Here is a 126,600-nt window from a genome sequence, read left to right as displayed (position 1 = left end):
AAACACTCAAATCATTTCCCAGTAAAACCTGGCATACAAGAGTCAGTGAGGAAAGATATCAACTCGATCCCGCGTATGGAAAGTCATTACCTTCATGCCAATACTTATAGAGAGTACATAGATGGTGGTAAAAGTTTAGCTGACTTACATAGAGACTATGTTAAAGAACAGCCTGAAAAAAACTATCCAGCAGCAAATTTCATGATGTACTCACGCATGTTTATTAATAAGTTTATTATTTAATTTTCTTCTCCAAAAAGATTTGTACAATTTGTGCGAATTTTATAAAAATTCACCACAAGTACCAGACACAAAGGAAAAATACGAGAAGCATCAGGAAGAAAAAAAGTTGAGTCGTCAATTTAAGGAACAAGATAAGAAATGTGGTATTGAAAAATTTTGTCTTGGCAACATTTGACCTTCAAGCGGTGATGCCGTGCCCTAAAGGAAATTGGTCAATATTTCATTATAAATTCAAAATAAACTCTTATAATTTAATCATTTGCAAAGTTGGTAATGATGCTGTAGAATGTTTTTTTTTGGTATAAGAGTGAAGAACATCGTAGTGCCAATGAAATAGACTCTTGCATATTCAAATATTTGGAAAAGAAAACCGCCAAAATTAATAATGACAATTTGGAATTCACGTTCTACTCTGACAACTGTTGCGGGCAAAATAAAAATAGGTATACCATTTCAATGTTCTTTCACGCAGTAAAAACACTGAAAATAAAATCTATGACACACAAATTCTTGATCTGCGGTCATACTCAAAATGAAGGTGATGCCACCCACTCTGTGGTCCTGAGCGGAACTCAATTTGTGAAGTGAAGGTGAGTGAAATTAAGTAACCGTGAGCGGGCGTGAACAGGAATGGAAAACCACTCACGCGCACATTCCTAGTTGGCACTGGTTTTGTGTACTAAAACATTGTAGCAAATAAAAATAACAAAGTTGCAAATATTCGCATGTTTAGGAATCACGGATGTAATGAGACGGCATCCCACTGCAGCATTAGAGATAATGTTATACCTTCCTCCTCTAAATAAGTATATACGTTAGTAGTGTATTTTTTTAGCAGTGTATTTTTATTTTAGTAATTGGAATAAAACCAAAAGATTTAAAAGAATAACATTTATTGTACATCGTACATTAAATACAAAATATATCTTTACATAATTGTACATTTTAATACAAAATGAGTATTTACATGGATGAGATATTAGACTATTTACAAAATATAAACTAAAAATTATGATAACTACAAAAAATGTGTTTCAGGTGAAAAAATGAGTATTTTTTAATTAAGTTCAATTATTCAATTCACAATTTCCAATTGAAAAAACCAAATTAAAAAAAAAATGTGTTTTTAGTTATCTTAATGGTCAATACTGATCCAACAAAAATCCCCAACTTACTGCACGAATACACCAAGATTACTGGTGCTTTAAATATACTGTGCAATTAAAGACAATTACCTTTCACCTCTTTTACTGAATCTTTAAATGGCGAAAAGTATTTTGATATCCTGAAATAGGAACTCAAAGAGGCATTAGACAATCTATCTTTACACGAAATACGAGATAGCTGCTATTATTACAATAGAGTACCGGACCATGATGCACGCCAATACTCAGAAACTTTATTTTGAGTGAAATGGACTGCTCGTTATAGATCCTATAGATACTATAATAGTATCAATCGCGATTGATTTGTCCGTTTTGATTCAATCACTTTTGAACGACCGAATCCCGCTAGTTCATAACGATCCGATCGTGCGGTGACAAACATCGATTGATGGACCGCCCACAGAGCCGATCGAACCAAAACCAAATCCCACTGCCAATACCCTCATTACTTTTGGTCATCGGTCGTTTCTCACTTGAGATGAAGACCGATCGGCTGAATTTGTAATTATTTTTGAGTTACTCTAAAGAACTTAAAAATAAAAACATACTAAATTCTAGCTTCTCGGCTTATTTTTTAAGAATGTTTACGAACCTAAATGTTAAAAAATATAGATAGATACCACCAAATTTTTAGATTTCAAATCTTGTTATTTTAAAAGATAAGTCTAATGTACGGTCTACGTATAACATCTTGTATTTAACTATTCAATCTAAATTATGAATTGAATATGCGAATATATCTGAGGAGGTGTCAATCAAAATCAATCATGTCCATAAAAATCAAAAAATGAGTTAGCAGCTGTTTCATAATATAAAGAGTGAATCATATTCTATGGTGTTTTCGGTTTCGGTTAAAAAAAATCATGTCCTGTTTAAAATGAATACACAATATTAGGTTCCCAAATTAAATGAAATCATGTCCACAGTTGGTTTCAATCATACCACCACATGTCCATTCAGCTAATAGGAGTGCCCCGATTTGGTCACGTGATTTGACCATGTCAACACGTTGTCTGTGTTTTCCCTCTAGGTTATGTCGATAGCGAGTATTGAGTTTGTATTGCACTGTGGTTTAATTTTAATATTATTATAGTAGTTTTTATTAAATAAAATTGAAATTTTCCATGGATGAAGAAAACTTAGTGAGAGTGGGCGATGCCAATGAAGGATCTCGTAAAAATAAAAAGACTGTGGATAAAAAAACTAGAGCCAAGCTTACAGCTTACAAGCGATACAGTACTCCAGTGGGATGTCGTGTGTTTGTTCCATGTAAACACATGCACAAAGGTATGAAATGTGCATTAGTTAGGCCTATAGATGCTATTTTTGTTCGAAATATCCTCTACAAAATACCTGACAAAAACACGCAAGATAACACCATTGCCAGTTGGATAAATCAACGTAACATAAAGCGGCGAAGGCCTAGGCCTACCTCTGAAAAATCAAAGGCTAAAAGTTTTAGTGTACAATATTCTATACTTTCATCAACCGGTAAAGTTATACCTGTGTGTAGGAAACTTTTCATGCATATTACCATGGTGAAGGGAACAAGATTGACTAATATTTCTAAAAAGGTGAAAGAGGGAAAGGCTGTTAAGGATCAGAGGGGTGGCGATAGGAAGAGTCACAAATCTGCTGCGAACAAGGAATCAGTCCGCCTTTTTTTGAGAAATTTAAGAGGAAAAGAAAGCCACTATAATCGAAAAAAATCGAAAAGGATTTATCTTGGTGCAGACTTAAACATTAAGAAGTTGTGGCTAATATACAATGATTCTGTAATTGATAATCTTAAAGTTAAGAAATCTATGTTTAGGAGAGTTTTCAATGAATTAAATATCGGATTTTCATCACCAGCTTCTGACGTTTGCAGTACATGCAATAAAATAGATCTTCAGCTGAAAATTGAGAAGGCTAAAGCTGTGAAAGACTTGGTAGTGGTCAACCAATTTATGATGGAGAAAAGAATACACACATTAAGAGCTAATGCTTTTTATGGGCTCTTAAAGGAAAACAAAGAAAATGAGGTTACTTTCTGTTTTGATCTCCAGCAAATTCAAGCACTTCCCAAAACTCCTATTCAAGACGCGTTCTACAAAAGACAATTAAGTTTTTACTCTTTTTGCATTGTAGCATCAAACGCACAAAACCCCATATTTTACGTATGGACTGAAGAACTTGCAAGAAGGGGTGCGACCGAAGTTTCATCTGCACTTATAAATTTCTTGAACTCCACTAATTTTTCAAATGTAACAAGACTGAATCTGTTCTGTGATGGGTGTGCCGGTCAAAACAAAAACAATGCCGTTGTTCACACATTAGTGTATTACTTAGGATCAGTGCAAAATGCTTTAGAGGAGATTGTTCTAACATACCCTGTTCGCGGGCATAGCTTCCTCCCCGCTGATCGGGTGTTCGGAAGGGTTGAAAAGTTACTCAGGAAGCAGCCTACCATTGCAACAAAGGAAGAGTACTACAATGTATATAGTTCTGTTGGAGAAGTACGGAAACTTGGAGAGGATTGGGGATTGATTGATGCTAAACGTTTGGCTACACGATTTAAAAACATTGAAATGATATCTGAAAAGAAGAGGATTTTTGTGAGGAAAGAGAAAGCTGTCAACCGCAATGGACAAGAACTTACTGTTATCAAAGTGAAATCGGCACAGAATTTTAGGTTTGAAAGTGATTTTGAAACCTACAACAAGCCTCAAAAAAAAGGCTGGCATTCTGCAAGGTCGTTCTCAACTCCTGTAGAGTCACTTCCACTGAGCAATATAGTGAAAGCAGCTAAGAAGAAGGACGTGGAGACGTTACTTGTGAAAATGCATGGTGATGACTGGCAGAAACATGACTTTTTATCTTGGTATAAGACCATAATAGTGGAAGTCCAGGACAACGAAATTGATGCTGACGAAGTGGACGAATCCTGTGATTGTCTAGAACCTGACATTGGACTACACATTTAAACATTTATATTTTGTGGAAAGTGTCGTTGGTAAATGTTAGCCATTTTTCAAGATATTTTTTGTAACAATACAATAGATATTTTAAGTAGTCTAAGAGTTTTTTTATCAACCCCTTCTATCAACGTCCATGAAGTCCAATCAAATAAGAACATGTCCTTTTTTTAAAATGTATTTACAGGTTTATTTATACCTTCAGATTTGAAATATTTACTAAGAGTCAGTTAATTTCAATAAATAAAATGATATATGCTAATTTATCCGATTTTTCATGTAAGGTTATTTACTAATACGTTTTTTGCGATTTCCCTAAAACTTCTTAAGGTGGACATGATTGATTTTGATTGACACCTCCTCATCTGTTGGTGATGATGATGATTTATTTTTAGTATAAAGTAACTCAACCTATCACAGAGTTAGTTTAAATAACTTTGTCAATGTAACCAAAGCGGATTTACAACTTATTCTTATCCTTTGGCCTACTCAGTGCAGTTTGATAGTTTAATATAGCGATAAAACATTTATTTATCCTCTACAAACGTTTTCTGGATTGAAAAACTTTCGAACATTTTCAAATTAAGTACTTTTTCTCAGACAAAAATACATAGTTTGGTTTAATTTTATATCTAAATTATCAGAATTCTATTGAAAACAATTATAATGGATACACTATTAGAGAACAATTAAATACTTATAAATATTATTTATGGAAACGTTATTTTTTGTTATTTTGTGTGTAAAATTAATATTGTAGACAAGAACTAATTTTCTGTATAACATTTCAAAGAATTTTGTAAATCCCATTGTTACTTTTGATATATATATATATATATATATATATATATATATATATATATATATATATATATATATATATATATATATATATATATATATATATATATATAAACGCTCGTTCAGAGTTGGGATCATTAATAAGAAAATGATTTTCTAATTTACTGCCTCAAATAATGACCTCATATTAAATTTGCCAATGAGGGGGTCGGTTTTTCTTCCTTATAATTATCATGTTCTAGATTTACGACGCCATCTAAAGTTAGATCTAAAGTTTGATCAATTATACCATGGTCACTTATTGCATAATCCACAAGCAATTCATCTATATCATCGTGGCTGAAGGTATCAAAAGCATCTCCGCCAATTTCATGTGCCAAATTAATTATTTCATCTGATAGTGTCGATGTTTGAATGGTTGCATTGCTTGTTACACATGCTGGCCAAACCTTTTTCCAACAGGTATTTAAAGTTCTTGATCTTATTTGAGCGGAAGCAAATGCAACATGAATCAAACAATCAAAAATAAAAAATTGCTTCCACACGTCTTTTACTGTTAAGGACTCATTTTTGATGAGTCTGAGGATTTGTAAATTGGCTTTATGTAATATTTTTTAAACGTTGCAATTATCCCTTGATCTAATGACTGAATAAGGCTTGTTGTATTGGGCGGAAGAAAAACTATTTGAACATCTGGATGTTCTAAGTGTGGATTCACCGAATGATTGCCGGTATAAGCAATCCCCTGCTTACCGACCAACGGCTTCGGGCGGATAAGTCGGTAAGTAGTAGGACACTCTTTTGTCCTGGAGCTGAGAAATCGACCCCAAAGGAGGAAGAACCAATAAATTAGTCAACGGCAGAAGAATGCAGAAGGCAACGGGAAACCACTGCATTAAAGATTCGGCAGGGGAAGAAACAACAGTAACGACAGGGCTTCCCAGGCCGTTAGCCAGCGAAATCCTTGTTCACTAAATATATACAGATTCATCTGCAAAATCGCTACATGGAACGTAAGAAGTATGTATGAACCTGGGAAGCTGAGAAATATACAGCAAGAGATGTTGCGACTGGAGATTGATATATTAGGAATAAGCGATACAAGATGGATCAGCTCTGGCGAACTCAATACAGACAATGGACGAATTTATTACTCTGGAAGCAGCGACACTCAACACAGATATGGAGTTGCTATGCTCCTCAGTGAAAAAGTAACGAGATCAGTTACATGATGTTCAAAAGAATTATAATGCTGCAGCTATTGACAACCTATGGAAAAATGAACTTAATTCAGATTTATGCGCCAACTGCTGACAAAAATGAAGAAGAAATAGAAAACTTTTATAGCGAACTTAAAAAAACATTACATCTCACAGCATCTAGAGATATAACAGTGATCATGGGTCATTTCAATGCAAAAATTGGCGAAGGAAAGTGCTACCCTAATGTAGGACCATATGGGCTTGTTGAACGAAACGACAGAGGAGATCGCCTAATAGAATTTTGCCAGGAGCATAGTGTTATAGCCGCAAATACATTTTTTAAATTACCTAAGCGACGCCTTTATACATGGAAATCGCCAGCTGACAAAGACAACAAAATCGTCAGGAATCAAATTGACTACATCCTAATAAAACACAGATATCGAAACTCAATTCAGGCAGTAAAAGCATATCCAGGAGCAGATATATCCTCTGATCACAGTCTTCTTATTGCTAGGTTTCAACTTCAACTAACAAAGATGCAAAAAAGCCGCAACAACAATAAACTTAACATACAGAAACTAAAGTCAGAAGAAACAAAAGAAAATCGGAAACACGAAATTAACACAAATCTAGATAGAAACCCAAGAAATAATTGCAACGTAGAGCAGCAGTGGTAATTGTTCAAAACCTCTATATTGGAGCCAAGTAAGAAAGTACTTACAACAACCAAATGTAAAAAAAAAGAGTGAATGACCGAGGAAATTCTGGAGTTGATGAATGAAAGAAGAAAAAACAAAACCATCAATACGATCCCCTATAAACAGCTTCAAAACCAAATAAGAAGAAAAATTAGGGAGGCTAAAGAAACCTACTTCTCTAAAAAATGTAGCGAGAAGTATGGCATCCTGCGACTCATAATGCAAGGAAAGATAGATGCAGAAGAAGCATCGGAAGAAGACGAATTTCATGGCTTAAGAACCTGGGAGAATGGTTTGGATGCAGCTCAAAACAACTATTTAGAGCTACTGCCTCAAAAATTAAAATAGCTATGATGATTGCCAACCTCCGTAGCGGAGATGGCACCTGAAGAAGAAGAAGTGTGGATGACCTGCTGCATTGTCAATCATTAATTAAACTTTAAAATCGAGAGATTTTTCCTTCATATAGGCTTCTACTTCTGGCACGAAGCAATTATTGAACCATTTTGTAAAAATAGCTGTTGTCACTCAGGCTTTTTTGTTAGCAATCCAATGCACTGGCAGTTGTTTTAAATTTTTGCCTTTTAAAGCAGGTGTTCTTAGAGATTTATTTATTATTAAAAAGTAATAATGTTACTCAAACTTTACTTGCTTTGTGTCCACTTGCAGTTTTTTCAACCTTTGCGATGTAAGTACGGTTGGCATTTTTTTCCCGTACAGTCCCGTTTCATCAGCGTTAAATACTTGATCGGCACAATAGTCTCCATCTTCAATAATTTTCGCTAGCTCCTGTGGAGATATTTTTGCTATTGCTTCATCTGCTGTAGTACTCCCTCTTGTAATCTTGGTATTATGAAGTGCATTTCTTTTGATAAACCCGGTTAACCATCCTTTGCTAGCTGAAAATTCTTTACCAGTTTGGGAAGAGGAAGTTAGTGGCTCGGACTGTTTCATTAACTCCTAAAACTGAAGAGTTTTTTCCTGGATTAAATAATCACTTACAGGAATTCTTCTTTGAATTAGTTCCTCAATCCAAATTGCGATGGCTCTTTCTATTCTTTCTAATAATACATCCCTTAAGTAACATGAAAAATTGGCACTTAATTTTGTACCAGAAATTATAGATTTTATTATGCAACTTCATTCGTCTTAATTGCTCTTACAGTTGATTTGCCTAAATTAAAATGGTTTCCAATTGCTCCTTCTCCTTCTCCTAAGCGATGTAAATTTGTAATGTTCGTTTCCAACGAAATTGATTGTCTTTGATATTTTTTTTTCTCCATTCAGGCAAATAAAATCATAAAAAAAGAAATAAAAAAAAAATTAGACTTAGATATTGAGATCGTAATGGGATTTGATTCTAAGAGCAAAAACCTCTTAGAATCCCATGAAAAACCAAATAAAAAAATAACAGATGAATAGGTACCTTGATTAAAACTAAAATATATAACATGGTCTGAGATTAGAATTTCTAAATATTGCTATGAAAATTTGAAAGTGCTGGAAAGGTTTTGTCAGAAAACAGAACATTAATTTATCTCACAGCCACTCCGTTTATAGTTATGACATTTCCATTTCTTCCCACTGGTTCTGGTTCATATTCTCCACTGCTTCTTCTACCTCCTTCTTCATAAGGGGCATCATACATGTTTTCTTCGTGAATATTTTCGTAGACATTGGAATTTCCGTTGGCGTAACCATTTCTGTCGCTTAAGGTGGAGTAACTCATTACAGCTGCGTTCCTGTCCTCTTTTCTCTCTGCTCCTTCTACATTTTCGGTGTTTTTCACTGCTACAGGTTTCCGCCTATAAAATAAAGTCAGAATTAAAAAAGGAAGCATTCGAAGCAACGAGTAAGATGCTTACACTACGATTAGTAGATGAAATAGATCTGTAGGCTTGTGCTAACTGAATTACATCGATTTGTATTAAGATAGTTCCCCTGAATTTGTATTCTACATTCAACTTTTTCAAGAGTTAGTTTTGTTAAATTTACCAACTGATTTGGTATTCCTAGCTCTTTCATTGCTTTGAACTCTCTTCTATTCACAGAGTCGTAGGCTGCTTTGTAGTCTATAAATATGTGATGCGTATTTATGCCATATTCTAGTGTTTTTTCTAAAATTTGTCTCAGGGTTGCAATTTGATGAATTGTCGATTTACCACCTCTGAAACCAGCTTGGTATTTTCTTACCATCCGTTCTGCATGTGGTGCCATACGGTGACATAGTACTATGGAAAACATTTTATACGCTGCATTTAGAAGCGTAATTCCTTTGTGGTTAGAGCATTCAAAGATATCTCCTTTTTTGTGTATGGTGCAAAGTACTTTCAGATTTGATGTTATAAATAAAGTAACTTTCAAATTACTCTAATAATTTTTACCAGTAAGTCAATTTAGACATTAACGATGTAAACCTATTCTATTTAATTTAATTAATTTTTACAAAAAAATACTTACAGTTTAAGGTAAATAATTCCTAACAGCAGTAATAAGAACAGTACAACTCCAGCTCCTATGCCTATATGTGTTGTCATATTCGAAGAGTCTTGTGGTGCTTCAGAAGGTACTAAAACATAAATTTTTTTTTATAAAAATATAGAAATTTTTCCCTTTGATACAACCGTATTGACTATATCTTCCTCGGTTTTTCCAATATCAATTATAAGAAGATATAGATATTTATTTGAAAAATATTGCTAATATAAAATGTATATCGTTTTGTTGTCATTTTGAACTAGTTGACGAATGGTCACCATTTTAGTATTTTTCTGAAAGCGATCGGTTTTTCAATTGAATATCTTTGATTTAGAGTCATAAACTGCGAAATTTTATGTAATTATGTAATTTTATGAAAAAAGACAGCCATTTTAGAATTCTTCAGGGACATTATAGTGTATTTTTATGTATGAGAGAGTAATAAAACAATAAATTATGTATGCAAATCCCTAAACTGTTGATACGGGTGACTCAATGAAAAACAGATATTTGTCAACAAGTTTACAGAAGTATATAGGAAAACAATTTTAAATTGAGTATGACCACCAGGTATAAAGGTTGGAGCAGAATAGAATACAATAGTTGTGAGGCTTACTAATCCCTAAATAAGGTTGCCAGTGTCGGAGTGATGGAGGTTAACAGGTACTAATGAATTTGCAAGAAATGTAAGATGTTTATTTTATTGGTTATATATAACCAATAAAAGTGTAATAAGTACCTACCTATTTGCAAAATAAAGTTTAATTCTTTAGATAAAATAAAACGTTTTATTTTATCTATTTGCAAAATAAAGTTTAATTCTTTGCCTATTTGCAAAATAAAGTTTAATTCTTTAGATAAAATAAAACGTTTTATTTTATCTGAAATGAGTGCATTCCACGAAGTAAGGGTTTCAACAATCAAACATTTAATTATTTAATTCCAGGAATCTACGACAGTAATTGACTAGATAATTACCTTCTAAACTTATTCCACAGAAAATGTGATAGTGGGTTTTTCCATTTTGTATATAGGAAGGTCCAAGTGGCGTATTCAAAATTCTTAACAGTTCACTAAAAGTAGGTACTTCAGTTGCAAGGTGCAGTTTATTGTGTATACTAGTGTTATGGAAAATTTGGAAGTGCCGTGTAAACGCCGAAAAATTGGTCCTCTAACAGTTAATGAAAAAACATTAATATTTAATTGTTTTAAATCATTTACAGACAAACGTTTATGTGAAAGTGTTGATGAGACCGTTGAGTTAGTTAGCAGTACACTTGGTGTTGGGAAATCTACGATTTACAGAGTTATTAAAGAAGAGAAATGTGGTAGTTTTCAAATGCCACGTAATGCTCCAGGGAAACCAAAATTTCAAATAGAATATCATTTTAAAGAAGGACTTCGACGGAAAGTGCATGAATTCTTCTTTAGACAAGAATTTCCAACATTGGATAAAGTTCTTGTCTCAGTTCGAGATGATAAGGATTACCCAGAAATGAGTCGAAGTACGTTATGGAAACTTTTAAAAGAAATAGGCTTCCGCTGGAAAAAGAATCCCAGAAAGTCTATTTTATTAGAAAGAAGCGATATTGCCATATGGAGAAGACATTTTCTAAGAACCATAAAGGAAATGAGAAACCAAAAAAGAAAAATATTTTATCTTGATGAAACATGGATCAACGAGGGTCATACACCAAATAAATTTTGGCAGGATGAAACTGTTACAAGTCAAAGGCACGCTTTTGTAAATAACTTATCTACTGGTTTAAACCCACCATCAGGAAAGGGACGCAGGCTGATAATAGTACACATTGGCAGTTCAGACGGTTTTGTTGAAGGTGGTTTATTAACTTTTGAATCAACTCGTACCGGTGACTACCATGAAGACATGAACGCTGATGTCTTTCAAGAATGGTTCGAACAAATGATAGATCTTTTTCCTAAGAACTGTGTAATAGTAATGGATAATGCAAGTTATCACTCCAGACTTATAGAAGGACTGCCCACAACCAAGTGGTTAAAAAAAGACTTGCATAATCGGCTGAGTTCAAAAAATATTACGTACCATCCCGGATCTATAAGAAAGGAACTTTATTCGTTGTGTGCCCTTCATAAAGAAAAATTTAAAAAATACGAAATTGATGAAATTGCCAAAAATCGTGGAATGACAGTACTTAGATCCCCACCATATCATTGTGAATTAAACCCGATTGAACTGGTATGGGCACAGATAAAGAGTGAAGTTTCAAGAAAAAATACCACTTTTAAAATTCATGATGTTAAACAGTTGTTTTTGGAGGCCGTAAATAATGTAAAACCTAAAAACTGGGAAAAGGCAGTAAATCACACTATTAAAGAAGAGGAAAAAATGTGGAAGCTGGACAATATTACTGATAAAATGATCGAGCCAGTTATTATAAATCTTGGTTCTGAAAGTTCATCTTCTGAATCTGATTTGGATTTGTAACAAGTAGCTGTAAGTTTTATATTAATATTTTTATTCATCTATTTAACATACCTTAGACGGTTTTAAAAACTCTTTTTCTCTTTTGTAATTTTTAAAAATTAAAAAAAATGTGAATTTTTTAAAACACTTTTTAATGTAGGCCAGTCAGTTCTAATATAGTGTGTGATAAAAGAGGTCACTTTTGTTTACATACACATAACACTTTATAACACTGAAATAATTCATTTATTTTTTACAATTATTCAAAGTAATTTTTCAATTAATCTTGAGCACGCCCATGGAGTGGTCGGAGCTACCAGTTAAAATTATGCTAATTACTCTCTCGTTCATAAAAATAAACTATACCAAATACCATGAACAACTATGTAGACAAACGAAGCAATATTAAATGGAGGAAATAATTTTTATAAAACGGAAGATAAGAAAACCCCCACAACAGCAGCAGTCAAGAAAGTGAAACAAAATATTTGTAAAGCTTTAAGCACAAAAGGCTGTAAAAAGGACTCTCCCAGAAAAAAGACCAAGTTTGAGAACTTAACAAACTAACTGTTCTTATAATTTATGTATGCATGTAAAGTAAAAAAAATACCTTTACACATTGGTTCATCTCCAGACCATTCTCCGGTTTCCATACATTTTCTTAAGTAAGGGCCTACTCTCACAAAGTTCGGGACACAATGATATTCGATTGCGCTGTTGTATGTTGTTCCGTTTACCACTAAAACTCGCCCATTTTGTATGTCTTCGGGTTGTTTACAGTCCACGGCTAAAACAAACATGAACATGAAATGAAAATAGTAGTAATATAAACACATCAAAAATGTCTAGGGAACACAAGATTTTTTCATATATACATAAATTTTAATTGGATTTAAAAAAGTGATATTCCGTTATAATGCCTGATTAGCCAGCAATGAATATATCTTAATTTCAGTGTAATTTTTTTTCTCTATGATGAAATGATCAAACAAAAGTTAAGTATAGGTACTATTTTTCAAAGTAAAAACGTTGCACGCCACGATTTTTACAAAGTGACGTCACTTGTATTTAAAATTTCCAGAACATCAACCTTAAAGTTCAAATTTCCCTAACACAGCTAATAATACGACACCCATACGGAACTGCTCGATCTTTCATAGGCGTCAACATGGTATAATAATCAGAAAAATGTAATCATGATTATATTGAGAATTTTAGAATTATATTGATTGAATAACCAAAAACATTTGTTATTATTAATAATATGAATTTTATGAAATAACTGTTTAAGTTTAATACTCCACAAAATAATAATTTTAATTAAATATATTAGACAATCGTAAGCCACTGATACGGGAATATTCCAAATTTCAATGACAGTTCAGCGTTTGGCAAAATTGTTTACAGTGTTGCCGCTTTTTTGGAGTCAAAATCTTGTTTATTCAAAATATATATAACATATTGCAGTAAAGAGAACTTTTAAGAAATTATATTGCAGAGAAATTTTTGTATGTTTTTTTTATGAAACATGGATCTTCCAAAATGTAACAATATGTCGTTAATGGCAAAATATAGACACAATAAGTGTAGTAACCACAAAAACAGATTGGGTTTATTAAGTTTATAAAACCTTTGAGTTTTGACGTGACAACGTCTTAAATTAGGTTGTGGCTCGGAGTCATTTAAGAAAAAGTGTAACGCCCGCTCACGTCTGTTACAGTGAGTCACCGAACGAGAGAGAGGCCCGCCGGACCGGCGAATGCCTTGCGTCTCTCTCCCACTCAAACATGATCGGTCCGCTGCGCGCGGCACTAGAGAATTAGGCGCGTTGAATCGCTAAAGCTGAAAATCGTTGAAAGTATCGTCAGCTGTGTCTGTAGTGAAAATGTGGAGTGCTTACAGTGTCCTATTTTAGGGGGAACCACCAGTATCAGATATAATTTTAGGAAATTACCTAGGAACCTATATTCTTTTATAATATTGCTATGGATTTATCCATTTAATATTGAGCAATGATTGTAAACATTCTTTATAGTTTAAACTTCAATGAAAATTATTAACTGTGTCTAAAGACATATATGATATGAGGTATTTTACCCAAGAGTATTAAGTATAATGAATATACATAAAAACATAATTTTGTTTTCTTAGGATTTAACATTTTGTCAGCACATTATCTCAAATTCACATTTAAATCAATATGTTTTTACTATTAGGTCTGTTGAATGTTTGTTCTTTACACAAAATTTAGTCTATACTTCATATTTTTTAAAGGCGGTAAAATATACATTACAATTCAGTTGTTTATAAACCACTTTCAAAGCATAAAGAACCTTTTAAGCTTTGTTTATATTATTTTGTGTATATTAATTGAGTTAATTGGAGTAGCCCACTTTGATACAAAAATACAATCAATTTATGGATATTTCAAGGTGACAATCTAAAAAAGCTGATTTCCTCCCATGCATTTTATTAGAAACACTTGAAATTTAAAAAAAAATTAAAAATCGTAAGATGTAAGACCTTAATCGTGAGATCGTGAGATTTGTCTTCAATTCGTGAGTAGATTCGTCATTTACAACAACTACAACAATAAAGGTAAATAATTGTACACTAATATTTCATTATCGTAAACTATGATTGATTGATTAATTGTTAGATTGACACAAAAGTTGAGAAACTGAGTTTATAGCGGCAATTCCTTGTTCCTATTGTGCAATTTAATAATATTCATATCAATAAATATTCTACCGAGAAAAAGACGTTGTCACGTAAAATCTTCGCCCGTAAAACCGACTTTACAGGCAACCGATTTTTTTTTTACTCATTTCACTACATTTTAAAAATCCAATTGACAAGTGTATTGCATTCTTAAATAGTTAATATTGTAAAAATTCCTCATTTATTAACTATCCTGATCTTTTGGCAACGCTGTGGGGTTCTGACGTCGTAAATCTTAAATGACGTGCAGTCATTTTTATATGAAAAATTCTATAGTGAACTAATTTAATGGATATTTTTAACATAAAAGTCTATATAAATCATAAAAATCTAACAACAAATGTGTTTAGCAATCTGTGTTTGATCCACCAGCATTATTTACAGCTTGACACCGCCTTGGCATTCTTAAAATTAAATTATCAATTTCGTTTTCAGGCAAGGCAATAGTATCCATTCTTGTATAAGATCGTAAAGACCTTGTCTAGTATGAAGAAGGTGCAGATGAGGAGAAATCTGTCTCTGAAGCATATCCCCATGCTCGATGGGATTAAGATTTGGCGATTATGTTGGCCACGGTAAGAGTGGTAGTGGTAAAAGTTCTCCAAGCTCTCACTCTTCTTAAATCAGGGCAGAGACAAAACCTAGCTTCATCTGAAAATAACACAGAACTTTTGCGTCCACAATTTCCATCATGTAACATAATGGAATCCTCAATGGATGTCTGGCGTTTAGGCCAGCTTCATGTTATCTATTTCTCAGAGTTTGGTCACGTACAGTAATGTTGTGGGTATTTTCTAAGGCCCCACAGAGTTTACTTGCAGTTATATGCATATTTCGACAAGCTAATCCTACTATTTTTTTTTTTTAATCCTACTAAGTACCGATCTTGTCGAGAAGTAGTTGCACGTTGACGACCTCCATGTCTTTTAGCGCAAAATCATACTCCGGGTCAAAATGACTTGCAACATCATGTTGTCAAAGACAAAATTCTATCCCATTTTTTATCTTATTTAAGTATATAATATACAGACATTTTACTCCATTTATTCTTTCTAACGTTTTAACATTTTAGAAGACATTAATCTCTATCCTACTCCTTCTGACCAACAATTTGTACTTCGGTCACAATATGACACGTCTTGCCCTATATTAGGACTCATCAGGTCGAAGACCTGATATAGGTCGTCTGTCATAGGTCGAAGACAAACTCTGTTCAATCACAAATTAACCCCTTAATTTGTAATCTCACATTATTCTTAACTTCTTAATCTATTATAGTTTAACCGTGTATAAGTGACATTCTGAAAATGATATCGAGTAATATTTTAATAATTAAAGTCCATTCACCTGATAATGAATTGTCGAATAATATATTGTTTCTAATTGAATTTCCTAAGTGTTGCAATGATGGTCTAGATTAAATTGTAATGTAAGCTAATAGTTCAAAGTTGGTTAGTATCATAGAAGCAATAACCTCTGTGCTGAGGTATGAACTATTTGTGAGATTATAAATTGGGGATTTGAGCTCATTTGAGTACAGTCAATCATAAGTAGTTACCTAACGAACATCATATTATGTAATTACCAGTAGCTGTCAATAGATCAACACTTTCACTCCACAACTTCAACCTTTTATTATACCTATCATCGTCGATTGACAAGAAGCAGACAAAGGGGCATTTGCAAACCGATTCGAACCTCAATTCTACGTTCGAAAACTTCTTCGTTAGTAACTTTATCTTTTCAGGGAATCCTCAATATGCGTCTAGCGTCTAGGACACCACATTTCAAGTTTCTTCAGTAAGACAAAAAATGTAAATTTAGACTTTTATACATACCTATGCAAGAAGGTGGTGAACTGCTCCAAGATCCTTTGACCATACAAATCCTTGTATCGTTTCCTTTCAGTGTGTGACCCCTGGGACATTGATATTTGGCAACTCCGCCGACACTGTGGGTACTAACCGTAAACGTTAGTCCGTTGGGCGCTTCCGGATCCTTGCATTGAATTTCTGGAAATTATTTGTTGTTAGAAGAAGTATTTTTTAATATGATAAACTTTATATTGTTCTGAATCTATTTTCTTGTGGTATTTTGATATAATTTACTATTTTTATTGGGAATTAACCACAATTTTAGTCTAAAATCGAGAATTTTGAGAATGATTTTCATATTTTTTAAAATTTATTTTCATTTTCGTATATAATAGGTATATATTATAATACGGGGAAATATTAAGGACGTTACCTCTACACATAGGAGGATCAGAACTCCACGTGCCATTCTCTTGACACAATCTTCTAGAAACTCCATTCAACTCAAAATTAGCATCACACGTGTACAACGCCAGAACTCCGTAATAAGTAGCATTTGATGGAAGCATTACTGTACCATGCGTTATATTTTCGGGTATACCACAATCTACATCTAAAAAAATATATAAAATACAGGATATCTTTTCTAAACAATATATACTTTCGAAATATACTTACAAACACATTCTGGAACGTTTCCACTCCATTTTCCGGTATCTTCACAGGTACTTAAAGCTTCGCCAATTATTTTATATCCTCGTTCGCATCGGTACTTTACTAGAGCACCGATTTTATAGGATGTAGCGCTATTTGCAGATTCAGATGTTCTTATTAGTGTTCTTCCGTACAATCGGTCATTTCCAGTTACAGATAGTATGCTATGCTCAGCTAATACTGGTTCAGGACATCTGATCTCTGAAAATGTAAGAATATGCAAAGTAAATGGTAAGAAATTCACAAAATATGAATACAGTTTACAATAAGGATGGAAAGTTAGGGATGGAAAATAGACATAACTAGTTACGGAGATGTTGAAGAAGAAGTATGACAACAAAGCTTAAAAGCAAGTAAAGCGGCGTGATCTCTTAATGACACAATCTAGAAGAACAAACACCTAAGACAAAACACAAAAACAAGAATCTATAAAGAACGAACGAACACATTAGTAGAATGGCAGATGATATGATAGTACGAATAGCACGAGATGAGTCACCAAATGGACGAAGAAGTATTGGCAGACAAAGAAAAAGATGGTGCGATAATTTAAACAATTTAGGAGGCTAATATTGAAGAAGAAACAGGCTTTAAAGCCTACATACAAGAAGGAAGAAGAAGAAGAAGACATCTGAGTTTTGAAAATAGTTATAAGTTTACAAATAATCAAGTTCATATTTAGTTATACTAGTTATTCAAGAAAAAACTAGTTGAAAAGTTCGCGCAGGACAGAAGAGATGAAGAAATAGTTGGTAATCTACGTCCCAAGACATATTCCAGCGATGAATCTTTATTAACAGTTTGAAAGATCTCAAACAAAAACAAGAAAAGCCAGTAAGAATAACCAATACTTTTTATTATATCTGGTACTATTTTTGTTCCTGTATGTAATAAGCTCTTAAAAGTTCCCATACATACCTTCACATTTTGGAGCTGAGTCACTCCATTCTCGATTTTCTAGACATATCCTCCTAGGTACTCCATTTAGCCTGTAACTTTTGTAACAATTATAAGCTATTTCGCTATTTAAATATGTGGTACTATTTACGTAAACCAGTTGTCCATTATGAAGATCGGGAACTTTCCCGCAATCGATATCTAAAAAGTAAAAAAATTTTAAGATGATCCCAAAAGTACAAGATAAATATGTGAATCAGTAAATACAATGTATTAAAGCCTGATAATGAATGTAAAACCATAAAAGATTATTCAAAATACTTACATTCACAAGTTGGTGTTGTTCCAGACCACTCACCATTACTGTTACATTGGTGAGTAGGTTCGCCTATTAATATGTGCCCAACTTCACAGTGGTACTCGATAACGGAATGCACATTAAAATCGTAACCTACTACGTAGCTTCCAGCTGGTACTTCAGGTTCCTCACATGTAATTACTGAAATTAGAAGATTTTAATGTAACAGTTAAAAACATTATAAAACAAGTTACACGTAAAGTACTGAATACAATATTAAGATTCTTACATTCACACGAGGGAGCATCTGCAGACCATTTTCCTTCCCTTGTACATTTTTGTTTCTTTTGTCCACTCATCCAGTAATCATCGATGCAAGAGTACTCTATTATGCTTTCGACGCTAGTAGTACCATTGATCAAAACATACTTTCCGTTATCAATGTTGGCAGGGGAACCACAGTCTATGTATTTACAAGTTGGTGCCTTACCGGACCATTCGCCACCCAAACGACACGACAGTACCTATAGAATAAAAGAGTCATTTACGCAAGAAATTTTGGTTAAACTCGAAATAATATAACTAAAGGGATAACAGAAAAGCTTATTAATGTTACAAATAAAGCTAGATGAGTTTTTCAAGTCCAACGTCACAAAAATATGAAAAAAACAGAAATAAACTCTTGTCCCAATATTTAGTTTTGTCTCCGAAACCTGAACCATTAGAACAGCAGATAGAAGAAAAAAGAGCTCCTTTGTGATTTTGTGTTGAAAAAGAATGCACCGAATACCTTAGACATTCAGAAAAAAAGCACAAACATTGCAAGTGAAAATTGAACTAGGAGCTTTCAGACATAATTTCAAATACCCCCTATGAAACTCCGCCTCAGGTAAGTGCTGGGTAGATTGAGTAGCTCAGTAAACCCAGTGCCGGTCCCAAGCCCGGATAAAGGGAATAAATGCTAAAAAAATGGACCAAATGCCTCGGAATAAGAGGATGGATCAAAACAAAGACGACTAATGCAACAGAAACGGAAAATGGTATTGGCTACATGGAATGTACAAGGTCTGAGAACCAAACAAGCAGAAGTAGTCAAAGAATTAGCGGAAAGAAAAATAGATATATGTATTCTCATCGAGACCAAGAAAAAGGGAAAAGGAAATTAAGAGATAGGAGAATATATACATATCTACAGTGGAGTGAGTAAAGATAACAGAACTAAGAGAGGAGTCTCTTAGTTCTCTTAGACTGAAGTAAATGAACAACTGCTAATACTGGAAATGAAAAAGAATGGGCACAACATCGTAATTGTCGGAGTGTATGCCCCAAATGAACATGCAGTTCCAGAAAGTAAAGACGATTTCTACAACAAGATGAATGAAATACTCTCTGAAGTTAAAGAAAACTGTGAAATCCCTATACTAAGAGATTTAAACGGCAGAGTAGGGAGATAAGAAAATAACAGAGTCGTAGGAAGATATGGGGAACAAATGACAACGGAATACGTCTTAGAGATTTTTGTGAAACAATGTCATTCAAAATTATGAATGGATTTTTTCAACATAGAGACATCCACAAATTTACATGAATACAACCTACTAGGAATCTGCGCTCGATAATCGACTATGTAAAGAAGGCACTACCAAAAGAGACATAAAAACAGAACGCAGCAGGGGAAAAAAGCGGTAAACATTCTAAACTCTCTACTATGGCCTGAAGATATTAGTCAAGAAACGAAATTGACAATCCATCGAACCCTGGTGGGGCCTATTGTGACTTATGGGGCATAAGTTTGGCAGATCACGTAAAAAGATAGAAAAAAAATAGAAGTAGTAGAAATGGATTTTCTAAGGAGAGCGTATGGTGTATTCAAAGAAGATATCAAGAATGAAGATATTAGAAGGACAAATACTGTACATTCCAGTGTAGTCAGAATTGAAACGAGACAACTAGTATGGTATGGTCACGTAAAGTGAATGAATGAAGATAGATGGCCAAAGAAAGCTTTAAATTACATACCACAACAAAGAAGAAGCAGGGGAAGGCTTTCAATTGCCTGGGAAGAAAATGTACGACACATAATGAGAGATAGAGCCATCAAATAAGACGAATGGATGGACAGAAAATGATAGCGGTCGAAATGCGAGAAGTGACAGAGGCTGTACGAACCTCGCTTATATATATATATATATATATATATATATATATATATATATATATATATATATATATATATATATATATGTATATATGTATACCCCCTATGAAGATGGAATATATATATATATATATATATATATATATATATATATATATATATATATGTATACCCCCTATGAAGATGGAATATATATATATATATATATATATATATATATATATATATATATATATATATATATATATATATATATATGGAGACTAAATTTAAGGAAAATAATAAAGAAATAATAAGGAACGATTATAACACAAACTAACGAAAAGTAATCAAGAAAATTTAACACAAGGATATAAACTTTTAGAAACAAACAATAAAAATGTAACCTAAAACATAAAAAACATAAATCTTGAGCTGAAATGAAGGGAAAAGTATAGAGACAACTAAGAAGAACACAGAAATTAAACTAACAAGAAGACAGGAAACTTGGAAAGCGTGCATTTACATTAGATAATTAAGCTACAAAATAAGATGTCTATTTATCACCCTCTGCATAATTGCCAGGTATAATAATCAGTTTATATATTCTATTTAAATTATAAATTAATCTTATATACCTCTTCCCCAAAAATAATATAACCAGGGCTACATGTATATAGGGCAGTATCACCTGCTCTATGCCCCGACACTTTTACATGACCCCCATGAATCGTTGGTGGATCAGGACACCAATCAAATAAGCATTGAGGTGTAGAATTGCTCCATTTTCCTTCGTCGCCACAAGTTCGAACTTCATGTCCAATGAGTGTATAATTTTCGTGGCAGGTGTAAATGGCTTTGGCTCCGTACGTGGTTATTTGATTTTTTATGTCCACTGAACCGTGGGTTAGACCGGGCAGGGGACCACAATCAACATCTAAAATGAATTGTAAAGTATATTAGATTTATAATAATAAATATATAATAAAATAAAAAAAACTATTCTTTTCTATAGGGAAGTCATGTCCTCACCCCAAGATCCCTACCAAAAACAAATAAATCCTCTCACATATCCATTCCCAAGGAGTAAACCTCACACGAAAGAAAAATCATTGGGGAAGGCAACGGGAAACAACCCCAATTAACTTTCCCTAGTATAATCACAGTGGATCAAGTCAATATAGAAACGACCCTTAGTCCCGGGCACCCCTTAAGTGGGGAGAGGGTGCTAAGAATCCCCTGGTTGCCACAAATATTTAGATTTAAGCATGATAAGAAGATTGGTACATGGAATGTACGAAGTTTACTCCAGGCCGGAAAAGTGAATACCGTAATTAAAGAAATGCGAAGACTCAACATTGACATATTTGGATGCAGTGAGGTTAGATGGCCCAATTTAGGCCAGTGCGAAATAGAAAACCACACAATATACTACTGTGGAGATACTACAACAAGAAACAAAAACGGAGTGGCTATAATAGTAAATAAAGAAGTTAACAAATGTGTACTTAGTTTTATAGGAATATCAGATAGAGTTGCAGTACTCAAAATTAATCCTAAACCAGTTAACATGAACATTATTTGGGCATATGATAAAACTTCGGAAAGCTCAGAGCAGGAAATAGAAATATTCTATGAACAATTGAAAGAATCCCTAAAACATATCAAGAAACAAGAAGTGAATATCCTGCTAGGAGATTTCAACGCCAAAGTAGGCAAATAAGGTGTTGGCAATACTGTGGGACACTTTGAAATAGGATCGCGAAATGATAAAGGGGACCGCCTTGTTCAGTTCTGCCAGGAAACGGATAGTGCAATAATGAACACCTTTTTCCAATTACCGCCTCGAAGACTCTACACCTGGAAATCTCCAACTGACTATCCAAAAAAATGATTAGAAACCAGATTGACTACATCATCATCAACAAACGATTTAAGAATTCCAATTAAATAATAATATATATTATATATTAGGTATATATATATAATAAATTCACAATTAAAGTGTAAGAAGACCAAAATTCTTGTAGTAAGTAAAAACGACGTAATACAGCACCAATTCACAGCTAATAATGAACCCTTAAAAATAATCGACAAAATTACATACCTTGGATGCAGCCTAAATAAGGAATGAGACCACTCACAGGAAATAAGATGTGTTATAGAAAAGGCTGATGCAGATTGAAGAGAGCTGTCTTCAATCGCCTCAAGAAGATTTTATGTAATATGCACCTGAACATTGATATAAGAACACGAGTCTTGAGAAAATTACCATTATTTTACTTACATTTGCAAGTAGGTGTTGTACCTGTCCACAGCCCATCTTTACCACACTTTCTTTTTCCACTTCCTACCAGCATGTGTCCTTCTGGGCATTGATACTCGATAACTGCTCCTATATCATAATTTGTACCAGTGATAGTAGTATTGATTAGTTTGTCAGGACTACCACACGAAAATGGACCTACAATTTTAAACAATATATTATATTAATACCGGTTTGTTTATTTAAAAATAAAACTATAGAAATGTGGGTTGTACTTGGTGTTTTTTGCATTACTATATACCAAATAAAGGATATGACTAGTTACACACTCTGCGAAGCAAAAAAACAGGCACATAAGAGAGATACATTGGTCAAAAATAGTCAAACAAATTACATAAGGTCACAACATCCTTACGGAGGATAAAAGATACGCGAGGATACTTAATATAATATCTCTGATCTAAGGTAGAATATATTTCATTTTTATGTAGTCCCATATAAAAAAAATCTAGAGGTCTTATGTCTGGTGGTCGAGGAGGCCACTGGAAAGGACCATTGTTGGCTATCCACCTATCTTCAAATGTCTCATTCAAAAATTGGTTTACATTTTGGAACAATGAGGAGGAGCTTGATCGTGAAGAAAAAATAGTTTTCTACATTGTTGCGGTGGTAAACTATCTAAATAATTGATTTTTAGTTCTTTAAAAGTAGTTATTAGAACATAAAAAATTAAAAAATTATTTATCCGCAATTTCTAACGGTTTAAGTCACCATCATAAAAGTAGAGAGTTACAACCTAGTTGTCTTTGATCGCACAAAAGACATGCGAATTGTGACTATTAAACATTCTGTTTTTTTTTTACATTTTAGCGTTACAAATTCTGCAAATTCTATTGTTTTATTATAGTCTGTTTCCTTTAAACGTTAAACTGGGTTGTTTTAATCTGTCTCACACAACATAATCAGTATTTCTTAAGGACTTTAAAAGGTAAAAATCATACAGGGTGTGTTCTATTTTAAACAAGACAGTTATTTAAATTTCCAGAAAAACGGAAGATCTGACAACAATGTAAATACCACCGTAATATCGGGTACATCCCAAGACCCTTACACACCAAAATCTATAAAAAATCGTGTTAGCCATTTCCGAGATAATTGAGACTGTATATTGATCTGTTGTATCCTTATATAGTAGAAAATGTATTAAAAGGACTAATACTTTCACCAAGAAAATAGTACCTACGCAAAAAGTATATGCAAGAAACATAACAAAAGCTTATAATTTTCGACAACATTAATTATTATAATTATAATAATATAATTATTATAATAATTATATAATAATATTAATAATATTATTATATAATTATTATTATAAGAAAAAGAACCATTTTACCATGTTGGCAGATCCAGTGACAGTAGTCTAAATTACACCCAACGTCATTCCATAACCACTGGCGACCGCCATCCAACACCACACAGTTTTGTTCTCCATTGTAATTGTTGGGTTGGTCTTTACCCCAAGAAGGTCGCTGGACAAGTTCACCTTAAACAAAAATATATGAGCGTTTTAATCAAATATGCTTGACTTATGATAATATAATTATAATATATAATTTCCCCCAACCAGTTCGGGTTTACAAATGCTGCTGGTACTAGAGAGGCTTTGTTCTCAATACAAGTTTTATTCCAGAGATGCACAGACGTCAACTGCGACGTATACGCATGTCTGGTTGATTACGAGAAAGCGTTTGATCGAGTACAGCACGCCAAGATGATGCAAATACTAAAAGGAACGGGAATTAACAACCAAGATCTGAAAATAATTAGAAATCTTTACTGAAATCAGACAGCAAATCTCAGAGTTGAAGGTGAACACACTGACAATGTGAAAATCATGCGTGGAGTGAGGCAAGGCTGTATTTTGTCTTCAATCTGTACTCTGAAAGAATATTTATCGAAGCTTTGCACGAAACTGAAAAAGATATTCTACTAAATGGTTACCGGCTAAACAACATCAGATATGCAGATGACACCATAGTATTTGCGGACAACTTAGAAGACCTACAAGTTCTTGTGAACAAAATCACGTATTACAGTCAATAATATGAACTCAATATAAACATTAAGAAGACAAAGCTTATGATAATTAGCAAGAAAAGGATAACAGAAGGTCAACTCTACGTCAACCAATCCCCTGTAGAAAGAGTGACGCACTACAACTACCTCGCCACCATAATAAATGAAGAATGGACCAACAACCAGGAGATTAGAGCACGCATCGGAAAAGCTAGATCCACCTTCAATCGGATGGGCGCCTTCTTCAAGAGTCACAACCTCTTTCTTGATACAAAAGAAAAAATGCTGCGATGCTACGTCTTCTCTGTCTTTTTTATGGTGTTGAATCGTGGACCTTGAACGAAGATATGTGCAGAAAACTGGAAGCATTTGAGATGTGGCTAAATTGGGGAATGCTTAAGATCCCGTGCACTGACCGAGTCACAAATGAGGAGGTGCTCAGAAGAATGAATAAGAACCGAGAGGTACTGACCACCATCAAATCTCAAAAGTTACAGTTCTTTGGATATATTATACGAAATGAATTCATATATGCTCTCCTTCAAGCCATCTTGCAAGGAAAAATATTTGGAAAACGAGATCCAAGAAGAAGAACTTCTTGGTTAAAGAACCTCAGAATCTGGTTCAATACAACATCTGTGCAGCTTTTCCACGTTGCTGCATATAAGATAAAGATTGCCATGATGATCGCCAACATTCATAACGGATAGGCACATCAAGAAGAAGAAGAATGATAATATAGGTAAACCAGCGTCATTGTTATAATCAGAGAAGTAAAAATATCTTAGCAAAGACATGTATCATTAATGGTACCAACTGTCCTAATAGTCATGGTCTATATTCAGGATGGCCAAACGAAAACGAAACGGAATCATTATCAGAAATTGCGACAGCATTTTTGAAAAACCCATCGACATGTCTATTTTTGATTAAACGGAGTCATATTTAAAGCGAGTAAGAATCACTCCAACATAGAACATTTTTTACTTAGAATAAATTTTTCTACCAATTTAACACGTTCACGACGGCATTAAATTTGTCAGTAACATTTATTGACGTTACCAGATCCCTGTATCTGGTAACACTGTCTACTGTTCGGACGATACTAGACCTATGGGTCTGGTAAACATATCTATAAATAAATGGTTTCTGTGACTTTGTATTTGAAATTACCTTGAATCTAACACTGCCATCTCATAGTAAACACTCTAATCCATTTCTGGCAGACATAGCACCAGATTCCGATGTCCGGTAAAGTATTTACGGTATATAAAAAATATACTGATACTTATGTGGCAATTTGAAATATTTTACTTTTAAAAAATAAATAAAATGATCAATTTTTATTTAAAGTAATATTACAGTGTACAAAAATATATAATAATTAAAATAGTAATTAATAATAAGATATGTCTATCATTAAAACAAGTTAAGCACAAATCCGGTTTCTTTTCGCAATTTTCACAAAAAGTGTTTACTTTGGTCACCTTTTCGTAAGGAAGAATAATAAGCTGCCATTTGGTCACTGTAATCTACACCTTTTTTAGCTTTGTTGTAGTTTTGGATAACTTGCGGTTTAAAAATATATTCCACTGGTTTCTCCCTTGGTTTTGATCTCTTTTTCTTGCCCGTAGTGCAAAAATTTAGGGTATGCCCAGGTTTACTGGATAACATTAATACCGATCTCTTGTCTTGCCAACGGATTACCTTTATATTGTCCTTATTTTTGATGCCAATTATTTCATTTTTCTTTAGTTTCTTTTGAACTATTCCCTTTGGAATACCTTTTCGATTGCTTCTAAGAGTCCCACAATAAAAAGTTTGGCGATCTAATAGATCTTTTGCAAGAGGAATGCCAACACAACTTTCTGAGAATGGCTTTTGTTTATCATATTGTTTTTTTTCCACAGTAAACCATCACTTTATACGTATATCCACTGACGGTACATAGTTTATATAATTTAACGCCATATTTATGGCGTTTGTTTTTTATATATTGCCGCATACTCAAACGACCACGCCATGGTACCATACTTTCGTCTATGACTACATTCCGTCCTGCAGTCATGATTTTCATAAATCTGTCATTAAGTAAGTATAAAACAGGTCTGATTTTGTATAATTTATCGTTTCTAGTATACCGTCGTTATTTTGAAAATGTAGATACCGTAGAATTAACAAAAATCTGTCCCTAGTCATAACTGAGGAGATAAACTTATTGTTATAAAGGTCATTTTTGGACCAATATAATCGAATATTAGGGACCTTCACGAATCCCATGCAGATCACGATACTAAAGAATTTTTTAATTTCTTCTTTATTAGTCGGAACCCACTTACTGTTAGATTTTTGTTTGATACTATGTACACCAATTTCTTGTTCTGCATATCTATTGGTTTCTTGAACAATTAATTCCAAAATTTCATCTGTGACGAATAGACAAAAAATATCCAACGGGCTCAAATTTTCACATTGAATATTTATTTTAGAATCTGTAGGATACATCAAAATCTAATTTATCTGTTTCCTGAATGTCAGTCCATACATCTTCCTCACCATCACCTAAAAATAAAGATAATGAGAATCAAATTATAAGATTCATTTTTCTTCTTACCAATTTCTTTTTCCGATTCATAATTATCAGTTTCTATATCACTGGATACTTCTTCGTTCAAATATATGGATTCGTCCCCATCAGAATTGTCGCTATCTTCAATAGGAATGTATTCAGGATCTTCATCAGACAAGTTTTCAAATGGATCACTATCAGATTCACTTTCAGTTTGTATCCAAGCATTTTGGTGCTTGTTTAGCACCATTTTAACCATTTTTTCGCCTCTTTATTTTTATGGATTTTAATAAAAAAACAACAGACCTGTACAATGTTTACTATAACACTAATAACCAGATACGGAGTTCTGGTAAATCCCATAGCGTAAAAAATTTCTTTGTGGGACGTTACCAGGTGCTGGCATCTGGTAACTTTAAACAGAACTAAAATATAAAGCACATCATGACGATTCCGTAGGTACCTATATCATAATATTTAGTCCATTTTATCGTTGTTGGCGCTAGCGCAAGATCTCCAAATTTCAGTGCCGGTTGAACGTAAAGTTTATACCAGACCCATGTATCTGGTAGCGGCGTGAACGTGTTAATAATAATAATTTAAACAATTAAAAAATTTCAATTTTAATAAATTGAAATTTTTTAACTACTTACCATTTACCCACTTCCACGTTCTTGAAATTACGCTAGGCTCCTTCTGCGCCCCAATCCAGACAAATTGGGTTTTCAATTTTGATTTTCTTCTATCTAATTCTGTATGTAGAAACGTTGTTTGCATTGGACTCATCGAATGTATCAATTCACCGTATTGCTTTTGGCAATAACTTTTGGCATCTGCAAATGACCCACCTTTAGTTATTTCGAATTTGTAGCAAGTTTGAGCAAATGTGGCCAGCTCCGTTTCATCAGGAGAGTTTGTTGGTACGCACCTATCCAAAGAAAACTCTGTAAAAGAAAACATTTTTGTATATAAATTTATATAATGATATATCAGAAATGTTTTTGGTTAAAAGCTTGAAAGGGTAGTTTTAGAAGCTTAATTTACATCCAAGAAGTTATTAAAAATCTAATAGATCTAATGTAGAATCTAATCTAATAAAGAATAGAGAAGACAGTTGATATGGTATGGGCACATATATCTGGGCGTAATACACCAAACAGAGCTTCGCTGAACACATAATACAGGGTGAGTCATGAGGAACTTTACATACTTCTACCATATGTAGAGTCCCTCAGGGAGCATATCATGTGGCCACTAAAAAATGTCAACTCCTCTTCTTTATTAATTAACAGGGTGATTTGTGTAATTGACCATTTATTTCATTTTACTGTAGTGTTTATACGGGTCATTTGATTTTTTTAATTTTTGCATGATACAGTACACTACTATCAAGCATTCGACTGGTATTAGCTAAAATAAAAAATTCCAGGACTGGCTTTGAAAAAATTAATTTAGGGATTCGTATTAAATATTACACCCTGTATAATTTTTTTTTTTAAATGCAATAAGTGATTTTTAAACTACATAAATAGCCAATGAAAACGACATATGCCACAATTTTGTCGCACTTTTATTAAATTTTTAGTGAACGATCAAATCTTACCAAAAATAGAACAACCATAATGAAGTATCAAATTATAAGGTATTAATTTAAACAAATGTTATAAATTTCAAACATTTTAATTAAAATGAGTTCCTACAACATAATCTAATACGTAGAAAATTAACATCTTTACTGTCACTTTGTATTATCTCTACGATAGAATCAATTGTTTTTCAATTTTAAATTTTTACTCATAGATCGTATTGGGGCATTATTTTCGATAAATAATAAATTAAATTGATTAAAAAGTCAAACCTCTTGTATGTGTTAGTTTTTGTTGATTGTGTTAAAATTTTATGTCAAATAATAGTTCATTGCATCAACTGTACTAAATAAAAATAAATCTAAAAAAGTTTAAAATGAAGGTTGGCGTTGACCGTTTGACGTTTCTTGATATTTTATACCCATTGTCATTATTGTTATTATCAATTGTTATTTATGTGTACAAGAATACATATTTCTTCTGTCATATCTACGTTAAGTACATTGTGTTAGTTTTGGTAGAGCTTTTGTTACTTTCGTTCAAAATGCCACATCAGTTTTCGACCACAGAATATGCAGACATAATATTTGTTTATGGATTCTGTAATGGGAATGGTAGGGCTGCTAGTAGAGAATATCGCAGGAGATTTCCTAATCGTCGAACTCCCAGTCATCCAACATTTGGGTCAGTTTTTAATTATTTGCGAGAAAATGGCACTTTTCCTAGTGGAACAACAGAGCGACATGTAGATGAAGCGCAGGAAGATGAAATTATGGACGCCGTTACTATGAACCCTACAATCAGCACTAGACAAGTAAGTCGAGAACTCAATGTTACTCAATCAAAAGTAAGTAGAGTCTTACAAAAAAATAATCTATACCCATATCACATTCAAACGGTTCAGCGACTACATGCTGGAGATGAGATCGATAGGTTGGAATTTTGTAGATGGATTAACAATAATCGACTAACGCTATACAGGACACTATTTACAGATAAAGCCCAATTTACCAGAGACGGGATAAATAATTCACGAAATTCACATGTGTGGGCAGAAGAAAATCCCCATGCTATTCGAGAACGTCGTTCTCAGTTAAGGTTTTCGGTTAACGTGTGGATTGGTGTTATAAATAACCAATTAGTAGGTCCTCACTTTTTTGATGGTCCTTTAACAGGGCAGGTCTATTTGAACTTTCTACAAAATATTTTGCCGAATTTGCTTGCCAACGCGAACGTTCCTATCCGAGGGATGTATTTTCAGCATGATGTGGCACCCCCACACTTTTTACTGGCAGTGAGACAACATCTCAATAATGTTTATGGCAACAGGTGGATAGGACGTGCAGGTCCTATTTCGTGGCCTTCAAGATCCCCTGATTTCAATCCCGTTGATTACCATATTTGGGGACGATTGAAGCAACTAGTTTACGCAGTGAATATTAATAACCGACAACAATTAATTGATAGAATTATACATTGTTGTAATACTATTAGAAACGATCCCCAGAGTATCCGTAATTCAAAACGTCAATTAACAATTCGGCAACAAAAATGTGTACAGGCTGCAGGGTTCCATTTCGAAAATCTATTTTGAATTATTTTTATTTTGTTACCATTATTGTATCTTTTCCAGTTCTAATTTATGGGTTTGTCATAACTACGTACAGTAGTTACAGTTTTAGTTTTTTTTTTAAATTGTTCTTCGTTATTGTTAGTAGTTACTGTTTTTTGTTGTGCTGTGACTCAGTTTATCATTTCAATTAAAATGTTTGAAATTTATAACATTTGTTTAAATTAATTACCTTATAATTTGATACTTCATTATGGTTGTTCTATTTTTGGTAAGATTTGATCGTTCACTAAAAATTTAATAAAAGTGCGACAACATTGTCGCATATGTCGTCATTGGCTATTTATGTAGTTTGAAAATCACTTATTGCATTTTAAAAAATATATATACAGGGTGTAATATTTAATACGAATCCCCAAATTAATTTTTCCAAAGCCAGTCCTGGAATTTTTTAGTTTAACTAATACCAGTCGAATGCTTGATAGTAGTGTACTGTATCATGCAAAAATTAAAAAAATCAAATGAGCCGTATAAACACTACAGTAAAATGAAATAAATGGTCAATTACACAAATCACCCTGTTAATTAATAAAGAAGAGGAGTTGACATTTTTTAGTGGCCACATGATATGCTCCCTGAGGGACTCTACATATGGTAGAAGTATGTAAAGTTCCTCATGACTCACCCTGTATATGCTACGGAAAAAGCTTATTAAACAACAGCAGCGCTAACAAAGATCATGCCAAACATAAAAGGTCTGGGGACAGGTAGAAGGAGAATTCCTATGGAAGTGGTCCTCTACACCATACTATACGCAGCACAAATATGGCAGCAGGTAATGCATAAACAAAAATACAGAAGAATTCTGTATATAAGACGACTTCGTAGTTGCCTTATAAGTGATAGCAGGCGTGCCACCAATTCACTTACTAGTGAGAGAAAGAGCAATCACGTACGGCATGAGTGAAAACGACAAAGCAGACGAGATATGGGTAACCAACGCGAAATAGCAAGAAAAGTGGGAAAACGAACATATGGCTGAATAATAATAATAATAATAATAATAATAGCGTTTATTGTCCAACAGAATCCATTTATAGGACAAAATACAATACTAAAGTTAAAGTACTATAGTATATTAGTACAATAATTCATAAGTACTAATTAAATAATACATTTATCGAGTATTTTACCTTAACATAAAAAAACTACTCAATCACCTAGGTAGATCTCGGCCATCCTAGTAAGCTGCTTTAAACTGCAGTGAAATATATCGCAGTAAGTACTTAAGGAATTATAATAGTTGCACATGAGAAATAGAGGAGAATTTAACATAAGATTAGTTCTAGCTTGTGTATTTCTGAACGTAATCGAATTTCTCACTGGATAAGATGGAACGTTAAAATTTATTTGTCGAAGAATATAAGGGCAGTCAATGAGATTATGTAGTAGCTTGTACAGGAATATTAGGGAGGCATTAATTCGTCTAGATTCTAATGATACTACGTCCAAACCGTTACACAACTCACTATTGCTGATGCCCCTCTTGGGATATATGCCGTTAATTTTGAAAGACAAAAATTTTAAAAATTTACGCTGCACCTGCTCTATAAGTTGGATATGTACATCATAAAAAGGTGACCAAATGACAGAGGCATATTCCAGTTTACAGCGTACAAAAGTGTAATAAAGTAATTTAATTGCCTTAGTATTAGTGAGATTTCGACTATTTCTAATTATGAATCCATAAGATTTAAGTGCTTCTTTAACCTTTAAATTTACATGTTCAACAAAGGTGAGTTTATAATCAAATGTAACTCCAAGGTCTTTAATTTTATTTAAACGTTCAAGTTCATTGCCGTTGATAATATAAGGATGGTATAAATTAGACTGTTTCCTAGAATAACTAACTACTTTGCACTTATTGGCATTAAGATTCAAATGATTTGCATTACACCATTCATGTACACGATTCAGTTCACTCTACAAAAAATGACAATCATTAAGGTCGCTTATCAATGAATAAATCTTTAAATCATCGGCATAACATAAACATGGTGCAGAAATTGATTCACACAGATCGTTAATAAATAACAAGAACAATAATGGACCTAGATTAGAACCTTGTGGAACCCCTGAAGAAGCTAGGTACTTTTCTGATTTGTAACCATTATAAGCAACAAACTGCGTTCTATTTGACAAGTAAGACCTCATAAAAGTCACGGCATCCTCAGAAAGACCAAAGAGACACAATTTAGAAAGTAATACGCCGTGGTGAATTCTGTCGAACGCCTTCGTAAAGTCAGTATATATGACGTCAACTTGACTTCTATTATCTAGGGCCGCTGAGATATATTGTGTGACCATTAATAAGTTTGTCACAGTGGACCGGTTGGAGACAAAACCATGTTGATGAGTGCGTGAGTAAATACGATTATACAAAACTATTTCAAAGACTTTCGATAGATTGCAAATAATGGAAATTGGTCTGTAGTTTTCTACCTGACCCTTTTCACCAGTTTTGAATATTGGGCACACTTTTGACTCCTTCCAGAGACTCGGATATTCCTTGTTAAGAAGACATAAATTAAAAATTTTTAATAGTGGCACAGTTAAGGCACCTATGCAATCTTAACCAAAAAGGATGGAATATTATCAGGTCCACACGTCACTTTGTCTTTCAATTTCTTACTAGCCAAAATTATCTCAGACTCTAAAATAGGATAAAAATTTAAGTAATCCGCGTTAATTGAGGAAGAGTTAACCTTACAATTAATATCTGATGACAGAAAAACACTCTTGAAAAATTCTGCAAACATATTCACAATATTTTGTGGGTCGGAGGTAGTAATATCATTATATTTCATCAGAATAGAATAGATCAGAATTGAATAGACAAGAACACTCATACCGGACGTGAAAGACAGACAATAACATAATGGAAGTAGAAGGAAGAGAAGAAAATGAAGACAAAGACATGTTTTGGTGGCTTCTTCTTCCTTCTTGTATATAAGCTTTAAAGTCTGTTTCTTCTTCAATATTAGCTTCAATATTCAATACTTCTTCGCCCATTTGGTGACTTATCTTGTGCTATTCGTACTATCCTATCATCTGCCATTCTACTAATGTGTTCGTTCCACTCCTGTTTCCGTTTTGTCACCCATACATTTATGTCTTCTATATTGCATGCTCTTCTTATGTTTTCGCTTCTCTTCCTATCCAACAAATTTTTTCCTGATATTCATCGAAGTATTTTCATCCCTGTTGTTTCTAGTAGTCGTCTAGTTTTAGATGTGTCAGGTTTTGTCTTCACCGTGTATGTTATTATAGGTCTAATTGCTGCCTTATAGAATTGTATTCTGATAAACTGAAACTGAGAAGTCAAGCAGTAACATCTTCAGAAGATGCCAACCCCTAGTGTTGGCGAAACGTCGAAAACTAATCTCAGAATACAACAGCCTAACAGCCCGAACAAACAGTTTAACAAGTTAGACGATGGCCGTGAAAGTCTAACGCAGTTTTTAGATCTTGTTCTAAAAAGTATCTTCTAATAAAAATAAATTCTTGGAGGTATCCCCACCTCATCAGGAAAAGTTATTATGCCAGAAATAATCTATAGTACTATTAATTCCACCACAATCACCCAGTCTGTATACTATATTTATAATACTGTAATTATAACTAAGAAATTAAGATTTCATGGAATCCGGAACCGTTGATATTATTTAAGTAATCACTGTTTGTGTCGATAGACTTATATAATAACAAAAGATCCGTAATTGAAACTGAAGTTACGTTTCATTAAATCCTCGTAAAATTAGTAATAAATAAATGTTGTTTCGTTGAAGAATAAAGTTGCTTTTTAATAGTTTTTCATGAGCGTAGAGGACAAGAGGCAGAAGAACATTTTAGTTAAATCTAAGTTAAACGTGCTGCAAGAAAACAGTCTCAGAATATCTTTCCGGGAGAAATTTGAGTGTCCATATTTTTTTATGAGTAGCGCTATTATTGTATACTGCTCACCTTCTTTTTATAGTGCAGCGGGGAGATTATCTAGCTACTTTTTTAACCGCATCTTTAACTTCAGGATGTGTTGGTGGTTCCTCTTCCCTCTCGTCTATTCCCTTTACCTCATCTTTTTCGTCTTCCAGATTTTCTTTTATCTATTTTATCTATCTATTCAATACATCTTTCCTTATTGTTAATAGGTCGCCATTCTAACATTTGCATTGTCTTGTGGTTGCCTTGAATTCTTTTCTGTTGATGTTAACTTTCTTATAAAATGTTCTGAATTCTTTCTCTCTATTAGGGATCTCTATATTTCTTATTTAAATGATTTCATTTTTTCTTTTGTGTATCCTCTTTTCTTCTCTTTTCTTTATTTGGTATTTCTCTACAGTTGTTCTAGTTCATCTGGTAAGCATCTTTCTGTAGGTTTCGTTTTTTTTTTGTTGCATTTTTGCATTTATCGTCAAATTAATTAGTCTCAGAATGACTTGATACCGTCAGCTGAGGAAATATCTTTACAGCGTAGGAAGTGGGAGTAAATCATAGTTTAGCAAATGCCCCATAAAGGAAAAAATCGCCATAAATTTGTGAATGAAACATGTGTAGTGATATTTGTCAGTCATACATCGGTAAAATAAATATTTACCTAGGAGAAATTCTTAAAAATCTCACGAGATATAATAGTGTTTTATCTCACCTGATCTAAGAAAAAGAAGAAGATAACTAACATGCAACATAAATTAAAAACCTTCATTTTGAAAAGATCTTACCCCAGCATCCAACACGTGGGTTGTGAGAAACTCCAGAGTTCAGAGACCGTTTCAAGTTCAAATTTCACCCCAAACGCCAACAGCGCTTCAGTAGCTTTCGAATACATATTTGTCTACAATCTGATGCAGTCGGGTCAGACGGCAACTAGATATACCGTGAGTGGTGTCGCTTTCAAGTTGTCTGGGGTTTGTCACACTCCACGTGTCGGAATTCAAAAGTTTATTTTTTCACCCTCGTTGATTTGGAAATAATGGGCGACTATGAAAAAGAGCAGGCTCATCTCATGCGTATGTAGAAGAGTATAAAAATGAAGACAAATTTATTGATCAACATGGTTCAGAGACAGAAGACAATATTGACAATGTAAGTATCAACAGCGATTATCTCGATATGGAACAAGAACCCGAAGAAGAGAATGGAAATCAGCAAGCTGTTGTAGTAAGTATCAGACAAGGTTGTTATTATTCCGGAAAGAATGGAATGAAATTGATTAAAGAACATAATAACTGAAATGTTGCAAAAAGAGCAGAAAACCTAATTACACATTTACCAGGAGTCAAAAATCATGCAAAGCATGCCACGACACCAATTGAGTGCTTCCTGCTATTTATTAATGGACAAAAAATGATTGCTGACTTGGTTAAGCATACTAACCAACGAATTTCAGAAAAATCTGAAAGTTGGAAGAACTCTCCACATTATGGGAATACGTCTGTAATAGAAATCAAGGCTGCGTTGGGGCTCCTTTAACTGTCTGGTGCATTCAGAAATAACCAACGTCGTTTATATGAATTGTGAAACACTGACGGAACAGAAATGGACGTTTTACTTTGCACAATGAGCCAATGTCGATTCGAATTTTTAATTTCATATCCAAGATTCGATAACAATCAAAACCGTAAGAAAACGTCAAGATAGATAAACTAGCTCACGTCAGAGCATTCTTCGATAGGTTTGTGGATATTCTCCCTCTGAAATTTTGACAATTGACGAGAAGCTTGAATCATTCAGAGGGAGATGTGCTTTCAGGCAATATATGCCAAAAAAGCCATCGAAATATGGAATCAAGGTACATGCATTAGTTGATGCACGTACGAACTACCTACTCAATATGGAGGTGTATGTGGGACAATAGACGGAAGGTCATTCCGAGTTAGCAGTTCCCGAAAGACATTGTAGAAAGATTGATTGCTCCCGTGTCTGGGACCAAACGCAATATAACGTTTGATAACTGGTACACTAGTCGTGATCTCATGGTGAAGTTGCGTGAGACTCATAATTTAACTGCAGTAGGTACTATCAGGAAAAATATGCCTGATTTGCCAATAGAATTCCTGCAAGGGAAAGGAAGAGAAGTTTTTTCCGGTATATTTGGATTTCAGAATGGATACACTATTCTTTCGTATGTACCAAAGAAAGGAAAAGTTGTTTTACTCTAACTTCTCTCTTCTCTCCACCATGATACAACACTAACAGATACTTATAATAAGCTGCATAAAATTATTTCCTTTTATAACTCGACCAAAGGCGAAGATGACATAGTAGACGAGCTACCTGCAGTCGTCGCTGGCCTTTGACAATTTTTTTCTATCTAATGAACACTGCAGAAATCAATAGCCAGATCATTCACAGACAAAATAACGATAGTCCTAACATTGCTGGAAGGCTTTTCCTAAAGAAACTGGGGAAGAACAGAGAAATAATGAGTAAACCTAGATTATCTAGAGAGTTGAAAAGCAGTATCCGAAAGATTTTACTTGAAAATTATTCCAAACCACCTGCAAAGAACAGGAAACCTAATCAGCAGGGACGATGTTCAAAATAACCCAGAAATAGAGATAGGAAATCTAGATACGTGTGTGAGGCATGTGAAGCCTTTTGTGTATAAAACACTGTGTGATATACTGCGAAAATTGCTCTAACTTTAAGAACTGATAACTCAATAACTAATCTGTAGAATTTGATTCTGTTTTTTTCTTTGATAAGCTAGTTACTCCTTCTATTGTAGTTTCTTATTTTTATACTTAATCCAGTAAAATAAGGCAAAAAAGGGGGCAAACCTCGGAATGAAAGATAATAAGCTGAAAATTTGCATACGTCTTTATTTTGATGGTATAAAACTTACCTCAAAAGTCTCATATAATCACGTGTCCGCGACTTAAGATATTAAAGGTCAAAGGTCACGAAAATGAGTTTTCTGCAAATATCTCGTTTCCCTTACACTTTATGACATTTAAGGTAGTAAGAAAAATTGTAGAATGGAAAATTCTCTTCAATTTTTGTCTCAAGTACTTTTATGTACCTTCAACCCTTCTTAAGATAGAGCGCAAAGAGTGGGGGACCGCTTACCTGTGTATACGGTAACGCGAAGTCAGCCAGTAGGATTCAATAAATAATAAGTTATATAGTTAATTATTTACTTAAAATACTATTATTATCATTAAATTTTTATTATTTATTATTTAATAAACTATATTTATAGATATTAATTATAAAATATATATTTTTTATATAATATTTATTTTATTTTTACTCAGACTACACTAAGAACATTAAAGCAATGGAACAACTAAGAAGAACTGCCGGTATTTTTAAATCTTACGAACTCCGTTTTGATGAAACAATGAATGTGCCTATCAGCCAAGAACAATTTTTATTGCACACATCTAATAAAAAAATCTTTATAGACATGCTTATCGACAAATTAAAAGCTGTTAATATCACTACAAAACAAGCCAGAGATGATGCTGATGTTCTCATTGTAGAAACAGCTATTGCAGAGTCTGAACATGTAGGAAAAACTTCCGTCATTGTTGGAGAAGATATTGATTTGCTAGTTATCTTGATAGGACGAAGCTCAATCACATCAACAAAAATTTTTTTTTTTAAATTGGTAAGGGTAATGCGGAGACAAAATTATATTCATCGAAAAGTTTTGATAAATACCCTCATTCTAAGAAACACATCTTATTTTTACACGCGTTTAGTGGATGTGATACGACTTCTGCGATTTATAGGAGAGGTAAAATATCGTTTATTAAAATGTTCGAAAAAAATCACCATTTACATCAGTCACCTCAACTATTTCAACAAAAAAACTGCTCTGTACAAGAATTATTTGAAAATGGAGTACGTATTTTCTTAGCAGCGAATAATGCTCCAACATCAGAAGACGATATAGACTCTTTTCGATACACCCAGTTCATCAAATCAACAAGACTCAACAAACCAGTGCAGTTATCAAGTCTTCCACCTTCAAGTGCAGCAGCTCGTCAGCATATTATTCGTGTCTATTATCAGACCCAAATTTGGTTGGGAAATGATTTAGAACCCCAAGAATTCGGCTGGGTAATGCAAAATGAATTTCTGGAACCAATAACAACATTATTACCGCCAGCACCAGAAGAACTGCTGAATACAATATTTTGCAATTGCAAGAAAGGTTGTGGTTCTAATTGCGGATGCAGGAAATCAGGATTGCAATGTACTTTAATTTGTGGGCAGTGTAATGGACAATCATGTCTAAACGCTTCATCAACTTCAGATGATTTCAATGAAGAAAGTGAATATGCACCTGATATTCTTGAATATTTTTATTCTGATACTTTATTAAACGAGAATGATGATGATGAATCCGATATTGAGCGGTCAGAGGAAGAAGAAGAAGAAAAAGACGATGAAGAAGAAACTTAATACAAAAATATTAACCATACATATTAAAAGAATATATATTAGGTATATTTGTAACTTTAATAAATCGATTATTGGATTAATAAATAAATATATAAGTTTAAAAAATAATAAATATGATTTTTTCAGTATTTAATTAAATATAAAAATGATTATTGTTGAATTCTGTACTTGATATTAATTTATCGTATATACAGCTGTTAAAAATATCATTAAAGGTCATTTGAAAATATTTTATTTAATATTGTATGTTTGTTAAAAATAAAATAAATATTATATAAAAAATATATATTTTATAATTAATATCTATAAATATAGTTTATTAAATAATAAATAATAAAAATTTAATGATAATAATAGTATTTTAAGTGAATAATTAACTATATAACTTATTATTTATTGAATCCTACTGGCCGACTTCGCGTTACCGAATACACAGGTAAGCGGTCCCCCACTCTTTGCGCTCTATCTTAAGAAGGGTTGAAGGTACATAAAAGTACTTGAGACAAAAATTGAAGAGAATTTTCCATTCTACAATTTTTCTTACCACCTTAAATGTTATAAAGTGTAAGGGAAACGAGATATTTGCAGAAAACTCATTTTCGTTACCTTTGACCTTAAATATCTTAAGTCGCGGACACGTGATTATATGAGACTTTTGAGGTAAGTTTTATACCATCAAAATAAAGACGTATGCACATTTTCAGCTTATTATCTTTCATTCCGAGGTTGCATCCTTATTTTATCGGACTAACTATTAATTTGGATAGAAATGTATTGATGATCCGGTTATAATACACATTTTTTTTTTCTCGAAAAAAAAAAAAATTGGTATTTCATATATTTGGCTATATGTTCAATAATAAATTATTATTAGCAAATGTTCTTCTCGAATTTATTACCGTAATGTATGCTGAAGCTATAGTATTACATATTATCATGAAAATCTACGAGATATAGGAATTAGTATATTTTCAACTTGGGATTTGTGACATTCCACGTGTCAAACAGCGTTAAAAATTGCGGCAAACAGCGACAACCTGTCGGATGCCGGGTTAAAAATTTAAACTGATTTAAAAATATTACGAAAGCGCCTATATTCTTATACATTGTTAAATGCTTATATTCTAAATTTTGTTCTAATCTAGCTACGATGGTAGTCTGAGGTCGAAATCGTTCAACTAGTAATTTAACATTACATATTCTTGAAAAATTCATAATTTTCCCTTTCTTTGACTTTATTTTTTCCAAAAATCGCAAAATTTCTAATCAATACATACATATTGAATTATAGAAAAAATAGTCCCTAGAAATTTATTTCTTCTTTGTTGTTCATTATAAGGTCACTTCAGTCGCTCATGCAAACTATAAATCTTGCAATACTAAATTTGTAACATGGAACAATATATTTGTCATTATAATTAAACTATGAAATCTATGATGAAACTGCAAAACGCTGTCTATGTGCTATTTGTTTCGGCTGAGCGGTTTTTATGTCTTATAACGATTTTCTTACCATTCGAAGTAAAAATTTCAACCTCACAGAGCGATAATGACCCTTCAACGCCGACCAGCTGAAGAAACACGTGTTGTCCTGTTAGCACTCGGGCACACGTGAAGGTTTTCGATACTCCTTCGTCTGAAAAATTATAAAAAATATGTATTTAATAATTATTTTTATACGAGATTTTTATAAGATATATTTTATATATCCGGTAACGTCCTATATTACAAAGGGCGAGAAGAACAAAGCCTAGATGGCGTAGGATTTTTAGTTTCCAATAAATATGCACATAAAGTAAACCAATTCGTAGGAATATCTGAAAGAATTGCAATGATTAGGCTAAATGTAGACGAGAACATTTCTGAAAATTATTCAAGTATACGCTCCAACCGCAGCACATACCGATGAAGAGATAGACGATTTTTTTGAGAAAATGGCAGAAACTAGCACGAATTATCACAGCACGTATACGATGATAATAGGAGACTTCAACGCTAAGATCGGTCAACGACTTGAAAAAACCGAAAACTATATAGGACAATTCGGCTATGGAGTTAGAAATGAGAGAGGAGAAACCTTGGTTAACTTACAAGCCCACAAATACTATGCAATGAACACATTCTATAAGAAAAAACCTCAAAAAAAGTGGACGTGGCTATCCCCAGACGGAAAAACTCGGAACGAAATAGATTACATACTGTGTAACAAAACATATATCATACAGGACGTAATAGTAATAAATACGGCGTCAGTAAGTAGCGACCACCGAATGGTTAGAGCCAAATTAGAGATAAAACATAATAAAAATAGAAATACAGTTTGAAAAACTTAGGAATATAGACACAGATAAACTAAAATCTAATACAGAACAATATAAAAGCAAGTTAAAACCTGCGAAAGTACTAAATCTAGATAAACTTAGCTTAAATGCAATCAATGAAGTCATAACAAAAGAACTATTAAATGCAAGCTCAGAAGTGGCAACCGCTAACAGAAAATGAAAATTCAAAACAAGTATAGAATCACAAAATATGCTGAAACAAAGAAAAGATCTTCTGAGACAAAACAAAAGAGACACTGCAGAATTTAAAGAACTTAATAGAGTAATAAGAAAACAGATAAAAGAGGACATTAAAAAACATCAAGAAGACCGTATAGAACAAGTCATAGAGAAAAACCGAAGTCTCAAATGCACCAAACCGAAACTAGAAAAGAAAAACATAATAACCATTAAAAATGAACAAGGACAACTAGAAAAAAGTAAATCTGATATAGCAAACTCAATTGAAAAGTTCTACGCCGATCTGTATCGTTCCAGAGATGATCCCCCTAATTTCTCAAAGCAGAACTTGAAAAGGCAGATAACAAATGTCAACTCAGAAGTGATGCCCGAAATAAGCCAAGAAGAAATAGAAAGAGCAGTAAAAGAAACAAAAAGGAATAAAGCTCCTGGAATCGTAGCAGAAATGCTGAAGGAAGCGGAGAAGAAGCCATCACTCATCTAAAAATACTATTTAGTAAATGTCTATTCGAAGGCAACATACCCGAACAATGGAATACTGCTACAAGAGACACCATAGACCTAAAAAATTATGAACCAATTTCACTTCTTTCACAACTTTACAAAACCTTTACAAATATTATTACAAACAGATTAACAATTAAATTTGACGGATATCAACCAGTAGAACAAGCCGGATTTAGAAAAGGGTACAGCACCTACATCTCTATACTTTGAAAATCTTAATAGAAAAGACTAACGAATAGAATCTCACATTATGGCTGGCTTTTATAGATTATGAAACAGCTTTTCATAGGGTAGAACTGTGGGTAATAGAAGAAGCATTAGTCAACGACCGGATCGACTCCAGGTACAGAATATTAATACATAATATTTACGAACAAGCTGAAAGGATAGTGACGTTGGGTAATGGAATCGAAACAAGACCATTAAAAATGAACCGAGGTGTAAGACAAGGAGACACAATATCTCCAAAATTATTTACAGCTGCCCTAGAAGATATCTTTAAGTCAATAGACTGGGAAAATAGGGGAATCCCTATTAACGGAAGATATTTGAACCATCTTAGATACGCAGATGAATGTCAAGGTAAGTAAAGGAAATCAGACTACCGAAATAAGACCCTCATACGTACTTAAAAATAAAAATATACCTCAAAGACTACGAACCAAAGTGTTCATATTCCTGTATCCTACCTGTACTTACATATGGAGCTCAAACCTGGACATTTACCAAAATAAACATGAGAAAATGAGAAAACTCAGAGAGCTATGGAACGACAGATGCTGGGTATCTCAGTCAAAGACCATGAAACCAATGAAGACATTCGTAATACAACAAAAGTAAAAGATGCGGTCGAACAGGCAATTACACTGAAATGGAAATGGGCTGGACATAACGAACGTCGTAAGGATGGCCGATGGAATAACGAAATCGGGAATTGGCGGCCATATGAAGCCAAAAGACCACGAGGAAGACCGCAAATGAACTTATGAAACAATAGTGAAACCAACGGTGTTGTATGAATGTGAAACTCGGACAATGAATGAAGACAAAAACTAGAGATTTGAGAGAGGAAAATTTAAAAAAATATATATTTTGGTGGTATAACGAATGCTAACGGGGAATGGCGTAGAAGAACAAACCAGGAGTTAATGGAGATTTATAATAACACAATAACACCGGAAATCAGAGCACAGAAAGTTAGATCGTTGGAAAATATTTTACAACATATTGCATTTTCGATATGGTGATATAAAACACTTTAGATTTATTAACTACTAAAGTTTTTACAAACTCTATTATTATTTTCTTCAAAAGAACAATGAAAAGCTTACCAATTGTTCCGGGAAACCAAGCGCAAAGAGGATTCTTTTGTAAATCATTACTACTATTCCCCACTCTAATTTCCAGATCTTGTAGAGGTTGATGCCCGCAACAACCCCTGGTGGTAATTCTTATAACTTTAATAGGGTAGGGCTTGAGTAAATCTACTTGCCACCAAGGACTAGTTTCCCTTTGAGTTTCTGAGCATCTTTTGCCGTCGTGTTCAGTACTTTTATCCCCGTCGTTGGCATTCAATGCTGATCCTCCTTTGACTGTGGTTGACTGGTTGGAGGGACGCCGATAGGCCACATTGATTCCTACAAGTAACAGAAATTATATATGATCGACAAATAACAGTATAGGATGTAATAATAATACTAATATTAAATATTTCTTAGGAAATTATTAGCAGAAGATTAAATATTGGGTAACATGGCGCAAAACAAACAATGTGAGATGAATATGTTCTACAAAAGAGACATAAATAATAAATATAAGGTAGCCCTGACGGGATTTGTAAAATAAATTTCATCCATCCTCACAAATTACAGACACTTTATTTTATTAGCATGTGGCAATTTAATACAAAAAAGATATTACAATTTAGCATCTAAATCATTTAAGTATTTAATCAAAGCTAGTGTCGCGTAGACTAAGTCCAGTAGTTTTTTATCATATTGCCTCAAAGGGCATTGGGCAATTATATGCTGGAATTGTGAATACTGAATCTATTGATCTTCTTTTAGATCTATTCAATACCATATATAGATCAGGTATAATACCTAAAGAATGGCTCCAATCAACATTCATACTGCTACCCAAAAAAGCCAATGCAAAGGAGTGCAATGAACATCGCACCATAGCCTCAATGAGTCATGTCTTGAAATTGTTTTTAAAAGTAATTCACAATAGAATACATAAGAAATTAGATGTAGGCATAAGTAATACACAAATGGGATTTAGGAAAGGACTGGGAACACGAGATGCACTGTTTGCAGTAAGTGTTCTTTCGCAGAGATGCTTAGATATAAATCAGGAAGTATATGCCTGTTTCATTGATTTTGAGAAGGCATTTGACAGAGTGCAGCATAATCGGCTTAAAGAAATTTTATTAAATAAAAACATAGACAGTAGAGACATTAGAATCATATGTAACCTCTATTGGAACCAAACAGCAAAAGTGAAAGTTGAAAATGAACTGACCAAGGATATCCAGATTCGCCGTGGGGTCCGCCAAGGGTGTATTTTATCACCCTTGTTATTCAATTTATACAGTGAAGCCATCTCAGAATTAGCGCTTGCCGAGGTCAGTGAGGGCCTTATAATAAAAGGTGAACCACTTAATAACAGAAGACGACACCGTCCTTCTGGCAGGAACACTAAAAGAACTGCAACACCTTGCTGAACAACTAAATATATATTGCAACGATTATGGACTAAAAATAAATTTGAAGAAAACCAAGTTCATGGTATTTACAAAAGCACAAAACACCAAAGTTAAGCTAGTACTAGATAATATAGAAATTAAAAAAATATCTTCGTACAAATACCTTGGAGCATGGATCGCAGAAGATACTGATCAGACAAAAGAAATAAGGTGCCGCATTGAAATTGCACGGTCAACTTTTAATAGAATGAGAAAACTTTTTTGTAATCGTGATATCAATATCATCATCATCATCACTGGCTCGACAACCCTTTTTGGGTCTTGGCCTGTTCTAGGATTCTTCTCCATTCCGATCTGTTTCGTGCTTTTTTTCTCCAGTTTTTTATTTTTATAAAATATCTAATATTTTTCAGTATTGACTTATACTCATCTCAATGAACTTGTAACTGATTCTACAGGTAATTTTCACAGTTGTCTTTGCTGCCCTTTTTATGTATTGTTAAAATGTAAGATTGTGTCCACTGTATCAGTATGTTAGCTCTGTTAATACAGTTCTGCAATAATAAAGTCAGTATGTTGACTAGCGCCTTACTTTAATATTTTATTAGCTCTTAGGACATTTTGCTAGGGCCAGAGAATGCCACTGTCCTTACTTTAGTGTCTGTATTATCATTAGAATCTATAAATATGTCTCTGGCTTAAGTTAGTAAATATTTTAATATTGTTCTAAAGCTATTTTCTTGTGGCATCTTGACAATTTAGACCTATATTATACATTTTAAAGTAGACGACTTTAAAATGGTATTGCCAATATTGCTGAGTTGCGTTTCTGGGACGACTTTTGTGATTATCAGTCTTTGGCATCAAAACGTTATATATGTAGATGATAACTCTCTGATTACTCTTTGGTTTTCGTCAATAGTTCTGTATTTTCATTCTTGGTGATGGCTGTTAAAATTATCTGAATATATGTAATATTGGAAAGTTTATAAACATTTGTGACCTCTGTTGTCTCTATTTTGGTGACGACCGAATGTATTAATTACTATTTAAATGGGAATAAGCCACAATTAAAGGTTAAAATACGTTTATTGACGTTTCAATTTCCACTTCGGAAATCGTTCTCAAAATACAAACATTAGTAAATTGGTAAATACTAATGTTTGTATTTTGAGAACGATTTCCGAAGTGGAAATTGAAACGTCAATAAACGTATTTTAACCTTTAATTGTGGCTTATTCCCATTTAAATAGTAATTAATTTAAAATGCCACAAGAAAATAGCTTCAGAACAATATTAAGAGACCGAATGTATATTGTGTTGTATGTTTGAGGAAATAAAGTGGGCGTTCTCTATGAAGTTTTTTATGTGTAGATGGTGATGCCATTAACATAGTGTTAGCTTGATCCCATTAGATCATAGCCTGGAATTCTGCCACTGGTTGCGAGTTATTGTTCGTTCGCACAAAGATACAGTAAAACATGTTATAATCATAAATCACATTAACACAGAAACTTTTAACTTATAGTTCAAGTTCAAGTACATAAAAATACAGTTGACGATGGACCACATTGAAAGAAAAACTTGGAGATACTGGAGAAAATAATCAAGAGCTATATCAACTTGTCACAAAGTTAGCTACAGAAAAATGAAAACATGAAACAAATGAAAAAAATAATTATATTAAATTAACTTTATGATTGAATGATTATTTTACTAGTGTGTACTAATCCAACCATCACTGTGACAAATTAGCTTCCGTTGAACGCTCTAATCGTTTTAATTACAATAAGTTGTAAATAATTTAATTAATTGTATATCGTTTCATGTGACCGATTTTGTCATATGCCATTATTTATCAAATGATCAAATTCTTGTTTTCTCCATCTTTTATTAATACATATTAAAAACTGTTGTTCTGCTTACGTTAAAATGGTTCGCTCTGGCAGATAGTGACCAACCATCTTCTAATTTCATTACAATTCTTGCTTTTTTATATAATTAAATATCTTTTAAAACAGTGCTTAAATTTTAAAACGTACCTAATATTTAACAATCAAGTACCTATTTCCTTCTTGAATGAATGAATAAAAACAATTTGATTGTATTTAAAATATATACTACTCTTAAAATATACATATTACTCGATATTGATATTTATTAAGTACATTTAGTATAATACAAGATCCTTGATTGATTATATAAACTTACCACAAAATGGTGGCTCTCCAGTCCACCGACCGGAAGCGGCGCAGGTGGTTTTAGTTTCACCGAAGGTTTCGTATCCTTCGTCGCATTGATACGTTGCTACGGTACCTGTCCCTAATTTTGGGGAACTTAACGTTACCCTTGAGTTTAAAGGAACTGGAGGGTGACCACATTTTATATCTGAAAATAAAGTGAAAGTTGTAGTACAATTAAAATACTAAAGGATGTATTTCTATATCAAATTAAATATTTTGTTCTTTTTAATATAAGTATATATGACAAAAGTATAGAGAAAGTGTCGATGAAGTTAGCTACAAATGATGCGTCAAATTTGTGTTTGCGGTATTGCCATGTCTTTTATTATGTATATGTTTTATGCCTCAAATATGCTTTGAAAGAGTAAATTTTTATATTATTTTATGAATTCGGGTATTTTTTAAAATTTTTCAAATTTATATAAAACACGAACGAATGAATATTTGTTTCTTTTGATATTAGTTGCAGTTAGTTATTAGAAAAAATTATGGTAATTACTTACATTAGTGAGGATAGTCGGATTAGTCTGAAATTTGGACAGTGGATTATGTTTTATTTTTTATTCACTTTTCAATCTATACATTTTTTTACGCTGAACTATAGTTTTTCTGTATTTCGCATTTAAAAAACTGATATTTTGACATAAATTTCAACGTGCCGCCGCCATTACAGCTGCTGTCAATGATGTGCGTGTGCGTAGTACATACTTCTTGACCCAATGTTGCCACACTTTTTAAATATATTGTTTATTGTGAAAATATTAATTCTCAAGTACAATCATAAAGGAATAATGATAATTGAGTATCATTTCCGTTTTCTGTTTCTAAGAGATTTATATAACTGTATTTCATTTGTTATTCACTACATATAGATTATAGTTTATTTCGTTTTATGTTGTATTTAGTTGGATGCATTAGTTATTAACTTCTTTATTAATTTACATAGTTAGATGTGATTATATTAGTTAAGATTAGGTTTTAATTTGTTTTTTTTTATTGGTACCCCATTTTTCTCATTTAAACTACGCCGTAGCGTGTTTAAATTCAACTTTCAAAAACGCGCGTGTTTTAAAGTTACCCTGGCAACATCAACAGGTTGCCATGGTTAATGTCAAACAAATAATATAGAAATAAAATATTACTAACAAATATTTCAAAAGCTTTATTCAAATGTTTGGAAATCTTAATCATCCCTCTTTTAAATGAATGTGAAAAGTGCAGTTGGTATTGTTTGAAATATTTATACTACCGTTTTTTTCAATCAGAGGAAATGCTGTTCAAATTAATACTACCGACATTCTCGGAAGCCAGTAAGGTTGTTCTTCCATTAATAGCACTCTCAATAATGTTTGAAACATTCTTCTTTTAAGCAATATACAACCAGAAATAACAATTATTCCGATATGACAGATTGTAAATTAATTTCTGTTTTTCTCATTTCCATAATAACGAAAGGTATACTGATGTACATCACAAATTCATCCATGTTACATTATTAGCTCCTATTTCAATTTTTTGTAGTAATAATACATGATTTCAAAGTGTACCAATAAAAAAATAGGGTAAACTATTCGTGGATAACTGGTCTTTAAAACACTTCCTATATTTCGCGCGTCTTTTGAAGACCGTAATATCCATTTATACTTAATATACTATATTGTTAACGAATTTTACAAAAATACTAATGAGTCCATTTTCCGTTTTCCCATGCCGTTGCCATCAAACTGGTGATTATTTCGTTTTATGTTGTATTTTGTTGGATGCATTAGTTATTAACTCCTTTTTTAATTTAATGTTTTAGACGTGATTGGATTAGTTTAGATTAGGTTTTATTTTGTTATTTAATAATTAATAATTATTTTTTACAAAAACACTAATTCTGCAACTTGACAACAGTGTTTAAAACTTAATTTCAATATATTTATTCCGCAAAAAACAATATTAAGTAATATGTGTTACACTTTTATTAAAACTTAAAAATTTAATATATTTACTCCGCAAAAAACTATGTATATGTGGCAACATTGAACCTGCGCAGAATATTGTATATTGTGCGCAAACGCGCTTGACTTGTTTTTCCAAATAAATGAATTTTGGCCATTTTACAATATTTTATATTTTTGGATAATTTAACGGAGAAAATGATTGGTATTTACAATTGATTTATAAGTTTTATGTAACTACTAAGGCTATTTCGTATTTTGATAACATTTTTCTCTTGTTAATTTTTGATTTCTTATACTTTTTATGAATTTTTTTCAATTTTTGTTACAATTTTTCACTTTTTGTATGTTTCCGTAGACGTAAACATGAAAATTTTGCCTTTTTTCTATTTTTCAAGCTAAGTCCAACAAAAATTCGCATTTTTAGGGACCCTCACTAATGTAAACAAATACCAAAATTATAATTGGCCTGTGGTAGATTAGCAAATAAACTTGGCAATACTGTCAAAACTTTAAAAACACTAGTTGCCAGATTGCAACAGATGTTCAGCAGATTTCAATTTTATGACTATTTTCTTATAATTTTGGGATGAAATGATACCTGAATAAAAAATTTAAGTTAATTTAAATTATAATAAATTAAATTTAAATTAATATATTTATATATATATATATATATATATATATATATATATATATATATATATATATATAATATATGTACATCTGTACCTCGGAAGGATACAGCACTATATCCATTTTCATAACTTTACAAAAAAAAGTGTTATTGCTGCAGCTACTTATTGAGATATTAAAACAATATTTTAATAGAACATTCTATCTATTGTTATCTACATAATGCATTTGTTAGAATTAAACAACAATTTTTTTTCTGTGTTTTTTAACCGTTTTAATGGCCATGGTGTTGTATCCCTCTAATAAAGTTATTCTAGTGTAATACTTAGTTTGGGGTATTCAATAACAACTACAATAATATTTGACTTACAAAATTTATTTAACCATACAATTCATCTTTACAAATATTTATAAATAATACATCTATGTATTTAACCAAAATGGTATTTTACGTACAAACGACTGCCATCGCCAAGTAAGTCTCCTTCTGGATAGTCACTATTAGAATTACTAGTAGGTATGCTTTTAAGTTTTTATAAAAATCATGGCAAAATTGAGGAACAGTCGGAACAGATGGCAGTAATGTCATTAAATCATTATACTTTTGTTGTGATATAGGTATTGATACCATATATATGTGATATATATGATACCAGTTGCAAACCTTTTGGCAATGTAAGGTCTCGCTTTGGAAACCTAACAATTTCAATCTCCTGATTTTCATCATGAAAATTACTTTTCAATAACAGAATTCCCATGCTGTTTTCTTTTACTTGCAGTTAAACACAGTTTGACAGAAGAACTTGTTGTTTGTTAATCTCTCCTGTTCTATTAATCAAAGGCGCATTTTCAGGTGTTTTGATATCATAAAAAGACCTAAAATTTTTAAAACCTTCTAGTTCCATATTATGTACGGTATTTTTATTATAAATAGAAATATTATAAAATAGAAATTATGTTTTTTCTCTTTCGCTCTATCAGCGCTTGGACTGTGTCCGCCTCCATGTGGGTGTGATCCTTTAGAAAGATTTAAAAGATCCACCTATTTAATGAATCCACTGTAAATGAGTCAATTTACAGCAGGTAATTGGTTATTCACTTGACCAATTACTTCCTGATATCGTATATAATGCTTTCTATATGTTTTGTTATCAATTAATTTAATTCAAGAATGTGATTCATTGAAAGTATTTGGTTCAAATAATATTTTGAAGGTTGGACGTTTCAAATTACTGCTTTTTGTGATTAGTTGATAACGAATCTGTCTGTAAAATGTATAAACTAGGTAAAAAAAGGAAAATTGAAACAGTTGTTATATGATTTGTATATTAATTAAAATATTTGTATTGTTTGGTTATATTTTCTAATATAATGTGAGTTTCGTTAATAGGAATTTCCATTCTGTTGTATATAATTTTATTTTTATTAATTCCGTTACAGATATTTACCAAAGATTTACTTTGGTAGTTATACATAGAAGTTTGTAGTTTGTTTTTCTTAGATATTTCAAATCCTTATAGCTGTGTTTTGTTATTAGAAAAGTTGTTTATGTTAGTAAAGTATAACCATATCAAACAGTAATAACATTGGATTGTGAGTATTTGTGTGTACTTTGCTAGTATAGTTATATGGCAACTCTATTTTGTTGGATTATTTTTATATATGTTTATTTATACGAAAAAATTCGACCTTTTTTATTTTTAGTTTTATGGAAAAAAGTTATTTTTTATTTTTTATAAATTTTTTCAGTGATATAGGTACGCGAAACTGTAAAAGAATTTAAATACCTAGGAGTAACGATGACCAACGATAACAAAGTACAACGAGAAGTTGAAATAGGAGTAATGGCGGAAACAGATTTTTGTTTACAATTTGACATCTAATGAGGTCAAAACTTTTTTCACGGAGTACCAAAATTAAAATATATGAGACCATAATACGACCAACAATTACGTACTGAAGTAAAATATGGAGACGCAAAATCCTTCGAGTTATATATTGACCTTGCAGATATAGCATGACAAACGAATGGAGGCGCAGATCTGAGGAAAATGGGGATAAGATAGTGGGAAAGGTTGGATAGGACCTACAGGAATTAAGTTGTAATAGTATACGCGACAACGATTAATGAAGAGTTGCTACGCCATTGATGATGATAACACTAATGATGATCTGAATTATGCCGAGTTATATACGAGGTCTGGCTATTAAATAACGAGACTGCGTATGAAAAGTTCGTTTTTTCCATTCGTCAAAGCAATGCTGAAAGTCTTCTTTTGTTCGTTTTTCGCTTCACCTCTTCTATCGACTCGAACCGGATTACTTTTAAGGCAGACTTTATCTTCGGAAACAGCAAAAAGTTACAGGGTGCTAAATCCGGCGAGTATGGTGGGTGTTCGAGCACTGGAATGCCTCTAGCGGCTAAATAATGCTTCACAGACAGCGCGTTATGGGCAGGTGCATTGTCCTGGTGCAAGATCTACGGCTTGTTTTTCCACAACTCCGGCCGTTTCTTACGAACTCGCTTTTACAGCGTTGCCGAAACTTTCAAATAGTAAGTTTGGTTTACAGTTTGGAACCCATTCAGTAATCACGATGCCGTTCATGTCGAAAAAAACGATAAGCATGGCTTTAAAATTTTGATTTCCACATCCTTGCTTTTTTCATAGAGAGAGCTATATAATATACCTGTTTTATTATTATTATTATTATTATTATATATATATATATATATATATATATATATATATATATATATATATATATATGTATATGTATATATATACAATAAAAATAATAATTAATCAAATTTGTGATTCCCACGTTTAACCCATTTCATCTCCGTGACTAAAAAATATAAAAGTAAAAGTATAAAGAGAGGAACTAGTCATCTAAATTATATATTTTAGGAATGTTTCCTTCCTCGTGGATGTAATAAACTTCCGTCTAAGACAGCATTCAATTACTGGCTCGTGTCATTGATAGTCAAACCAAATAGTTATCTCGATATAATTACACACGATTGCATCTTGGCACTCTCACTAGTTTTCTAATTACTTAGTCTCTACCACTGCAATTTCTCTACCTATTATTATGGTAAGTATTTACCGCAGGACTGGACTGACACAAACTACGTTGACATTACGCGAACCAGATTTTTAAATTATTGGAATTTAGTTTTAAATTGAATGGAGAAATTTCGATTTGTAGACGATACAGTAATAATGGCGGATAACAAGAAAATACAGATAGATTGTTTAATCTTCTAGAAGAGGGACAAATAAAAAACATTCATTTGCAAAATTTGTTTGTGTGGAAAAAGGCAAGTTGCTGCACTGACATCTGCTGAAAGTGGATCTTTCATTACAATCGTTGCCTGTATGAATGGAACTGGAATCTTCATTCCCCTTTTAGTAATTTTTTTACGAAAGAATTTGAGTGATCAACTTAAAATGGGCGCTCCATCGGGAACCAGATTTGCGGCTCATCGCTCAGAATGGATACAAGCAAATCTGTTTACAATATGGTTCCAACACTTTATAGCATTTATAAAACCTTCGAAACAGAATCCCGTCCTTCTCATCTTAGACGGACATTTCAGGAACACTTAAAATATTGATTTAATCGATTTGGCCAGAAAAAACTATGTTTCAATTATATCACTCCCACGCCACGTATCACACAAAATAAAACCACCTATCAGAAGGCTGAGCTAGCTATCAACGGCTTCAGAGTTACTGGAATTTTTTCTATTAACAGAAGCATATTCACTGAATTTGAGTACATTGTGGAGGCACGTGAATCAACAGCTTGTTCCAAATTCTACCATTTCTCAGAAACTAGATGAGCAGAGAGAGTTAACTTCCAGTGAAACTGAATTGAATGGTGTTAAAGTTGACCTGGCTGTACCATCAACATCAAGACAATCTGATTTAGTTGTTCCACCAAAGTCATTTTTTCATACAAGTCCATTTCGTATCAACCCTATACCTAAAATTAATAAAAGAGCTTCTACTAGAGGAAGTAAAGCAACCAGTTCAGCACTTATAACTTATTTTCCTCGCAAATCGCAATTAGAAGAGGCTGTAACAATTAGAAAGTAACTAAAGTCAGTAAAGAACTGACACTTGGTAGACGTAGTGGTTCACAATATCTCCTGTTACAAAGAAAAGAGGAAGCTAAGGAAAATCTCAAGTTTAAGGAAGAATCTAGCTCCGGTGAAGGTGAAAAGCCGAACGACACCATATCCTCAGGTTCTTCTGAGCTAGAAGTAGAAGTCAAGAAGACTTGATGCGGAGTATTTGTTGTGCTGTGTTAGATTTTCAGATGACTGTAAAGGAGAGCGTTGGGTTAAATGCCTTATGTGTTCCCTCTGGGCTCACGTTGAGTGGGTAGGGGGAGAAGAAGACTATATCGTACTTGACTGTCAAATATTATATTTTAAATGTAAAATTACAATTTTGTTCATTTAAATTTTTATTGTTTTTGGAAACATTTCTCAAACTCACAAAAATGCAATGTTCGGGAAAAGAAATTTTCTCTCCTACAAAACCTAATAAAAAAATGTAAATAAAATAGACATCTATGTAGATTGTAGAACATAGTAAGACATAATATTACAAAATGTCATTAATTTTTTTTTCAAATGTGAATTTTTTAAAATACAAAAACAAAGTGGGTTTAGGCAACTTTCTCTAAGTAACCAATACAACTCATTAAACAATGATATTAATATTATATTCTTCTTCTTCTTCTGGTTCCTATCCGTTTCGGATGTTGGAAATCACATTGGCAATCATGACCTTGCTCGCTGCGGCTCGAAACAGCTCCGCTGAGGTTTTCTTAAACCATGTTCTTAAATTCCGCAGCCATGATATTCTCCTTCTACCGGGTCCTCGCTTACCTTTGACTTTACCTTGCAATATAGACTGCAGCAGGGAGTAACGATGCTGATTTCTCATAACGTGTCCCAGATATTGCAATTTTATGCGTTTGATCGTAAGCACAATATCTGGTTCCTTCTTCATTTTTTCTAGAACTTCCTTGTTCGTGATCCTTGCTGTCCATGATATTCTCAGCATTCTTCTATAAAGCCACATCTCAAATGCTTCAAGTTTTTTAATAGTGGTGTCTGTAAGCGTCCATGCCTCCGCCCCGTACAACAACACAGAGAAAACATAGCATCTCAAATGTCTGACTTTTGTATCTAGGGATATGTTGTGACTTTTGAAGATGGCGCTCATTTTGTTAAAGACCGTTCTTGCCTTTCCTATGCGGCACTTTATTTCCTGTACATTGCTCCACTGTTCGTTTATAATAGTTCCCAGGTAGCAATACTGTTTTACGCGCTCTATCTGCGTCCCATTAATGTATAGATGAGCCCCATTTATATTCTTCTTGCTGATAATCATTTGTTTCGTTTTGTGGGTATTAATGTTTAGTCCGTACTGTTGACTGTACTCGCTTATTATGTCCATTAGCCTCTGAAGTCCCTCTAAACTATCTGCTATCACCATGGTGTCGTCGGCGTATCTAACATTGTTTACTCTTTCACCATTTAGAAGGATGCCTTCGTCTATTCCGTAAAGAGCCTCGTTAAAAATTTTCTCTGAGTACATATTAAATATCAACGGCGATAGGATACATCCCTGTCTAACTCCACGTAGTATTTTTATGTGATCTGTTTCTTCTCCGTTAATTTTCATGTATGCGGTCTGATTCCAGTATAGTTCTGAAATTATTCTGAGGTCTTTGTCATCCAGGTCTGCTTCTTTTAAAATGTTTATCATCTTTTGATGTTGAACTCTGTCAAATGCCTTTTCATAGTCGATCAAGCACACGTATACGTCGCAGTTAACGTCCCTGCATATTTGAATCAGTACCTGTACTCCGAAAAGTGCCTCTCTGGTACCCACTGCGTTAATGAAGCCGAACTGTCTGTCCGATATTTGTTCCTCGCACTTCTTATAAATTCTTCCATGGATGACTCTAAGAAACAGTTTCAACATGTGGCCCATTAGGCTGATTGTTCGATTTTCTTCGCACTTTTTAGCCCCCTGTTTTTTAGGTATCGCTATGAATTCTGATTCTAGCCATTTATCAGGGATGATTCCTGTATTGTATATTTTATTGAAGACAGCCGGGATCCAATTTATTCCTTCTTCCTCCAAGAGTTTTAAAAATTCAGCTTCGATATTATCAGGCCCTACAGCTTTCCTGCTTTTCATCCGTTTTATTGTTTCTTCTACCTCGGATTTAAGTATGCCCGGGCCCGTCATCCTCTCTGAAAATGGATGCCTATAATCCGTTCTCTGATCTTGAAAAAGTGTCTCCAAATATATTCTCCATTTGCCTTTCATCTCTTGGGTGTCAATGATTAATTTTCCATTGGTGTCTATGAGTTTCATTTGTGTTCGCTTTTTAAAAGTACCCGTTATTTCTTTTACCTTTTTGTGTACATTAAAATGGTCATGCTTGGCTTGTAGTCTTTACAAGCTTACTTTCTATAAATTGAAGTCCAGTATAATCCTTTATTATTTCCAAATGCACTTTTGTACGACAACGGGCTTAATTCGATTCTGGTAAATATAAAATTCTCAAGACATACATTAGTAGTCTTTAGAACGCACTCAGACGTCATTATTTATTTTTCAGTTGATAAAGCCGTTATACCTTTGTGTTTTTACAAGAACTGGGACAAGAATACCTGACATTAATATTCTAGAAAGTAGATCTACTGATGACTATAGCCGATTAGGGGTAATTATGGACGTTGTTGCTTTATTATATGTTTACTTACATATGTACATGACAGACATTTTTAAACATATCGCAAAGTTAACGTTGGAATATGTCCTCACAAATCTTTCGAGGAAAAGTTTTGAAATCAAATGTTTATTAATAAAGTTTCTACATTCAGAAGACATACTTGTCAAAATATAATTTAAAAGTTTATTTCGGACATATTCTATATAACTGGAGTATTTCCAGAAGTACTAAAATACTCAAAAGTACTATTCCTATTTTAAATCAAATAATTATTTAGCAACTCCGAATATGGATTCAGAAGTGCCCGTTCTACTACGAACGCGGTATTTATTGTAAGCGAGATGATTGAGGGGCTTGAACGCGGCAATCGCATAGCAATTTCTCTTTGCGACTTGTCGAAGGCTTTTGACTTCGTTTTACACGATATTTTACTCCACAAATTAAATTACTATGGAATCAGAAGTATCCCTTTTAAGCTTATAACTTCTTATCACCACGTGTGGTGGCAGACACCAGGCGGTAGCGTCTTGTCTTGTCTCCGATTTTCTATCCCTAAAAAATGGAGTCCCAGACGGTTCAGAAAAGAACGGTTCAGAAAAGACGGTTCAGTAAAGAAAAAGCTATTAAGTTCATTATTTGTGATTCGCCATTCGACATATTTTTCTTTATTCCACTCTCACCTAAACTGTGGTTTAATCATATGGGGCAATTCAACAAATGCACTTCAAATTTTTAGAATGCAAAAGAAAGCTATCAGGATTTTAGCAGGGGTTAGTTATCTAGACCACTGCCGACCTTTCTTTATCAAATTCAAAATTATGCCGCTACCTACTCTGTTGATATTTCAAGTTCTAACTGAAATTCACTGGAAACGTGCCCATTTAATAAAGCAGTCTGATGTCTACGTTCACAATACGCGAAACTGTCACTACTTACGAACAAATCGCTGTAGATTACGTCTTTCAGAAAAAAAAGTGCCTTAATTATAACTATTAACATATTTTACCAAAAAGTATTTAACAGGTAAGCTGTAATAGTTTCGATAAAGTTACAAAAAAATATCTTCTGAAACATTGCTTTTACTGCTCAGAAGAATATATGACTCATTACAGAACATCCACTGAACTGCTTACCGTGACTTTGCCATAAATCTTTTTCTGTTTAATATGTGTTATTGTTTGTGATATATTTAAGTTACGTTTTATATTCCTTTTTTAATTATTATATAGATGTCGCTATTTGCGTCCATTCGAAGCCATGTTAGAGTTGCTTCCTAAGACAGAATAGATTTATTTTCACGTTCAGAGCGACTGTGAAAGCCGTTCTGAAGAGGCCTATTAGGCAGAAATATAAACTATAAATAGGCTATAAACATAAATATACAAACACAAACTCTAAATCCCGAATAACCATATTATTTCACTTAAACATACACAAAAAACAGTTCAGAACCTTTTAAAGATATTGAAGTCGAAGAAAAATCCACGTGTTGGGAGAAGTAGTTCAAGAGAATGGAGCGGAAAAATATTAAAATTCTTCGGTTGTTTGCAAATTATTAAATTGAACTTAATGCTATACCAAAATCAGTAAAAGTAACAGTAGGTATATCATTACAAGTATAGTGAAGATCCACAAGCAATATGATTAGTGAGGACCAATAGCTACTCATTGAAGCATAAAGATGTTGATATGTAGACATGAATAGGTAATTAATAATCCTACTTAGATAATTAATTCAACTTTCTATTAATAGCTTCTCCTCGTTAGAATTAATTTATTGTGCTTCTTTAATAATAATTATTTAAGTTATAATTTCATACTCGGCTATTTATCGAAGTGGATCAGTACATCATATTGCGAAAAACAAAGCCGAGATTGTCCTGAATAGCAAGTTTACGGCAAGATGCGAACAAATGGTGCGTAAAGAGAACAAGAATGTTGACTTTATATATAAAGGACACAAAACGGTAAATCATGAAATATTGCTGTTTTTGTACAATTAGAGACTTACAAGAATGGTGTTGGTAATAACTGTTCGACACAATTTGACAAAAGTAATTTTTTCTAATTGTATTTCCAGTTTGTTTTTGTTTAATTTGTTTGATTTATTTAATTTAAAAAACAAGTAATTTACGAAATTATATTTTTTACTTCGCTGGTAATATATAATAATAATTAACCCTTTCGGCCCTGACGGTGACAATCACGAATCCTATAATTCGGCAAAGATATCTGTGATATGACTTATTTTATTTAAACATAATTCTAATAGAGGACGGCTACAGTCCCTATATAAGATGATTTATATGTATTTGAGTCATTTGGAATGTAAACAGGTTTTGTTGGTCTACTTGAAGCAATGGCTGATGAATGCGATCCTTTTTTACTTGATAAGTATTTGTTTTTTTGTTCCAATATTGCTATTGTGTTGAAAAAAACTTCATGTAGCTGTTGGTATTTACTAACATTATGAAAAGTTCATTTAAGAATAAATTGTAATTGTTTCTATATATATATATATATATATATATATATATATATATATATATATATATATATATATATATATATATATATATATATATATATATATATATATATATATATATATATATATATATATATATATATAACGAGTTTATTACCAGTTCCAGTCATCTACTTGTAGACCCCTATCTTCCATTGCACCTTTTACTTCTTGTCTCCACGATCTTCTTGGTCTTCCCTTTTTCCTGCGGTTGGTGGGGATCCACTGTAACATTCTCTTTGGCCATCGTTGATCATTCATCCTTTCTACATGGCCATACCATTTCAGCCTTTTGCATTCTATAGTTTCATGGACATCAATGTCTATGCCCATACGCTCTCTGATTTCAGTATTCCTTACTCTATCTCTTCTTGTGAGTTGGCAACGTCTTCTCCAATAATTTATTTCCATTGATTTTATTTTGAATGCTTCATTTTTATTTATTACCCAAAGCTCTGAACCATATGTAGCAATGCTTTCTATGATACTTTTGTATATCCTAATTTTTGTGTTTCGGGTGATGTGGTTATTCCAAAGTATACTATTCAGTTGACGTATTGCTGAATTTCCTTGACCAATTCTAGTAGCTATTTCTTTTGTATTCCGACCATTGTTTGTAATGTTTACACTGAGTTATTTATAGCTATCAGTATTTTGAATTTGTTTGCTTCCTAGTTCTAAGAGCTTTCCTTCACCTCCCACTACTACGTACTCTGTTTTTGATGGATTAATTGATAAGCCCCACTTAGTATATTCTTCATCTATTTTTCGTAACATGTAGTGGATATCATCTTGATCTTCTGCAAGTATAACTTGGTCATCAGCAAAATGCAAGCTGTACAGTGTATGGTCTCCAATTTTAACACCCATGGGTTCACATTTTCTTCCGCCAATGCAGCAGCCTTGGCGAAGTCCTTTGGTCACTTTTATCTTTTTTGTCACTTTTTGTCCAATCTTTATTACACTCGTCATATCATCGTACAACTCCCTTACAGCATTAATGTAAATCGGTGGAATATTCTTGTCTTCTAGCACCTGCCATAGCTTGGCTAATGGGACACTGTCATACGCTTTTTGAAGATCAATAAATACCATGTGTGTCTCCATATTATGTTCCAAACGCTTTTCTATTGTTTGTTTTAGGCAGAACACATTGTCTATACAAGAACGACCAGTACGAAAGCCACTCTGATCTTCAGCGTCTTCCCAGCAATCTTCAATTCGGCTTTTAATTATCTTCCCGTAGACTCTACAGATTGAGTTAGTTACACTAAGCCCTCGGTAGTTCTTACAATCTTTTCTGTCGCCTTTATTTTTGTATAGATTGCTGATATATGCAGTTTTCCATTCTGGGGGTAGTTCTTCTCCTCTCAAGAATAAATTAAAAGAATAAGCCAATAGCTGAAATAGTTTGTCGGGGCCATATTTAATCAGTTCAGTGGGTACTCCCCCCGGTCCTGGAGCCTTTCCATTTTTCATAGCGTTGGCGTGTTTTTTAATTTCTTCTGGTATTATTTCAGTTTCTTCGCGGTAGGAAATATCATATTTTTGGTAGCCAATATCTTGGAATTCTGTTCGATCTTCTGTCAGCATTTATTCATAATATTCGACCCATAATTCTGGGGCTATTAGAGTTAACCTACTGCATTCTTTCCTATCTGTTCTACTACTTCTAATTGTTTTCCAGGCTTCTTTACTTCTTGCTGTACCCATAAAATTTTCTACGTTATCGCAGGCTTTATTCCACATCTCATTTTTGGCTTTATTTACCTCTTTTTTTACTTCTTTGTTTAAGCTGTTGTACTGTTGTCGATAGTAAGGGTCCTTTGTTGCTAGCCATTTGTTATACATATTCTTCTTCTTCCCCACAAGATCTTCTATTTCTTTATTCTACCATTCATTTCTATTTTTTATGCTATCCACTTCTCCAATAGCTTCCATTGCAGCTTCGTCAAGAGCTTTCATAATTTCGTTGTACGTATTAATTGGTGAGGAGTAACAAACATCGTGCAATTTCAGATTCAACCTCATTCGATACAGAAACTGGGTAGACTCATTTTCAAAACCTTGTAGATTATATCTCTTTGTTGAAATGTCTTGCAGTATCATAGAACTTTCCTTTTCATTTTGTCGTTGGCTTCCTTTAAATGTAAATTGTAGTGACGCTTTAAGCAAATGGCGATCAGATCCACATTCTGCTCCTCGATGGACTCTAACGTTATTAACCTTTATTGTGGAGTTTTCTTTGCATATACAGTAATCGATTATTGATTTCAAATTCCTCGTTGGCTGAATCCACGTGAATTTATGAATATCCTTGTGGTGATAATATCCGAACAAAATCTTTAAACTCGTCTGTCCCTTTCCCTTTCTGTAATTGTTTCTGCATTTGCTAATATTTGGTATGGTCCTATAAAAGGCGTACGCAAATGCCACTAGTAGGTGTTAACGGTTACAAAAGTGGATTAAATAGATTAGAATTTACCTATGACAAGATTTTAAACAATGGGAAAGGGAAAACTGATGTTGATGTGACCCTTGTCCAAGCAGAAGAAGCATGAGGATGAGGATGAAGTAGCATTAGAAAAAAAAGAAATTCCTCAAAAGACTAAAAAAGTGGAAAAACAAAAAGCTATCTGGAAGACTGGAAAAGGTGTACCTCCAAATGGTATTTTCGATCCATCAAGTGAAAGTAATTTTAGTTATGATGAAAGTGACAGTTCAGAAGACTATTCACCATTTGATTATTTTTCGGGCTATTTTCCACCCGAAACATTCAAGGAGTTATCTGAAAAAACAAATTCTTATTCTGTTTAAAAGAATGGTAAAAGTCTCAGAAAATGAGATACGCCGCCTGGTTGCCTTGCATATTGTAATGGGAATTATTAATTTTCCGAGGCTAAGACTTTATTGGCTCCCCGTACACAATTCTGTTTGATTAAAGATATCGGTATCTCTTGAAACCGATTTGAAAGTTTACGTAATCATTGACATATCTCAGATGTCAACACCGACAAGAATACCAATAATAAACTTTGGAAAGTCAGGAAGATAATTACCAGCTTTGAAAAACGTTGCTAAGAATTATTGCTTGAAGAAAATAACTGCATAGATGAGACAATTATACCATTCAAGGGGCAATTTTATCTAAAATAGTATATTATGTCATCCTGGTGCCTTAGTCGTGGACTAATACGCACCCGGATGCGCATCGCCCCGCCTTTGAACATCTTTATATTTTTCTATTGGCCGAGAGATCTGAAAATGCCATATAAATATTAATATACTTATAAATATGCGACATTTTTCAGCTCTCGGATCAGTCTGGTCTCGGCTCCCAAATAGGGTCTCTGCACCCTGGGAGTTCGATGTCGGGGCGCTGCTCCAGTTCTACGAACACTTTAGACTCTGTGGCTGGGCTTTGCCCACCTCCTAAACCGATTTTCATTTATTTCCTGTGTAAGAAACACCTAAGATGGAAGATACGCAGAGGGTTCTTCGAATAGACTGGTCGAAGGCCCTCTGTAAGGCACCGTGGAAGTGTATAAGTGGCCATATTTTGACAAGCCCTTACATCCCATATGGTGATAATTAGAGGCAAACCAAATCCTTGGGGCATCTTCTTCTTGATGTGCCTATCCGTTACAAATGTTGGCGATCATCATGGCAATCTTTATCTTATCTGCAGCAACGCGGAAAAGCTTGACATATGTTGTATTGAACCAGATTCTGAGGTTCGTTAACCAAGATGTTCTTCTTCTTCCTGGACCTCGTTTTTCTTGGGGCATAAAAGTCTGTAATTTTTGTGGTGAATCAGGAATAATATACCGATCGATATATTACATTACCTATGTCAGTAGAAATGAACCACAATGCTACAACTTCACTTGTTCTGTATTTATCACAAAAATTGTCAGATAATTCGGGATATAAGCTCTACTTCGATAATTATTTCAATTCAATGGAATTACTAAAATTACTTCACACCAGAGGAATATTTTCTGCTGGAACTATGGAACTATTAGACCTTTGTAACATTTTTACGACACAAGTTCACTTATTAATTTCGCTTTTTATTATAGAATTACCAATTATGCGTGTTATAATCATAGGACTTTACAAACACAACTTGTTAATCTTAACTAAAATGATTCACAATCTGCAAAATACGTTCTGCCACTTAGAAATTTTATTCCTTTCTAAGTTGAGGGCTTATAAATTGATCCTCTCCTTTTTGGAAATTGTAAATATATGTCTGTAAAATCTCTGTCACTGTTTTATACCATAACAAAACGAAGGTAAGAGTTTTTTGATTAAACATTCTTATAAACTATTACATCTAAGCCCTTTATTAAGTATAATTATTTAAAAAATATGTATTTATAAGAATATATAAAGCTATATGTCTCTGTCGGTCCAACAGACCGAGGTTACCAGTAATGTGTAAATTTCTTACGTCACCGCTGGAGAGTTAAGCTATTTAAGTAAGTAAGATATGTACTCAAGTACGAGATTGTTATAAAATTAAGATGTCAATGAGTATCAAATGAAACATCTTATAAATAAAATGTTTATAAGAAGAAAATGGAATGAATGAAAAGTGAGATCATCTAAATATATTGTCTTAATTAAGTTAATTTAGTTTTTTCATTGAATATATTTTTAGATTAATTAATTAGCACTTACTATTTTTTTTCAACAATAGAAACGAAGGTTAAACTAATTCACGCAAAATAATTACTGTAAATTAATTCATTGAAAATATCTCATCAAATATTCTACAGGTACGTCTAAGTGTATCCCACGCCAGAACAATAGATGTGAATGATCGTAAATTAGACATATTGTTTTCTCCAGAATCACTTATTTAGGATGAGCTTTATTTATGACTGACTGGATAATATACTAAAAGTAAACTAATCAAAGAAAGGACAGTTATTTTAGTTTCGTCAATAGAATTTCTTCCTCTGCTTCTCTTTCCTAACCATGATTTCCGTTGTTGTATTTCGGTGTTCCATATTTTATCCTTCAGTCGGGCATTGTATCCTGCGAAGCTCCATTTTAATTTTACAGCATGTTCTCTTGCGTCTTTTACTTTGGCAATTTTTTATATTAACTAATATTTTTAAAAGGTATTGAGGTAACTGTGAAAATCGGTGATATCACAATAATTAATATTCACATACCCTCTTCTTCCATTTTTTCTTCTCGTGTCCTTAACCCCTACGAATACCCAGCCGTATACGTAGGGGATTTTAACAGTCACCGTGTCATTTGCCCAAATCTATGGTCAATCAAAACCCGCTCTTGCAGCTCAAAAACATCTTGTTGAAGAGTCCCTAATATTTCTCGTTGGGATTATACTAAGAAGTTATGAGATACGGCATTATACTATACCCAGAGCTCTCTAGGAGGATTTTATTTCAAGCCACGTGTGGCCTGCACATTAATGCATTATAAAACCTTTTCCATTGACAAATTCGTCTCAAAATGGGGCCAGCTTTGCAAAACAAATATGCGTTCAGTCAACACCCCCAATAGCTATTAGAGTCTGTTGTTCAACCCACTAAAGAACCTCCTGAAATATTCTGGACATTTTATGTTGACAAATATAAACATCGATTATATTTAGTTCTCTTCCATTTAAATTCCAAATATTTTACAATCCTGTAGAGAAAACTCACACTTTCAGTCCACTCGTGCGCCTCTTTATGTCTTTTGTGCAAAAGTTTCAGTGATACACGACAACCTTAAGTCTTATGAAAATAGTAAATTGTATTTCTAATAAACTGTTTGTTATAGTCTCTCAAATCTGTCACAGTTAATTTCCGTGTATCAGGCGTTATTTAATATTGGTTCACTTATCTTCCGGAAACAGTGTGTACCTATATACAGGGTGGCGCACCGAAAACGAAACAGATGCATTTACTGGCAGATGATTCCTTATTAAAAAAAACGCTTGGACCCGTCGATTTTGTTATCGAGGGGGAAACAAAATTGGCATAAAATCACATTAACATTTGCAGCCATTGTAAATCTTCTAAGGATGTTGGCTGAGTAGCATAGATTTTGCTTTTTAAGTAATCCCACAAAAAGAAATCCAAAGGTGATAAATCTGGCGATCTTGGGGGACATTCAACGGCACCTCTTCTACCAATCCATTGACCTGGAAAGGTCTGATCTAAATAATGCCGAACTCTTAATGCGTAATGTGGTGGGGCACCATCCTGTTGGAACATCAACATATTCTCAACGTATCGAACATCATTCTGATTTTCAATTATATCTGTTAGCGCAGGATCTATGGCATTTTGCAGTAATTCCAAATACATTTCACCAGTCAAATTTCCAGGTAAGAAAAAAGGACCAACCAAATGATCGCCAAAAATGCCAGCCCAAACATTTAATTTTTGTGGCTGCTGTGTGTGTACCTCATGGTAAATTCTGGGATTAGAGTCCGACCAATATCGACAATTATGACGATTTACTTCGCCATTTAAAAAAAAGGAACATTCGTCGGAAAAGCAAATGTTAAATAAAAATTGTTCATGGTTTGTAATTCGTTCACTCATAACTTCACAAAATTCTAATCGCTTATCAAAATCGTCTTCATTAAGTTCTTGTACAAGGTGAATTTTATACGGATGAAAATTATGGGCCTTTAGAATCCGTTAGATAGTACGTCGACTAACACCACACGAAGTTTGCAATTTGCGGGTACTTAATGTAGGATCTACAATAACTTGCCCTAAAACCCCCACTTCTGTTGCTTCGTTACTTATAGGATTTTCAATATTACGTTTTTTATTGGCGACTGATCCAGTTTCCCGAAATTTAGCTACAAGTTCTAGAACATATTTTCGGTGCACATTATTGTTCTCATGTCGCTCATTAAAAATTTGTGCTGTTCTATTAGCGCACTGATTATTTCCGAAAAATATTTCAATAATTTCAACCCTTTCTGCCGTGGAATATACCATGGTTAATTTATGTATAAAGCAATAAATGATATTTTAACAACAAAGATTGGTCAAATCAATCGCAAACTAATGTACTATTTCCTATTTAAAATAAGTACGTGGCATTCTCTACTTATCTTTCTTCAAGAAACAACTTTTTTGTCACAAAGGACACTTCAATTGCTATTTTTATTATTAATAAACCATGGGCGTAGTAAATAAAAGCATTTACTTATCAAGAAAATGCTTTTACTCAAATTTCTTCTGAAAGAAGTACAAACTAATTTGATGTACCTATTAAAGTCTACTTTAAACTTTAAATCAATAAATCTCCAAAACTACTGAATTGAATACATAAATTTTACATCATTATAAAGGGAGTTGAAAGACCTTTCAAATAATGGATCATTCGACCCCCCTTTTCATTTAAGATTTTAGGGATGATGCCACCCCCGCTTAAGGGGCTGCAAATGTTAAAGTGATTTTATGCCAATTTTGTGTCCCCCTCGAAAACAAAATCGACGGGTCCGAGCGTTTTTTCAAAAAAGGAATCATCTGCCAGTAAATGCCTCTGTTTCGTTTTCGGTGCGCCACACTGTATATTTAAACACGTTGTAAACTATCCCTTTGGATTCCAGTCTCGATCTGATCTGTTTACTCGTATTACACTTAGCTGCCTTTCTTCTGTAATTTCTTTATGAGACTGAATTACAAATTTGTTTCAAATCAGCTCTTATCAGTTTCTTATCAGCTCTTTGTATGTCTAATGACTATATAATTACGGTTTTAAAGATATAACTATCTTTGTAAGAGCAAATTTTATTTATTGTTTAAGTAAGTAATACAGTGTTTTGCGGTTTAAAATATAAAATATTTTTCTCTTAAATTGTTTGTAATTGCAAAGCCACTGCAGAGCTGTTTCTATTTTCTAGGCAATAAAATATTTCGTGGAACTATGCTCGACTGCATTTGAAACCAGCCGTACCTTTGTGTTTGGCCGTAACTAAAGCCTTTGCTGATACAATTCTGGCCTCCGGGGGCGCTTGAAGTGTGTGCCTCAAATGACATTGACACAAGTGATAAAGCAGCTCCTACGGTTGGTTGATGGAGTCTAATTTGATATTGTAGAGATAAACAGTATAGGTAAGGTGTTCGAATGAAGATTTTTGAAAAAACACTTTTGAAAAAACGACTCTAAGAAATAAGATGACGTTATCAAGCAGTTATAATTAGGATATATTCTAAATTTGATATAGATAATAAAATTTACAGAATCCTATCGAAAAAAAAAAACATTTGAAACGTTTCGGATTTACTTAGTTGTTGCGATCGCAATAGTAAATGGACTAAAGCAAAATTTCTATCTCTAATAAAATTTAATGAACATAAATTATTTCCTGACTAGTGTACCAAAAGAGTTCGAGAAATACATAGATCTACAAGATAACATCTAGGATAGTGATAATGTATGCCGAATTACTTACATTCACATAAAAGTACACGAAGTATGTCTTACTTTTAGTGCGAGGTCCTCACAAATATGTACATACTAGGCTGTTCAATGTTTTATGGTTCGATAAGAGAGGGCGTTGCGACTAGTCTAAATTTTTTTTGTTGATGGTACAGGCTTCATATAAAAGCATGTAAAGTTTCATTTTAATCTGTTGATTCATTCTTTGACTACAAGCCATTTAATATTCATTGGTTACAGTATTTTTAACAATGGAAAAATCAAGTATTGTCCAATGACTGAATTTTAATTTTTGGTAGGTTTAAAAGCAAAGGACATTTATGAATGAATATTGAAAGTAGAAAGCAACTTTGCTTTCAATTAGAATAGTAGAAATATACGTTGCTGGGCTGATGGAGAGATGGCTGGGAATTGCAAGACCATTGAACTGTTTTTATAAATTTAATTTAATAACTTTATTTATTATAAAATGTTCTCGCCATAGGCCTGCGTAGCTGACTCGCATTCGAGGGCGGTGGATAAGACATCAACCAGCGTCTTGTGACGAGCTTATCGCATGTTCTCTTCATTTCATGATTATGAAGCCCATCAATAAATGTTTGAACGGCCAACTTTTCCATCATGTCTTCGGGAGCTGTTGGATAAACATATCGTACTAATCTGGCAATATCTACCTCATATTCTTGAAGAGCCTCATCTCTCTTTTGTCTTCGATTTTTAAGCTGAGACTGATATACATGCTCCAAATGTTCGTGGCCATATCGCATATTTAACCTCTTCTTCAGTTGTTCGAAATCATCCGTCTCCTCTACGGCTATGGTCTGAAGCACATCTAAGGCATTTCCTCGAAGAACGATAGTCAGGTTTACAGCCTTTTCTTTTTCAGACCATTCAGACCGTTTTATGTGGTTTTTCCATGACGATTTTCCGTCGAAAGTTGGGACTTTAACATGAACAGAACCTCCACTTCCTTCAAATTTCGGCCATGTTTCACTTACATTTTGTCTCGTCTTCTTTTGTCTCTACTGTAATTGGATTGTTTCCTCTCTCTACTGTCCCTGTCTCCATCTTCTTTTCCATCTCTTTCATCTTTTCTTCAAAGGTCAACATATTGGCAGCAACTTGGTTTTTTAACGAAGATATTCTATCGTCGAGGGCAGACATCTCAGAAGTGACTTTAGAGATTTCCAAAGAGATGTTAGCAGAAACTTTGCTTTCCAGAGAAGAAATCTCGTTGTTTTCTAAAGAAGCGATGTCGCCGGGAAGAAACTTTCGAAATCGACGAGATGACAGCAGCATGTTTGTCTTCAAATATATAAGTTTCCGAGTCCAAATCCTCTTCCTCCAAAGCGTTCTTTAGTCGTTGTACGAAATCAGCCTTTTTTCCGGTAGAAGCTAATTTTTTGTCCTCGAGATGTCTTCTTAAATTTGTAACTGTGAGCTCATAAATCGTAGTCATTTTCACAATTTATTTAAAATATATTCCACTCTGACACCACCGAACTGTTTTTATAAATTTAATTTATTGACTTTATTTATTATTAAATGTTCTACACTTTACAAAACTTTACGAGTTTATTTACATACATTTATTTATTTAATCTACATAGAAACACTTAAATATTAATTTATATACACTCATATACTTTATTTATGACATTCACACCGGTTACAATTTAAATAGCCGACACTTGTTTCAGACTGTCCTTTTAAATCTCAAATCGTCCGTTTTATACCTGCTTTGTTTATCTAGAAATTTCTGCCCGCTTTGACCTTCGGTCGGAACGCCAACGATATTATTCGATCCTCATCTGGAAAGTTCCAATCGCAGGTATAAGAGGGGGCCCGTATTCTTAGAATATGAGTCACATTTATCGTAACAGCATACAAGCCTTGAAGCCTTTAAGACGATCCACTTAAAGACGTCAAAAAACAGCAACAATACTAGAAATCGTAAATACAGGATATTGTATTGGAAAATCGCCGAATAACCTAAAAGAGATCTAGAAGAAGCCATAGCGACATTGGACAATGTAGGCAATTTTTTGACTGAAGTATTGGGTTTCAGAAAATGTTGCTTTCTCAGCAACATTTAGAGCGTTTTCGAACGGATAAAGTGGATATTGTGCATTGCATCATCACTATGGATAAGACTTGGGTCTATAATCATGATCCTGAATCAATAAAGTAGGCTAAAGAGTGGTGTGAACGTGGTCCTTCGACTCTGAAACTAGTTCAGAAATCGGCAAAGGTGTTAGCATGAGTTTTTGGGGTGCGAAAGGAATTTTGTTTACGGATTATCTGCAAACCGGTAAAACAATAAATTGTAAATTTTATTGTAAACTTTTAGAACAGCTAAAGGAAAAATTCGTGAAAAAAGATCCGGTTTACAAAGGAAAAAGCTTTTTTATCAAAACAATGCACCGTGTCACATGAGCGTTTTGTCAATGGCTAAAATCCATGAATTAAAGTTCGAATTGTTAGATCATCCACCGTATTCACCAGATTTGGCCCCTAGCGACTTCCATCTGTTTGATTATCTAAACAAATCATGCGTGGAAACAGTTTTTAATCAAATGATGAGGTCATAACAGTTGTGGAAGCGTATTTTGCAGCCCTTCGAGATACTTACTTCAGGGATGAAATTCATAAATTGGAACAAGTGTATTCATGTTTAGGAAGACTATACTGAATAATAAAGTATATTTCAATCCATACAATTGTGTTTTTCTTATCGCGTGTGGGTGTTATGCGCATATAAGTGCATTAACATACTTCACTCTTCACTCGCAGTATTAATAAATTAATGATGCCGAAACTCTCTTTAATTATTTCTCATTAACAGACTACTCTACAAAACAATAAAAATGTTCAAGATTTTCTCCGAGCGAGATATACGTGAGAAAATTTGTTGCCCTCATATTGAGAAAATTCTTTGTTTTATTTACAAGAATAATAAGTATTTGAGAAAGTTGTTTATAAATATGGAATGTTATCTTTTTGCGTCAATTTTAAAATTAGATGCAATATTTACAAACGATGATGTGTGAAAATACTTTAGAATGGATCATGAACACATATCATGAACAGATTGTGATTTTATTAAAACTGATGTATTATACTCCTACAGTCTAAATTTAGTTTGATTCTTTAATAAATCTTATGTTAAAATATTTTATTTATGGTATGTAGGATTATATTTAAAAAGTAATATTTTTAAAAGAACTATTCCGATTTTTATGCATTTATTTGAAAAGGACCCAACCTCAATATTTTTAAAATGCAGCATATTAGAAAAAAATGGCGAGAGAGGTCGATTTTTAAACTTGGTTTTGTTTTATTACAGGATTACCAGCAGACTAAAAGAGATCGAGTTACAACCAGAATGAGGAGTAGAAGATACTTGGCAAAAAATCAGGAAATGCATCAACCAAGCAGCAGAAGAAGCACTTGGAAAGCGGAAAATTAACACGAGGGCGATAAACCACACCAAACCGTGGTTTTGTCAAGAGGTAAAAGAATTCCCTGAATTAAAACGCAAATGCTACCTGAGATATAAAAGCACACAATCGGAAGAAGCTCTCGCAGAATATGTCCATGTAAGAAACGAAGTAAACGCAAGAATAAAATCAATCAAAAGAGAACATTGGTCTAAATTCACCAGTGACATGGACTACGACCTATATGGTGCCCAAAGGAAAGTATGGAATGCTTCGAAACAAAAACCAGTTAAACAGTTCGTATAGACCAAGGGAGTACCTATAGAGGTATGGCAACAGCATTTTAAGGAGCTATATGATGCTAAAGAAATGCTGAATATAAACGAATACGAAGCAGATATAAGTGTTACAATCAATGACGAAGAGGTAGAAGCAAAGATCAGGAAGCTAAAAGACAGAAAATCACCTGGAACAGATGGTATACCCAATGAACTCTTAAAATATGGAGACCCTGAACTTGCAAGTAAACTGTCACAAGTATTTAACAAAATCTTAAACGACACAGAAACACCAGAGGAATGGCATATGAGCATCACAATCCCTATATTTAAAAAAGGACAAAAAACTTGCCCACAAAACTACAGAGGAATAACCCTCTTAAACACAACGATGAAACTTTTCACGAGTATTCTTAAGGACAAATCGGAAAGGCAAATCACTAATGCTGAAGAACAACAAGGTTTTATAAGAGGGCGGTCTATAACAGATGCAGTATTCATATTAAAACAAATAAAAGAAAAAGCTATAGAGTTTGGCATGCCAGCATATATTTGCTTCATTGATCTGACGAAGGCGTTCGACAGGGTTCGCCTGGGAGACCTTCTAAATATATTAATAGAAAATAAAACGCCGACCAATATATCAAAGATAGTCCATAATCAAATAACAACAATGTAACCAAAGTTTTAGCAGGAGACCGATTCACTGAACATTTTTAGTGAAGACAGTTTAAGCCCCTTCTTGTTTAACCTAATCACGGGCAAAATTATAAACAAAGTAACATCTCTCAATTTCGGATACAGAATGAGCAAGAGAAGAATTGGTGTGGTGTTATAAGGATGATGCAGCAATTATTACCAAATTAGAAGATGATCTTCAGAGACAGCTCTTTCAGTTCTTTCAAATAAGCCGTCAACTAAATATGACCATTTCTACCAACAAAACTAAATGTATGACAATAGCAAAAGATCCGCTCAGATGTAAGTTAGTGGTTGAGAACAACCCCATAGAACAGGTGATGCAATTCAGATATCTGGGCATAGATATATCAAGCAGACACGACCCAGTAAAGGACCTAAGGAGTCAGATCAACAAAGCTTCAACATTTTCGGGATGTCTGCGGGAGATAGTCTGGTCAAATCCGTATATACGCACAGCTAGTAAAATTAGAATCTAGAAGACCGATCAAGACATATGGCATAGAAGTGCGCGAAGATACCAACAAAACGAAACAGATGCTAAGGGTTGCCGAGATGAAAACCCTAAGAACAATAGTGGGCAAAATAAGAAGAGATAGGGTGAGAAATACAAACGTTAGAGAGCAGTGCAAAATTCAAGATATTGTAAGATGGGGAAGGCAGCGTAAAAGGATGTGGTACAGTCATGTAAGATGAATGGATGAGAATAGACTCCCAAAAATTGCCCTAGAAAATAACCCGCCCGGTTCAAGACCTTCAGGAAGACCACCTAAAAGATGGAGGGATAGTTGGCAATCTACCTCCCAGGAAATTAACCAGAGGCAGCTTCAGAATTAAACAGACCGAAAGATCTCCAAGAAGTAGAAGAAGAAGAAGAAGAAGTTTTGTTTTTATTTCGGATAATGAGTATAATGATAATGAGTAACTGTGATGACTGTTACGAAACCTATATTTTTTTCTATCAAAATTAATTAGGAATTACCTAAAAAAATGATCACTGGAAACGCTTTTCGAAAAAAATGGAACATGATTTTTACGGTTTGCAAAAGGAAATATGGCGCTTCATAATGTTGTCTCGGGGTAAAAAATAAGGGTCTTAAACCCTTAAAAATACGTCGGATGCTCTGTAGATTGTTGTCTTGTCTTGATAAAGACAAGATGTTTCTTACAAAACAACAATAAAGGTCGAAATAAAACTTCAGGTTATAGTCGAATGAAAGCTCAGCCACAGAGTCTAAATCAGGAAGCAGAGCCCCTAGAGAAGGGGTCACCAATTATATTCCCTGAGGGTCCGTTTCGAAAACCTACTATACTTCCGTGGTCCGGACACTCAACTCTAAACTAGGCAGTGGCTTAACCGGGGGAGGGTGGTTACCCAGAAACCCTCCAGTACTTGTAACCTCCCTCAGGAGATCATCTTCGTTACGTAGTTGAAACCAGGTAACAAGGCCCCCTCGTTTAGGGAGGGGTATCAAATAAACTCAAGGAAAAAGATGATTATAAAGCTAGTATATTGTTTTTTCTGCCGTCCTTGTTTAATAAATTTTTGCGTCGTAATTTAAAATATTTGTATCTTAGAACTTAATTTAATCATTTAATGCTACTGTTTCTGGTTGTTTTGTTTCTGCAACTATAGTGTTCAACAATTTTATGGAACATATCTAAATCTATTAAAACATTTAAATGTTAGTTACAGTTTACCTTAAATAGCGTTTGTTTACTTTACAACTGCAGTTCTGTACATTTACGGCGAATAAAAAAAATATGGAAATGCAAACTAATATCTCATTGTTTTTTTTGCCACTGTACAGTTAAATACTTTCCTGGTACAGTAAATGAAATATAAATTGTGTATTGTTTTGATAATATTATCAATACATTTTGAACACAGCAATATTGTAAATTATTACTGAAAATATTCAAAAGTTGGAAATTTATATAAAATGGTACAAAATGGTAACTAACGTGTTATCTATTCTACATTAGTTTCAATGAAAGGTGAATGTTTGTTTTAAGCTTTATAAATCTGAAAACTATTTTAATTAAATGCTCAGGATAATAACAGTTTCAAAGAATAATTTGTTTTTGTTTGTTTACATTGCATCATTTATTTTTTGCTTTCTAATTATATAGTTTTCTAAGCTTGTAAAATAAAGTTAGTTTTCTTAATAAAAAAACTGAGAAGTGAATGGAATTTTATTTTATTAACCTTACCTTCAAATTATTTTTTTTTCTTACATTCATATTCGCAAAACATTCGCACAAATTTCGCGAATGTGAATGCGAATATGCAAAAATAAGCGAATATTCGCGAATGCGAATATTAGTTACATCACTGTATGTAAAAATGTGAGTTTGATTAACTAAATTACGAACGTACTGATGTTGCAGTGAGATCTCGTACTATAAACATTTACAGGTTTACGCTAACAATTTCTTAATTTATATATATTTATTGAAAACGATTTTGGGATTGGAAATCGAAAGAACAAACAAATGCAAAATGTAATTCTCATTACAATCATAAACATAAAACTACTGATCTAAAATCTTTATACTTTCATAAACATTAACATTTGTTGATAAATAATAAACCAAAATTAATTCAATAAAAGTAACAGGACTTTAAAATGTAAAATATCAATTTAGTATTTTTATATAGTAACCAACCTTGAAAATGAATGCTCCTTCTTTGATATGACCTCTTAAAGTATGGACGGGTGTGGTGCAGATAGCGTATAATGATTTGCATTTTTAGTATCTCCATTCTTGAGTACTTCGTTAGTTAGATGTATTTCACTTGTTCTGTTGTCTTAGTAATAGGGATTTATCTTGAATTCAAGAATTTATTAAGATTGAATCTGACTCCGATATCGAGCAATTTATAGTCCATTTAAAATTAAAACTTTAAATTCTTTACATTGGTCACTGTTTTTATATTTTCAAGCAGAAATTGTGTCATTAGACTAAACAATAGGGTATATACTAAAACAAGGTATTAGCCCAGTCTGGTTAAAAAAAAAGGTGGAAAAATGTTTCGCAGATATCTGAAGCTTTTAAGACATAGGTGGGGGATACTAGATTATAAATAGATGAAAAGATACTCCTAGTTTTACCTTACGTTTTTTTTAAGCAATAATTTATGGTCACAATTTGATTTTTTGTCTATAAATTTTTTCCCTTATATTTTAAATAAGCAATATTTATATCATTTTTTCACGTCAAGAATATCTTTATTTTCCCTTTTTTTTAATTAAAATTGATAAATAATTTACAGAGATATTTGCAAAAAAGCAGTTTTTTTGCACTAATTTATAAATTTTATTAATTTTTTTATTAACAAAATAAAATGGTATTAATACATATAAACATCAAGGAATTACCATCTTTTAGATTTGTGCGAAATTTCCCCCCGATCAGTCAAATATTTTATAAGCTATTTAATTTGTTTATCCATGAGGCTAATGATTTAAACTATTGAGCTTGCCCTATGCATGATGCTAGACACATTCAGCAAATTTCATAGGATTCTTTAAAACTTAGAATGCATATTGAGTTTTCATCGAAATAATTTACAAAATAAACGTTTGAAAAAGGGGTATGTTTTTGACTTATAAACAATTGTAATAACTTCTATATTTTTCAAGCTACAGACTTGTACGTACAACCATTGGATAGCTGGTAAAAAAGCTCCCATTAAAAAATAAAAAACCTTCTATGACCAATAGGAACGAAGTTAGTGACTATTTTAAAAAAAATCATATCTCCATTGTTTATAAACATTAAGAAGTAAAATTTGCACAAATTTTGAATGAAAATCTAAACTTTATATTGAAACTTATAGCTATAAAATTTATCTAATTTTTCGAAACGACGGTACTTTCGAAGGATCGACATAGGAAAGTGGAGAGGATATCTGTTTCAGCTCCGTTTTTTTTTTCAGCATCGGAACTTCAAATTGCAACACGTAGGAAAAATTTACATTATCTCGGCTTCCTTTGCAGCTGCAAGCCTCTTTTTTTATTCTGGGGCAGCTCGTCGAAATATGAATAACTACATAGTTTTCACTGGCCGGAAAATATGGGAAAACTCGGAAAAATTAAGTCCATTTGAAATTCACCCTAAATACTTACTTTTTTTTAATTTGCTCGAATAGTCTGTCGCAGTATTAATAATGATGACATAATTTTCACCCCCCATAAATCTCGGAAAATCCCGGAAAATCAACATATGTTTTTTCATTTTATATCAATGCTGTAATAATACTTATATATTTTATAAATTAAATTTCAGGTAATTTTTTACACATTATATTATTATATTCCTTATATTAATTATAATTGTTTGTATTTTTATAATTAACAATATTGATTTTTATTCTATTTTTCTTACAAATATGATATACAATATTAATCTACTCTGTCTTACTGCTTTGATAAAATAAGTCGATTTTTTCATCACTTGCCTTATTAAATTTTGCAATGTTAATTGAACTTTACTTTTTTTATTTTCTTTACATACATTGGTTTAAAAGTTAAACTTTGGTTCATTTATCCGACTTCACTGTCAGGTCTGAACCTTTTTGTTGCAGGTTGTTTGTCTTCACTTATTAAGTCAGTCTTTCCATACATTACCATATTAATGGGCGATCTTAATGCCAAGGTGGGTCAAGGTAAGGTAGGAGAACAAGTAGGAAAATATGGGCTTGGAAACAGAAATGACAGAGGAGATCTATTGATTCAATTTTGCCAAAGTGAAGACTTCGTAATAACAAATACCTTTTTCAAATTACCTCCTCGACGGTTATATACATGGGCATCTCCACAACATACCAAAGAAAAAATAGTGAGAAATCAAATAGACTACATTATGATAGCAAGGAGGTATTATAATGCTGTTAAATAGTACTAAGACTTACCCAGGAGCTGATATAGGCTCAGATCATAACCCGGTAGTTACTGTGATAGAGGCGAGACCAAAAAAGATTAGAAGACCACATAGAAAGGCACTAGATTTAAATAAACTTAGAAACAAAAATATACGACAAGAAACAGGAGAAGAAATAAATGAAAACCTCCGTTCAGTGCAGCAACAAATTAACGATACAAACAACGTTAACCAAAAATTAAAGTACATAAACAAAGCTATACAAACAGCAGGAAAGAAACATCTTACAAAAACAACAACAAAGAATAAGGGATGGATGACACAAGATATACTAGACTTGATGGAACAAAGAAGAAAGATGAAGAATTACCCAGACAAATAGAAAGAAATAAAAAAACACATAAAAAGAGAATAAAAGAAGCCAAAGAGGAGTGGATTAAAGAACAATGTGAAGAAATGGAAACCTATGAGAAAAAGTACGATGCGTTCAATATGCACAAAAAGGTAAAAGAGATAACAGGAAGCATAAAGAAATGCCAAATAGGTAAACTTAAAGACAAAGATGGAAATCTTATTGTAGATCTAGAGAATAAAATAAAAAGATGGACAGAATACCTGAATGAATTATTTGAAGATGATAGAAACAACTTAACTCAGACAATCAATGCAACTGGGCCAGACATATTAAAAGAAGAAGTAGAATACGCAATAAGAAACGCTAAAAATGGAAAAGCAAATGGACCTGATAAAATTCCTACAGAACTGTTGAAGTTTTTGAATGATAAATCCGTAACCATAATATTAAATTTTGCAGCGAGGAGCTAAAACAGCTAAAACTCCACTTTCCTATGTCGATCTTTCGAAAGCAACTTCGTTTCGAAAGGTTTTAAGTTTCGAAAAATTGGATGAATTTTATAGCTATAAAATTCAATATAAAGTTTAGATTTTCATTCAAAATTTGTGCAAATTTTACTTCTCAATGTTTATAAACAATGGAGATATAATTAACAAAAAAATTGTAGCTAACTTCGTTCCTATTGTTCATAGAAGGTTTATTTTTTTTTGTTAAATGTGAGTTTTTTCACCAGCTATCTAATGGATGTACGTACAAGTCTGTAGCTTGCAAAATATATAAGTTATTACAATTGTTTATAAGTAAAAAACATACCCCTTTTTCAAACGTTTATTTTGTAAATAATTTCGATGAAAACTCAATATTCATTTAACTTCTGAGATAGTATAAGTCTTAAAGAATCCTATGAAATTTGTTAGATGTGTCTAGCATCATTCATAGGGCAAGCTCAATGGTTTCAATAATTAGTCCTAGGGATAAACAAATTGAATAACTTTTAAACTATTTGACCGATCGGGAAGAAATTTCGCACAAATTTAAAGGACGGTAATTCCTCAATCTCCGTAAATTATTTATCAATTTTAATTGAAAAAACGGGAAAATAAAGATATTCTTGATATAAAAAAATGGTATAAATATTGTTTATTTAAATTATAAGGGAAAAAACTTATAGATAAAAAATCAAATTCTGTCCATAAATTATTGTTAAAAAAAAAACGCAAGGTAAAAATAGGAGTATCTTTTTATCTATTCGTCATCTAGTAACCCCCACCTATGTCTTAAAAGCTTCAGATATCTGCGAAACATTTTGCCGTGAAATCGATGATTTTTGTATAACCAGACTGGGCTATATATACTGTGAGCTGTGTCGATTAGATTGATTCGTTCAGGTCATAATCAGATCAGTTTGATGACGAATTATAACAAAAGTAATAGATCAAGTCAGACAAAAAATGATAATTTTGGGGGATTTTAACGCTAGAATAGGCAATCAAGAATTTGACCTCAAAAATCTTTAGTACAAAAGTATCCAAAGCTACATTTGTTATTTGGATCATCGCCAACCTTCTAAAGGAGATGGCGCAATAATACGAAGAAGAAGTTTATATAAAGTTTTATTATTTGTTATTAAAATTTAGATTCAGTTATTTTATTCTTCTAATCACAATTCCCATAATACTAATAATATTCATGAAGTCAAGTTTTACTAGTCACCAAATTCAAGTTTTAAAATTAGCTACTGACCCAGCGACCTCCTTTATTTCCTAATGCTACTTAAATGAATATATTCAGCACTTCATTTTCGACTTATTGTGCACCTTTACAGTGGAGTTGGTACATAAGATTATTTTATAAAAAAATCATACGTGGATCAGAATAATGGAAAGCGAATTTAAATCGCGCGGTAACCTTTCGACAGTTTGCCAGCGGGTATTTTAAAAGTAAAAAGATTGGCTCGTTGTTGCAATGTTGCTTGTACCATTAACTGGGTTATTGATCTTTAGTATTTCAGTGTCTGCTGGTATATACATATAAGGCGTAGCGGGTATTATTGCTTATAGCACGTTATACTCCCTAACCCAGTTTAAATGTTTATATAAAAATGAATATAAAAAGAGCTTAATGTGTCCTGGGACACAAGACAGAATGAAGCTTCTTAATATTTATACATAAGATCAATTAGGTATCTTATGTAATTTATTTTCGGTAGATAAATAAGTTTTTATTTGGATTCTCTTAAGAAAACAAAAATATATAAATTCAAGGATTCTACAGTACTCACTGCCTTCCCTCGCTCAACCGTTCCCATCTCTCTCTGTTGTTCCATTCTCCATCGTTTAGGCCTCTCTTACTCATGGCGTCGTCTACTTCGTTCCTCCAGGATTTTCGGAGTCGTCCTCTTTACCTCCTTCCTATGGGGCTCCATTCGGTTATTCTCTTTATCCATCTGCTGTCACATATCACTTTAGTCTTTTTTGTTCTATATATGTTAGTATGTCTGTTTCTATTGATGTTCTTTGCTTTATTTCGTCATTATTTCTCCTATCCATTCTTGTTACTCTGTTGCTACTATCTTACTGCTGTTTTTCTTGTTTATGATCCAATTTTCAGCCCCATATGTCATAATACTTCGCACTAATGTTTTATAAAACTGTGTTTTTGTCTTCATATTTAGGTGTCCAGCCCACTATACTGAGTTAAGTTGTCGGATTGCTGTTCTTGTTTGTCCTAATCTTTGCTTAATTTCTTCCTCTGTTGTTGCCTTTTTCGTGATTATAAACCCCAAGTATTTGAATTTATCCTTTCCTTTGATTGTTACGTTGTCGTCAATCTGTAGATCTTCTATATCTTCTTCACTTGCAGATAGGTACTCTGTTTTCGCGAGGTTAATATCTAGGCCAGCCTTGGTATAGTCTTCTTGTAGTTTCTTCATAATGTAACTGAGGTTTTCTTGGTCTTGTGCAATCACTACTTGATCTTCTGCAAAGCTTAACGTATATAGGTATTCGTTTCGTACCGGTACTCCCATGCCTTCGCATTTTCTTTTCCGAGTAGTCAGGGCTTTCTCTAACTATATTTTGAATAGGCTTGGAGATGTGGAACAACCCTGCAGGAGGCCTTTTGTTGTGGTGAATTCTCCTATGATTCTTGTTCCCATGTTAATTGACATTTTTCTAATTTGTACATTGCGTCCCATAGTTCTGACCTTGGTACAGAATCATACGCCTTTCTCAGATCCACAAATGCCAAATGTATATCTCTATTTTTTGTTTTTTTCTTTTCCAACAGTTGTTCCAGTGTGTATATGTGGTCTATGCGTGATCTTCCTGCCGTGTCTGCCTGATCCTCCCCGATTTTGCCTTTTATCGCTTGCTCTATATTTTTTCCATCGAGCAAAAAGACAAAAGAGGGAATGTAAATGTAGTGGGGGCAAAATATTGTTAGACAGGAAGTGCCATCTTGAGAGGTCAAATTAAACAAGGAAAGAGAGTCTTTCCTTGTTTAAGAAATCAAATTTAGTTGGGTTATGTTATTATTTGTCCTAACTGTCACATGAAATCTTATCTATATTGAAGTTTTTTAACAATTGTTTCACATTTTAGACTGTTATCTTTAATATTTAATTAAAATTTTCTCGTCTAAGACACATTCTGAAAACTATTTTATAGCTACTGTTAATAAGTGTCGCAAAATTTAAATTTGGCGCATTCGCATTTCCGGATATGTCCGCCATCAGAGGCCACTTTTTGGTCGCCTTTTCATAACGATTAGATTCCCTCTTTTGTCTTTTTGCTCGATGATTTTTTCTCAGTATCTTCCAATATAATCTTCCTATGGATGATATTACGCTTATTCCTCGGGCGGGCATGTTTTCGTCGCTGAAGTACCTGAGGGTCTTAAAAGTACCCTTGTTTTGGACGCTGCCGGAAGGATTATCGCAGGTACCAGATATTAGATATAATTAGGGTATAATGATGGTCATTAAAATTTACTTAGTTACTAGTTATTAGTTTGTCAGAGAATAGTGAAAAGTGAACATGGAAATTTCAACGTTAGTAAGTAATCGTGGTAAAATTTTGCTCAAAGTGAACAGTTTTACTTTTTTTCAAGATAAAGTATTAAATTGGGAGAAACATATTTTAGGTGCGTAAAACGGTCGTGTAAAGCGAAGATATTCACGAAAGGGCCAGAAAAGTTAGTGATCCGAAGTAATCTAGAACATAATCACGAGTGTGATATCAAGACGCTTAATAGACAGATTGTGCGTAGCAGTGCCAAAAGGAAGGCTAAGGATAATTTGACCGAAAAGCCGTCCAAAATCATACATAGTGCGTTGAAAGAAAATGTAGATTGCTTGAGCCACATGTCTGTTAAAGACGTTAATTTAATACGAAATCAAATATACACTGAACGGCGAATGGCTCAACCGAAACTGCCCAAAAGTAAAGAAGAAACTATTGCTGCGGTAAATATTATGAATATTAAAACACTTAAAGACGAGAATTTTATATTTGCGGTTGAACTAAGTTCTAACATTATCATCTTCTCGTGTAACACTAACATGCGTTTTCTGTGCGGCAGTGAAACGATTTATATGGACGGTACATTTAGTTACTGTGCTCAATATTTCAAGCAATTTTTTACCATACATGTATTTATCAATGGACATTATATACCACTGTGTTATTGTTTACTTCCCGACAAATCGGAACAAACCTATATAAAACTATTTAATGTTTTGAAACGCAAATGTGAAGTAATTGGTCTAAAATTCAATCCAAAAATCATTTTCTCCGATTTTGAAATTGCTATCAACAATGCTGCGCGTTTTGAATTTCCAAATGTGCACATTAAAGGGTGCCGTTTTCATCTTATGCAAGCTTGGTATCGTAATATCGGTGGTTTTGGCTTAATTCGGGAATATAAATTGGCAGACAGTGAAATATCTAAATGACTGAAATATATTTTTGGGCTGCCATTTTTACCTCCCTCAGAAGTCGAAGAATCTTTCATATATGATTTTATGGCTATTAACCAAAGGATTCAAAAATTGAAAAGTTTTCCGACTACTTATTGGACAACTACATTGGCGACCACGCAACATTTCCGTCGGAGATGTGGGCTGCGATGAGTGAGAGTTTACAATTAACAACTAATGCTTGTGAATCGTTCCACTCGCGTTTTAATGATAATTTTTACCATGCTCATCCAAATATTTTCCATTTTATTGATGTTTTAAAAAATTTTCAAACTGAAACTTACATTAAAATTAATAGTGTCTGTAATAGTGAAAGTAATAGACTTAAAGATCCAAAGAGTAGAAAAAAAATTATGATCGTTAGAAATAGGATACATGAGTATCAAACTAACTGTATCGATCGATTCCATTTCGTAAAATGTATGTCGTATTTATTTTAAAGTGACAAATAAACCTTATCAAGCTTAATCTCTAGAATTTTATTACCTGACTTTCCATTTACATTTCAATTACACCCAGCGTCCAAATCATGTATGCAGAAACAGGTAATTTTATTTTTCAGTGTCGAATTTTAAATTTAGCGTCCAAATCATGCACGCCCTATTCCTCTATAGTTTTCGCATCGTTTTCTATCTCCTTTCTTAAATATAGATGTCATTCTCCATTTATGGCTTTCTGAAATATCCATTTTATCATCCGGTGTAATTTTTTTGAGCCGTACTTTATAAGCTCAAGTGAGATGTCTCCAGATCACGGTGCTTTCTTATTTTTGATTGCTTTTATAGCCGTTCTCATTTCCCTATCTGTTATTTCTATTTCTTGTTGTAGGGATCTGCTTCGCCTTCGCCTGTTTTCTTTTCCAATGAATTGTGGTCTTTGTTCTGTTAACAGTTCCTTGTAAGAGTCCTTTCATGCTTTGTCCTGTATATTTCCCAATTTAATTTTTTCTTTCGAGTTTTGTTTCAATCCTCTCAGTACTTTCCATCACTCCGAAGTTCTTGTACCTCGTATTTATGTTTCAATATTTAAGCTGGTTCTTTCAAATTCTTCATATTGTTCAGATGGCGTTAGGAGTTTAAATCTAAACTAACATAAAGCTTTAAATTATTTTTTATTAAATTCTACTTTAAAAATATTATTAAAATTAAATAATAATTATATTAATATGTAATTCTTTAAATTTCCTTTTGTTAGTTAATAAAGCGGTTAGCATTGTAATAAAAGAATTTTATAAGTGACCTAGTATGCTATCTTGACAACTTTTATCATAAAAATTCTACAATAATTACCACAGAAAAATATAAATTTTTTAAAAATTATTTTTATCGTGTCGCAAGGAGGTTAAGGTAATTACTGTATTATACGGTTTTGCTCCTTCGGATAACCACATTGTTGCATCAACTAATTCTTTAGAAATACTGCATTTAAGATTTAATAGACATGCATATTGTTGAAAATGCTCATTATTTACCAGAAACCATTTCATTATTAGTGTTAATAAGTAGTTAAAAGAGGTAAATAATTTGAATGCAATGAACTCTGAGTAAAATTCTCTTCTTCCGTTTATTGACTTTTTTATTATCGTTCTTACGCAATGCTGACAGCAGATGTTTCTAGTTAAATCAGCTAGTGAAAGTTAAAATTTGAATTTTTAAAATAGACATAACCAAACTTGAGTTAGTTCTTTGGTAAAATTGTAAATTTATTATTGTGGAGGTGTTTATTTTTGTAACCGCTCGATAAATTAGAGATTTAATATCACATTGCTGATTACGTGACAAAATAATCAGTTTAATTTGTTTACTTCTAATTAGCCCCGTAAGGATCGCTTGACTAATAAACATTATGACAGTATTATCTTTTTGACTTCGGTTAGCAGGTAGGAACTCCTTTGAAGTCCCTTGGATTCTATTGGATAGTCCTATCAGGGAAAGTGAATCAATCCCTGCCCTCCACAGATTCCAGGAGCTTCTTGACCCGGGAAGATAGCACCTGTCAAGGGTCCCTTGTCCAGGGTCACGGATGAAGTCCAGAACGGCATCTAAGGAGTCGAAGAATATTTTCGATACGGCGAAGATGCCGAAATTGGAACCCTTGATTTTAGAGATAGTATAAGATCACAATCCTAGAAGCTCTGACCCGGAGCCGGCGGCTTCAAACAGCGTCGGTACTCACAATGAGCAGCTGAATTAAAAACCCACCAACTCGCCTTGCCAGCGTCTTGTGTTTTAAGGCAAATACCTCTCAACAAAATGTCACGATTTTAAAATAAAAACGGATGTATCCCAGGTGAGTGTTAGCGAGAAATAACACTCTTTATCTGTACCTATAATGCCAGAACATTATTATCTGAAGAAAAAGTCACCGAAATGGAAATCGAGATGTCAAAAGTAAAATGGGATATCATTGGAGTCAGTGAAGTAAAGAGACATGGAGAAAACCTGACAACACTAAAATCAGGGCACATATTTTACAGTATATGTAGTGAAACCGAATCAATCGGGGGAGTCGATTTCTTTATACAGAAAAGACTTGCAGAGTAGTAATTACAAAAAGCATATCCACAAGAGTAGCCTATTTATTCAAAAAGCTAAACCGAAGGTATAAAATAAAGATTATTCAAGTATATGCTCCAACAACGGACCATCCGGATGAGCAGATTGAAGACTTCTACGATGACATCTCTGCGGCACTGAAAAAAACACCAACGCACTACACGATTACATGCGGCGACTTTAACGCAAAGATCAGTCTAAAGCAGGATGAACATGAAACAACACTAGGTAAATTTGGATCCAAAAGCAGAAACCAGCATGGACAAACACTACTAGAATTTCTATTACAACAAAATATATACCAGATGAATAGTTTCTTCTCTAAAAAAGTCCACAGAAGATGGACGTGGAAAGGCCCAGATGGCAAGATTAGAAACAAGATAGACTACATAATCAGTGACAAAAAACATATATTCATCGATGTCACAGTCCTTAATAGCTTTATCATAGGAAGCGATCATAGAATAGTAAAAGCCAAACTAAAATTAGACTTAATAACAGAAAGATCCAAAATGATTAGGAAGAAAGCCAACCCGATATGGAACAACCCAACGAATTTAAATGAATACCGAGATAATATCTATCTTCGTAGACTTTCACAAAGCCTTCGATACTGTGGAAATAGACAGCATTGAACTGCTATGAACAATAGTAGAATAGACTACCGGCTTACAAAGTTAGTACAAACATTGTACCAAAACACCACAATGCGTGTAAAACTACATGATACCACCAGAGAAATTCATATAAAGCGAGTTGTGAGATAGGGCGACACTCTGTCACCTAAATTATTTATAACGGTCCTCGAATACGCCTTTAAAATTCTAAAGTGGGAAAATGGAGGAATAAAAATGCTCAGTCATCTGCGTTTTGCCGACGATATAGTACTTATTACCGAAGATCTGCCTGAAGCACAACAAAAGCTACAAGAATTGGAAAACGTATCTTCAACAATAGGTCTAAAAATGAACATCATAAGTATTTATGACAAATTTGGTTCCCAGCGAACACCTAATCATCCAAAATCAAGTGGTAGAAATGGCAGAAAAGTACATATATCTCGGTCATGAAATCAGAATAAGCAAAGATAATCAGACCTGTAAATTTCAACGACGAATAACACTGGCTTGGGCTGCGTAAGGTTCACTAAAAGACATCGTTAAGAGCAACATCCCGATAGCTATGAAACGGAAGACATTTGACCAATACGTTCTTCCTATTATGACATACGGAGCCGAAACTCTCACTCCCACAAAAACAACAGCACTAAAAATGCGAGTGGCACAAAGTCGCATGGAAAAATCGATTCTCGGCGTGACAAAAACAGACAAAATAAGCAACCAAGACCTAAGGAAAATAACAGGTATCACTGATGTCGTCAAGCGTATAGCCAAGCTGAAATGGAGTTGGGCAGGTTACATAGCGAGACTAAAAGACTTAAGGTAGACCAGAAAACTAATTGACTGGCGCCTAAGTGAAGACAAACGCAGCAGAGGTCGACCACCAACACGCTGGATGGATGACATTAAACGAATATGAAAAGAAATGGCAACGAGATGCACAGAACCGCGAAGAGTGGCGAAAAATGGGAGAGACCTATGTCCATCAGTTGGCAGAAGAGATTGCATCATGATGATGATGATGATCTTTTTGACTGTCTTGTTTTAAATGTCTTTATTTTATAGGTATCTATTTTTCTCTATTGCCTTTCTCCAAATCTTAGTCAATCCTCGTGCCAAATTATGTAGTTTTTTTTTGGCATGTCAACAGAATCTATCAGCTTTGATGTGTATCTCCAGGACCTAAGGCAATTCGAACTTCTGCTTCAAGTTCGGGTTTATAAAGAATGGCTTCCGAATAGACAATTTGACCGTGGCAGATGTAGCTTTAACAATATAGCCGCTGCCAACTGTCACAGTTTGGAAGTCTCTACTGGAAGATGTGTATAGCAGGTCTGCCAAAGTGCAAATTTATTTTTACTATTATTTAAATTATCTCGTTTTTATTTTTATGTAAAATTAAACTTAATTAATAAAAAATATGATATTTTATCTAGATCAATTTTGTTAAAGCATCCATCTACTCATTCGTCTAAGTAGTATACAATATTTTACTTCAAAGATGATCAAGAATGCCTAAGTAACTGTTTTTTTTATTCACAAATTTGTGTAATATTGTCTTGCCATAATTATAACTGGTTCATTGCCAAAGTTTGAAACATCTCATATAAAACATTCACCAAAAGTAGTTAATAGAAGTATAAAAATAAAATTATTATTATTCTGAATAATAAAACTTGACTGATCTGATGTATGTATGTAAGGTAAAGAGATTTTATCTTGGCGGTTTTGGAACTGTCTATTTTATTAAGATTTCGTCATCAGCATTGAAACTGTCTTAATCCGATGTTGATATTCAAAAGTCGTGATCAACTTTAAAAGAGTTTCAAGGTAGAACTTTATTGTAGTTATATAGCTGTGTAATAATTGCCTACAATCTAATCTTCTTGCATTTAAGTAGGTATTTTACGTGTTAGGATCTTCATATAAGAGGCAAACATACAATTTTTTAAATAGGACACCCTATATATTTTTTCAAAATTGTATTCTTCTCATAATTCTTGTTCTTTTAGTATTTGGTTCTGCATTACTATACAGAGTATTTAATAAGTTATGACCATTTTTATTTCGAAATCCCCATGAAATCAACACCATGTATATGAAGAAGTAATGCATAAACAATTATTTATTTTATATGATAAAGTAAACAATATATTTTAGTTTTTAAATTAAGTTTAATTGAAATCAAACGAATACAATGGAGAAGGAAAGCCACATCAAGAGAGTAGCCATGAGAAACACGGAAAATCCAGAAACTATATAAAAAGAAGAACTGGAAGAAGCAATAAGAAAGATAAAGATTGGAAAAGCAACAGCAAGCGATGAAGTAGCACCAGAAATGATGAAATATATAGGAGTAAAAGCAAAAGAAAAATTGTTATACATATACAACCTAATATGGAAGAGAAAAGTAATACCCAGAGAATAGACAAATGCAGTAATTATACCTATATACAAGAAAGGAAACACAAGAGACTGTAAGAATTATAGAGGTATATCACTACTATGTGTAGCAGCAAAAGTATACGAAATCATAATAGAAAGGAAAATCAGAAAAGAAATAGAACATAAATTAGAGGACGTTCAAAGTGGATTCAGGAAAGAACACAACACACAAGACCATATATTTACCATGCAACAAGTAATAGAAAAAGCCTTAAAGAAAAATAGAGAAATATAACTGAGCTTTATAGACACGGAAAAAGCATTCGACTCAGTCAAAAGAAAAGATATATGGGAAAGCCTAAAGAAGAAGCAAGTAAGTGAAGAACTGATAGAAGCAATAAAAAGTATATACATGAAAACAACAAATACAGTAAGAATGTTAAATATACAGTCAGATCTATTTGAGACAACTCAAGGAGTTAGACAAGAGGGAAGTCTCAGCTCAGTGCTATTCATAAATGTAGTAGATAAGATAGTGAAAGAATGTAAGAAAACATTCAAGAAATACTGCATCGGTTGGAACAGAATGCAAATGATAAACGCTGAGATGTGTATATTTGCAGATGACATAGTATTAATTGCGGAAACATCAGAAAAACTGAAATACAACATAGCGAAATGGAACCTAGAAGCAAGCAAATACAACTTAAACGTAAACAAAGAGAAGTCTCAAATAATGAAAATATCAAGGAAACAAGGGACGGAAGATCAAATAGGAAGTAATGATAGACCAACAAAAAATAATACAGACAAATTCATACTAATACTTAGGAACAGTAATCAACAACAAAGGAGACATCGAGGACGATCTTAACAACAAAATAGAAAACACAGGAAAACTATCCCAAGCACTAAATAGAGGATTCCTTAATAGCAAAGAAATATCAACAAAGACCAAGACAATATATAGACCTACAGTGACATATGGAGCAGAAAATTGGATATTAAGCAAGAGACATCAGAGCAGAATCCAGGCAGCAGAGATGAAATACCTCAGAAGAACGATCGGAGTAAAAAGAACTGATGGAATCAGAAATGAAGAAATAATAGAAATACTCAAAATCAAACCGATACTTGATTCAATCAAGGAGAAAAAATTGGCATGACTAGGACATCTAATCCGGATGTACAATAATAGACAAGTAAAAAGAGTGTGGGACGCCAAACCAATAGGGAAGAACAGAAGAGGAAGACCCATTAGAGAATGGAACAGTGACTTCTCGCAGATACTGCAGAGTAAGGGTAAGACTTGGCAGGAAGCAACACAGACGCATCCAATAGGAAGGAATGGAGAAAGTTCGGTAAGAGCTAGGAAGATTGTAAAATATTGTAATTTAATGAATTGTATTATAAACGGCCCAACACCGAAAGGTACAAATGGATCTACTGATTAAGTAAAGTAAAGTAAGTTAATTGAAATCATTGACAAAAATTTGTATACAGGGTGAACTCCAAAACAAAATTATGATTTTCTCAATTTTTTTAAACGGATCTCCCTATATTTTATTTTTTAGAAATATCGTATTTATGATACTCTTTCATTTTTATAAAGCATTCTCTAAACTCATTACTTTCCTAGATATTTTTAGTTTTCTTCAAATTTCGGAAATACATTCAATTTTTGTAAGTAGAAATAAGTATTGAATATTGAGTGATAATATAACAAAATTATTATTGTATGTATAAGATAAGCTAAGTAATATAGAATTGGAGCACAAATTAGTCAAACTTTTCACGACCGAATCGGAATCAATATATCGATTTAGTTGCCATTTCGGTATCTCTACCTCTTCAGTCGGTCCAGCTGATTCCGATTCAAACCGAAAAGTACAACTAATGTCTAATCAGCCTCGATAGACATTTTGCGACCGCAGAAAGTCTTTCCTGTGACATCGTACTATTTAAATAATTCTTAATGAGTTTAATTTTGAGAAGTTCTTTTCAGCGGAGGCTGTACTAATTGGTATTGTTAATAATATTCTAATGACGATGTAAATGTTTGGGTATATATTTTTTAAGTTATTATCTATAATGTATTGAAGAAACTGTTTTTACGTCTGTTATAAAGTTTGGTAAATTAGGGATCGTTATTTGTAATTCTTTACATATAAATAGTATGGACTTAACTGCCTCGATTCTGCTTTCCCATCTCGTGTCCGATTAAGGCTTCACACTAAGTTTTAATTTATCTTTGACCAATTCCCAACGTTTGCTGGAACCTGAAAACATCAAATACATTTTTTGGATAAAACCAAAAAATGTTTTTGCTGTCACCGAAGAATTAGCGGCATCTACCAACAGCTGATTCCAGCTATGACAACCGCAAGGTGTGAAAAATGCCCTAGTATTTATATTTATTATTCGAGTTTTGACTCCACTATTTATGCCTACCATATTTAGACCATTGTCGGCCATTTATCCTTGGTCACAGCAGTTTTGAATATCTAAGCTATTCTTTTCTAGTTCGCCTAGTATGGCATTACTTAAATACTCTCCTGTTGTCTCGCTTACAGCAAGAAATCCAATAACGTGTTCATCTATTGTTTCCGTTGATGTATTACAAAATCCTAAGATCACAGACATTTGTTCTACTTACTACAGTCTCTAGTGCAATCAAGCAAAAAAGAATAATATTTTGCCTCTTTTATTTTGCGAATCACGTCACCAGTCACCGTTTTTAACATCAGTGTCACTTTTTTCGGCGCGTTAACGGCTTTGGTTTAAGTAACACATAAACCTCCATGGCACAAGGCCCCTCGGACCGCGAGTACGTGGGCTGTGGCTCACGTCGTGCCTATGATCGTGAGTAGTAACTATTTTTTTTTTAAATAAGAAAAAAAATATTATACACTATTTTATTTTGTTTCTTAAATTATATATGTAAAAATATTCTATTTTCAAAACATACATGATTCTTCAAATAACAAGAACAAATCCAATATTATTAATTAAACATTTTTATCTCGGTAAAACAACAATAGAAATAAATCTTTGGATACAATTCTAAGATTTAATCTGAGACTTTGTTAATTTGCATAAAACCAAAACAAACTAATAAAGAACTTAATCGTTTACCTAATGACATCATTAATTATATTAAAATGCTCTTTGAGGATAAAAAATTAATTATATTTATATATAGAAAGCGGCGTAATTCGACGGTCTTAAAAACCTTAGTTTCACTTTTCTTATGTGGTATAGTTTGGTCAATGAATCTTTATACATGCGTCATCTTCTGCATCAGACGAAAAATAGTTAGGGATCATTTTTTAATAAAAGCTTTTTATCTTTAAATATGGCAACACTGCAAGTTCGTTCTGTTTAGAAAGTTTATTAGCTTAGTTTTTCATTTCTTACTTTTTTTTGTGAAAAAACTTTTAAAATACTTAAACAATAAACATATTATCATCTGTGCCGAATGTTCTAGCCTGAAATTTGCAAGTCGTGAAAAAGAAAACACTGAAAACAGAAAACTTTTATAAATAATGCAGGGCATGTGTGAAAGACCTATTTTATCAACACGAAAAAGCAAATAATATAAAAAACTCACTTAATTATACAACAAAGGTAAAACAGAAGGTAACACATTAGAAAAAATGCAAAACATTGAAAAACGATTAGATTTCCAAACGTATTAGCACAAAACAATACGTTGCTACAAGCTCGGTCATTTCCTCCTTGTTGCAACCTCCTACTTATATTACTTTTTTTTATAACTTAACCTATATATTTGCTGAAATTGTTGATGTGTATATATCAACATTTCCGCGACTGCAAAAACACAATTCCATAATAATTCTTGATTTATCCATTGTTAAGGACATTAGCTCTAAAGAGTATAATCGGTAATTTCATCAATTCTTCGGTCGAAAGATTTTTCGTAATTAGTAAAAAGTGAAATTTGGTGTTTTGTAATTTTGATAATAATCAATTTTAAGTTCAACCACTAAGGGGCCGTCATACCTGTTGTTTTATTGCTGTTTGTCATCTAAGAATAGGACGATAATGAAGAGATAATATTGTAAAGATTTTTTATTAGGAATTATGTATATATATATATATATATACAGGGTGAGTCATAACTATTGAGACATAGACTAAGGACAGATTATTTGGACCAAAATATGGCTATTGGGCCAAATATGCCTTAATAAAATGTTGCTGGGGTGTTAAAGTTAATTTTTGTTTTTCGTTTTTTGCTAATAGTTTCCCTGTATATTTATAAATTGCTATCAAAATTGGCACAGAGGCATAATCTTAGACAAGAAATAGTATTTTATTTACAATTCCACTATCAAATACCATACTAATAAACAAAGTTGCAACTAACGTAAGGTTTCCGTTTTGACGATAAATCAAAACTAAACACACTTTAACTTAAAAGAACTCACAAAAACTCAAACTAAATGTTCTACATGATCTCCTCCGATTTCTATGCCTTTTCTAATTCTTTTTATAAAGGATTTTCGGACGTTAAAAAAATATTATTCTGTCCCCTTATCAGATTAGCTGCATTTTGAATGTATCTCCAAAGTTCGTCTCGTGTATTAATTTCATTGGCATAAACTAAGGACTTCATATGTCCCCAAAAATAAAAATCTAGCGGGTTGTACTCAGGACTTCTTGGTGTCCATTGAAAATCATTGCCTCTGCCAATCCATTGTTGAGGAAATACGTCATTAAGATGATTTTTAATAGCTAATGAAAAATGAGGTGGCGCTCCATCCTGCATAAACCACATTTTTCTTCTTACATGTGACAGATCATCTAAAATATCACTAAGAGTATTTTCCAAAAATAATAAATAAGAATCTCCATTTAAATTCGGAGTAAGAACATAAGGCCCTAGTAGTTGGTCGCCTATAATGCCACACCAAATATTCAATTTAAACTTATGCTGCAAATGTCTAGCTTTAATAGCATGCGGGTTTTCTTCTTCCCAATAATGACTATTTCGCCAATTAAAAACCCCTCGTCTGGTAAAAGTTGCTTCGTCGGTGAACATAATATTCTTTATAAAGTGTCTGTCATTGCGATGTTTATTCAGAATACGTTGGCAAAACTGTGACCGTCGTGGAGGATCTGTTGGAAGTAAATTTTGAACAGGAGTGAAGTGATAAGGATGGAGGTTCCCTTTTTTTAGAATTCTAACAATAGACGACTGACTTACTCCTGTTGCTGCTGATAGATGTCGTGGACTTATTTCAGGATTTTCTTCTACACGAACCAAAAGTTCATCTTCTTGATTAGGTGTGGTTTGTCTCGGTCGACCACCCCAATTTTTAGTGTGAAATGACCCAGTTTCACCTAAACTACGATATAATATTACAAAAGTTTTGTGATTTGGTTGCCTTCTGTTTGCGTATAACATTCCATACCTTCTGGCTGCCGAGCGACCGCAAAAATTTTCTTGTGCGTATACGCAAATCAAATCTCGCATTTCTTCATTAATAAAATGATTGTGACGAGGCATTTCAATCAAAAAAAGTAATGATTACTTTAAAAAAATGCAACATTACACTACACTGTCACATCAAAAATAATTTACTCTGAACAAATGACATTTACCAACAACAATTATCTGACAGTCCAAAGCATACTTTTCATAAATGAAATAATATTTGAAATCCTTTTTTAAGACTCTAAGCAGTTCGACTGCGTTTTTATCGAAAACGGTTGAAATTATCATGTTTAAACAAGAGTACCAATTTTACGTAAAAATGATGTTTACGTCATATTTTCTAATAAAAATTACTAAAAAGTTTCATCAGAAAAAGTTTAGACTCAATTTGATCATTAAAATATTTAATATATAAATAATAATATTTAAAATTGTAAATAAAATACTATTTCTTGTCTAAGATTATGCCTCTGTGCCAATTTTGATAGCAATTTATAAATATACAGGGAAACTATTAGCAAAAAATGAAAAACAAAAATTAACTTTAACACCCTGTATCTTTTTTCTCAGCAACATTTTATTAAGGCATATTTGGCCCAATAGCCATATTTTGGTCCAAATAACCTGTCCTTAGTCTATGTCCCAATAGTTATGACTCACCCTGTATATATATATATATATATATATATATATATATATATATATATATATATATATATACTATTTTTATGGGTGACATGAATGCGAAAATTGGTAAAGGCAAAAACGGTGAATTCGTTGGTGATTTTGGTCTAAGGAAGAAAAATGAAAAGGGAGAAAGATTAAAACTATTTGTAAAGGAAGAAGAATTTGCAATACTAAATACGTTCTTCAAACTACCACCAAGACGTTTGTATACTTGGGTCTCTCCGCAAGATCAACCAGAAAAAAAAAAAGAGATTCCGTAATGGATGCCTATCAGTTACAAGCTACCCCGGTGCTAGCGTATAGTCAGATCATATTCCTGTTGTTGATTGTAGGTTTAGATTTAAAAAGGTTACAAAAAAGAATAGTATCAAAAAATGTGATTTGATAAGACTAAAGGATACGGAAACAAAGGAGACAGTCGCACGGATTCTTCTATAGGAAGGACTGGAGACGTTGGCTGAACGAAGGAAGGCAACGGCAGCCGTAGAAATCCTTTTAACTTAAGTTTCTCTATGTTTAACTGAGTGTTCCATTTTCAATGTGACTCGGTATATTTCTTCGTCTAATCAGGATAATGTGGTCAAAATACCGAAATTAATATTTCAAATTAATATATAGTAAAGATAAGGAAACCAAAAACAAATCAAATTATATATTCTTTTTTGTACAACCATCCGTGCTTATAATTCTTCATGCGTATAAATAAAGTAATGTAATCGTGTGTATTAAAATTCTTGAGCCATAATAAATGAACTGTAAACTTTTCCGGAAGTGGTATCAAATTTCGATTTCGTTTTTTAAAATATAACTGCTTAAGTAAGTATATGAGGCATTTCTTTTTACTTTCACCGTCTAAGAGATAGCTTTTTTGTAAATTAGTATTTATTATATTGCATAATTATGGTAGCCAGACGAATTTAGAAGAAACTTGTTAACATATATCAATTCTTAATATTTAGATAAGTTGTAGAATTAGTTTGTAAACATAGTTACTCTCTATAATTTAAAAACAATTTTATGGTGTATGATTAAAGCATAACAGATGAGGTCAAACGACTTACTTTAGTATTGTTACATTCTATACATCAGGTACAGATGGCGAGCTTATAGATATATAAAGTAAATAGTGAAAAATATATTGTATTTAAATTTTAACGATATTTTACCTTTTTCACAAGCATCCTTAAAATAATTTATGTTTATTGTGCATTATGAATAATTATAATTAAAATTTTTTAATTTAATAACTTATTTTATTTACAATATAATATAAATATAATAGACAGTCATGACTTTGCATGGTCATAATAATGACCATGCAAAGCACAACCAGACAATTGGCCCCCAGTCCGTGGCAGATCTTAGATGGTCAGGGGGTGATAAGAATCCCCACGCTAGAAGGCTAGGACCCACCCGAAAGTGGAAAAATTTAAAAATAAACAAATCATACAAATTGGAACCTGAATACAACACCATCCAAGAAAGAATAGACTTGACATTAGTATCCTTGGCATCAGTGAGATGAGGTGGCCTAATTCAGGAACGATGAAAATTGACAACAAGACAATATACTACTCAGGTAACAATCAAAGACAGCATTGGAATGGAGTTGGTATCATCGTAAGCGAAGGTATAGAAAAATGCATTAAAAACATTATCTACCAGTCGGATCGTATGCTACTTCTACAATTACATGCAAGTCCAATCGATATCAATATCATACAGGTATATGCTCCAAGAACTGATAAATTCGACACTGAAATTGAAGAGTTCTACGGAGACCTAATGCAGCTTACAAAAAAGCATGAAATATCGATAATATTGGGAGATCTCAATGCAAAAGTGGGAAAAGGTAGATCTGAGAATATCATTGGAGAACATGGATTAGGTCAGCGAAATGAAAGAGGCGATAGGCTGTTTCAATTTTGCCAAGAACAGAATATTACTATTATGAATACATGGTTCAAATTACCTGCGCGCAGAAACCAAATAGATTATATCATTATCAACCAGAGATACTGAAATAGCATACAAAGCGCAAAAACTTACCCCGGTGCAGATGTCCCTTCCGACCACACCTTGCTCGTCACCAAATTCAAAAACACGTTGAAAAGCATTAAAAGAAAGAAGAGAGAACAGAAATCAGACATGAGCTTACTCAAGGATATAGAAACGAGACAGAAGATATCACAAGAACTTAACCACGAATGTCGAGAACTTAAAAACAGACAAAAGGAAAATGATGTACCAGAAGAATCCGACGACTTAAACCAAATATGGAAAGAACTTAAGACCGAATCAAAGAGGCAAGAAACCATGGATAACTAATGAAATATTGGAAATGATGAATGTGAGACGACAACATAAGAACAAAGACTGAAATAAATATAAAGAAATACAAAGACTAATAAGAAAAAAGATAGGGGAAGCAAAAACACAGTGGCTTGTAGAAACTTGCGAAGAGATGAAGAGATAGAAGACCTACAGAATAAACATGATGATAGACTTCTCCATAAGAAAATTAAAGAAATGTGTGGGATCAGAAACCCTTGGCAGTGTGGCACAATAACAAGCACGGATGATAGAGTCCTGACCACAATAGAAGAAATAAGCGTTGAATGGCGAACATACATACAAAATCTATTCTCAAACGATAGAACAATAAATATTGATAGACAAACAAACATCGAAAATAACGACTTGCCCATCTGAACAACAGAAATAAAATACGCCTTAAAAAATATGAAATCCGGAAAAGCCTCTGGATCTGACTACGTTCATAGTGAAATTATACAACTTTTGGAAGAAGACAATTTAGAACTATTATCAAGACTCTTCAACAGTATATACAAGACTGGTACAATTCCACAAGATTGGTTAACGTCTACGTTTGTGCCTATACCTAAATCAAACTATGCAAAAAAATGTAACGACTTTCGATTAATAAGTCTCATGCCCCATATTCTGAAGCTATTTCTAAAAATTATCCATAGCAGAATTTACAAAAAATGCCAAGAAGATATGGGTCCGGAACAATTTGGCTTTCGAAACGGTATGGGAACTCGAGAAGCTTTGTTCAGTTTCATTGTTCTCATGCAAAAGTGTCGGAATCAACAAAAAGTCTACTTGTGCTTTATAGATTATGAAAAGGCTTTTGACAAAGTCAAACACGATCAGCTAATAGAATGCTTGCAAAAGAACCTGGATCCAAACGGCATTAATACAATACGCGAACTCTACTGGAACCAAAACGCCTCTGTCAGAACTAAAATGGGTGATACTGAAACCATAAACATCCAAAGAGGAGTTAGACAAGGTTGTATACTATCACCATTATTATTCAACTTGTACTTAGAGGATATCTTTGCACATGCTCTAGATGAAGCACAAGAAGGAATAAAAGTCAATGGAAAAATCGTGAACAATATCAGGTATGCCGATGATACAGTAATGATTGCTGGCAGTGAAGAAGAACTACAAATTCTGTTAACCAAAGTAGTGCGAGAAGGAGAACTATACGGCCTTAAGGTGAATGTAAAAAAAACCAAAACAATGGTAATTTCAAAAAAACACACACCAGTTATAAACATACTAGTCAACAACAATCTAGTTGAACAAGTGAAAAAGTTTAAGTATCTAGGCTGTTGGATACATGAAACCTTAGACCAAGAACAAGACGTTAAATGTAGAATAGAAGAGGCAAGAAACACCTTCTTAAAGATGCGACAGTTACTCACTACCCGTAATCTTGATTTGTCCCTACGATACCGCATGATAAAGTGTTATGTATATAGTGTACTATTACACGGCGTGGAAGCTTGGACGTTAACAGTCAGCTCGTTACGACGTTTAGAGAACTTTAAGATGTGGGTATTTCGTCGTATGCTGAATATTCCATGGACCGACCGCGTTAGAAATGAATAAGTTTTAAGGCGTATGAATAGAGAACGTGAACTCAAAGAAATTGTCAAGAAGCGTAAAACGTCTTACACGACAGGTATAACTTCCTTCAGCTTATTATAGAAGGGAAAATAGAAGGCAGACGTGGCCTGGGTAGACGACAAATTACCTGGCTGCGCAACATCAAAGATTGGACAGGATTAGACTTTCAAAGTTTAATAAGGAAAGCCCAAAATAGAGAAGAGGTCATCGCCAACCTTCGCTAAGAAGACGGCACTTAAAGAAGATAATAGACAGAATAGCCCAATATTTTGAGCTACTGTTCTCCATTCCTTGATTTTCATATTTACAGATCTAATCTTCTTCCCTTGATTATTCTTTCTTGGAGCTTCCATCTTCGAATCATTCTTACAACTCTATTAGTTGGCCTTTTAAATGACCATGCCAGTTTTGCACTTTTAACTTTGCAAATTTGACAATATTCGACACTCAACACTAGTCAGTGGAAGTCATGATCAGTCCTTATAACGGGCTGGCCAAAAAAATATCTTTATTTTGCTCTCAAAGATTTTTAATTGAATTTTATCAGTGCTTGAAAGAGTCCACATGTTGCTTCCATCCCTGATTCCTTTTCTTCAGTTGTGACCTACAGGAGGGAGTGAAGGACATCTCGTAATGTCTGCGTCTGATTTATTCTATTAATTAATGTATTGGTCTTTTATAAATTACTGTCATCTAGTCAATCCATTTTGTTGGTGATGTTCATCGTGGTCTTTCCCAAAATCCCCTACTACTTGGACTGACGATCTCAATAAAATGTCAAGAAATTGGATGAAAAGTGCTCAAGAGAGAGCACAATGAACAAAAATGAGGGAGGCCTATGTCCAGCAGTGGACGCAAAGAGCTGGGTGATGATGATGATGATTTCATTTGTAAATTTGCTGATGTATTCAGATGTAATTGATGTAATCATATATTTCTGCCCGAGGGCTACAATACCTATAGAGCAAATAAAAAAGTATTATACAGGGTGTTTCAAAAAAAGGTAACCCCGTCTCTAGCGTAGTTAAAAGACTGAAAAATAATTGGGGTTTGCTTAGTACAAAATTTATGCTTTACGAATTTTTTACGATTTTGTCAAAACTACTGGCAACATTGTAATGAAATTTTATACGAATATGTTTTGGAAGCTGATACATCCTATGAATTTGTTTTTATATCTGATTCTCATAGAGGGCGCTAGTTACACGGATCGTACTAAGTATTAGTCAATATAACTTTTTTAAGAGTATAATTATTAATCAAAATTTCAAGTAAACTTAAACATCATTCAATTTTACACGAAAAAGGTACTCTTGGTAAAACTCGATACTGTGTACCATTTTCGGAATATTTTGATTTGAAAATTATGAAGTAATAATTGATGCTGGTATAAAATAGTAATTAAACAAAACTCACAAGAAGAAAATTAAATTAATGACTAAGAACATTAAATAAAATTCAATTACAGTAAGTGTTCAAAATGCCCTCCGTTTTCGCGAATACACAAGTCTATTCTTTTTTCTAAAGATTCCATTAACCTTCTAAACGGTAGGGGATCAGCTATGATGTCATTAAATTGACGTTGAATTCTTTCTTCCAATTCTTGGCGTGAATTTACCTCTGTAGCATAGACTTTTTCCTTAATATACGACCAAACTGCGTAGTCCAAAGGGTTAAAATCGCATGACCGAGGAGGCCAATGAATCGGAGCTTCTGCACCTCTACCAATCCATCGATTCGGAAAATGATTACTCAACCAAGTACGACACCTTCTATCAAAGTGTGGTGAAGCTCCATCGTGCATAAAAAATAAAGATCCTTACTCGTTTAGCGTTAAATCTTCTAATATCTCGAATAAGGAATTATTTAAAAAATCAAGATACATATCACCATTTAAATTTCCAGGTAGAATATGATAACCTATTAATTTGTTACCTAAAGTTGCTGCCCAAACATTAACTTTAAATGAGTGTTGGTAATGTGATACCCTTTTGACTCGTGGATTCTCATCACACCAGTAATGTGCATTATGGGAGTTAAACATACCTTGTCGCGTAAAGGTGGCCTAGTCCGTAAAAAGAATGCATTTTAAAAAATTTGGATTGTGGGCTGTCCTTTGTTGCAATGTTTCACAAAAGTCCACTCTAACCGGTAGATCATCTGGCAAGAGCTCTTGGACTTGTCTGTAATGATAAGGATGTAATTGCTGTTCTTTCAGTATCCGCCAAGTACTTGAAGAAGAAGTATTTGTTTGTCTTGCTATATTCCTTACGCTAACTGTTGGATCTTGATCAAGTAAATTTAAAATATTATTTTCTTTATTAATTGTTCTTGTTGTTCTTGGTCTACCAGAATTTATTTTATTTGGTCTCACATTTCCAGTTTCTCGACAACGTCGTTCAACGGTTCTAAATGTTTTTTTACTTGGTAAGTTTCTTCTAGGAAACTTTTCTGCATAACGTGTCACAGCTGCACTAGAACACCCTAAACATTCGCCCAAGGTTAATAATATGTCAGTGTATTCAACATTTGAGTACATTTTGATTTGATTTTACAAATAACAAGGTTTCAAAACTCTAATTATTGTTGATTTATCGTCATAACAATCAATAAATGTCAGATTTCCATGGCACACTTGGAGAAAATAGAGGTATACCTATTAGAACTTTATCATTACTACCAGCATCAATTATTACTTCATAATTTTCAAATTAAAATATTCCGAAAACGGTACACAGTATCGAGTTTTACCAAGAGTACCTATTTCGTGTAAAATTGAATGATGTTTAAGTTTACTTGAAATTTTAATTAATAATTATACTCTTAAAAAAAATTATATTGTCTAATACTTAGTACGAGCCGTGTAACTAGCGCCCTCTATGAGAATCATATATAAAAACAAATTCATGGGATGTATCAGCTTCCAAAACATATTCGTATAAAATTTCATTACAATGTTGCCAGTAGTTTCGGCAAAATCGTAAAAAATGCGTAAATTTTTTTTTCTTCAACTCCCTGTATCTTGAAAACGGATGGCGTTACAAAAATTTTTTACTAAGCAAACCCCAATTATTTTTCAGTTTTTTACCTACCCTAGAGACGGGGTTACCTTTTTTTGAAACACCCTGTATAGTAAAAAAACATATTTAAAAAATAAAAGTACCTTGAATAATAAAACAGATCACAAAATTAACAATATTTACTAAAAACTCATGGTCAAAATAATCACAATAAACTTTAAGACAACAACGCGTAAATAATTATAATGTTATTACATGTTACAAAAAAGCAACCTTAGTTTTTGTCTGTTAATATTTCTAAATCAAGTTGACATATATTTCTTACACATTAGCTGCAACAAAAGATATCCGAGACCTTCGTTTCAATTGTTTTACACACAAAATTGAACTATTATGGACCGAAAAAATAATTTAATTTACAGATATAAGTATAGGTTGTGAGAAGCGGGAGAGGTCAACGATTTGTACAGTTAAAATGACTTGGGTCTTTATAAATTGGTGTTTTTAATACTTATTTTTAAATATAACCTCCTATTTACTTTTTTATTTAAACGATTTTAACAAAAATAGAACTATCGCTAATGTGAAAATTATTTAAAAAATATATTATAAAAGAAGAAGTATCAAGTATCAATATGTAAGTATTTCCTTACATAAACGTAATTGTGTGATATAAATCTGATTTTCTCAGGTATTAGTCTCTTTCCTTGACTATATTTGCACTATCAATGACGGAATACGTTAAATGGATGGGTAAACTTCTTTTTTAACAGCTCGAGAAAATGTGTCACTATCTGCCATTACTCGAAGTTACGTCAATGTTCTCTTCTTGGAGTGTAACCTATGCTTTTATTGGCGTTGTTCCTTAGCAAGTGATGTAAAAGCGAAATCTATTATGTAAGAACACGAATATAATAATTTTGATGAAGATTAAGTATGTATTAGTATTTTGAGATCTCTATCAAAAGTCTCGGCCTTCATTTATAACTTTGCAATGATTTATTCCACTCCATCTAGCTTATTCTTTCGAAATAATATCCATTTGACTTAAAAATACGCTCGCATCAATATTTTGAACTACTTAAGCAGTTCTGGAATTCATATACATAGTCATAGTAGTTTAAATCGTCTCTACATCGTAGATATTTTCAGTTATGGAAGCACTGTTCGACTGTACGAAGACCTATAAAGTTGTGTAACTTCACTGCTCGCTTAAAATGGGACTGTATTCTGCTCCACTGTATCATGCAATATTTCTAGACCATCTATCCAGACAATATGCATCCCTAAAGACTGCGTGGGTTCATATCCTACATGAAATTTTGGACATGAGAAGGCTGTCGGCTCGATAGGTGCAGCGTTTGCTTACTCAGGACAACAAGCACAGTCGTGAGACCATATTGTAGCAATTTTTAACCCTTTAAGTGCCATTCGAAGGAGTCTCTGCGTTCGTAGATAAAACATGAATCCACTGGTATACCCAGAGAATGTGTCTAAAGTAGGAAGAGTTTCCTATGTGCCAAAAAGGGGATGTTCACCGTTTTCTGGGATATTATTGGATGGATTCGATGCCGAATTGCAAAAAAACGACTCCATTTGGGAAATAAAAAAGTGCTCTTTCTCCACGTACCGGCTCACAACTCCGCGATCGCCGCGGCAAAATTGGGCTACAAACTGCTGATCTATACACCGTATCCTACATATTTGGCCCTGTAGCATTTGAGACCTACTTATAAATTTCGAGATAACATATTTTTCAGATAGAATACAGAATTTGGAGCATCGCTGGGTCAATTTTTAATTTTTGGAAGAAAGAAATTGGATGAAATTGAATGGAATTCAATTGAATAAAATTGAACGGAATTGTATGGAATTGAATGGAATTAAATGGAATTAAATTAAGTGGAATTGAATGGAATTGAATGGAATTGAATGGAATTGAATGGAATTGAATGGAATTGAATGGGATTGAATGGAATTGAATGGCATTGAATGGAATTGAATGGAATTGAATGGAATTGAATGGGATTGAATAGAATTGAATGAAATTAAATGAAATTGAATGGAAGTGCATGGAATTGAATGGAATTAAATGAAATTGAATGGAATTGAATAAAAGTGCATGGAATTAAAAGGAACTTAATGTAATTGAATGGAATTGAACGTAACTGAATGGAACTGAATGGAATTGAATGGAAGTGCATGGAATTGAATAAAATTGAATGGAATTGAATGGAATTAAATGAAAGTGCATGGAATTAAAAGGAATTTAATGTAATTGAATAGAATTGAATGGAATTGAATGTAACTGAATGGAATTGAAAGGAATTGAATGGAATTGAATTTTAATCATAAGTGAGTTAAAATACCCTGGTATTTTAACTCACTCTTACGCTGAAATATGTAAAAATATTTGTTTCGTCGAAATACAATACACCTTGTATATGAAATAAAGAAGACAGCTTTATGTTTTTTTTAATTCCACAAGAATTACCAACATCTGATTAAATATGGAAGCATGTATTAGGATGTGTATAAATGATGAAACGAAAATGACCGTGAACAGTAGAAACAGATTTCTCAGATAATATTCCCATTATTAAAAAATGATTAGGAATGAGGTGTTGTCTTGTTATTTACATTTTCATGCAGATTGTTTCATAATAAGAGAACTTGTCGAGTTTGCAGCCTAACCTACTATTTAAATCTCCGAGACAACACCTGTAATATTGTGTATTTTTCCCATAGCGTTGACGTTCACTTTTTCGTTTTAAAATGGAATCGTTTTAGGTTTACAACTTTTTTGATGTTTTTAGTTAAGAGCTGTAATAGAGTATGGATTAAAAAGCATAAAAAAGGTAAAATTAAAAAGCATAAACTTTAACATGAAATTTACCCTAAAAAGGCACAAAAATTTTACAAAAGCAATAACCAAAAGTTGGTTTTTGTAAAGTTTTGTTTTCTCTCACTTATAATGTTTTTATATGCCTCCTTTCTACGTCAACATTGGTTATGTAATCATGTCAGGGCTCATATGTAGGTCAGTATCAGTATTTCTTCTAAATGCCAAAGCATATTTTTAAAAACCTTCATTATTAAATATTGTAGGTATATTTAAGTTTTTTTTTTTGAAAATTTGACCAGTTATTCCAGGAATACTATCAATGGAATCTTCAAAATTGCTAGCAATTTTAATTGAGTCATATGATATCATTCCTTGTTTTTCAAGACACTTTATTTTGTCACTCACAAAACTAACATTATCAAGAAAATTACCAGGCAATCAAAGGAAACTAGTATTAGAAATAATTTGTTCATTTAAAAATCTGGACATTATGTTACTGTTTGTGCTGTCCAGCTTCTTCAAGCATGGAGCAAATATCCTGTGGCTGAAATTTCTTCATCAAGAACTCCGGTAATAAATTTACAACATATCTTTCACAAATATCCGATATTTTGCCCACTGTAAACCAAAAAGGTGGAGTGGGAGGCAGTTTTAAAATCTTAAATAGGAACTAGCATTTTTTATTGCAGATTTGGATTCCTTAATGCCAAAAATTGGTAACTTTTAATATAGACATTTTTTCAAATTGGTGATGGATGGATATCCTGAGATCCTAAGAAAATTATGAAAACGGTCTAATATCTCGAGAAATACTCTTCCAAATAAAAAACTGAAAAACACTTATTTAATATTTTTTAAATATCTATTGAATGGCGCCAAATACGACCTCGCCCCCATTTTTTATTGCAGATGGGATTCTGCAAAAAATTCGTAAAAAACTATATTCAGTAGCTTAAAAATTAGGTGCATACTTCTGATCTGTATTTTTTTAATTCTTTCTTATTTTAGAGATATCTCTCTCTCTCTCTCTCCAATGGCGCTACAGCCCAAATCGGGCCTTGGCCTCCTCCAAACTATGCCTCCAACCTTGTCGGTCCCGCGCCGATCTTCTCCATGTTCTCACGTCTAGCAAATTTTGCGCGTCCGCTGCCACTTCATCCTCCCATCTTTTCTGTGGCCTTGCTTTTGGTCTTGCGCCCTGCATTTTACTATCTAGGGCTCTTTTCGGCAATCTTTCTGTCTCCATTCTTACTACATGACCAGCCCAGTGAAGTCTCTAAAGTTTAACGAATTCTGAGATCGGTGCCTCTTTGAACAGTTGGTAGAGTTCATGGTTATACCTGGATCTCCATATTCCGTTTTCGTTAATAGGTCCAAATATCTTTCTTAGGACTTTTCTTTCGAAGACTTCCAGTTTTCTTTTTGTCTCTTCTGTCATCACTTCATGTGGTTTAAGGTTGGTAAAGGATCTTGGAGGCAGTATGGGTTGCCGATGCTCATACTGTAATAAAACTCCGAGTAATGTCCACTGTTTCCGACGAAAGAGCCGGGGGTTTTAGAAATAGGACTCAGCTTCTGCCAACAAATCCTAGTCTCACGTCCCCGAAGGCTTTTGCCGCGTAACCACTGGATGCATGGCGTACAATGGTTGTACGTTATGTAGCAGACGAGAGGGGGTGAAAGGCGAGTTTCTGGCGCCTAAAAACTGGAACATATCGGCTAAGGGAATAAACCCTGACAGAAAATTCTGGTCCTCCATGTTGGGGGTTGGGCAATGGGCCGGTAACCCGTTACCGTAAAAAGTATAACACCACGAAACCTTTAAATAAGCCTCGGATTTTAGAGATATATCCATAATAATTCATTTGATCCAAAAACACATCTATGTTGTCAATATTCTTCTTCTTCCGACTTGGGTGGGGATGCTTGAGTTACGTCACCAGAGTACACAAGAATACAAAACCCATTTATTCGCGATTGAAACTGAATGAGGGCAGGTCGATTGCAGTGTTGATTGGTTGAAAGGGAAGAATTACGTCACGAGAGTACAGTTTCGGGCTTAATGTTCATTGGTTAGGCGGAAGAGGCAACCGTAGTAAGTCTACGAACCGTGGTTCTCAACCACTAACTTACATCTGACGCTGTTGCTAACTTCCATCTTACATCAGATGTTGTCTGATTGTCTGTTGTCTGTCAAAATTACTATAAATATAAATTTGTTTACCTTTTGATGTCAAAAAATCTCAGGCTCAAATGGATAAGGGTCCACTAACGTTTCTTAAGATAAAACTAAAAATACAGATAAGGTAGTCTATATTTTCAAAAATAATATATATCTGCTCCTGTCGATTACACAAAGCTACAAATACAGTAGAAGATTTTTATATGGATGGATACAATGAAAAGCTTTAAGCATATGGCAGTGCGTCAAAACATGCTTGAGGCTTACAGAGCAAAATGTTTTTAAATGCTGAATAGCGTTGTATTTTGCTTTATTTAAAGGTAAAAGAACTGTAAAAACTGGTAAAAACATGTAACATCATTCGAGGGTGACGAGAAACGATGCTTAGTTGCCGTATAGGTCGTGTTTTGAAAGGACAACTTTTTGTATACAAAGGAGAAAAAAACTTAGTCCATGACTTAAATATTTCCTGGTTCTCGCAAGAAATAACTCTAAATGGTGTTGGTTTGGATCTGGAGTTTTCAATAATTTCGTTCCACTCTGAAGGAGTTTCAACCACAGATAGATTGCATACAGTCTTGTATAAAACCGAGTCAAGAAGGTATCGATATTTAAAACTTTTCTACTTTGAACAGCCCTTATAAAGACCATTGTACTGATCTATCATAAAAATGGTGCTATCATACATTTTCAAATCGAGGATAGTTGAGTACATCCCCCAACTTCATTTTTACTTTATATCGCTTTTTAGTCAGATTGAATTTATTTGGAAATTGCTTTTTAAACTGTGTATTTGATAAAATTGATTTAGATACATTTATTTAATACACACTTTAATTGATAACTCAAACAAGAAATGATACAGATATATTTTGTTTCGCCCTTGAAGTAATTTAAAATAGGTACTTATAAAGTTTTGTTAAAAAATCGAGAAACCTACACGATGACATTATACAATGTGACCCACTGTTACTAAGTAGGTCACTGCGTACATAAGTCTGAAACAAAGCTAATTGTCTGAGACATCAAAATGTATAAGAATGAATGCGTCGTTTACAGTTAACGATTATTTGGGAATATATTTACTACTAGCCAATTGTCAGCGATATATGGTCAATAATAATGCCGAGGGAAGTAAAAATTACCGTTTTCTGTAAAAATGTGTCTTATATTTATGAGTGGATACTATTCATAAAAGGATTTAAAAATATATTTAGTTGTTTCAAGTTTCGCAAAAAGCACATGAAAAGTAAACCGCCATTCATATTTATAAAATGAATTTTTATCCTAATATTATAGTCCAGTCGTCACAGATTTGATTTCTAAAAACGAGAGGAACAAGCTGAATTTTTGAAAATGGCATTTTGGGATCCCAAAAAAGATGCAAGAAAGTTTGCCCCGCCTACACCCCGGCTTTCTTCTAAACCAACTCCTCGTCGAGGGAGAAAGAGATTCATTTAAATTATGTATGGTTGATTACTTTTTGTAAGTTATTCTCATATTCAAAATCACAGTCAAAAATTTTAATTTTATGAGAAGACCACATTTACATATACTGTGTCCGTAAAGTATGGAACAAATTATTTTTTAGCTAAACAGAGCATTTTAAGAAATAATCCTGAAACACGTCGATTTTTGATTTGAATTTACCGTATTTTAAAATAAAATTCTAATATACAGGGTGAATAACTTTCGAGTAATGACGTCACCGTCATTTTTTTAAATGGAACACCCCCATTTTGTCTCAATTTTCTAATTACTCTAGCTGAGCTGATTCCAAAAATGTATCACATGTTGATTCAAATTGGTACAGGGTGGATAAAAACACAATAGTTTTGTGTGTGTTCGTAAAGTAACGCGTTAATTAAATTAACAATATTATCAAAAATACTTATTGTCTAGCAGACAGAATATGATGAAATACATGACTTTATAAATGTTCGAACTGCAGCCCTTGCTGCATTTGTTTATTGTTTCTTGAGAAATATTGTTTATTGCTGTCCGAATTCTCTGTTGTAATTCTTAAATATTTGCTGGTTTCGTTTGATACACAACATTCTTCAGATGGCCCCACATAAAATAATCCAAAGGATTGAAATCTGGTGACCCCGCTGGCCATTCAATAGGTCCACGTCAACCAATCCACCTGTTCACGTTAAAAACACGTTAGTTAAATTAACAATATCAAAAATACTTATTGTCTAGCGGACAGAATATGAAAGAAATTATTTCTTATCAATTTAAAAGAAACGTAGTAGGTTATGTTTTTGTTAAATGTCATTATTTGTTTAGTAATTTATTGATGTTCAGTGACAGTTTAGTACTACAATATTTTTGGTATTTGTGAATGTTTTAATTATTGCTTAGATTTAATTTGAAGTAGAAATGAAGTTAAGTGTAAAGCAAAGAATTGAAATACCAATGATGATTTGGTATGGAGACAGATCGCGAACTCAGATGGAAGTGTGCAATTTGTTTAATGATAAATATCCAGAAAGTCCTATAACGCGTTCAACAGTCAGTAAGATTGAAAAGAAATTTCGAGAAACTGGTACGGTTGAAAATGCACGGAAATCAGGTCGTCCCTCTGCAAATGCTGATACAGCATTAGATGTTTTACTTCGTTTTGAAGAAGATGCGTACACTCTGTGCGTAAAGTTAGTCGCGATATCGGTGTTAGCAAAACAACGGTACACAAACTATTAAAGCTTGAAAAATGGCATCCTTATAAAATCAAACTTATGCAGGAATTAAACGCAGGTGATCCCGACAGAAGAATGCAATTTTGGGAAGCAATGATGGATAACTGCCAACGAGACCCTCTCTTGGTACAAAACATTATTTTTTCTGATGAGGCCACCTTCACGTTAAATGGCGAGGTTAACCGTCAGAATTGTAGATATTGGGCAAAAGAAAACAAGTAAATGTATGGGCTGCAATTGTAAGAAATCGAACCATCGGACCCTACTTGTTCGAAGGTAATTTAAACGGGGCAGCGTACCTTGAATTTTTAAGGGGGTATTTCGTACCTACTGTACGTAATTTGTTTCCCAGCAGACGTAATCCTGGAGGTTTTGATGTAAGTTTATGGTTTCAACAGGATGGTGCACCTCCACATTATGGAGGTGCACCACATAGATGAAATTTTTCCGAACAGGTGGATTGGTAGACGTGGACCTATTGAATGGCCAGCGAGGTCACCAGATTTCAATCCGTTGGATTATTTTATGTGGGGCCATCTGAAGAATGTTGTGTATCAAACGAAACCAGCAAATATTCAAGAATTACAACAGAGAATTCGGACAGCAATAAACAATATTTTTCAAGACACAATAAACAAGGTTCAACGAGAATTTGTACAACGTTTGGGTTACTGTCAAATACAGCAAGGGCTGCAGTTCGAACATTTATAAAGTCATGCATTTCATCATATTCTGTCCGCTAGACAATAAGTATTTTTGATAATATTGTTAATTTAACTAACGAGCTACTTTATGAACACACACAAAACTATTGTGTTTTTGTCCACCCTGTACCAATTTGAATCAACATGTGATACATTTTTGGAATTAGCTCAGCTAGAGTAATCCGAAAATTGAGACAAAATGAGGGTGTTCCATTAAAAAAATGACGGTGACGTCATTACTAAAAAGTAATTCACCCTGTATATTAGAATATTATTTTAAAATACGGTAAATTAAAATCAAAAATCGACTTGTTTCAAGATTATTTCTTAAAATGCTCTGTTTAGCTAAAAAAGAATTTGTTCCATACTTTACGGACACAGTGTATAATGTATACAGATATAATGTATACCAGACTAAAAAGAAAGGGCAAGGCTCATAAGGTCCTATTTAAAATTATCTGTCAGATTGGCGCTGTAACGTCATTTGTCACTATTACGTCGCCTGTTTTGACTAGTTCAGAAGCCTACGTCTGTTTATTACCTTCCTCCAAATTTCACAATAACCGTTTAAAAGATAAGAAGGAGGAAACGGACTTTTGACTAGCACAAATATTTTGAAGGTTTCTATTGTGACTGAGCATTGAAATCTTCAATATAATTTTTAATTACTACTGTTGTCCTATGGAAACAAGTTTGGAAGCTGTAAGCTAGTTTTTTTTAACTTATTCAAATAAAACCTTCATTTGCATTAAGAAATGAGTTCCATTACTTATTTATATTTACTTTCGGCGATGAAAATGTTATGGCGAAATGTTTAATCGAAGAAAAGCTACTTTTTTCATTGGTCTTTGTTCACATGGATCCTTATAACAGGTCATTTTTGTTCAACGATAGTTCAGAGAACTTAATAATTACAGATATAATAAAAAATATATTCCTTAAGGATTAAAGGTAAACAACTTAACAAACATCATTAACTCAATTGATAAAATAGCTGTATTTTATAAGTAGCGCCAATTATTGCATAAATTTATAACAATTTTTTCAAACTAATTGCCTCGACATTTAACTTGAGAATTTGAACGCATTTCTATAAATAACATTTTGTAGGAGTTACTCCATTACAAAACAACTTTACAAACTAACTGCCGGCTACAGTTCGCCGGAATGAAAGTACTCTGTTCAGAGAAAGACCAAGGTTAAACGATGGATTTATGTATATGTAATTAAAAATGCTGGGTTGAAACATAAAAAAAAGAACAGGTGATTTGAGGTTTCTGTGTTTGCCACCTTTCACGAAAAATGCAAGGACATACAAAGTGACTGTATACAATAGAAATTATAATGGGGTTCCTAAAAAGTAAGAATTTTTTCGATGTAAATCTTACACTTCCTGTAATAACGATAACATTGTTTTAAAAATATCAAAATATTTCAATAAAACAGTATTTTACAAAGTAGTGAACAGTAGTTTTAAACAGTAGTCTACACGGTGACCATATGTAGGGGAAGTGTGCCTATGTTGGACCCCTGCCTATGATGGACCCCCTGCTATAATTTCAAATATGGCGCGGTTACATGCACATTGCCGGTTGCCGCTTGCGCACGAAGTTTGTAGTTTAGTATTTGCAAAGTTTCAGACCATTAGCGGTTATAACAGTAAATTTGTGAAATAAAATTAAAATTTGGCGTTGCTGATCTAATAAAATTTTTTGATAAGTAATATTTTACTGGTAACATACGTTAAGCTAAGTGTTGCTTTTGTTTTGTATAACATGACTACACTTTCTTTGTCAAATACTATACTTTGTTTTAGGTTAGAATGGTCAAAACAAAAGTAACAGAATTAAATTTACTGTCTTGTCTATTTGCCTATGATGGACCCCTTTGTCGTTACCTATGACGGACTAGGGGTCCATCATAGGAAACAGGAAATAAGTTGCTACTTAACGATTAACATAATACATTTTACAGAGATGAATCCTCATAAAAGGCAACAGTGGAATGAGAGTAATATACAGTAAGCTTTAAAAGAATACAAGAAAAAACTATGGGGTTTAAGCTGGCAGCAAAAACATTTAACGTTCCAAAAACGACTTTAAAAAGGCGCTTTAATAAGCAACAAGGAAGTACCAAAGGCGATTTGGGAGGACGAAGATCAATATTTTCCACTGCTATTGAAAAGGAAATTGCTGACCATATTATCACCATGGAAGCGGGTTTTTTTGGCCTGAACAGTAAATATTTACGAAAACTTGTATACTAAGTAACTGAAAAAAACAATATTAGCCACAGTTTTAATAAGAAAACCAAGATAGCAGGTGGAAATGGGCCAGAGGCTTTTTAAAGCGAAATCCTCGAATATCATTACGAACTCCAGAAAATACTTCGTTGGCAAGGGATCAAGCTTTTAATAAACCAAATATATGTGCCTATTTTACAGAATTAGCGCATACATTAGACGAGTTTCAATTTCCACCAGAAAACATTTATAATATGGACGAGTCCGGTTTGACAACTGTGCAAAAGAGATCGCAGAAGATTTATGCTAGTAAAGGTTGCAAACAAGTTGGTGCTTTAAGTAGTGCAGAGCGCGGTCTACATGTTACGGTCGTATGTGCAATGAATGCAATTGGAACATATGTTCCTCCTGCTTTGATTTTTCCTCGACAGAGAACGAAAGACGAACTTATGATCGATGCACCTACTGGAAGTGTAGCCTTCGCTCAAGAAAAAGGATGGATGACTTCCGACATTTTCTGTCTCTGACTGCAACATTTTTTAAGGTATTCAGAGGCTTCTAAAATCAACCAAGTATTATTATGTTTGGTTTTCCTGCTCACTGCTCTCATCACGTTCAACCCTTGAACGTAGGATTTTTTAGAACACTTCAAACTTACTACGGTCAAGAAATTCAATTATGGCTGCGACAGAATCCAGATAAAACAGTTACCCAATTTAAAGTAGTCACTATCTTTAATAGAGCATATTTAAAAAGACAGGAATAGAACCGTTCAATCCAGATGTCTTCGAGTATTGTCAAGTTTTGCCGTCTATAACAACACATAGAGAAAATTATGAACAAAACCCACTATCAGGATATTCTGATGAGAACTCACTACCGGAACATTAGGGCATTAGAAGGTTTATTAAAAATCACTGATCATCGTCAGTCCTAAACATCTCGGTAGAAGATATTTGTCCTCCTCCTTTAGCTGGAGCATCTGAAGTAACTCAGAAAAAGGGTAAAAAAGATGAAAAAAAAACAAAAAATTGCAGAAAAAGAAGCAAAAAAAAGAAAACAAGACGCAAGAAAAGTGAAAAGGCAAGTTCGTGCTTCAACTACAAACAGTTCTGAAGACGATTGTGAATCTTCTTTTAAAGAAGACGACTCGAACGATGCAGCTTGCATTTACTATAATGAACTATTTTCGCATTCACGATCCAAAGAAAAATGGATTTGTTGTCAAGTGTGTAAGAATTGGTGTCACAATAAATGTGCAGATGTAAATCCTGGACGTAAACAATTTGTGTGTGAATTGTGCATGTAACTTTTTTCTTAAAAATACCTATTTGTAATATTATTTATCGTTTAGAATATCTTTTGGTTTAATAAAATAATTTGGTATTTATTTTATACAAAATGCAACGGGTCCATCATGGGCGTATCAAAGGGTCCATCATGAGCGCATATATGCCCATGATGGACCCTAAACAGGATTTTAGTAAAATATGAATAACTTTTGTCATCTTAATTTTTATCAAAATTTGAAACACTTGCATATTCTACAAATAACAAGACGTTATGTGGTCATATTTAAAGCTTGCTAAGTAAATAATTAAAATTATTATGGAGCTTTTTCCTTAAGGGGTCCATCATAGGCACATTTCCCCTACTTATTTAAGTAGGAAAGTACTTATTTTTAAATATTGTCCTAATGTACTTTAAACCCTTTCTAAGGAAACGCGAATGTACTTATTTTTTCTAAAAGAAGGAATATTTTTATCTTTTACTATTTTTAAATAATTATCTTAGACTCTGTCCTCAGTTAATTCTCTTTGGCACTTTTACTTAAATTTTGGCCCACTTTTGTGTCCTTTTGTGCAACGTTGCATCTGAACAAGCATTCAGATAATGACCTTCGGCTTCGACTGTTGCCGAATATCGAATAGTATGGTTTTGGCTTTCATCGTCATCGTGTTGAACCGTTGAAGGTATTGGATGTGTTGCTCACATATTCAACAATTGTATTTTGCAACCCAGCGAAAGAAGATATTCTTCATACTCTTCAAATGAAAAGGCATGTCTTGCTGGAGAGTAGATTGTCGCTACTGTTACCGGTCGGTAGTACAGTTAAAGTTCAATCTGTTGATTCCAGTACCCAATGCTCAATACTCTTTAAAAATTGAAAGTCTTTGTTCTTGAAATAATATTGGTATATTTATTCCAAAAATGATGATTTTCAAGTTCTCGTAACTTTTTAGCTTCATGAGTATTGTGTTTTTTGTCCATGTAAGCTTCACCTGAATTTCTTGCTATTTTAGCCCTGTTTTTTGCCACTTATCTGTCTGCTTTAGTAATGGAAACGCATTAGCGGATAAATCATTTATCACTGGCTCCGTATTCCGCAAAGAAACCAAACGAACTCTTCTTAAAAACACTATAGCTTGTAATAACGTAAAACTCAGCAGTTTAAATTAAAGTATTACTTTGGAGCTATACCACTACCCATCCAAAATGATAACAAACTCAACTAACAGTCTGACACAGTGGAATAAAGGTACAAGTGCACTTGTACCTTTTCTCTTCGAAGCCCTAATCATAGTTGGCTTGAAGGTTAAGTAACTTATCTATAGAAAACAATACCTGTTAGAGTGATCACTTAGATCTCGTTACGTCCAAATAGAATGAAAAATTTCCAGTTCAGCGATGCAGCTTTCTCAATATTTACAAAAATGTCACTTATACTCCTTTACTTCTAGGCTCCTCAATTGATTCCATTTCTCAGTGACCGATTTAATGTGATTGATGTATTGTAACTATTTTAGTAACTTTTTAATATTCACTTTTACTTGATCACTTACTAAGTCGCCTTATTAGGTGTTTGAGAAATATACGAATTTTAAAGTACCGTTATCTATAAATAAATATGTAATATTATTATGTAAACAAGTTTATATATTTATTAAATTTGTAGATATATACAAATAATAAGCTGTTTTAACCGGAATATTACCTAAACTTATATAAACGTATTATTTAAAACAGACATATATCATAATGTTTAAATTATAATCAATAGGTAGCATAAACCATATTTATTGTAAAGTGGCAAAAGCTACACAACAAGCAGTGTTGCCAAATTGCTTGATTTTTTTTAAGTAAATGGCTTCGTATGTACAATAGAACCAAAATACGAATAGAGGTGGGCATACTGTGCGCACTAGTGCCTTGTCTGCCGTCAAGTAAATACTACTTTGATGCAGTTTACATTATATTATATAGTAAAATACGGTTTTTTGTCAAGAATGTCGTTTTCTAATGAAATAATACATACATGAATGAAAAAGATGAACTTGCTAAAAAGTTTAAATATATTAAATGTGCTGTAATTGGATCCAACAGTTAAAGTCGTATAAATAAAGATTTTTTATTGTATAATGGCTTTGGTATAGCCAATTAGCCAGACTATTTGTGGTAGTTACAATTTTTGATTTTAGTTTTGATTACATGTATATAAGATAGCTACCTGCGGAAATAATATCATAATGTAACCTAATATAACAGTATAAACATGTTAAATAAAATTTCACTGTTACAAATGTCGCAGAAATGTTCCTAATAACCTTCGGGTGGATGGGACTTTGTTCTTTACATAAATAAAAAACGATTAATCTACACCAGACATCGCCGCTTGTAAATACCTCGCACATAAAACGAAATCCACTAGGAATCCAGTTTATTACATTTGAAAATTTTAAAAATTGTTTTGGGTAAAATTCCTTTTCCACAAAGTTCCACAAACGGCATTGTCTGTTTATAATAAATAAGCTAAATGTTCCCAAACATATCGTTGTTTCCTTGCCTTACAGGTGTACCGTTTAACCACCTACTAAATTCTACAAACCGCCTTTGTCTTTATATGGAGGTTAATTAGTATATTTGTATTAGTTCTTGTTGTATTTATTGTGTAAGAAGTCTTATATATGGCTTGAGCGAAATTAGTGCACGAACTGCATAAGAAATGTTTAAAGGTGTGTTCATAGGTGAAAAAGGCTTTCGAAACTATAAGACGATAGGTGTATTTAGATTTTAAAAACAGTATTGGTGTTTAAAGTGTTCTTCAAAGCTTTAAAACTTGTTTATTAGTTTAATATAACTCGTTAATAAGCACTGTTGATAAAAATACTAAATTTTAGATGAAATAATTTCTGCTCAATATTTTCTACCATTTAGCCAACGGAAAAGTCCATTACAAAACTCAAAAAAGTAATAAATGCTGATGATGTGCTACACAATAGAAAAATTAATAAAAGTCATAAATGTGTTGCTTGTGTGAGTCCATTTCAAAAGGTAAAAGAAATAATAAATTAGACTTACTCACAATTAATTTAATTTAACTATCCAGACCACCGGTTTCGCTTTCTAAAATATGCAAAGCATCTTCAGGTCTCGATACAAAGTTAAATAAATGCTGATAATAATATGCTAATTAACCCAATGGGTTTATTATTTCAGCATTTATTACTTATCCACGACCCAGTTCCCTAAATAAACCCTGAGTGGCCGTTCGCCAAAGATTCGGTTTATTTTGCTTGCCCTATCTCTAGCCCCGTAATTTCTGTCCCCAATTTTCAACCCCCCATAATAATACCCTAGCAGTAGGCAAAATAATTGTTACAAGACCAACACTGCATTCTAACTGTGGCTTCTACAACTTGAGTAGTCAGACAATGCTCAATAACAAAATATGAAGAATTGAAACCGAGTAAACAAATCAAAGTAACCATCAAAAAAAGACATTTGGATAACCAATGTCGGGACATACATATACATGGAATACTATAAACGGTCTTGAATGCTGTACAGTTGTAAACAAGTCGCTTCAGAAATAATAATAAAAATTTTAATAACACATCCATATTGCATGATAACGTGATAAGAAAGTAAATGAAATTGTCAACTACTTCACTTTTCACGAGATCACTGTAATTATCGTGATAAATAACACACTACTGCATTTAAAGAATACTGTTCCAATTCTCTGATGATATTGACCTACATGTCAACTGAAACTAAAAGGTGAAAATATGCTGATAAGCTTTTAATGATGTTGCGTGCTTCCAAAGACGAAAGTCTTTTTTCAGAATCGAAAATAAATATGAAATTATTTTCTTTAAACAATTTTTTATTAATGATACCTACAAGTATAACTAAAACAAGTATAAAATAATTCTAACCAGTATACTCTAAGCGTATCACCATACTTAGCAATGAATAAATATTACTAGGAATAAAAGACTGATCCTTTGGTTAAATCCACGTGTAAAATAAGCTGGAGAATCTCAACGTTAGTATAATTGTGCCACGTTCATACTTTAGAATCTTTTTATTTTTTTCATTAGCTATTTTAAGATCTTGATCCCCCTGTATTATCGTGACGTAATAAACAGGTGGGGAAACCTATTCATTTAAGCCGGTTATATTACCTGCCACCTCTTTATATTTTTATTTAATCTTATATAGTCCGTTAATCACAAATTCTAAACAAATCGTCGAAATGCGACTTTGCGATCCATAACATATTCATAGATTTCAAGCTAACACAAAAAAAGAGCTAGGGGAAGCAGACGCACAGTTGAATTAGAGGAGGATATTGACTCTGTAAAAAATTTCACATATTTGGGAGTTGCATTAAGCACGGATCGAATAGAAAAACCAGAAATTTAAAGAAAAGTAAAGGGAAACAAAGCTTATCTTCGAAAGAAAAGTCCTAAGGAAAATATTTGGACTTATTAACGAAAACCGAGTATGGAGATCCAGATACAAGCATGAACTCTATAAACTGTTCAAAGAAACACCAATCTCAGAATTTATTAAACTTCAGAGACTTCGATGTGCTGGTCATGTCGTGCGAATGGATTGAAAGATTGCCGAAAAGAGCTTTAAATAGTAAAATTCAGGGCGCAAGATCAAAAGGAACGCCACGGAAAAGGTACGAGGATGAAGTGACAGCAGACGCGCAAAATTTGTTGGACGTAAGAACCTGGAGAAGATCGGTGCGGGACCGGTAAGGTCGGAGGACAATAAAGGTTGGGGTTGTAGCGCCATTGGAGATAGAGATAGTGCGTTCGTCTAAAAACATAAAAATGTGGCAGATGTGAAAATGGTTCAATCTTTAAGTGGAATAACAAAAAAGAATATAATTCAAAATGTATGCTTTGATATAAAACCAGTGATCTACAGAATTGATTAGCGTCTATTGGTAGCATAGCAACAGGAATGAAATAGATATATAAAAGTCAACAGGCACTTCATTTTAATTTATCAGTAGCTCTGATTGAAAACTCAAGACTAAAAGATGTCATGTTGTTGACAATTGTAAGATATCGGTACTTACAGACTTTTTATTTTATGTATATCCATTTAATAGTTTTGATACCAATGTGTATACTTTCTTCATGTGCAAAATTTAAAAAAATAATCACAGAAGACATAAAAAACAAACAACTGGTGAGGTATGTACTCACACAGCGCATGGACAGAAGTGGAATCCCAAAAAGTCCTCGAGTGAAAACCTTAAATATCCAAAATGAGTTAGAAGAAAGGAATTGATAACGAGATTAAATATTGTAATATGTAGTGGTACTTCTAAAACAACATACGAGGTGAAGACTGAAGTTGGAAAACGTTGTAAACCGATATAATATTGTATTACAAGGAGGGTACAACAAATAACAAATGCAGAAACGCTAAGAAGAATGAAAAAAGATAAAGAAATACTCAACACTATAAAAAAAAAGAAAAATGAGCTACTTTGGTCACATATTAAAAAACGAGAAATAGGTACGAATTGATGCGGCTGGTCATACAAGAGAAGGTGGAAGGTAAAAGAGGACTGGGGAGAAGACGCACGTCCTGGCTGAAGAATCTGAGACAATGGAGTGGGAAAACGTCAATAGAACTTCTCAGAACGGCTGCAGATAGAGTCAAATGGGCCATGATGATCGCCAATGTCCTTAGGGATGAAGCACGTTAAGAAAAAGAATTTCAAGTAGATGTAGTTAGAATAAAATTCGTAGTATTACTGTATTTTATCTACCGTCTACCAAAACAACAAAATGGAAGCCAGAATAGATGGACAACTTACAGAACCTATAGAAATATTCATTAAGCCCTGTGCTCTTTAATTTAATCATGGATGAAATCATCAAAAGCGTTAACAAAGGAAGGGGACACAGTATGTGAAATAAAGAAGTAAAATACTCTATTAAGCAGACGACGCAATATTGATAGCCCAAGATGAAGATAGTCTGCAAAGACTGGTTCACAGATTTAACATAGGAGCACAAAATTTAACATGACAATCTCATCTCAGAAAACTAAAACAATAATAATCAGCAAAGAACCAACCAGATGTAAAATAGAAATTATGGCATCAGTGTTGAACAAGTAATGGAAATAAAATATCTTGGAATTACACTGTCTAGCTATGGAGACTTGGACAAAAAGTGAGAGATCAATTACAGAAATCAAATAGACTCAATAATACTATATGGCGAAATAGACACATTAAGACTGAAATGAAGTCAAGAATTTATAAAGCTAATGTAGGACCAATAATAACATGCCTTAGCAACAAGACCCGACACAGCTACAACACAAAGGCTACTGGAAACGACAGAGATGAGATGAGAGTATTGAGAATAATTATAGGCTTAAATACGCTGAGAGGTCGAAAGAGAAGTGAAGATATTAGAACAAAATGTTGTAACGAGTCCGTTACTTAAATAATCGTTTACCTTTTTTTTGTGACTGGAATCTTTTAATTTAATTCTAAATTAAATTCATATTGAAATATTCTTAAACTAAATATTTAAATAACTCCCAGTAAATCTTATTTTCTAAGGTTGGCATTGAACTGCGCCCCCAGTGGCAAGATTCTGAAAGTACATTCATTCTAAGACGTGTAGGACCTTAACGCTTACTTGTCAACTGGATGTGATCGAAAGAGGATCGATTCGATCAGAGTAGTTGCGGCTGGGAGTGCCACTTTTTCCCGAATTTAGTTTAAGTTTATTTTATTGTGAAGAGCTGTTTATTTTAGAAGAAATTATTTGAGTTATTTTGTTGTTTTGTACGAGAATATTTTCAGTTGGTTCACCCTAGCCGGTAAGATAAAATTACAAATAAATTATAAGGAAAAATCCTTTATATCATCCGCCATTGTTAGTAGAATTCAGACCTATTTTAATTTCGTCTTTGATAGGTATTTCATATATTTTATACATGTCATATTTCACCTTATTTCATTAAGGAAAAGTTTTATACCTAAATAAATTATAAGTATTAGATTCAATATCTCAAATTTTTATTTCCTTTCAAGAGTGAAAGCACACTATTTATTTCAATTTCATACCGTTAAAACCGGCTAATATTTCTTTTTTTTTTCCTATTCTATAATATATAAAGATCATGTTTTCCGTTAAAATTATCTATTTAATATATCCATACATTATAAAAACATTGTCACACCATTCGAAGGTCACTATTTACCGAAAACCATTAAGGTTTTTATTTCAATTTAAGGTCACTTGCTGACATTTTTTGTATCGCCTTTCAAGGTTGATAACCCTTGTGTTTTTCCTTACCTTTTGTATGTACAAAGAACATGAAGTAACACAATTGTTCCTTTTAGCCTACTCCAAGAATCCAGTTGCAAGTCAGGGGAAGAATTTTTTTAGTTTTGGGGTTTTCCTTACTTAGGACAAGGGGAAGAAATTTCAAGTTTATTTATGGAAATTAAGAAGAATTTTTAGTTGGAATTATTTGTGTAATAGTACCTGATCCAGGGAATCCAGGTTTGGTATCTTTTTACCACCTGAGTCTAGTTCTCCACCGGATCATCTTCGAGAGAAACCTACGGAAACCGGCAGGAAGAACTGACTTTTATTTTTGTTATCATTCAATTATTTTAAATAACTTTTGCTACGTCCTCTTCAAGGTTTTAACTTTTGGTTTCACTTTAATTTAAAAATATCCTTAATAATAAATATCTTCAATTTTTTTAAAAAAACATTTATCATTGTAATTTAATTTAATTATTTATTGTCTACCAAGGGATGAGGTTATAACTCTCCCTTGAATTTCTCTTTGTTAGGTTATCGTGTGCACACATATCCGGAGAATTTTCACTTAAAACCCTAAACAATTATTGAACGAAAACTAAACTATTAGTGAGTAGTATATAATTATATTTATTATTTATACATTATTATTGGATATAACTTTTGTCACGATTTGAAATTAAGAGGTATATCAGGGGCAAATTGTCTTATAATTATATTCAGGGATTTTACTGTAAATATAGCTATAGTTAACTGTACATAAGAGGTGGTGGTTTAGTATATAAGCATTTAATATAGTTTGTACCTAAGTTTGGTAATTATTAAAGTTGTGGTTGAAATTTAATATTTCAATTAGTACCTATCTTTCATATTTCAGCAATACAAGATATCTCGGAAGAAAACATTTAACTTCCTGGCGCCCAAGCATTCATTAGAGCAACTTTTATGTTTCATCTGTTTATTTCTTGGTGGTTTTCTTGTCATTAGTTCTTATATCTTACGGTCTCTGTAGGGTATGCAAATTGGCCGAATCCTTCTTTGAGTGTCGAGTGGTCATTCTCCTGCATAGTCGCTAGCCAACATTTAATTCTGCTATATTTTGAAATTCATATCTACCCTTTATTTATTTCTTTTACATAATTTATTTCTATCTAACCCCTTCCATCTTCCGTTATTCCACATATTAGTTTGTTGGTGTATCAAGGTACATTTTAGAGTTACCCTTTTGCTACACTGGATAGAGTCGCCCCAGACTCCTTAATACAATTTTTGTTACAATGTAACGTATAGTGTATGAACGAGTGGACAATAAATAGAAATAAAATAATGGAATAACCACATAAGCAGAATGGGGGAGACCCGTGTCGTCAAAATAGCAAGAGATAAGTCACCCATCGGCAGAAGAAAGACAAACGATGGAGTGACAACCTCCCATAGAAGTATTAATGTGCCAATGAACAAGCAGAATTGCTTATAAAGAGGAAGAAGAAGAAGAAGACTATATTTTATTTAATTTTTGTAAAATTATTGTATTATGCAGTAAAACGATATACCTATTTATGTTAAATTTATGCGAGGACATCCTACAGTAAAAACATTACATCGTTACTGTGAAATATTAGCACTAGGTACTGGTCGAGTGATTATTTAGAAAGGAGAGCTGGTTGTAAATGAAATCTAAAAGGTCTTGGCAATTCTCAGTGGTGTGGAACACAATACGCTGGTGATTTTTATATTATGGTAAAAAACGGAAACGGACGGCTTTGGTATATAGCCCATAAGCATTTATTAAAGGAATTGACAACCGTTAAACCTCACTATTGTTTACTGAATTATTGAACACCACTTTTAAGAAAGTAATTTATAAGTCAATTGTTTGTAGATAACAAAAAACTTTGTAGTAGATAAGGTCAAATAAGACATTTTTTAGAATTACTTAAATAAACGAATTGTATATAAAATACTTCAGAAAGATAGACTCAAGGCATTCCAATGCCGAACTTAGTCCACAATATTTCCCAGTTTTTCTCAAAGACAACTCATTGGCCAGTATTTGACGAGTTGTTCCGATAATATATATTTGAGTAAACAAACCTATGCGTTTTCCACAAAAATTTCGGCGTGATTTTTTAATTATTAACAATTTAGTGCGAAAACTGCTTTTTTTTTTAATTTCGCTTACCATTAAAAAGCTATCTATTCATACTTAAATATAAACTTTGTATCTGTTAAGAAATAGAAAAAACCTTGAAAATGGTGTATTCTAAAATGTTTCAAATTAATTTGTTGCTCCCAAAACAGCAAAAGAAGGCAAAATCGTTGTCGTTGCCGATTGGCGACTTGTCTCTTGCTATTTTGGCGACACGGGTCTCCTCCATTCTGCTTGTGTGGTTATTTCATTCTTTTTTTCTGTTGTGTGTCTATTCATTTATACATTGTACGATACATTTTCTTCTAATGTTACTTAATGTCTCTTCTTCACTTCTCTTTCGATCTCTCAGCGTATTTCCTGGAATTTTTCTCAGTACTCTCATCTGTGCCGTTTCCAGTAGCCTTTGTGTTGTGGCTGTGTAGGGTCTTGTTTCTGAGGCATATGTCATTATATCGTCTGTTTCGCCAAATAGTGTTATTAAGGCATCCTGCCAGTCTATTTGCTTTTTGTACTTGATCTCTCACTTCTTTGCCCAGGTCTCCATAGCTAGAAAGTGTAATTCCCAGGTATTTTATTTCCATTACTTGTTCAATACTGATGCCATCAATTTCTAATTTACATCTGGTTGGTTCTTTGATAACTACTATTGTTTTAGTTTTCTGAGATGAGATTGTCATATTAAATTCTTTTGCTCCTGTGAAATCTATGGACCAGTCTTTGCAGACTATCTTCATCTTGGGGTATCAATATTGCGTGGTCTGCGTAACAGAGTATATTTATTTCTTTGTTTCCCATTCTGTATCCTCTTCCTTTGTTGGCGCTTTTGATGATTTCATCCATGATCAAATTGAAAAGTATGGGGCTTAATAAACCCCTTTGCCAACAGAAATAATGGGAATAAAATGAACAAAACTACTTATTTGGTTCTGGCATAAACAAAAATGGATCAACAACCAAAACCAAATAGAGGCAACCAGAAGGGAAGACGAAACGAGGTATAGCAAGAACAAGTTGGAGAGAAGGAATATAGAAAGAGATGACAGAAAGAAATATAGAAAAGAACCTATGGAACGAGTGGACAAAGTGGCGATTGGAAGTCGGAAAACGGCGGAGAATTGGCGGAGAACGTTATAACACCACATGTAGTAAGAAAAAAGAAGTCTATTCAACAAGGACAAACTGTTGATCCGCTTGAGAATTCTGAGGCTAAAACAAATAATTAGGTACGAAGATATACCAAATATATCTGACGATGATAGATTTATGATTGAAGAAGTGGTCGTGGTGAAAGGAGAATTGATGTCTGATTTTAACGATATAATCAAAAAGGTCGAAAAAATTTGGCATATATTACAAGGTTCACCAACTAGAAATGATTTTTGAAGAAAGAGTACGAAAGAAAAATCGAATTAGACAAAGATTACAAGGCAAGATGGAGCATTTTGTCTGCGATAGTTGAAATATGGAACAAACTAAAATTGTGCATTGCTAAAACCTTGGTTGACTTGCTTAGTACGAATATTGAATATAGGTTTTAGGACATGAATTTGATGCATTAATAAATTTGGAGGATATCTTTAAGCCAGTGAAACTTGCTGTCGAAATCGTTTCTCGTCAAGTTACCAGTTTCTTATAGCTAGGCTCAAATTTGTGATCGAGAAACTGGAAGATAACTCAACCTTACAAATTAATCTGAAAGTAATGTCGACGATGAGGCTGTTCAAGTAACAAACAACAACGAAGAGGTTTCACCATACGATTCCGATCTTATGTTCCAACAGAAGTTGGACTTAATTTCATCGTCAACACGTCAACAGATAAAGTAGTTCACCGTTCACCATCTCGAGCTAATATATTAGAATCCATCATTTGTAAGGAAATAACTCTTAATGGAACTTGGGCGTGAACAAAAGCATGCCAATAAAAAACATTAAAAGGAAAATATACATTTTTTGTCTTATGGATTTAGATTTGTTATCTGTTGCGACACAGAAAAATACATATGCACCAAACACCGATAGCGAAAGGCAACTCATCAAATAAGTGTGACCTAACCTAACCTAACAGAACCTAACCTAACCTAACCTACTCCTCTTATCTCTGGCGAGGACAGACAAGAGAAGGCAGCACACAGGTACAGGCATAGGTGGCCACCAAATTTTACGACATTTAAATGAAAATATTCTACTTCGAATTCGAACATTTTAGTTTACTTGACTTAATCTCAATAAAAAAAACTATTTCCATTTTTATTTGTATCAAGTTGTATCTAGTCTAGCCTGCAATAAATCTTAATAATTTCTTACTTCAAGGTAAACATAACAAGGTTGTTTTTTGTAAGAGACTCTATATAGTTATACACAAAATGTTTGAGTATTCGTTATTCTAGATTTTTTAACATTCTAGATAACAAAACTTCGACGAATAAAAGTTCTTTGCAAATAAATTACTGTTATTAGGATTATAATTGGAATCCAAGATATTTAAATGTGTAATAACAAAGATCCTCAATAAACTCTTGCCAAAATTATGAAAATATTGCAAATATGAGAAAAGTGACATTTTTTTGCCTAAAACATATGAATACCAATATTAATTATAGTTTGTTTATAATTTTTTTCATATCTTGTATTTTAGGATATTCAATATTGATATAAAGCGGGAAATAGTTCATCAATTAAAGATAAAGCAGAAATTTTGAAAATAGTGAAAGTTGTAAAGAAGAGAAGCAAGAACTAGCGTAGAAAACAAACTAAAAAAACTAAAATAATTTTCATTCAGACTAAGAAGAATATAAATTAAAATTAATGTAAAAGTAATAGTCCAGTCGTCAGAGAATTTTCCTTTAAAAATCATAGGAACAAGCTGAATTTTGCCGAGAATGTACATTTTGGGAACCCAAAAAAAAAGGTGCAAAAAAGTTTTACGATTGATTTATTAAAAATCTGTCAGCAGTAGAAAAAGATGTTTCAAATAAAAAATGTAGCTGAGATAATTTTAAACAAAAATACTTATAAGCGTTTTTTGTTTAGATTGAACCGTTCTCTCGGAAACAACACTTGAAGCGACAGTTGATTTTGAATGTCAGTTAAGGACATGTAATTGTCATGTCATGTATTGTAAGTTGGGATTTGATAGATAAGATAGATAAGTTTTGAAATGGTTACCAGTTACGAATAAACTACTAATTATTGTAATCGTTGTTGTTATTGTAAAAAATTTACATATTACCACACTAAAAAAATAAAAGAACTGAACAAAGTTATTTTATTTCGTAGTAAATATTTTTAGTAGGGGTTATAGAATGCTCCAAGGTACTAGTAAACTCTTGGAAATTATATCTCTGGCACGGTATGGCTAATTGATTTTCATCCCTGTATCGACACTTACGAAGACCATATAATACGTAATATTTTTAAACTTAAATTAACAGATATTTAAATTTTTTACCTTGTCCAAAGGTTATTGAGATAAATCCCAAGAATAGAAACACTAGAACACTAGAACTGTGCCTTTGGCATTTATATTTCACCGAACACATTTTTTAAAAGTCAAGGAACACATTTAAATTCACAGAGCGCGATAATTTTCACAGCATTCTCGACAACTTTTGGCGGGTACTACGCTCGCAGCTGCGATCTCTACAAGAATGGAAAGGAAAGTCAACAAGTCAGACAACGGTAGTACTCGAAGAATATACACCAAGAAAAATGTTTTGGCTAGCTTTGAATGTAGTAATTTGTGCAGCCGACCCCGTATAGGGATAAAGGCAAAGAGAATGATGATGAAGATGATGATAAATAGTAATTTGTTTATAGCGAAAGTTACTTGACTCCTCAGTATAAGAGTTACCCAAGCAAAAAATATTTATCTTTTTTCTTTTCATTTTAATGAAAGTGACACCAACAATTTTGATATGCCTTTTTTCATTGTTTCAATTTCCTATTATCTGTATTTTGGTTCCAAAATACCAGTAATTAGTTACCTTTTTAATTGGAGCTCCATTTATAGTACTAATGACCTTACTGAAAAGCATTTAGATTCCTTAATAAAAAAAACCGTTGTCGAATGCTTTACTGACGTAGAGAAATACTGTTCCTGTGTATTGATTGTTATTTAATTCTTGGGAATATAATTTAGTTATTCAGTATTTAGAATTCACAGGTGTATGTATGTCTGATGGAAGTACTGTCAAGTCTTTCTGTCTCATTTAATAATCTACTTAGTATTGCTCATCCAGCAATCTTGCTTGCGTCTGATAGCAGGCTAATTTGTCTATAATTTTGTGGAAAATTGCGTCTTTTGCTGGCTTCGAAACCATTATCATATGTACTACTTTATATCGTTCTAGAAATGACACGTATTTTAACGTTGATTAAAATTGTTAAATGTACTACTGATTTTAAAACCAAAACGTAGAAATCCATAGATTTCTTGGTTGTCAAAACCAGATTTTTACT

General features: G+C 33.1%; 1 protein-coding gene across 1 annotated transcript; it reads right to left on the bottom strand.

Moving 5' to 3' along the window:
- Positions 1-7,168: 7,168 nt before the first annotated feature.
- On the bottom strand, positions 7,169-125,771 carry fw (CUB and Sushi multiple domains furrowed). The gene is made up of 17 exons (XM_072542405.1): positions 125,591-125,771; positions 47,065-47,241; positions 43,478-43,783; positions 40,631-40,753; positions 28,143-28,433; positions 24,238-24,387; positions 22,863-23,039; positions 21,214-21,512; positions 18,728-18,962; positions 18,466-18,639; positions 18,162-18,341; positions 17,208-17,444; positions 16,963-17,142; positions 16,554-16,727; positions 12,605-12,781; positions 9,531-9,639; positions 7,169-8,875 (listed from the first exon to the last, which is right to left on the bottom strand). Exons 1-17 carry the CDS (start codon positions 125,679-125,681, stop codon positions 8,605-8,607), a joined length of 3,351 nt encoding a protein of 1,116 aa, XP_072398506.1. The 5' UTR covers positions 125,682-125,771; the 3' UTR covers positions 7,169-8,604.
- Between the last annotated feature and the right edge of the window lie 829 nt (positions 125,772-126,600).

The sequence above is a fragment of the Diabrotica undecimpunctata genome, chromosome 8, assembly GCF_040954645.1.
Source record: "Diabrotica undecimpunctata isolate CICGRU chromosome 8, icDiaUnde3, whole genome shotgun sequence".
Lineage (NCBI taxonomy): Eukaryota > Metazoa > Arthropoda > Insecta > Coleoptera > Chrysomelidae > Diabrotica > Diabrotica undecimpunctata.
The sequence above is the reverse complement of the archived record's forward strand: the minus strand, read 5'-3'. Positions and strand labels throughout refer to the sequence as shown.

Bases quoted from the DNA above. Each gene is read 5' to 3' on its own strand.
- fw (XM_072542405.1), bottom strand. From the start codon at position 125,681: ATGTGTTCGGTGAAATATAAATGCCAAAGGCACAGTTCTAGTGTTCTA. The intron at 43,784-47,064 runs GTAAGTTTATAT...TGTTACTTGTAG, and splicing joins TGGAGAGCCACCATTTTGTG to GAATCAATGTGGCCTATCGG. The intron at 28,434-40,630 runs GTAAGAAAATCG...TTTCTTTTACAG, and splicing joins TGAAATTTTTACTTCGAATG to AGTTTTCTTTGGATAGGTGC.